Source organism: Neopelma chrysocephalum, unplaced genomic scaffold (assembly GCF_003984885.1).
Source record: "Neopelma chrysocephalum unplaced genomic scaffold, ASM398488v2 Primary Assembly neopelma1_92, whole genome shotgun sequence".
Taxonomy (NCBI): Eukaryota; Metazoa; Chordata; class Aves; order Passeriformes; family Pipridae; genus Neopelma; species Neopelma chrysocephalum.
The window spans coordinates 919,783-1,063,961 of record NW_020897754.1 but is presented as its reverse complement, the minus strand read 5'-3'; the positions used below and the strand labels follow the sequence as shown (position 1 = coordinate 1,063,961).

The 144,179-nt window shown below is 42.2% G+C and overlaps 2 long non-coding RNA genes across 3 annotated transcripts; both read right to left on the bottom strand.

The window, feature by feature from the left end:
• Nucleotides 1–4,549: 4,549 nt before the first annotated feature.
• Nucleotides 4,550–8,318, bottom strand: LOC113972478. The gene is made up of 3 exons (XR_003535920.1): nt 7,552–8,318; nt 6,177–6,323; nt 4,550–4,654 (listed from the first exon to the last, which is right to left on the bottom strand). It is a non-coding gene; the product is annotated as an uncharacterized LOC113972478 (long non-coding RNA).
• Nucleotides 8,319–52,669: 44,351 nt separating this feature from the next.
• Nucleotides 52,670–137,294, bottom strand: LOC113972468. Of its 2 annotated transcripts, none has more exons than XR_003535916.1 (3): nt 137,112–137,294; nt 56,191–56,389; nt 52,670–52,977 (listed from the first exon to the last, which is right to left on the bottom strand). It is a non-coding gene; the product is annotated as an uncharacterized LOC113972468 (long non-coding RNA). The 2 variants fall into 2 exon arrangements; XR_003535917.1 differs by having other exon boundaries at nt 137,199–137,294.
• Nucleotides 137,295–144,179: the final 6,885 nt, after the last annotated feature.

Genomic DNA, 144,179 nt, shown 5'->3' with positions numbered 1-144,179 from the left:
TCCAGTTTGTTTGCTTCTCTATTTCTACCTGATGTGATAGGCTGATTAATCTTTTTCTTCTTATACATATATATAGATAGATGAAAATATATAAAGTACTTTGGAGAACCCTAAACACTGTAAGCAACATCAATACATATTGCACAAATTAATTATTATAATTATTATAATCAGTTGTATATATCAGTAGTTTGATGGACAAACCCCATAATTCTTAGGCCTTTTTGTAACAGAACTTAAAAAGTAAAATAAGAGTTTGGAATAATGTTTCCCGATATCTGAATATCTAATGATATTTTGCAGTACAGATATAAACAAAATATTCTGCATGACAGCGAATTGTGGAACTGATATTAAGTAAAATCAAAGAAACAGCTCCCAGGGAAGAATCTAGAAATCAAGGAGGTGGAAAGAGGAACTTGCAACAACTCAAGTTTGAGTGTCTACATATTTACATGTGAAAGCTTCACATGATTCTGGGTCTTTAGGTAGGGTAGTGCGTGCAATGGAGTCTTCAGTAGATAAAAAAAATGCATCTGAGTGTGCATTTAAACCTTCTTTTTCCTGGAAGGAACACTGTAAGTAGATTCCAGATTAAAGCAAACCTAAGATGTAAACAAGAAGTTCTCTAGAATGAGATGTGTCCAGCTGTACTCAAGTTGCAATGCCCGAATCCAGATGCTTTCCATTTGTGGTCTGGCGCAGGTCTTTCTCACAGAAAGAAGACCAAGAGGATTTTCAACAAAATAAAGTAATTCTTGTGTTTTGAATTGTAGGGGGTTTAAGCTCTACCTTTTTTCTTTGGTTGTTTGTTTGTTTTGAAAACTGTTTGAAAACTCTACTCACTCCTGCTGACTGAGTAGGCCTCCTTCTGCCTTTCCCACTCACACAGCTGGGAGCTGAAGGATTTTACTTCTGGCTAGTTCCTTCATGTTGATGACAACAGTCATTATTTCCACACAGCTACCTTGAAAAGAAAGTCAATTTAGGAATCAAACACGCTACAACAAAAACACTCTGTTTCTTCTGACTTTCTGGCAGAACATTTTAAACAAACGCCACGTCAGGATGAATATAAAATCACGAGGTCACTGGTTGTCACTAAGAGACCTTTACTTTAAAGGATCAAACTCTCCCTTGCAGACTTTTGGTTGAATTGGATTTCAGCAAGCATTGGTTGGCCAAAATCACAGGTGGCTGCCCATGAACTGCACGTGCTTCTCCGAAAGTTTATCACCCTCTGAATGGAGATCATGTCATTTTTCTCCTCTCTCTTTCCCTCTAGTTGGTGCTTTCAGACTATCTGCCTTACACCATCTACACAAGTCTCACTGGAAAAATCCTCATGGCTTTGGCTCCTTCTTTTCACTGTCTGCAGTTCTCCATAAATTCCCGGCTGGGAGGGAAAAAGCTTTTTCACTCCATGACCCCGGATTTCTGTCAGTTCCATGAACTGTGTCCAGACCTAATCTCAGCCCTGGACATACTTTTACCATAGAATCATCTCTTAAGTTACTCCACGTCTCTACTGACATCAGCACCACCTTTAAGCAAGTCCACTTGGAGATTTCATAAGAGCTGGGTATTGTTAAGACATGTGAGCAATCTCTGGACTTCATTTTACCACCCCATTAAGTGACTTGGTCACAGGCAGTGTGCTGTAATGGGAGACAAGAAGATAAAGGGCCATCCTTAGTCATGGCTTTTTGAAGGTCAGGATGCTCTGCCAAAATTATTCAGGACAGAACTGCTTTTTCACAGCTGCAACCACAATTTCCCCACAACAATCACCTGCCGTCACTTCTGGTCACCCACAAAGGTGGGAGAGGTATTTGGGTTCCATAAAGTCTTTGGAAAGCCTCTTATCAAACCCTGCCTCCTCTCTCGCTCCACAAAACCACAGTTACATCTTTGACTTGTTTTTGTTGGCACTGAGGTATCCATAATGTAATTTACTTGACCATGATGGAAGGAGGTGAGTTATTTGCTTGTTTATATTGCCACATACAATTATTATTTATCCCCTTGATTTTCCTCCTCAGCAAGAGGTTTGACCTCCTGCAGTTTTTCTCCTTCTCCAAAATTCTAGATCAGAATAACGTGCAGGTTTTGTTTCCTGAAACAAAAATACTTCAATGCACATTACATCGTTGTTGTCTAAGTGGCAAACAACAAATAGGTAAGAAAATAATTTTTGATTTTTCATCTGCCTGGCAGATAGGGAATCACAGTGTCAGGTCACAAGGTGTCATGGCTGAGAAAGCAGCAATAAAGAAACCAGAAGTCCCATGTGATAGTACAGCATTTGCTACCTGACAAGCAAAGGTTGGGTATTTTGATAACTTTCTGTCACCCTACTGGTCGCCTTTACTGGATCACCCTCTTCCTTAGCACCACAAAGCCTCGAAATTCCAGATATTGATCTGCATCCAGCAAGAAACCGAAGTTATTTTAAGGTTTTGAAGGCTACAGAACACCTTAGGCTGGCAGAGGGTACCTAAACACACTCAAAGGTACAGTCTCCTGGGGCACCTGAGTGTCAGCCAGAGGGAATGACACTGCAATGGGCAAGCTGAGGAGCTTTTGCCTTGTGTCTTAGCAACAGTTAATTGATCCACACTCATCGATTGATCTACTACAGAAAGCAGTTGACTTAGTTTCTTATCATGGGATATCACTGTTACATCGTGTTTGACCTCCTGCTACTCAAAAACTGCATCTGTGTGTTTGTACAACATCATTTATAGTGGCCAATGTTATTGCTCAGTCTTGCCTGTAATATGTCCATGTCCAAGGGTAGAAGAGATGGATCTGCAAACGTTTCTGGAAATTACAGGGCAGTTCCATAAACTATGGAAGTCAAGTGCTTGGGGCAAGTCAAGAGAGCAAACACACCATGATATGAGTGCATCTCATTCTCAACTTCTGGGACAAACCCCATGAGAACCAGTGGAAAGAACAGAAAGCTCTCAGGCTTGATGCATTTACTAGTGAAGACAGTGCCAGGAATTGGCTCCTTTTCACTGTAAATGTGGGCTAAATATGTTCCTTGTCTGCAGGTTCAATTTACCACTGAAAGCCTAATTAGGTTTCCTTAGCAACGGGGAAACATTCTGATTGACAAAACTCACTGGTTTTGGCTGAGGCTTCAAAGTGCTCACTTCACCATCACTCCACGGTTATTTTTAAAGCCCTTACAAAATTCACAGCTGAGCATTTTGATTATGAGTGAAATTCATAACAACAACAGAAAAGAAACATCGCCAGAGTGATGCATTTCTGAGGAAAACAGGAGGTGGGAGCTCAGCTCTAACTTTGTGATCTATGACAGTAGCAGGGGGTTTTCCCCTCTTATCCCTCAGTCTGAGAAGAAAATGAGGCTGCTTGGGTGAAGAGGAAACCAAACAGACAGTTCTACAATGAATAAAAAACCCTATAATTTAAAGATAATGAAGAATGAAGTGAAACACCACTTGAAGGTAACTTAAGATACGACAAAAGGAGACTGGAAAGATAATGTTTGACTATTATAGAGGAGAGCTGGGAGCTAGAAAGGGTACAACAGATGTATGAGAAGCTAAATACTCAAAGCTAAGAAGCAAATGTGATCAAACAGTATCATCTCTGCAGTTTGAGTGGGCTTCTGAAATACAAGCGTATGTTAAACTGATTTTGAAAAGCCAAATTAAGCATCTGAGAGGAAAATGCGAAAATACTTTGAATTGCTAATTCAACTCAAAGACATTGACCTAACTTCACTGTAATGTGGCACGAGGTAAGTATCCTTATTTAAAGGTAACAGTGATTAAAAGTGTGCTTGCAGAGGAAACCAAGTTATCAATACTGCTTTCTGTAAGCTGCTGATATTATGAAGCATTTATGAACAAGTTGCTGAATAGGGAAGCTTTCTTGGACCAGGACCTAAGCAAGACTGCAACTACTGTGGACCCCAGTTGTTCACACCAGTTATGAACCTGTTAGTTAAAAACTTTAATCAAAGAAAGAAAAATCAAGAGAGGGGAAAAAAAGAAAGTAGTCATATGGTTCAAAATCATCATTCCATTGTATATTTGAAAATCATCATTTCACCACCATCTGTAATAATATCTAGTGGCAGGCTTGTACAAATCTGCCTAAAGCACTTGTAATTTTTGGGTTGTAATAAAATAAGAATGATGTTTGTATCTCTGTGTATTCAGTTCTGGAAAAATCCAGCAGTAATGTGTACCACACACGAATATTTATGAGAGTAAAATAATGGTTATACCCTTATTTAATTTTTAATCTGATATCTTGGGTATTATTAACTCTCCTGGCAGTATTAAGAGGAATAATTTCATAATTCAGTAGTGAAAAGAACTGCAAATGAACCGTAAGTAAATTGAGCTGAATTATCTTTTGCAAAGATCTGAGAAAGAGAGACTGAGGGTATGTGGGTTGCATGTGAAAACCTACAGAAATCAGATGTATTTAGTGTGTGACAGACCACCTTGCTCTGAGTTCTGCCTTCAAAGTTCCCACACTCAGGAAACAAATCTGCAGGCACGGCCTCTCTCTGCCACGTCGCAACCAGCACTCCCAGGTGCCAATTCCTCTCTGTCCCCAGCTTTTCCCTGTCCAGGAAACTATCAGAACAGGTATGGGGGACCCAGCTCTGCAGAAGAGCAGAGTGACACACAACAAGACCAAATAAGCTTTAGCAAATGAGACAAACCAGGACTACACAAAATAGACACCCAGTACCTGATGCTACCAATGATTCAGACAGAGCAGGAAACAAACCGCGAAATCAGATCCACTACAACTGATTGCATCGGGTTTGAATCTTGGAATCACAGAATGGTTTGGGTTGGAAGTGACCTCAAAGATCATCTCGTTCCACCACCCCTGCCACAGGCAGGGACACCTTCCACTAGCCCAGGTTGCTCAGAGCCCCATCCAACCTGGCCTTGGACACTTCCAGGGATGGGGCAGCCACAGCTTCTCTGGGCAACCTGTGCCAGGGCCTCCCCACCCCCACAGGGAGAAAATTCTTCCTGATATCCCACCTAAACACACCCTCTTTCAGTTTGAAACCGTTCCCCCTTGTCCTACCACTACCTGCCCCTACAAGAAGTCCATCTCCAGCTTTCTGCTTTGCCTGGATTTAACAGTTGAGAAAGATCTCCCTGACACTCCTCCCTGGTTGCTAAATTACTGTTTGTGTGTTAAAGAGAAGTAGATGCATAAACACTTTCCTGTCTCAAGCTGAAAGGCTTTTCCTAGGCTGGCACTCCCAGAAATGGGGAAAATTCCTGCTAACTGCATAGTCACATATCCATGCCAGTCACAGAGTGACCTCCTGGGTATCTTCAAATTAATTCACCAGTCTGGTTTAAGTGTCCACTAAAGAGTGCTTCAAAGCTGGATTCAGGAGCTGGATACCCAGTTCCTTTAAAATTAATGGCAGCTGGGCACTTAAACCTTGCCAGTGGTTTAAAATACTAAATGGAACAATGAGTACAAATGGAAGACTATATTATAGATCACTGAAACTCATTTTTATTTACCTGTTCAACCTCAACCTTCCTATGTTTCACTTGGTTCTACTCCCTTTAGTTCTGTTTCCTGGATCTAAGACTGCTTCCCCTCTTGCTGTGATGCCTGAACCCCCTCACACAATGATCACCTTGTTTGTCCAACACACATTTTACTTTTTTTAATCTTAATCAGTCTCTTTGGGCACTTTTTCGCTCTGTCCTCCTCCCCTGAGTCCTTCCAGGATGTCAACAGCTTTGTGGGTTTGACATATCCAAGTTACACACTGATTTTCTCATTACTGCCTAATTAACAATTCACAGCCAATGTAAGTCTCCTTTTCTTACCAATTCATAATATTTTGTTTAATTTCCTAAATACACCAGTATTAGTGACAAGAGTCACTTAGAGCAGTGGTCTTCCAGGGGAAGCGCAAGGCAATCTACTGACACTCAGGAAGAAAATACTTTTTTAATATTAATAAATATAATTGATTTTTAAAATATTTTAAAATAGTATTTTTGAATATTTATCTCCTCCTTTGAAATACCTATTTGTGTGCATGCTTTATAATGTACATAATATATTCTTGCAGTAGCAAATATAAATAATTTACGAATAAATAAATGTGTTGAGGGAGGGGGACAGAGAGAACTCACCTGGCACAGGGTCAGGCCTTGATGACTTGAAAAACTGCTGCCATCATTCCCATCAATGGGAAAAGTGAGGGTTCAGTGGGAGACACTTAACTTTGGCACCAGGCACTTTGATTAGGGAAAAGGGATGTAAAAGTCTATTTTTTCCTCCTGTAAACAGAAATTCAATTCAATTTACTGTGTGTATTTCACATATTTTGCACATGCATATATGTGCACAAGTTATAAAAAATATGTATATTTTATATATTACTGCATTATTTCTTGTATTGCATTAGCATATTTATTCATATCTTTTGCATAAATTTGCAGTGGTTCCTGCACACATACATTAAATTTATGCAATACACCTAACAAACAGCACACATATATTTGATGCATTTTGCATTTAGTTCTAGGTAGAATAACTGCAACTTCTACATAATTTGACATATCACCTTATAATTTACCATTTGCCTTTGGTTATAATTCTGCCAGACTCGAACTCTTTGCACTGAATTTTTACATAATTTCTCCCTCCTTCTGACTTAGTTTCTTTGGAGAGTTTGAGCAAAAGTGATTTAGCCATTTTTAAGAACAAAGTTTGTGAAGAACAGCCAGTGTAACCTATGCTGAAAACTGTTTATCTTCTGAACATCTCCAGCCACAGTCTGGAGAAGAAATTTAGAGAAGAGCAACCACTCCAAACGTGAGAAGGGTCACTCACCTTTTTGGTGAAAATATATTCAGATTGGCCAATTCTTTACTTTTTAAATACATTTTTTTTCCATTGCAAAGCCCCCGTGACAAATATTTCTTAGAAAACACCACCAGTATTGTGTTTCTTATTCAAAACAGTGAATGGCTCGGCTCTGGTGTTCCTGACTGGGACCTGGGTGCCCAAGCTGAACCAATGACCCACACCTTTTCCACACTTTTACCAATTCTAAGTTTGATACCAAGCCTAAAAGGCAGTTCTGAAGCAACTAGTTTTCAGTCCCTACCCCGCATCAAAGCACAGTGGGCTGAGAGAACAGCAAGTTCGGGTCCACCCTTCTCAAGATGAAGGTAAATAGTTCTGTGAACATCAACATTTTTGGCTGGAAGCTTTCCAGGTTGTGGTCTCTAAACACTTCAGGCTCAAAGGATAATACGTAATAATAAAGTCACATTTTAAGAAGAATTTTACTTGGGTTTTACTTCCTACTTAGTCTTGACTGACAACGAGTGCACTCCTATAAGGAGATTTGGGCTGGATTCCTGTTTGAAGGTTAAGGTTAATTCTTGTTTTCTAAATGCAGAGCTTTTCCAACAAGATGCTCATTTAAAAGCATTCACTTACAGAGTAAGGCTGGTACGATGCTGCAATTACAGAGTACACATAATGAATGTCAGATACCTTTTAATGAAGCTTTGTCTTTTTTTCTTGTTTCTTTTTCACTCTGAATCAGTTCTTGTAAATTCCTGTTCATTTTCCCATCCTTCTTTTTGCTCAGTCCTTGAGAAAGTTTTATGACAATATTCTCAAATGTTTCACTTTCCTCTTTCACCCCCATCCTTGTCTTCTGTTCCAGTAGAGAGGAGTGTACCAAGCCATAGCCTGAAAAAAACCAAAAAACATATCACAGCTTATTTATATTCTACATTTTTTCATCAAGAAAATTGTTTGCTGTAGGCAAACAAAGGAGGCCTGAAAGGGGAGGCACTCCAATGTATTTCTGAGTTATTTAACATTTGAAAGATAAATACTAATCACAACCAACAAATTCCAGAGTTCTTACTTCAAAATCCATTTCCAGTCTTTAAATATATTTAAGGTGGGTTCATCATCTAATACCCTTTAAATTCTGCAGCTCCAATTAACTAAATTGGCCAAAGAAGGAGAGAAAAGAGGACAGGACTTCTGCAAGTGTGTCAAAGGTTGCTGAAGGAAGAAAAAGCAACCTGTTCTCCATGTCCACAGTGGATAGGACAGGAAGGAAAGGACTAAAACTGAGGCAGAAAAAATTCCATTTAGGCACTAGGAAAGCTTTTCTAAGCACACAGAGAGTGAGGCACTAAAGCAGATGACCTGGGGACACGATGGAGTCTGTGTTTCTTAAGATCTTCCAGAACTACCCAGGCAGGCCACAGCCAGGAGCAATCACATCTCAAGTTTCCTTTCAGCCTCTGATCTCCTGGCACTGTTGTAACAGCAAGTATGGCCAAACTGAGCTAGAAGAGGAGTAAATGTGAAAAGATGAGGCCAAAAGTCAACATTCACTCAACAGTTACAAGATGTAATTCACACTTGTGGAGCCCCAGCTTCAGTCACTGTGAGGGTGGCAGCCCTTCAGTCAACAAGTGATGTCATCAATCCACTGTTTTTCTTCTATCCTTCAGATCCTAAAAATTCACATCCACACTGAAGCAAGGTTAACACAGTGATCATAGATCTGCTGGGTTTGCTGTGCTTGATTTTACAAGGACTTTAACCAAATGATCCTAAATCTCTGAGGGAAATCCAGTGATTAGGGCTGTCTGTCACTGGACTAAGGTGGTGATTTTTCTCAGGGTACTCACTTGACCACTGTGCTCACAGACAATGGTAGCACAGTTAAGGCTTGTCCTAAATCTCACCAGGTCCTTCCAAAGAAAATCTGAGGGAGATTTTTGAAGCATTGTATCATCTGCTGTCCAAACCTTCAAAGATCAAGAAGCCATTAGATTAAAGCCAAAATAGCTCCTGGATGTTTATACAATATAAGGATTCAGTAAAACAGCAGCTTTTCCTTTTTCTTTTTCATTTTTGTAACAGTGATCACTGTTTGATCTGTGAAATCAAAGCTGAAAGAAGTTGCAGCTTAGTTATAGTGATTATTTTCAAGTACCTTTCCTGTGGATTAGCAGAGATTAGTAAAGGCACATTTTTTTCAAGGTGCGATAGTAAATCCTGGGCTTTTTGGTCTGGCTTGCTGAGAGTAAGATTAAAAATAGGCAGTTTCTTTTCTTTTCTGAATTACCAGGGGCAACAGAAGAGATCTGTAGTATCAGCTTTAAAATTCCAGTCTCTGCTTGATTCTGGATTCCCTCTGTTTAGGGAGAAGCTGTCTCTACTGGAGACTAGACATTTTTTTAACTTTTATCCCTATATAAAAGATTTAACAACATTGTGCTTTAAAAAGTGAACACAATTATCTGTGACCTTCCTTTATCACTAACGCAGCAGCAAAAGGACCCATCATGAAAACATTTCTCTTACATGAGACAACTACAACACCTTTTTGCAAATGGTGTTCCTAAAGGATTTGGCATTTGCCATCTGTGAGAAAATGGCTTCAACCTTTCCCTGGGAGCCAAAGCAATTCTAATCCAATTTCAAAAGAGAAGCATCTCAAAAAAAATAAAATTCACCCTTCCAAAAGTGCTCCCCCTGCTCTGCCAAGGTGTGCTTGTGGCTTTTTCACACATCCACCAGAAGGCAGCACTGACTTTTGCTCTTCTGGGCCCCCCAGGATTGCATTTCCAGCTTTCTTATAGGAAGGCTCCCACAGGGATGCACTGTCCTGCACTGAGCTTGGTAACGAACATGGATTTTGCCTCTTTTAATTCTGCAAGGCAGAATATTTTATTCTAGTGGAAGGTGTCCTTGCCCATGGCAGTGAGTTGGAACTGGATGATCTTAAAGTCCCTTCCAACCCAAGCTATTCTGTGATTCTAAGAAACAGAAACTGTTATGAACCTTCCACCTTAACCAGTTGTTCACCCAAGAGCTCTTTAATTACAATATTAACAGCAACATTTAGTTCACATGTTCAAGTAGTTTTCATTACCAGATGCATATATTGGGGGGGTTTTATTTAAAGCTTTTTTGGGGTAGGATGAAATCATCTGACTCTGCACCTTAGATCCTACCTGCCTCTTTAGCTCTTATTCAAACTGGCGAAAAGGTACATCTGAGCTAGCTGGAGGGGAAGTAATTCTTGAGGAGCAGCAGCCCATGCACTGAATTTTTAACATTTAGTCTGGCAAAACATCAAAGGAGAGCACATTATTATCTTCCTTTTACAGAATAGGAAACTAAGGCACAGAGTATCATCATCTTGCCTAAAATCATCCAAAGCAAAGCCAGGACCAGAGCCCCATTGCCAGAACAGTGGTTTAAGGCTTTCTGTGCTTGATAACATCTGTCCTCAGAGAGTGGACACACCCTGGAAAGCAACATCATTTCTCTTTTTATTTTCAGTTGAGATCCTACTCTAGTGATACCTCAGTCTATAGAGAAAACCACATTAATTCCTTCATTAGCAACACACAAGACACATTTCTTTTCCAGTTCCATGATTTGTGGGTTTCTGATCCACCTCTGTTGACAAACACTGGCACAACTCAATACTCTGACAGTACAGGGAGCTTTTTATGTGAATAAAGGTTGGAAAAAGGAAAACAAGAAACATATCAATCCCCATTGCTTTACTCTGTTTCAGAGGAAAAGTTCAAGATCTTTACAAAATGAGTGCCCAGATGAACTTCACAAATTTTCGAATTTCCAGTAGCACTGAAAGTACAAAAGTTGACTTGGAAGTGTAAAAGCATTGCTTAATTGAAAAAAAAAGCATATATTTTTTTATAACAGCAAGCCTAGATGTCAGTAGTTAATGGTAAGTAATTGGACCACAAGCAGAATATTTACAGCACTGCCACTCTACTTTTTAGGCAACACCTTTCATCTGAAAAAAAATCCATTTGCATTAAAATTAGTATATTCTGTTTCTCTTTCACACTTAGGTAGAATCCATTACCATCAGAATTTGAAAGGTTCCTTGTGGGGCAAGAAGTCATCAGTATAGTGTTTGAATTTTGGCTTGCCTGCATTTATAGAGGCTCCAACCTCTAAGGCTGGGGTATTTAGCCCAGGGTAGTGGGAGTTATGTAGCTGACTCCATAAGTTTAGACAATTCCTCCTATCCATCATTTCTTCTGCCTCTTATCGTTTTTTTTTATTTCCTGGAGAAAGACAAATCTTCATTATTAACACTTTATTAAGTCAAAGAGTCCCTGCTACAAGACTGAGATTTTCTCCCTCCCTTGTTTCCGAACCACAGCAGAGCAGGGTCTGTTCTGCATCTGCAGTAAGATCAGGGACTTCTTGTGTGAGCAAGGGAACACTCAATCTCCCTCAAGCACTGGAAAACAAATTCATCACTTGAGTATTCCTTTAAGTAGTGCACGTGTCAAGGGAGCACTTTTAAATGCTCAGTCCCAGACTGTAATACACATCATAGGTCTTATTAGACAAGTTGTGAATGAAGTTTAAGAATCATTCAGCTCTTGGTGTGGCATCGACTGCAATAAATCTCATTACTTAGCACTGCTGCAGTGTCTTGCCTTTCTTCTGTGCATGTAATGCTTTTGCCCTCGCCACATTCATCTTGCTCCAGTAAGTTTAAGTCAGACCTCTGTGTGTACAGCAAAGGTTGTCCCAGACAGCCTATGTGCTTGCTTAAAATAGCCAAACCCTCATGCACAGTGTGACAAATACTGCCCACCCACCCCAAATAACTCAGCTGTGTGGCGTAGCAGTGAGTCACACTCGCTCAGGACAGCCAGGCTGCCTCCAGGCTGCTGCTGGCATTGATAGATTTGGAAGCAGAGCCGCAGGGAACTGCCTCCTCCCTGTCCAGGAGTCATGAACAGTGAATACAACACTTGGCTGCCTCTTCTCTGCCTTCCTGCAAACTTTGGGAACTCCTGAGACCCTCTCCTCCCCCTCAGTCCTGGTCTATCTGTGCTTCACGTCAGCACAAGGAGATTGGAGACAGCTTTTACTGGAGACAGAGCCTCAGAGGGGCTTCAGCAGCACAGCCAGGCTGGGGGGCTCCTCACCTCCTGCTCTCCCCCTCTTCTGACTGCTCCCTTTCCTCTGGCTGCTGCAGCCTGGCCTGTTTCCCCTCCCTCCCTGCCTGCAGGACCACACTCTAAGCTGGATCACTGAAATAACGCAGCATAAAAGGTTTTTTGGGGGGATATTATTTTAACCTGAGCTGTTTTGGCAGCCTCTGCATGCTGCTGTATCAGTGTGGCTGGATGGGCCAGCTGTGCTTCAACACTTTGCAAATGCTGAGACTTGAACCCACAGCTGGTTTCTACAGACATGGCCACAGCAGTGGCCCAGGGATCTAAAATCAAAATGACACCAGCAACAAAGGGAAAACCCTGACACTTTTACCCTCTGAAAGGGTGTGGAAACAGTCAAGTCAATGGGAGAAAGCTTTTAAACCATACAGAAGGCAAGGATCTTCCTGATCTTCCATGTCTCTCTATCAGTGCAAGGAAAGGGAAGGAGAAGTTTTGGGTGCCCAAATCTATCTAAGAGCAGGACAGGAAAAAGGAAAAAGACATCTCCTAAAACGGTCCAGAAAAGGTCATTTTATGATGTAATGCTGTAAACAGCAGAATCCTGGTTGACAAAGGGGTGAATAGTGATGGTAGTGTAACTTTTCCTAAATGCGACATCAGGTTGGACCTAGTGCAGCCAGGGAGAATGTGAAATGGGGCTGCCAGGATTTTTTGATACAACACACAGGACTGGTAAAGCAGCAAGTGATAGGACGTGGGAATTTGGTGTTGGGAGCTGCTGGAACATGCAACACAGAGCTGCCAGCTTCTGTCCAGGCAATCCACTGCCTCACAGCCACGCTGGCTGAAGAAGGTCAGGTCCAAAGCTGCAAGGGATGAAAAAGGTTGGCTCAACTGTGCCTAAGAGGTCTTAGTGATAAAGAAGAGTAAATTGGCTTGATCCTTCAGTCTCAAATGCTTCTGAATCAATTGGGCAGTCTCCCGTGCCAGCTCAGAGAGCACAGGAGGTTTGATGAGCATAGGATGGAAATGAATCACCGTGCAACCCTACTCGGCACGAAAACGCAGCCTCCTTCTGTGGAGAACTCCCAGCACCTGGGAGAGCCCAGCAGGAGCTGGGTGGGTGGACCCAGGCTGGGTGGGATTTCCAAGGTGCTCTCTGGCATCTCACTTTTGTCATCCACAGGTCCCCTGACAGCCTTTATTCTCTGACTGTACATCTCACACAGAGCTGCTAAATCAAGAGCCACTTTTTTGTTAATAATGTAAATCTAAAAAAAAAAAAAAAACAAACCCAAAACTCCTTAAGAATCAATGTCAGTTTTCATACAGGCATAGGGTCTGCACACAGCAAAAGAGAGAGAAGTAGAACAAAAGAATAAAGGGAGGAGAACAGGCAGGTCCACACCTGACACCAGGGACCTTGACTCCACTCACCACGAAACTTAAGAGCAGGTATAATTCTTCTCACTTTACTTACAAGAGAAAATGAAGCTCTGTCACATACACTTCCTTGTACTCTGTCCTGCTCTTCGGCTCAGAGACTTCAATCTTCAGTCATTCATCTTTGTTGTATGTTTATTTACATTGTAATTGAACAAGACTTTGAAGGACTCCTGTACCAGAGGAATTCCTGGGGATATAGCCCCTTTTTGATGAAATTCAGAGTGACTAAATTAACAAAGATACAATTATTTGCTTGAATTTCAAATCCTGTTTTATCAGCAACAATTTTTAAGGAATCGTGTAATAAAATGTGTATGTTTGTACCTTTGTTTTCTAGTATATTATTTCCAGACAAGATTCTGAATTTATTAAGATCACAATCCATATGTTTGTCTCATTGTGAATTTGGACCTTAGCCCGTGCACTTCCGCCCTCTGGTCTTAATAATGTATAGGCACTGTTAGAACTAATTTCCCCAAACCCATGTGGGTTTTGTACTCTAGGTGTCCATGCAGCTCTTAGCCCTGTGCCAAAGCCCTACACACACACACAAAGCCCCCAAGAGGAGGGAGGGAGCTGGTGGGGAAAGTGAGACCTGCAGGGTTTCTCTAAGCACTTGCACAGCCAGGTAGCTGCTGGATGGCAGCAGACCTCTGTGAGTTTAAATAAGGGAACAGCTTCTCTAAGGAGTTGTTCACTGAAGGCTTTAAAGCCTTTTTTAACAAGATAGTTTATCTTTCAAAGTAGCAAACCAGCTCCTGTGAGACAGGAGCTAAAAGGTGTGTGGGGAGGGGACAGGTTGGCATGTGCTGGTGCTGTAGTTTCTTCTGCTATGTGCTACTATTCTCTGTTGGAACAGAATCCAAAGTTTTCCATAACATGCTCACTGCAGAGGGGTGGGAAACATATCAGTGCTCTCAGTAGCACGGGGTGCATCATCCATGTGACCTGCCAGTAAGGATGCCATTTGAACTACTCCTCTCTGAGCTGACAAGGCATTTTAGCTACAAAACACATCAGGAATGCAAGTCTTTCTAAGCTCTGAAGTCTTTAAGAAAGTCACAGATTGATACAGTTGCTACACTGGGAAAGGCTTATCTCCAGAAGTACAAATCTGTTTGTTTGTACACCAACAGATTAAACTGTACTAGAGGGACAGGACAGGAAAACTCCTTGGAGAATACTCAACTCACTCTTTGTGCAAGGCAGTGAAATGTTGCATAACCTGCAACTGTAGGCCTGGAATGCCAAGGTTCAGCTGAGATCCTGAGTTTTAACTTTACAACTTCAGCTTTACAGATCAGGGGTTTAACTTAACTTATCCTTATTATGTAGCACATGCACTTAGTAAAAAACAGATGTGGATGACTTTCAATAGCCACACCCAAAGTTTCAAGCACCAGTTTCTGTTTTTCTTTTTTTCTGGAAAAAGGGGGTGCTTTGGGAAGAGTGTGGCCTGCAGGTCAAAGGAGGTGATCCTGTCCCTCTGCTCAGCCCCACTGAGGCCACATCCGGAGGGCTGTATCCAGTTCTGGTCTCCACAGTTCAAAAAAGACAAGGGCGCTACAAAGATGTTTAGGGGTCTGGAGCATCTCTCTGATGAGGGGAGGCTGTGGGAGCTGGGCCTGTTTAGTCTAGAGAAGAGAAGACTGAGGAGGATCTCATCAATGCATATAAATATCTCCAAGGTGAATGCCAAGAGGATGGTGCCAGGTTCTTCTCAGTGGTGCCCAGAGACAGAACAAGGAGCAATGGCCAGAAACTAAAACACAAGAAGTTTCACCTCAACGTGAGGAAGAACTTCTTTACACTGAGGGTGGCAGAGCCCTGGAACAGCTGCCCAGGGAGGGTGTGGAGTCTCCCTTTCTGGAGATATTCCAACCCCACCTGGATGCCTTCCTGTGTCACCTGCTCCAGGTGACCCTGCCTTGGCAGGGGGGTTGGACTGGATGATCTCCAGAGGTCCCTTTCAACCTTAGCTGTTCTGTGGTTCTGTGTAAACAAACACCCCAAAACCACAGCGGATTCAACGCTGTTCAGGTACAAAAGTCAGGGAAAGGTTTAGGGTGACATTCACATTCCACAGACATTGTGAGGGTCTCTAAGCATCAGTGCCAGGACATGTGTGACAGTGCTATCACCCTCCCTGCACACAGCTGAGAGCTGAAAATCCTAATCTGAAAATTCTGATTTCACTGAAAATCCTGATGGCTCAACTCCCATCCATTTCTCAGGATGACATTAGTTAACCATCTAATTAAACACATAAACTTCAAGGTGCTTTAAGCATGTTCAAATATTCTCAAAAGCAAATGGATGTACATTAAACCTAATCATAACCAATAAATCCAAAATGCCCTCTTACTTGGTCAAACCCACATATTTCTAGATAGTTTGTGTATACTTGTATTGTGGCTTCACAACAAATCAGATTCAGCCAGACCAGTGATCAAGTATTACTCTATTAGGGTTACTCAAAGGACAATGTAATCTTATTTAATGTGTATAACAAGAAAAGGTACAGTTTAAATTCAAACAGAGTGTAGTGAAAAAATGAAAGTGCTGGTGTGCTGCCGTGGTGGGATACCATAATAGCAATGGATCACGGTGAGAATTAAAAGAATTGCTTAATTTATGCCTTTAACAAGTTTAACCACACACAAAGCAAACTGTCATCGCCTTTTACTCTTTATCTTTAACAATTAGCAGAGCTAATGACTCCTTTTGCTTTCTGTATGAGACAAGATGTGATTCAATCCCCTGTGGAAAACAGTTCACACAATACAGGGAAATGCATAAAGGGGAAGGTGATCCCTTTTATCTCCTAGTGTTTATCCAGAGCCATTCTCCTCAATCCCAGTCAAACACTATGGAGTATCTCATTATGTGGAAACTGCTTCAGAGCACTGAGCACAACTGGAGCTTTCATGCTGGCCTTCAAAGGGATCTTTTCATGGCTCTCCCTATAATATCCCAAGAATTACACAGATCTCTTTACAGAAACATATGCAAGGAGCACCATGGGCTTACAAAGACTGAGTCCACAAGAAAAATGCATATGAAGTCGACAGAATTATAAAATGAATGAGAGTAGGGAGAGCAGCAGGCATCAAAGAGCTGGGAGTCAGGAAAGCATTTGACAAAGTGCCTCTCAAAATATTATTTCCCATTGGCTTAGACATAAATACTGTCACAGGAACTGTCTGAAGGACTGCAAACGTGGAATAATAATAGACCAGGGGGTTGTGTCTCATATGTTTCCAACAGGGACAGTGGGTAGCTCTCATTTCATGGAGCATCACCACTTGTGGTGCACGAGGGGGAATAAAACAGCTGGTTAATAAAATATGTAGATAACATTAAGTTGAGAGGAGAGGGTAGGGAAACACAAATGAGAGCAAGAGAAATAATACAAAGAGCTCTCGAGAGCTTAGAAATATGGGCAGGAAAAACAAGTGAGATGCAGCTCTTGGAAAATGGTGCACTAATTTATCAGGGGAGAAATGGCATTCACTGGAGGGAAAAGTATGGAGAGCAATAATGCTGAAAGAGGGCTTGAAGGAAGCCAGTGATGCATTTGCAATTTGACAGAACAAAAAAGGCTGCTACAATTTCATGGTACTGTCCTTGTGGGGTGGTGAGCACAGAGTGGAAGATTCCCTTTGTGCAGCTGTGGAGAGAGGAATTTGGGAATACTGATTCTGATGTTCACCTGCACCAGTGGTTGGTGTGATCAGGCTTCACTGACTTTGAGAAAACTCCTCCTAGGAGTAAAGGCAGGTAAACAGAGCTCTTCCACTTCTCATACAGGCAACACAGAGTTCATCCACTCCTCACACCTTGGCCTGAGGCACAAAACCTGCAACCTCATCCTTGACACTTTGTCTTGGTTTAACTACTACACTGCTAGAATCTCTGGATTTAGTCTGGCATGAGACCAGAATAAAATATACTGAGCTCACTTTAGGACATTTCCCACCAGAAAATTACTGACAATTGATAAGGAATTACAGGGAGGTACAAAAGTAAGGGAGTTGGGGGGTTAATCTGTGTGGAGAGGTAAAAGAGCTAAATGCATGTCTTCAGTGGATAATCACAGGGGCATATGATACTAGGATTGGTATAGCAGGTAGGTGTCATATCCCAAAAAGGCAATGCCCTTGTGCAGCTGAACTGTCACCGACTAAATATTACTGTAAAAGGAAAAATATAGGTTGGATATTGTGAAAGCACCCTTATCAATAGCCCATGCAGGCCTATCCAATAAACAAAGCAGTCAAAAATAATCTGTAGCAGACAGTGTCCACATAAGGATAAACCTTAAAACTGTTGTCATTTCCCTGAGGGAGACAAACTCAAGACAACTGAACCCAGCTGAGGATCTCTTTTGCTGGGTCTCTCCCACCCTTGGTATATGTGAAACTAAATTAGAGATAGCAAATGCCTTTTTGGGACAACTAGTTTCTCCAGGAGACAGTACTTTATTTTTTGATGGGCCTTCTAGGTGGGTGTGAACCACAGAGAGCCCAGTTCACCCCTTTGGCTGCCTGTCACTGCCTCAGAAAACTTCATGCAGCCCACATGGTGGGATTCTTTGAAGACCCTTGCAGTATCAGTTCTATTCTTGGACTCAAAATTGGGTGGGATGCGTTAAAGACAAGGCCAAGTGAACCATAAATTCTGTGTTTCTGCTTCTTTTAGGGACTACCTTCACAAGAGAGATATCTTTGGATTTGCATTAACAAACATTGAAGGGGACATGGGGAATGGAGGGTGTTTTATCCTTCCTGAGAGTGAAGTCCAATTTGGAGGCAGTTGTCCCTAAAGCAGTAAGTGAGATATTTGTATTTCAAAGCCTTTGATGTTCTCCAATATCCTCCTGGATAATGACTCAGTCTCTTATCCAGGGTTTGCTTGCACTTCACAGCTTGTCCAAACAAGATACTGCAGCAAACACCTTCTCTTCCTACAAAAATAACCTGAAGGAAACAGCACCAAATATACCTGTACCTGGATGCAGACTTTTGGTGGTCCTCCTAAGGAGGATGTGTCCTTCCATGATTCTCCATGCATCCAAGGCTCTGGGTAATCTTCCTTCAGTCACTAAACAAAGGGCTGGAGCAGTTCTGGCCATGTCCTCACCCCCTCACTGAAAGGCTGATGTTTCTTGAGGGAGCAGAGGTCCAGTTTGGTATTTTGATACCATCTTTGGGCTGAGCTGGTGATCAAGCAAAAGGCAAAGACACTGAGTTGTGCAATATTAACAGAAAGACAAATTATGAGAAATGAATCTCTATTTTTCTTTTTTCTTTTTTTTTTTGGTAACAAAACCGGAACATTTAATTTCCTCTTTGCCTCTAATTGCGAAGTGATGCTTAGGAAAAGCTCCCCTCAAAGCATTAAATCTATCTCTATGAAATGGAGCACAGCTGGCAATCTGAGTATTTCTTACTGACATGCAGATTTATTACCTCATTGGAACTACCTTGGGTAACGAAAAAACAATAAATCATGCCATCAGTACTGTAATTGTCATCCTGGAGCTTCAGGATTCTGACTATATCAAGGTTCTCTTTCAATTATGAAATGAAAATGATAACAACATCTAATCCCCCTTTCCCCCCCCTCCTTTTCAGATATCAGCAAGAAGGACTAGGCAAGACTCCCCATTCTGGCAAAGGCTGGGAGTACCAGAGAGAAGGAATATGCCCAGTGAACCCATCTTTCACCCAGAAAACTTATCTCTTCCATCAAAGTCTCCCCAGCGAACTGAATCCTTTTCACTGACTGTTTCTCAGACTTCACCTTTGAGATTCCCTTCAGCATTTTGTGTTGCATATTGTATGAGACTCACTCCACCAGGAAATCTATCTCTAACCACATGTGCTGGGGCAGCCTAAATTTTTTTGGGGGGAAATGCATCCCTCAGCTCATCTTAGCTCTGAAATGACTGGAGCACAAATCAGCTTTGCTTGGATGAGTGTCTGGGTCAGGCAGCATCACTGCAATGCAGATTAGCCTCACCAGCTCCCTGGAAGTGTTGTTTACAGTGTTACTTTTTTCCATATGAGTTTTTTAATTACAAACCCAGGGTGTTAAAAATTCTGTAGTGCCCTCTCCCTGTGTATTTCATCACGGCACAGCATCACTCTTCCAAAGTCATTTGTAACCCATTCCCCTGGGATACCCAGGGAAGCACTGCTGGGACAGTGGTGCTGGTTCACCTGCCCGAGTTAAACCAGCAGACAGTTTATTAACACTGGGGTATTAACACAGGGACAACAAAGATGTGAAACTCCACAGCACAAGTGGCCTAAAGAGAAAGTTACAGCTGGAGTGCAGCTTAACAGAGTGTGACTCTGAGGATGAACCCAACTAGGAAACATTAAACAATGACATTTGGGCTTTTGGTAGCAGAGAAACAGCACAAAGGGCAATGAGCTCCCTAAGCCAGGAACTAGAAAGGCTGGGCTTTGTTTTTCCGGGCTGGAGCCTTTGCTAGATCAAACACTGGGAGCGGCAGCCGAACTGGCAGCCGCGGGGTGAACAGACTGTGTTGAAGCCGCTTTTCACTGATGTGTCAACAAGCCAGTCTGTTCCTGAGCTCAGACCCGTTGTTGCTTTTGCTGTTGCTAGGATCTGGCATCCTTAAAAGGGGCTTTAGGGGAGCCTCTAGGAGGGGCCCTGACGCTGTTGAAATTCCATGGGATCAAATGACTAATGCTCCTTTTGGAAGCTACTGTCTAAACTGTGATCCACAAGCACTCAGCAAGGGAAAATGCTGTAGGGGAAGCCTCCAGGAGAGCATCTCTTGGGCAAAGTCTGCTCTCCTGTGACACCCTGAACTCTGGGAAATCCCATCTTGTCACTAAACTGCCTTAAGTAGTTCACCCTGGGGCACCAGCTCTGTAGGATCTACCTTTTATCTTTGTGCCATTTTGCTGTGTCATGCCACAGCAAGGGACATCTATCTAGACTCCAAAAATTCGTAGTGGAGTGCTTAGGGAGTTCTCCTGAGAGAGAGGAGGCTCTGAGTTCAAACATACCGTATCCAAATCAAGGCCATTGATTTTGGTCATACTTTTCCTCTTACGGGGTTGGATTCGCTTCCAGGCAGTGGTGTGGAGGGGACAAAAGGTCTGTCAACAAGTCCTGCTGTCTAGCATAGTTTGTTGTTCACTGATACACATATGGGAACAGGAGGGGAGGACTTGAGGCTGGTGGGGAGCTCACGCTCCAGAGGGTGGAAGAGCAGGGTCCCACTGCAACCCCATATCGTGTGTACAAACATGCCCAAATTTGTTTGCAGTAGATCACTAACTAAAGACACCACTGAGAGGACACAGACAAGTGTGAGCACACACATGCTCAGGGGGAGGTCACATCAACCCCTTTTCCCTGGAAGACCAGGTCATTAATGCCCCATCCCTGGAAGTGTTCAAGGCCAGGTTGGATGGGGCTCTGAGCAACCTGGTCTAAGGCAAGGTGTCCCTCCCCATGGTAGGGGGTTGGAATGAGATGGGCTTTAAGGCCCAACCCAAACCATTCTGTGACTTTCAACAACTTCTTTTTCCCTTCAGACAACTGTTTGTGGCAGGAGGACACACACTCCTTTTGGACAGCAGACAGGTTGTGGTCTTTCATTGATTTCTAACACCTGGAATAAAATCCATCTTAATTCATCAATACTTTGGAGATGATTAGCACTGCACATTTGGAAAAGGAACATCCACCTCTCCTAATCATGGGTCAGCCAAGTCCTGCTGGAATAAGCTGCAGCTGCTCCCTCCCAAGCCCTTCATTACAGTGCTGCACCAAAGCCCAGTGTTTTGATTTGCTTCAGTAGGCAGGAACGAAACATTTGAACTGAAGAATGTCCAAGCATTTTGTTTAGGTCAAATGAAACACCCCGACCTTTTCAAACACTCTGCTCCCAGAGCAGCTGAATTAATGAAGCCTAGTTTCTAATGACTTTTTCCCCTTCATTCTGCTTCCCCATCCCCCTGCCCTGGCATCTTGTGGGTTCTCTGATAACTAATAAATGGGAAGGAGGGAAGGACATATCAACCTTTGCTTCAAGAGGAGCACTAACAGCATCTCTCATACCTGACTGCCAAATTTCAGAAAATCTATCGGACCTCATCCCTGAGGACACTATCCTATGACAACCTGGGATGGAAGAAACAGGTGCATGTATTCCAGAGTTATTAAGGTCAGGAAAATGGGTGTACATGCACACAGACCAGTATCTAGGTACCACAAGAATAAAAAATCCAATTTTTTTTGTTTTGTTTTGTTTCTCCCAAATCCCCAAATGGATAGTCACTCTTCAGCAGCTTATTCTGTGCCAGTCATGGCCCTCAGAACATGTACACACATCTTCCCACAAACCTCCTCCAGGTGCCTACGCACTGCTTGGAGAACAGTTGCAGATTTTCCTGCATGGGAAAGCTAAACCTACTATAACACAAGGCAGGAAAATAAAAGGTTCTTTTTACATATGGAGTCCTCATTGTGAAACACAAGGAAATAACAACCCTTAGTCCAGGGGACACAGGCATATTGTCTATCACAAAGCCTCACCTGCCACTCTCGTGTTTAGAGACATGATCAGTCCCAACCAGAGAGCAGGATGTAAAATGGGACGTGGGCTGCTCCATTCCAACAGCTGAAATAGAACCAAATCCTCCTCTCAAGCTACAGGGTTATATTTTCATACTGTGTGCTCATGGACAAATAAAGGGCTGTGTTTTCCTGCCCTCAATGAAAGCTGTCGAGTCTCCCGAGGCTTAACTGTGGCTCTCCTTTGCAAAGCCTGAGTTAGGCTAAGAGATTGGGCAGACTGGACATCTCATGGTTCCCATGACAGAGGCAGGATGAGATAATCCCACAAAGGACATGCCTGAAGAATACATTGATCCATGTGCTGTGGAGCTTGGAGAGAGGGAGCCTGTGACCAATAGCTCAGAAGACTGATGGAAGGATGTCTGTGATTCTGTGTCAGCTCTGTGATGTATGAAAAATTGACCCTTCAACAATCCACCCAGAAAACAATCTTTAAAACCAGATCAAAGCATACACTGGTCTCTTTGTCTACTAAATAAATTAGTGAAAGCAGGATCTTATATGGGGACAAGTCATATCACTGTTAACCTGGAGAATAATATCACAACCCATTCCTCATTTTGAAGTGGACACAGCACCAGCCAAGTGATATTGAGTCACAACAGAGCCAACAAACCTATTCCCAGCTCTGAACAATATGCTTGTACCATCTACTGTCTCTACATGCTGTACTATTTATCACATCCTGCCACCTGAGAAGGTCCATATCTGTGATAAGATCCTGTAGGCTGCCTAAGCTGACAGGTTGTGGTGGCTTTTGGCTGGAGTCTGTAACTCTAACTCTCTTCTGCATGCCACCATAGACTAAAATCGAGCCTGTTCCCTGCAGTGCCTGTTCTCTGGATCAGATGAACATAAGCCAGTTCCCATCTGGAAGCCACCTTGCCAAGTGAGCACAGTACCGTGTCCTAACTAACATGCTCACTTATCATAACACAGATAACACAGCAGAGCTGGATTATATCCATCCTGCTGGGAGCACAGAGGGATTTGTGTTTGCCCGCACTTTTTTTTTTTTAAAGGAAAAACAATCAAACCTAGACATGCTCCTAGGTGCCAGCTGTGTGGACTATTCCCTCAGAAGGATGACCAAGCAGGGATTTGAGAGGTTCCTGATAATTTGCCAGCACAGTTACCCCACAGGGCAACAGAGTTTGCAAACATCCTCCCCCACAACCTCACAGGAATTGCTGAGTTCTTCATATTAAGTTCTTCAGAGGAAAGTCTTTGTCCTTGTCTTCAAGTTAAATAATTATGTGGTCATTTTATGTCGTTCAGGGGACCTTGCAGAATTCCTTATTGTGACACTGCAGAGTGTCCTTATTGTGCTGCTGCAGAGTCAGGACAGTAAGAGAGGTTCAAGGAAGGGAAGAGATGAAATTTCCTGGTGTCACTCACCCAGCTTTGCTTCTTGAAACAGGATGTGGAGACACCACCTGAAATGGTGGCTGGCAAGAGTTACTGTTCTACCCGTGAAAAATGTTCTAGGCATTGCAAAGGTGAAGGCATCATTTACCTCTCTGAGACAAATAAGTTAACTTATGCACTTTTTAAAGGAATGTATGTGATTCCACACGTGTGCCTGTAAATGCAAAAGCATCCCGTGCGCACACTGAGCGATCAGCACTCCCAGGACTTCCCTGGATTCACACTAGGAAACAGGACAGCAGGAAAATGTGCCACAGTTCATATTATACCGACACGTGTAGGACATTTTCTAATTAGAAAACTCAAAGCCTGGCAGCATCTGCTGAAAACCTCAAAGAAAGAAAAAGCATGTGTGTATTCACCCTTGTAAATATTCCCAAGACGACTATTTTTGGTCATGGCCACACAGCTGAGGCTGACCATATGAAAGCTGGCTGCTTTTGGGCCACATTGGCAGGAAAAGAGTTTCCTTCCCAAACGTCTGGCTTTCATCTGGGTGGATACACTTGGCCAGGCTGTTTATTTTATGAACTCCACCTGCACGTATGTACCTATGTCTCTGTCTGTGTGGGCTGAGTGTTTGCTGTACATTAAAGAATTTAAAAATTAATTTAATTACCTCCTGCTTCCAGCTACAGCGGTACAAGTGCACAGCGATTCCAATAACTTCAGTGAAATTACTTGTGGGTTTATACAGGTGTTAGTGAGAGCACAGCTGAGCCCAGAGCATAGCAAATAGAGAATATTCACAGAGACTGGCAACCTGATTCTAGTAACCAGCAAACCCCCTGCTTGTGCAGTGGATGTCATCCACAAGTGCTGCGTTAAAACATACATTACAAAGTCCAAAATACAGATAAATTTGGTGCGTTCTTCATGCTGGATAGAACAAGAGGATGTTCAAATGTCCACCACCCCTGCTATCACTTAGATTTGAAAGCTCAATACCTGCACTATGTGTTGTGATTAAACAGAGAGGGGGACCACAGTCTCCCCTGGAAGGGGCAGGTAATGACAGCAGCAGTACTGGGGATGACACATCCCAGCCAATAACCACTGAAATTTGTTTTCCACATAAATCTCTGCAGTTTCCAGTCAGAAAGGCAAAAGATGAGCCTGTGTTAATGAAAAGGACGAGGGAGCTCTTTAGTTTACCAACTAGCAAATGGCTCCAGCAGGGAGAAAAGCACAAGCTATATGGCTTGCTTTATATAATACATAAATTATGTTATTATGTTATGATGTTATGCTATGCAACATTGAATTTTATTATCTATTTTATTTTTTTATTATATATAAGTACACATACAGATACCTACATAGATATATGTCTGTGAACAAATGAGTGGTCAGCAAGATTCACCAAGCCATTCCCTCCTGCATTAAATCAACAAGCTATGTCAGTGTAAAACACACTATTTCTGGCAGGGAGATCAGATCATGAAGCAGGTATTATATTTGAAAATCTGCTCTTTGCTCCTCTAGACTTTCTAATCAAAAGAGGTCAGATGGTTCTTCCTCTGCCTTTTCCAGGCACAGTCCTTCCAGCAGGTGCTTGTGGCTTCTTGCTTTGCTCTAAGAGACGGAAGCAGTTGCCTTTAATGTGGTATGAGCAGGGAACAAAATAAGGTGATATAGACCTGGGTTTGGAGGCTGGAGATGAGTTTCAGAAGTTCCAGTCATATTTTCCGCTCTCAGAGACTACTTGGAGAGGGTAAAGAGCTCCTTGAGTTAAGTCAGGAGTAGCTCAGAGACAGATGGGGCGAGATTGGGTTGGCAAGTCTACACAGGCTGCTTTGCCTTGGGCAAGTCCCTGTGCCTCCCAAACAAAGGATGTCCTGTAATTCAGCCTGCAGGGGGCTGGAAGTAGGCTTGGAAGAGTACAAGGAAGAAGCTAAGGGAGCTGGCTGGGGCCTTCCTGGGATTTACCAAACTGCTTCCCCCAGAGGGAACAGCTATTAACAGAGGTTCTGGGAGGGGGAAATGTTTAACTGATTGGAAAAGGGAAACAGAGCATGGCAAAGAGTAGGAGTGAGAATACACATAGTAATGGAATTAAAACTGTTGGACTTAGGCAAGTTAGAAGCCTGAGAAAACTGGGGATCCTACCATTATGGGTACCTCTGAAATAAACACTGGCACAAGTGCCAAGAGCACGTGAACCCCATGCCCTGCTCTAGAAGATTAGATGGAGTAATACCAGGGTTGTCCAGAGAGGAAAAACTGGTAGGAATCCAGGAGAAAAAATTGTATCTAGGATAGCACTACAACAACACAACCAAAATATTTTATGTCATACTCCTACAGTGACTGCCTGATACTACTTTTTCCTCAGGTAAAGGACTAATTAGTTGTGAGGGTAGTGGCACAGACCTTCCTGTACCTACTCTAAAACTCAAAAAATCTAAGGTACCACTACCCAAATACAATTTTAAAAGGGATGCACAGCAAAACAGAAACTAAGGTAAACAGTGAATGATCTGTTCAGATAACTCTCCCACCTGTTCCTCCTCCAGGCACATCTCTGGGTGACCTGATTTCACTTTCCAGGAAGAAGTAATTCTCCTGAACCTCCTTCAGGCTTTCTTTCTTGGCAAGAAGACCTTGTGCCTCCTAATCATTGAATCATCTGAAATCAAAGGGAAAATGGTTTTGAAGCCATCATCACACCATCCAACCTAACATGGACTTTGGATATGAAAACCAAAAATTTCATTCATATTTTGATCACTGTGCCAAAGGAACTTCAAATGTGTTATAAGTTTGGCTACCTATAATATTGATGGTGTCCCTGTGAATTGCAATCTGTCAAACACGGCCTGACATTCATTAAATCTTAAAATTCAGCCATTTGCCATTAGTTTCTCAGGCCGGTGTGTGTCTGTATTTGTCATTTAAGTAATAGCAAAATCATTTGTAATCAATAGTCACTGTAGTTAAACAGTACAAAGAAGACAAATAGAGACAGCATTTTGGATCTAACTTGATTGCATAGAGTTGGAATTTCATATGTGCATACACACAGAAAAGAAGCTTCTTAAATAACCAAATAGTGGTGTGCACTTTAAAGACAAAACAGAAAAGCAGCAACCCCAAATCCCACCAATACAACGGTGTCAATCTAAAAATACACCACAGAGCTTTGCTGTGGACAGGATTGTGGAAGCCACAACTACCATTACACTCCAGAGCATCATTTGACATGCAGGAACAACTTGCTCACTGAGTGTTTTGACCTTCATCAGTCTGCGTGCAGAAGGCAATATCCCTGCAATCTGCAAGTGAATTCAGCTACTTCTTAGCTCAAGTATGAGAGGTCAGTGCCCTGCTGCTGAGCATCACACTTCCAGTGCCATCATTTTTCTTTTGCCGTGACAAAAACATCCAGAATTTGATTACAGTGGCATCCCAGATGATTTGTGCAATCAGTAATATAAACTATGGTTTCAAAGATTAAGAGATGCCATATAAATTATGTACACACAGTACACGGCGGTTGGAACATTTGTAGAAAACAAATCTTAAATCAGAACTTGTTTGTGTAGCCCCTGGAGATCTCGTCCTTCTCCAGAATAAATGACTAGGTCTGAAGACATCAATGTGGTTTGATCGCTGCCAAGTCAGTACATGTGAGAAGTGAGCTTGTGACTGCCACAGCACACTAGATTTGGGAGAACGAGCTTTGCAATATAAATATTTTGAAAAAAAGAACAACCATCTCAATGCTAAAATAACGTAACTTTCGTCTGGGTTGAGGAAATTTTGCAACATAAAATCTGACAGTGCCACAATACATTTATAAACAGAACTAGTCTGGGCTAAAAGACACATCCCAAACACTAAACAAACCCTTCTTCACATATAAACAGGGACAATAAATGTAAGGAGTCATGGTTTCCTCTTCAAGGAAAGATGATCCAGCCAGCTAATGTAAAGAAAGCGTTGCCTTTGCTCGAATTGGCACAGTGCCACTCATGACCTCATTTAAATTAAAAAAATATTGTGCGTACATTTCCGAGCACCAGAGATAAACCAAACAGAGCGGTGGCTTGTAGGAAAGCCAACCTGAGCGCACAGCTCCGGCTTTTCCTTCCCCAGAGGCTTCCCTGATGCTCCTTCTGCAGACTAATGACAGCACGTCTGGGAAGGCCCAGCCGGATGCTGCTGCTTCCCAGCCAAGCTCCTGTCCCTGCGGGAGGAGCGGCTCGGGGCCGGAGCTGGCTCAGACAAGCTGGGCCTGTTGACAGCTGTCTCTGCTGCAGGGATCTGGAGGAGTTTCCAGCCTGTCTGCCAGGCTTCTCCTCTCACGTGCTTGCTCATTTGTGCCTCACCAGTGAGGCACGTTTCTGTTTGGGTTGAAAAGTGCTGTGCAGAGGAAGTGAGGGAATTTCATTGGCAGAGCGTGTCCTGCTCCGTCTGTGTGGCTGCCGCACGTTTTGTGGGAACAATGGCAGAAGTGGAAATGTGGGTGCCCCACCAACCTGTGCCAGCAGACCTTGAGGGGTGGGAGGAAACTCTCAGTTCAGGGAAATTGGTATTCCTGTCACCTGGTCACAGAGGAGAACCAGAACACGGAGATGATTCCAGACTGGTGTCACACAGTGAAGTCCAGTTCAGCCCGTGCCTACATCACTAAGCCAAAGCTGCAGCCCCCTGAGCCACCCCAGTCACACACAACAGCCATAAAAATGCTGAAGGCACCAAAGCAACCATTCCTCCACAGAGGGGAAAGTGACCTTTGGCTGCCGCATCACACCAGTGCCACCACCCTGCAAGGACTGTCCCCAGGCTGCAGGGCAGGCCTGTCACCAACAGTAGGGAATCCTTACGCCCACCTATCCTTCCCATCGTCCTTCAGACCTAGACTGGAGACTCCACAGAAATATTCATGGGTCAAGGAAGTTTTTCTGTTAATAAAAGGTGCCCTCAAAATCAAACTAGAAGCTTTTGATTTCTTCATTCTACATTGCAAACTAACAAAGGGGACAATAATAATTAACCCTGCACCCCCAGTGTTAATTACAAAGGCATAGGTCTGATAGTAAAAAGTTAATTTGTGGTAAACTTTAATTAACCTCAAAGCCTAGTCTTACTCTACTTTAAGACTTATTGCTAGACAAGAGAAAAATTTCTGATATTTGTATTTGAAAAGCAAATGTAATCTAAGGATAGATGAGTTGTAAGATAAAAGGGTCATCAGTTTGATCCTATAATATTTTGCTTCAACAGACAGTTATCTCACTTTTACTTAGTATCTTTGAGTTATTTTTTACTGATTTTGCTAATATTTTATCACATACAGGACAGCTCTTGGGAGTGTCACACATGATGAGACTGTCATATATATATATATTCAAATCCTATGTATATGACTTCACCTAGAGGGGCAGTTTAGGTTAATCAAATGCTGATTGAGTGTTCAGTTTGGCTGAATGCTCCAGACAGATCTACATTCATCACTTCCAGGGTGAAGATTCATCTCACTCTCACTAGTTGTTTCCTAATCAGCTGACTGCTCAATTCACTTGATTGCTCCCTCTGACCACACTATGCCTGGCTGCTTCCTTTGCCTCCCAATCACACTAATTGACCTCGTAGTCAAAAATATTTCAGGTTTCAGTGCTTGCTCTGCTCACAGCTAATTGCACCCTAATGGATAATTTTGGCCAAGCATTCAATGTGTATTTCCAGTATAGGCACTGAAAACACTGTCTCGGGAGGCACTTGAATTAGAGCATTAGAGGAAATAATCTGCATGAAGGCACCACATGTGGTTACACAATCCCACACTAGCTGGGAGACAGACGTGGCAGTGAATTTAGGGTCTATCCAAGAGTTTGGGCAGACAGTGCAGTTTGATCCATAAGTAATCAGAGCAGTTCAAATAAAACCTTATCAGTCCAGTTCTGTGCTGTCCCTTGCCAAACCAGCACCCATCCACAGAAAACTGTTGGTCTCTTGAATCACCTCTCCCAGTTACCAAAATTAGGTTGTGTTAGAACTCCACCACGTCCCTGTTCTCTTCACTTGCTGTCCAAAATGAGAGTTATTAGGAACCAGTGAGATCTGGATTAGGCTATAATTTAAAAGCAGGGTGTTGGTGCTGTCATTAAACATTAAAATAATACTTCAAGTACAATTTGCACAAACAGTGGAGAGCAAGTTGAATAGTGTTCAGAAACTTATCTTTGTCAAGAAAACTATATGTTGTCAGAAGATGGGAATTAAGTTGGAAAAGTGCATTCTAGTCAACAGTTTGTTTCCATTATGTGCTGCTAGAGCAAATTAAGCACCATGTAACAACCCCAGATTTGTTAAAGGTTTGCTTGCTACCAAGAAATTAGTTTCTTAAGACTAACCATCTCTGACAAAGCAAGGAAATTCAGCATGTAGAAACAGCAAGCAAATACTAAAAAAGTGTATTGTCCTCCATATTTAGAGATTTATCTATGTTATAGATCTATTTTTAGAGGCATAGAGTTTCTCAGATACAATTTTATTCCAGATGACTCTCCAGAGCTGTGAAGTACATCAGACTGTGTGCTTTGAAAGCATGAACACTCAGAATCTGAAAAGCAGTATTTCTGCAGAGCTTTACCAAGAGAGTGCCTTGTACCGCCCTGCACTTGGTGCAAGCCCAGAGGCTCCATCAGCCGTAAAGAGAGTTCTGTACTCCCTGGCAAATGGGGATCCAAATATTCACAGCAAGGATCCTTTTTTTTCCATAGCTCTTCCATGAAATGTGATGGTAATTCTGCAGGGACTTGAGTTACATTTAAAAAATTATACTTTTTGTCAATTCTCGTATTAGGGCAGAGACAGAGCTTGGTGTGGCTACCAGTCTGAATCACAGAATCACTTAGGATGGAAAAGTCCTCCAATACCATTGAGTCCACCCTGTGCCTGATTCCCACCTTGTCATTCAGCCCAGAGCACTGAGTGCCATGTCCAGGCATTCCCTGGACACCTCTAGGAATGGGAACAACTCCATCACCTCCATGGGCAGCCCCTTCCAGTGCCTGAAAACCTTTTCAGTGAAGAAATTCTTCCTGACATCCAACCTGACCCTCCCCTGGCTCAGTCTGAGGGGATTTCCTCTTGTCCTGTCACTTGTTGCCTGGGAGAAGAGGCCAATCCTTTTGGGAAACATCTGCAAGGTGCCTTCATTCTGACTCACCTGTTTGACTTTATAGCAGTGAGCTTTCAGTGACACTCCCTGACATCCAGCAATCAAGGTTCAGATACAAAACTAACTTTTGGTTCAAACTGACTTCTAAAAATTAATAACATTTTGGTGCAGAATATTTCTCCTTTTCTTGGTTTTCATAGTCATTAAATTAATATCAGTAACAATAATATTCTGATAATAGGTCTTCACACAATTTGAAGGGACAGCAGAGGGCATATGTGGTCTTGCTACTTATTAGATAGAACAAGTTTTCAGAAGCATAAGTTTCAGCATCCTCTGTGATAACAAGCATTGGGAGAAAAGAGCTATTCTCGTCTGCTTAATTATAACCTGGTAATAATAACACCTGCAAGGTGCTATTAGAAACTGCACAGACAAACCAGCTTTATGAATCCAACAGGAGATCAAAACCAATATATTAATTTGAATTCTCATCATTATGAGATAATTTAAAGCCCAGCTAATGACCCTCAGTGACACCTCATCTCAGCTAACACATCCCATGCTCAGGCAGGGCTTTGCCTCAGGACCCAGCTGGAGGATGAGAGTCCCAGCACACAGGTGATGAGCCCTGTTTGTGGCTGCTGAAGCCTTGGGCTCCTGGGGCAGAATTTTGATCAAGAATCATGGATGTTTAAAGCTTGCCAGTGGTGCTGGAATCTTCTGAGGGTCTGTAGCATCCCAGTATTTTGGGCATGCCTTGTCCTATTTCCAGACTGCCATCATTTAGACCTGTGAAATGCTTCCAACTCAGAGACTTTGCTAAGCTGAGGACTTAAAGCACAAAGGAGAGCAGGCTTGAGTGGGAAAAGGTATTTGGGACTGAAATAATACCTTAAAGTATCAATTTTGGGGTTTTTTTCTTACCAATTCGAATGGCTTTTCTCCTCAGGAAAGTGCTGTAGGAGTCTCTTCAGGATCCAGCGTATGAATGGAAGTAGTGGCAGCTTCGAGAGCAGGTTTGTCATGCAGTCCCTGTTTCTATCCAGCTCTCTGGGTAAATGTGGATGTGGACCTGGATGTGCAGGTCCTGTTGAGCACCACGTTGCTATGGCTACTCCTGTAGCACTACCTGAGCCCTCTGTGAGCAAAAGACAGCCCAGGAGATGTCTGTGAGAACCGCAGCCAGCGCAATTAATGCAAGGCAGACCCGCTCTGAGTCACGATCAACTGCAAACATGCTCTGGGAAGGTGACGAACTGGGACATGCAGTCCTGTAACCACCTCTTGGGAGAAAAAAGGCTGCAAGATTTGATTCACTTTTCTTCCAGTTCAATTTCAGGCAGTACAAAGAGCCAACTCTGGGCTGAATGCAGCGTGCCATGCCAGGGGAGACAGCAATGATGTACCAGGAGGATCATTAACAACACTGCTCAGCTGCACACCTGGCTGCATGAGCATTCTCTATTACTAACTATCTTTTTTTAACTTCTGTGTTTTAGAGTTCCTTACTATCACCGTGCACTGCTCAACATGTTTTGCTTTTAGCTGTTCCACAGGCATTCAAAAATTAAAGCAATAGTTATAGATCTGAAACTTACAATTCTGGAATTCAGACTGAAAACGCTGTTTTCAGGATGTGACAGTGCCATTTTCAATACTCAGATTGGCAGGACTTAGGTGGACAAACACACATATAGAATCATAGAGTGGTCTGTGTCGGAAGGGATCTTAAAGATCATCTCATTCCAACCCCTTGCCATGGGCAGGGACACCTTCCACTAGCCCATGGTTCTCCAAGCCCCATCCAACCTGGCCTTGGACACTTCCAGAGATGGGGCAGCCACAGCTTCTCTGGGCAACCTGTGCCAGGGCCTCATTACCACCCTCACAGGGAAGAATTTCTTCTTAATATCCAATCTAAACCTGCTCCTTTTCAGTTTGAAATAAGAAAAAGTCAATGCATTCAAACCATACTCATATCTGAGTAGGAGCAAGAGCAAAACTACTCCAAGATATTTGGTTTTCTGACATTAGGTGTTCCAGAGCACAAAGCTAATGCTTCAAACTCAGTGGGCCAGTAGTTTAAACTACAGATTACACTTTCTGGTAAATTTGAGAGATCTGAACAGACCTTGACAGTCAGTGCAGGAGATTTCCAGCCTGGAAGATCAGGCTGCAAAAACTTGCTGCTCTTTGACTCTTTCCCGTTTCACTAGAGCAGCTCCATGGGCCCTCCCTGCTTTTTGGGGCCAGAAAGGATAGAACAGGTCACAACCAAAACACGTGAGAAGACACAATTTCTTGTGTGTTGAAGGAGGTTATTTGCCCTCTTCAGTAACCAGCAAAGTGCCTCTCCAGCTTTGTTCCTTTCCCAGGGTACCAGCTGGATCCCCCCCTCTCCTAGGAATGCTGTTAATCTGACCATACATTTCCACGTGCCCATCATTTAACAGCCAGTAAAGAAAAAAAGTGTTCAAAAGTATTTATTAAAATTACTTGTACATTTTATAAAATATCTGTTATCAATTAATTGCTAATAAGTAGTTCAAAGCTGACTCAGAACTGAATTAATAATTTAATACTCCTAACTTATTCAATTAGTTTGGCCTCTTTGCCTTTTTCTGGAATGAATTCTCAAGAGTTATTCCTCTTTTGTGTCCAGACAAGGATCTTCAAGACTGTCTTTCAAATTGCTTAAAATATTCCCATCTCTTGAAATGTTATTACTTCACAAGATTGATCTTACACAATTTATTGTAAATATTTCATACTAAAAATTCAAGTACTGTTGAGAATTATGATGAGAGAAAGCTATATGGTTCTTTTTCCTGCTCCCTCATTGACAGTCATTTTTTTAATTCTAAGGAATGTTTTAAAAAACCCCTCTCAAACTCTGCATTTTCGAGGGACAGACAGTAGGGAGGGCAGAGGGAGCATGTTATTATACTGACTACTGGAATTTGGGAATGTATCAGCTTTTCCTCTCTGGCACAAAGAATTGACTGAGGCAGCATCACATTGGAAAAAACAGGCTACTGTGAGATTACTGCATTTGCAAAAAGATACACACAGCATTTTAGATACCACAGTGATTTGTTTTCCCCTTCCCACTGCAGGAAAATAATGGCACAATCAAAAATATACTGAAATCACCGAAAGCCTTTGAGTCTTTCAGTTGAATTCAGAGGGCTATTTATGCCTTCTGAGAAGCCAATACATAGAACTGCTTGGTAAACATTGACATTTTAAGGACAGATACTGTATAAATGTTGAGCGCCCTGTGTGCACCCAGCTTTACATTGAAGAATTAAAAATGCTTTTCTTTCTTTAACTGGTCCTCAGTAATGCACAAGTAGAGAGAGAATGAGTTGGAAAATGAGGAGAGAGAAGAGGAAAAGCAACCAGAACGGTGACCTTTATGTAATGCACCCAAAGGACACCATGACAGAAGATCCACAGCCTTTCAGATGAGGAACCTGTGACCCATGTGGCTTCAACCCAGGCTGAAGCATCACTGTTCACAAACAAAGCTGTAAGCTACAGGCACAACACTTGCTTCCAAATGAGAAGAAAAATACAGGTAAATAGCAGCCATCATTCCTGGTTCTTGATGCCTGTATTAATTTCTCCCCAGTATAAAGGTGGTTTTCTAGAGGTTTAGGTTTTGTATAATACCAGTAGCTTGGGAGTATACTGTGCTTTGATGCTCTCTCTACTAATTATTTCTAAGCAATTTGAATGAACTGTTTGCTCATTAAATATTTCTAGACATGAGCTTGAGGCATGGCATTTGGAGGTAGTTTTCTACACGTTGCATCCAAGGTTTTAATGCCACTACCCAGGATACAGGACTGAAAATCAAATGGTACAGTGACTGAAGGCCAACTAGGAAAATAACTTAATCTTTAAGAACACGTTTGCCCATTTGAAACTAAAACTAATGACAGCAGCACCTTCCTTTGTGATGCAATTTGTTAACTCGAGTTTGGAACCCGGAAATTGTGAAGTGTTGTTCCTAGATCCACTGTGAGAGTGCCCATGTCTGGCATTTTGGGTTTGGTCCATTTGGAATTGTTTCATTTTCAGAGATTTACTCACTAACAGTAAATATGTAGCTGTTCAGGCCATCAGGATGCTGACCAACACAGTCGCATTTACTGACACAAATATTATAGACTTCACAGCATATAGATAACTTACACTAGTTAAAAAATAAATATGTAATTCACAAGCAATGGCACAAAGCATAAAGGATATTATATGCCTTGCCTGAGTGTATTTTAGCTGTAATAAGGAGTAATAAAAAAAATAAAGAAAAAGAGTAATTGTTCAAAAATCTGGTAGGTTGGCACTTACCACTCTAGCAGCTTACTAGAGCAGGAAAGAATTCCCTCCAGCCTTGCAGGGAGCAGGAGTTACTGGTTAGCTGCATTGCAGCTCTAGTCCTCAAGCACTGCACAGTCCCTGAAAGTCAGCACAAAAAACACAGGCCAGGAAAGAGACTGGACTCAGAGCCAGTCAGATTTACCTGGGCATGTGGGGAGAAATAAAACACCTTTTTAGAGCTGCAACAACTCCTTTCATTCATCCTTCTACCTGACATGAAAAGATAACAAAGCAGCACTCATGAGGATCTGAGCAGGTCTTGCTCCCTGTTTGGAGTTCTCCGAGCAGCACTGCTTCCCCCTGAAGGACCAGTCAAGCCCAGAACCACTCAGAGAACATGACTGGATTATGCTGTGGAATGATTTATGTTTATACACATACGGTAGGAGGGTATATTCACATTAAAATCTGTTTGATTAATAAAATGTGCCTGTGATCGGTTGTAAAACGTAGCGGTGATTGCAGCAACTCCGAAATGAAACTTTTCAGCACTTTAAAATTAACTGAAGTCCCACTGCAGCAAAGTGGCTAATTATTTCTACGTCATTAAGCAGGGGTTTTGTCAGCATGTAGAGACCTGAGTTCCCCAGTAACCACAGACTGATTTCAGTGCAAGTTGGGCGCTGCAATCTCTCTGATGTACCAGAGAACCTGAAGGTGTTTACAGTCTGAACAGACAGCACACTGAGAAAGGGAGGAGGCTGTGAGCATTATTATATCTTAATTCATTAATAAAAGCCTTTAACAACCCCCCAGAAGGCAAAGTGGAGCTTGGTTTTGTAAGTGTCTGGCTGGAACACTCTGCACTACCTGCAAGGCAGAAAGGGAATTATACTTCATAGGTTAAGAAGCACAAAGGGGCTCAGAGGAAAGGCAAGACTGTGCCTCCACATTATTTTTGCTTTAACTCCAGAGGAAAGCAGTGGCAAATCAGTGGTGAAAGTGGCCCAGAGGTGTGATACAAAGAGCCCTGGACCACTGGGCACACTGGGGCTGGGACAGCTTTGACTAATGCCATGGCGATGCCATATCTCTGATGGACAGGAGCCAGTCTTGGCAGAAGGGCTTAAATGACAGAAACTGTGGAAATGCTACCATGGTTGAACATTTGGGGGGGTAAGAAAAGACAAAGCAGTTGTCTCTTTATTCCCTGGTTCATGAAGGGTTAAAAAAATAAAAAGAAGGGAGATGAACTTATTGAAAACTCTAGTGGTTTGGATTCTGTTCAAGGCTTGGATCAACCCATCCCAACTTGAAAAAACAGGACAATAGTGTCCACTTGGCTCAGCTGCAGACTCTATGGATTTTTTATTACCAATGGCTGGAGTTCAAGATGAGTGAATTGTAAATAAGGAGAAATGAAACACAATAAAATTGTCTCCAGAGACCTACCTAGAAAACATCTGGAGTTTTGGCACTAACATATAGAAATCTGTACCAGTGGGAACACAGCATATATACTGTGAAGTGCAGTAAGAAATAGCACAGATAAATGAGAAGTTAAGGCCTCATATATATCACAATAAGATATTTCAGCTCCTTTTGGTTGTGTGAGTTTCCAATACTCTGAAGTCCTGCCAAATATTTCATTGTTACCTTATTAGATGTTCTTGGTTTACTACCTTTTGCTTTGTAAAGCGCTGATTTAGTGTCACTCAATTTAACTTTTGAAAACATAACCAGATGTCCTGTTCATTTTGCATATGAGAGAACCATATCAGAAACATGTGTTTTTACGCAGAGATCCTAAGATTTCTTTCTCTTGCTAAAACAGCCTTCCTTCTGAAATGAGTTCCCCTTTTATCTCGGACATCAGATGCCACGTTGGCACACAATGATATTTTGGTCTTTGTAAGCTTCTCTTAATGCTTATATTTAGCCAAGAGATCCTTAATTTGGGGTTCATCTCCTGGATTCCCACAGGGCTTTTCATTTCTTTTGACAATAGTGACATCACTGTTTGCATTCTAGACTGACCTGGACCGTTCCATTTAACGGGAGGCGGCGGCAGGGAAAGTGCTTGAAGGAAGGGGCCCTCACAGAGCTGGAGGTAACCAAGTGTGATGGTATGTTCCAAGATCTACCCACATTGTTTAGGTAAAAGAGTTTAAACGCTGTCAGCACAATGACCTCGGGAGCAAAGGTTAAGGAGCCTCCCAAAATTCAGTCTGGGTGGTGTTCAGCTCAGCAGGGACACGTGTCTCCTCCCAGTCAATGTTTAACTGGCTCAATTGTCTTGTTGCCAGGGGGTGCAACATCATCCTGTTTGAATTTAACAGTGGATAGCTGCTCGGCACCCAACACAGAGAAAGCGTAAATAAAATTATCTCCACACTACTGCAACTTCAGAAATCTGTTCCTTCCCGATGTATTTTTCAAAGACTAACACACATCTGTGATTAGTAACTCTTCTGGAATGGGGGTAAGTTTGTAGAGTTACTCTAAGTTGAAAGTTGCTTTTGTTTGTGGTTGTGATCTTTCCTTGGCCAGCTGGGGGATTATTTAGATGGTTTGCAGCCCCGCAGTTTTGTTGCTTTCCAAAATAATAATTCCGTGTTTGGCTAAACCTGCAAGTTTTCTTTTTAAATAATTCGGCCAAGGACAACTAAGCCTCGATGGTGCCCATTGTGTCAACACCACAGGCACAGATGAGTCTTCCTGTGGATGTTTACTGTCACCAGAACCAAGCTGGGTACACAAAAATACCAAGGTGGTGGACAGAGTCTCACCCTGCCTGATGGTAGCACTGAGGCATCTTCATGCTTCTCTCTTATTCTGGAACAGTCTGTTTCTACTATAGCCAAAAACAACACTTCAGCCCAGCTCTCCAGGAGATCCTCCCCAGGCTGAGGAGGAACCCAACACCCTTTATGCCCAGTGTCCAAACGCTGACTGCTTACTCAACACAGGGGCAATCATTTCTGGAATCATGCCATGACTGAGAACCTAAATGCTCCTCCAAAATCTGGCTTTAATGACTACAAACCCAAAATTCTATCTGAATCAATAGCCCAGATCTTCCCAGGCACAGGACTTGGAAATTTGGCTCGACATTCATACCAATCCTCTGCCGGCCAAACCCTGCCCTCACAAAAGTAAACTCAGCCTAATCTCACACGTTGTTGAGCAAATCTAGAGGAGCTTCTCTGTGTCACTGCGCAGCCCTGTAGCTCTCTGTAGCTTTAATTTTCTCCCACAAAGTTCATCACAATTTTCCTCTTCCACCACAACACTTCTAACAGCACAGGACAAGAGGAATGGCTTCAAACTAAAAAAGAGTGGGTTTGGATTATATACACGGAAAATATTCTTCCCTGTGAGGGTGGTGACGTGCTGGCCCATGTTGCCCAGAGAAGTTGTGGATGCTGCATCCCTGGAAGTGTTCAAGGCCAGGTTGGATGGGGCCCTCGAGAGGGATGAATACCTGGCTGAAAAGGTCTGGCTCAAAGTCCTGGTTGAACCTGGACCAACATACAGGTTCACTATTACCTGCAATTCTGAAGGCACAAAGTAGGACTGAAACAGTGGGGGCCAGGTCCAGTATTTGTAACATTAGTCATCTTACTCTCCTAGGAGGCACAGTGGCAGGTTAAAACAATTTCTGCCCCATCAAGGCCTAACAAGCTTGATAAGATCACACACCTTTGCCACCCCTCTGTCCCAGTTGTCTTCTTCAGCCAAATGTAGAAGCAGAAACCTGAACCTCACATTCAGCCAGTTAAAACAATCTTAGACTCTTTGATTCTGTGATTACTGGACAAAGTCATCACTTTATTCCTATTTTCCGACCACCAATTAACCAGGGACTCTCACATGCATCATAACAAAACCCCCTTGCTCCTACTGATCATGCAAAAATGAGAATATAGACAATGTAATCATGTTACAAATGGTGTTCAATTAATAGTTAGCTAAAAATTATTCAAATGGTGATTCACAGGCTGAATAACAAATGGGAAATGGACCAATTAAGCAAATGGACAGGCTAATGGCTGCAATGTAACAAAGTGAGCCCAATGACAATTGGATAAATTAACAGAAAGTTCCTAGGTGGGCTGACACATAGGGAGTAGGGGAAAAAGGGGGTATGGATAATTGACATTCTGCAATCAGAATACAGCTCTGTCATGAGACAAAAGAAGGACTTTATACAAGCAGAGCCTATGGAAATCAGCCTTTAACACATTTCACAGGGCTCTCTAGTAATAATTCAATCATACTGCTGACCATTGCATCAAGTAGATACTTGCTATAAACACATGCAGGATGTTTTTGCTATGAAAAAAGACACATACAAAATCTGAATTAGAATAAAAGCTGGCTAGAGGAACTGACTGAAATTAAGACAGTTTAAAAAACTGTTTAGTCTCTGTGTGAAAGGGGTCATTTTGCTTTAAAATGAGCAACACAGGCTAGCAGGGAACTAGCTGCACCACTGAAACAACTTTTGTTGTAGTCTCAGCAGCCCTGTGATACATGCTTAGTGCAAAAAAACATAAAAGACATTGTGCCCATGAGTTAATTGCCAAATTACTGCCAATAATTTAATTGCCAGTATATTCTAACATGTCAGCCTAAGTCAGTCTTGGAAAGGTACATACAGAATTTCCACACCAGGCTACCATTACTTATGTCTTCCCATTAAGAACCTCATTTTGGTGTTTGATCCCAGCCAGATTTTCTCTGTCACCTCTTAAGGAAACAATCTGAGGTTTCACCCGCAGGCCAAAGTTACAAGCATCTGGAAGTGGTTGAATGACAATACTCATTTTGCCTGAAAAACACCTTTGCTAAGTGAAGCCTTGATCTGCAATAGAAACACATAAGTATAAAGGGGCAACAACAGGGCCAGTGCCATCACCCCTTTTTCCCTGGAGGTTAGAAATCCCTGTTTCTCTGTCCTTTGGTTTTTCAAATTCATCTCCACTGGAACTGTAGCTATTTTAACACAATCATTCACCTAAACTCCCCCCCTTTCAAAAGCATTAAATTATATGAAATAATAACTCCAAACACATCTTTTTTTACTGCAATAAGGTGCCCTGAGCTGCTGGGGCACTATTGCAAGGAACTATAATTTTCCTCTTGTTCAGAGAGAGACAGGGGAGGGAAAGGAGCTGCTCCAAGTGACAGCAGCAGAAAGTTAAGAGGTGGCAGCACAGAACTTCCAAACCAGAAAAAAAAAACCTGCAAAACCAGCAAAACAAGAAAGTCAGTTCCTCTCCTATCGTGGTTTCCTCAGCCTGCCTATTACCTCTGAATAACAGAGATCCTATTCATTATGCTGGAGCAAAACAGTCTTTGCACTAAGTGGTCCTTGCAGTAACATAGAGCAGTGCATCATTTTGTGGCTTGGAAAACCGGTTCATTTACTTGTAAGATGCTTATAGATTCATGAACCCTCATCAGCAATTATCCCGAAATTGCAGCGTGTTTTCCAGGGTCATCATGTTACATGAAATGTTCAGCCTTGCCTGAGGCAGGATAATATGTAAGAAACACAGATATTCCTCAAAGCAAAGCAATAAAAGGAGGCTTTTTGTTTGCTGCCATGATTCTTGATGTCGTTGGCTTTTACTTTCTTAATCCCTCATTTTATTTCTAAGGATATTTTGAAAGGAGTTTGAACGCTTTCCAGAGGCCATTTCTTGCTCTTATTTTTAAGTCGTTTGTTACATTTGAGATTCAATCCCACTAAAACATAAGCATTATTTTTGAACTTTCGGAATAATGTCCCAGTGACACACATGGAGATTCGTTTTGGCCATCTAGGAGTCCACAGAAGTATTTCAGTGCTGAGCCACACGACATTCACTGTCTGCCTCAGGCTTTCCAGAAACCTGAAGTTTTCAGAAAGAACCTCTTACCCAGCAACTTTCCCAGGTGCAAAGAACAGATCGGACCTTCGTTGGTGCTGCTCCGCTACAGAATTTTCTACTTCAGCACTGCAGTGCCAAAATCATAAACTTTGCTCTCACTTCCTGCCATTTGCTCCATAATGTATGTAATTTAAGGTTACATCATCATAATTGTTTTTAAAGTTAAACAGATTTTCCAGGGGGCTTAAAGTTGTGATCTAAGAGTTGGAAATTCCAGCTGAGGCAGACTAGCATAATCCTATGTTTGTTACCAGTGTAAAATTTTGTCGTCTTCTAAGCAAGTCTCTGAGCACTCATACGTGAACCAGGGCCTGGTGTAAACAATGAGAAAATATTTAAATTCAGCCCACAATTGTGACAGATCAGGGGGGAATTTACAAGGCTCAAAACCACAGTTATAAACCAGCCTCCTCTTCTAGTTCTAAAAATCTGTGTAGCCACTTCAAAAAGAGCTTTTCTCACAGTAGCTCAGCACCTCTGAACTTTGTACTCATCTCAAATAAGTGAGGCAAAAAACCCCAGACAACTGAAAATGGCTTAGCTATGCAGGTTCTATTCAATAATTTCAATGGATTATACAAAACATTTCTGCAGAGCATCCTCACAACTCAAGGAATCCAAATGCAACTCGTTGCTGAATATGTGCTCTGACAACAATTTAGTTTGCAAAGAAATCAAGAATGTCATATACCCACATAACAGAGTCATAAATGTTTTTACTGCCCAGTCAGTTTAAATCTGCAAGATGCACAGGCACATACACACATACAAGCACCAATCCTCAGGAAACAGCTCAGAGCTTTAGTTTGTTTTCATTTGTAGACAAGAATTTGATAAAAACATGTTTTCAGTCTGAAGCATGACGTACTTCCCAAATTCTCTGGTTTTACCTTCCAAACTTGGCCCACAGCAATCACATTGATACAACTCATCTCTTACACATCTCCGGTAAAAACACCCTGCCAGTTTTTGTGACCCCAAGACTAATTAGTCTATTTTTGTGTGTGAGACCAGTGATGGGATCTTTTTTTTCAGGTATTACACACATTCTGACCTCGTTTTGCCAAATCTTTTTTAGCTGATACCCTGCACACTAATGATCCCTTCCAGGGCAGCAGCATATGCTGGTAGTCCCTACCTGGGCCCTTCTCTTCCCTAAGAGTGGCACACACTGTGATAATCTCAGCTGGCTTTAGTCCTCTCCCCTGTACAACCCCATAACCCAAAGCATTTTTGCTGCTTTTTAGCTCTCTCTCAGTAACAGCTACTTCAACTTCTTGTCCATAAAACATATCTTTGGCTCTATACACTTACATCAGAGATAAAGCATTACAGCCATGACCTTAGGCCACATTTATGCCACAGTGGGTCTGGTTCAAGTCTGTAGTGAACCCACCCTTCTGGGCTGACAAACCTGCCCCTACACACAGAGAGGTGAGCACAAAGCACTGGATGTCAAATCCAGCAAGAACAGAACTGAGGCTATGACAGGTGCGACCAAACTCAGAAATTTTCCCATAAATGTTCTTCCTACAGAAGAATGAAATGTTCTGCTACCCCTCTACCACCAGGGAACACATGAAGCACAAGCAAACTGAAATTGGCCCTCTAAAACCCGTGTTAGTGTTGCTGCTGGCCATGGGCTCCTGTAATAAGGTTTTGTATGGATGGTCTCAGAGAGTCTGGTTGTCACCCCTGTAGAACTTAAGAAAATAAAATTTTGGCAGTGGGAAATGTATCTCAAGGAGATATTATTGGAAAATGAGTGGGAATACCTGGGAGCTATAGTCAATTTTTGCTTGCCGAAGATCTGAAACAGACCCCAAATCTTTATTACATATGACTGTTTTATTTCACTTCATCTCCAGAACCTGCTATATAAAAATATGCTTATGGTGTGCAAGGCACTGTATGCTCCAAAACATCTCCTTCTTTTTCCCAAACTGTATAGACATATTTTTTTTGTCTCTCTATTTACATTTTATTTCTGAGTAAGCAGATGTGCTCAGACAGTATCCATCTGAGCAGAAAATTACCTAAACCTTCCCAAAAAAGGTTTCTAAATTTTGCCATATGAAACTCACTCAATCTATTTAAAGCCTTTGCTTTATGACTGGTATTCTTCCTCTGCAGATCTGGATTTCTTTGTATCACAGTTTCACTGCGGAGCAGAGTATTTTACCAGCAATACCTGACTGGTGTGAAAACAAATAGATGAACTGGAATATCTTCAGGAAGAGAAAGTAGATTTTCTCTTCTTATTTCTGTACTTCATTTAGGGTATTTTTTTCCTCTCTTATCCTTTTCCTATGAACAACAAACACTGTGAAGATTATGTGCTTAACATCTTGTGCGTGATCTGATCTTGAGTCCACACGCTGGAAGCAGTAGCGGATCTATTGCAGCCCCCAAACTTCCATTTAGTTTAATTTCCTGGAATCCCACATTTGGGAGCAGAGATCATGGCCAAACACTTGGAAACACCCAACATACCATGAGGGAAAATTATTACTTCAAGAATTATATTTTTAAAAAGTGCTGGACGCACATTTTTGCCCGATATTTTTCGTCGTATCTGCTCTAGGGAGCAGTTCTGGGAACACCTTTCCTCGGGAGCTGCAGAGAGAGCCACAGTTCCACCACAGGCTCTGCAAAACTGCAGCAGCTGCAGTGCACCACTGACAAGAGTGTCACACACATGCAGCAGGAAAGAACAGGAGCCCAATCCTCCTGCTCCTCCTTTAGGCTCCTGTCCCTCCGGGTTCTCCTCCCACGGAGCTGCTGAAGCAGCGTCGGTGGGGTCTGACAGTGCCAATGCCTGCTTGGCATCTCCCACCCCATCTCCCAAGCTGGGGTTCAAAACCAGGTGTTCCAGCAGCCCTGCAATGTTAATTAGCGTTTAGGGGAGCCCGTTGCCAGCAGGTTCTCTGCAGCTACAGGCTGTTTTCCACAGGAATATATACGTGGGTTGTAAAGTGGCTTGTTGCTCTCATGACAGCCCTGGAGTTCAGCTCTCTAAGTACTTAATTATTCTCAATGGTTTTACGGCCTGGTGCAGGCTTGTGGCTAGCTAGAGTGGTGCGGGAGACCCTGGAAAACCATGGGATACTGCATTAAAATGGAAGCAGTCCTTCCCACGTTTTTAAAATAAGTACATCTAACAAAGCTTTTCAGGCATTTCAAACTACCTATCCAAAACTGCAAATGCACCCACACTGTTCACAAGGGGTCTTTTTCAGGATAAACCTGAAGTAAATAATATTTTATTAGATTAGTAGCCACACAGTAACAGCAAAAAAGCATCAAATGCTCTTAATCATTTCCCGTAGCCATTAACACATATATTACACACATACATTACACACATACACATATATATACATGCATAAACACCCATGCATACAAATTTCACTTTACTGTTGCCCTCCGAACATGAACAGTTACACACAAGTAAACTCTTACTTAAATCTAAGAATTAACTTCACTGACAGTTTCTCGGGAAGTTTAGGAATTTTATTCCCCAACTCTTCTCTACAGGGACACTTTGCAAAGCCTAAAAAAAAGCAAAGAAACAAAACAGAGGGTCTTGGCCAGGCAGGCAGCTCCCTTTGCCAGACTGCAGCCGTTCTGCTTAACCATTTCCCTTCATCCATCAGGATTGTCCTTTTCTTTCTTCAGGATCATTGCAACAGAAACTATTTCAAGTACACCCACTCGAGTGGTTTGTGAAGTCCCCATGGATGTCTGTGAAGGTGGTAATGCTGAAGGCAAATAGGTTTGGTTTTTTCCTCATTGAACTGGGCTGGAATTGCTGAAAGGGTCACTTAATCTGTCTTAACCTGTAAAACAAATGAAAGCAGAATGGAAGAGGAGTGGGCAGAGGAAGGGGAAAAATGAAGAGAGGCCACTTTTTGGGGTTTTGTATCTAATCTTTGGACCAGGCAATCAGGGTGAACACAAGACTGCACCTCCTCTTGGCAAGCTCTGCTTTGACACTGGACATGTAAAAATATAAAGCACATTTCATTTTACAAACATGACTTCTTATTTGGGGGGGGCTGGGATTTTTTCCCTCCTCAGACTCTTTCCTGAATCTGAGGAAATGACCGACTTTTCAATCACTTTTTTGTGCTCTCCTCATTGAGGAAAAGGCTTGTGGAAAATGCTGCTGACAACTGTTATATTGTTGAGCCAAACCTATTTATGCCAAGTTAGATTTGTTCATTTCTTCGCTGCCTCCTCCTTCTCCCAATATTTTCCTCTCTCAGACTTTTAATAAGGCAGTAAGGCAGAAAAGCAGTGATGCAAACAGAGTCTCAGTGTGACCATATGCACATCACCCCCAATTGCTGGATCCTGTAGCGCAGCAGTTAATTCTGTGTGTCATATTTTATGTCACACTTATTAGCCTGAAGTGCAGTAATGCACGTTTCCATTCACAAGAGAACCTCTCCTGAATAACAAGGCCATGAATGGGTACTAATAAAAGTATATGCCATGTGTCAGGGACCATGCTAATTAGCAGACTTGAAAATCTCTGTCAAACACTATAAAATGTTACAGTGTTTGTATAAATGTTTAATAATGAAAATTATAACAAACTGAGTGGGGATGGCTTGGGGAAAACAGTCATTTGAGCAGTTTTCTGAGGGTGAGGGATGAAGCTGCCTGTGGTTTCAGAAAAAGAAGCTTTTAAGCAAATGTTTTACCTGGCTGACACAGTCTGCAGCCCAGCACACTCTTAACAGGTACAGCAGAAATACTGTGAGCTGGGTCTCTCTCTTTTGGGATCATTGGCCCAGCATGGCCAATATCAAAACCCCTTTCCCAGCATGGCAGAAGGATCAGCAGCCACTCTGATGCAGCTGGGGGGTTGGCCCCTCTTTCCATTCTTCCCTGGACACCTGAAGCAAGGTGTTCATTCCTCTTCCCTGAAGCTGTGAGCTGCCAGCTTTAGGATACCTCAGTGGGATTCAGCCACAGGAAAATGATCTGCATCTTGCACAATGGAAGATACAGAGCTATGGCTTGGAGCTAGGAAGAACTCAGTCATTCCCTGTGCCAAAAAGTCCTCCCTCACGTGCAGACCCAGGAAACAGCAAGCTCCCAAAAGTGCCTTTTCAGCCTCGGTGCTCCTGAAGGACACAGGACACATCCCATCTCCCCAGGTACTGCTCTGAAACAAGATCAGCAGCTAGGGGAATTAAGAAGAACAGGCTAAATGCCTATTTTGATGAATGAAAACATGAATGAATGCAAATATTTTGACAAAATAAATCTGAGTAGATTTAATTCTAAACAAACTAACTGCAGTGCTCACAAGTGAGGCTAAATCAATGATAAGGTGATAGGAACCTCTTGCTCCCCAACTCCAAAGGTACTTTTCAAAAACATAAGATTACTTCATCTTTTTCAAGTGACACATCTGGGATGACCTCAGTAGCAGAACTCCACTGACTGCAGCTCTGCTGAGCATCAGGTAGAAGTAATCTTGCCCCAGGCAGGGCTTTTTCATTATTGAACAATTTTTAGACTATAATATTTAACATTTAAAACTTCTTTAGAGAAACTCCAAAGTCAAAAAAATAGTTTTGCACTAAACCAAAGGCAATTACGTAGTTCTGATGTATAATTACATTCTTATTATCACACACAATAAATTCATAGCTCCCTGGGCTCGGGGAAGGTACAAGTTCTAAAGATAAATGAAAGACAGAAGGTTTCTTTTTTTCCTTTTCCATTTCCACTTGTAAAGACCAAAATAATGCTACAACCATGAGCCTGGTGGAAAGCAAAGCACTGTTTTGATACCAAAAAGCTCCCTGGCTACCAGCAGGCTGTGCCAGTGTTCCTCACCTCCAGAGATGCAGAGCTGCCCCAGCTCAGGGGTGACCTGGCAGTGAGTTTTACCCTGGCTATTCCATACCTACAAGCCTCTTTTTAGAGCCAAATCCCTTCCTCACAGGCCACTTTAGAGAAGCTTTCCCATGAATCAGGGGTATTCTTGCTAACATTTGGGGGCAGACCCTTGCCCCCCACCCTGGGTACAGGAGAGGGGTGTTAAATACTAGCACAGCTTCCAGAATCCCATGTATGCTCCCATAGTCTGCCTTTTTTAAACACTGACAGCATGCCTCAGATACAAAATACAGCTGGATCTGTCCTCAGGAAAGAGAGCAGAGATCCTACCCCATCACCTCCCAGCCCAGGGAACAGATCCCAGCACTGGGAACAGCGCAGGGGCTTGGAAAGCAGTAAGGAAGTAACGAGTAACAGCAGCAAAGACCCCACTGCATCCCAAACCCTGCTCATCACCAAGATCTGTGATAAGGAAGAGAGCAAACTCCATCCTTTCCCTCTGGCTCAGAAATCCTAACTTCTTGAGAGATGTGAGAAAATTAAGCTGGAGAAGTAGGAATCCCTCTTAATCCCTTTTCCTTTGTTTTTCCAAAGCCAAATCCTGCCCAGGTTTTACTGAACCCTGGTATACGGCTCACAAACCACAACCCGTGCGGGAGGTGATGGGACCTGTTCACATCCTCGTCTTCTGCCATAAACTGAAATAAATGTGTAAAAACAAGTATTTAAAGGACAGACTCCAGAGACTCCCCCAGGGCTGGAAACTCACATTCAGCTCTCCTGGAGTGTGTGCACACAGGGCTGCTGGGACCAGCTGAATCTCAGGGCTACTGATGGATTGTGTCTATGTTTTCCTGCAAAGCAGGCTGCACTTGGAAAATGGAAATCTGAGGCTTGACCATCTCGCTGAAGTCAGCAAAGTGAGTTCTGGCCCAGAACTGACAGGAAATGGGGTATTAGCTGGTGGAAAATAAATGAAAGGAATGTCCTTCAGCTTGGACCCTTTCACCAGAACTGTAGGTTGCTTCCCTTTGGTCCTTAGGTGAGTTTTAAGCCTCCTGTTTGTGGCTTCTTATCGAGGTTCAGCATCTCTGAGGTGCTGCAAAGCCAAAGGGCCCTGAATGTTGGTGTTTTTCCTTGCAATGCACCACCATGTCAGTGGCTCTGGCTCAATAGCTGATTCCAGCTAATTTGCATCTTTTGTTCAAACACTTACTGTGACTAATTTTGGGAACATTTTATTTTTGTCTCTTCCAACATAAAGTCATCAAATAAAAATAAACAAATATTGCCACACAGCTAGAATATTTTCCCTTCATCATGTAGTTGCTTCTTTAGCCCATTATAATGTAAGTTCTATTAATTCCATGTAATTTTTTTCCCCTCTGTTTTGCTGGGTTTATTTCACAGTACCTTGAGAAAGATACTAACATAATGATTTTCATCCTTCACTGCCTACACCTCAAGCACAAAATTGCTGCATATACATTTCTCAGCAGTTCAAAAGACTGTGTTCTCTTACTAACTCCTGGTCCACCACCAGATAGTCCACATGTTCCTTTATTTTTATCAGTGACAACTGTTCATTGTTTCTGCTACCTCTGATCCCACTGTACAGAGACCAGAAAGGACACACGGGTTCTGGCAATAAAAGGGGCTCTTTAAGCAATCCCATAGCATAATAATACACTGGTTGGTTTAGTACAATCTTTTTAAAGCCAGACCTAAACTTTAACTCATAACTCATCTGTCAACCTCTTTAAAACGTCCCAAGGATAAAGAGAACAGCTTTGGCTTAGAGTAGAATAGGCTTCAGGAGTCTGGATCTGTAAATCTGAAGGAGGAAAAGAGAAGGAAAGAAAAGTATCCAAACCCAGTGTTGCGTGGGGACATATAAAATTTGAAGCATACAATTAATAATACTTTTCAAAGATGCACCAAGATACACTTAATGACCATTTTTAAAGTACTTTGAAATATTCAGAATGCAAATGAACTTGAATACAAGACAGCAAATGAAGCACAGCAAACTGCTGCTAAAGTCCAACCACGCATCCTGATGACAGGAACAAAAGAGTCTGAGCCACTAAAAACACCGAGGAGAATATTACAAAAAACCAAAGATGGATAACTCTTTAGTCCAGACATTATAACTTACACTGCCCAGATGTATTAGATCATGAAACCTCTTAAGAGAGTCTATTTTTACTTTGCTTCTCGCTCCTTTCCCCCACATCTTAAGAACATGCCAACAAACATAGCTGTGTATTCTGTTATCAGATCTGCCCTATTAGCAATTAAATCAGCCTACACACCCTTCATGAGGGAAATCACTTGCAGGGGTGCAGTGTGTGCTGGCAGCAAGGAGCAGCAGAGCTGAAAGTACAGTTGGATCCTTGTCACCTCCACGTATTCACTGAATGTGACAGAGCGAAAACTGCCAGCTCTGGACTGGTCCCAAAGGAGGACAGGGCCTCCTGGTGGTACCACAGCACAAATAATTAAGAGACAACAATACCAAACGCCACTGGTTTTTTTTCCCTCCTCCCAGAAGGCCAAGACCTGCTTCATGATGGGCTCAGTCTGTTGCCTTTTCTGTAAAAGGAACAGCCTGGCTGGGCACTAGAATAACCTCGGGGTCCTCTCACTTTCCCACACCCCTATCAGGACGTTTTTCAGGTTTTCCTGTTGCTCCTACAGCCCCTGTTGTGCTGTGGGACAATGGAGCTTTGAGGGAGCAGCACAGTCTTGGGCAAGGCTGGGGACTCCACACCGTGCAGCCTCAGGCTCACAACATTGTTCTGGGACAAGAGCAGGAAGAGAAATGACACAGACACAAAACTGCTTCTAAAAACCCCTCCCTTTCTTCCCCTAAGGGGAAGAAGTGCCTTGTGTTGACAACAGGCCCGAAGCTTTCATCATGGAGAAGCACTAAATAAGAGGTTTTCTAACACCAAGCTGTTTGCAGAAGTGAGCACAAGCCACAGAGCTGGAAGCCAAAAGGTGAAACCCAGATGTCTCCTGAGTCTGAGAGTGCCTGAACCTCAGTGTTTGCTCACTCCTGTGTATATTTAAATGTCACAACAGCAGCTTCCTTTTGCATCTCCCCATTCTTTTGCTGTGAGCTGCAAACAGAATAGGCTGGAAAAATGTTCATGGAGGCTCAGGGTAAAACCCAACAAGATGTCTGAGAAATCCAAGGCAGTCACAAGAGAAGATTCCTACCTTGTTTATAGAGCAGGTGTGTTGTGACTACAAAAGGCCATACCCTTCTAAAAAGTGGCTGTAATTAGCTCAAAAGCTGACAAGTACCAGAGATAAGTGTGAAAAGAAAGCATTTTGTTACTGAGAAAGGCAAGAGTCATAACTCACACACTGTGCAGGTAGTTGGGTCCTTTGCCAGAACTCAGCCCATGAAATCCACTTATTGCCAACCTCAATTGTGTTGCTGCCCCTCAAGAAGTGCCAGCTGGAAGCTGAGACAGTGTTTTGCTGATAACATCATCTGGTTGCTACTGAACTCCAGTTGCTGTTCTATACATTTACCCACTTAATTCAAGGTTAAACCGGCTAATTCCGGGACAAAAAAACCAAAAAAGCAACAACTCTGCACCAATTGCTTGCCACAGGTGAGACTGACAGCAGCTAATTGCATGGATGGAAACACAATCAGTCTTAATTTGAACACCACACTAGTGGGTGACAGCCACAGCTGTTCTGGGCAAGACAGACTGTACAACACATATAATGCAGCCCAGTGCAGGGAGAAAGACCTGAATGGGAGCACCAAAGAGTCTGTTCTCTCCTCCTTTCCCTTCTTGAGGGTGGGAGATCTTCAGTGAAAACTCAGATCTGCACCTGGGCTCTAGATCGGGTTTAGTGAGATGCAGATTGATTTTTTTAAATCTTATTTTAAGTGTGCAAAGGGCAGGTAGAATGTCACAAGATCAGTCTGCCTCAGTGCTTTTTTTCCCAATTTTAGCTGATCCTGTGAGTCCAAGCATATGAAGGTTCAGCAATATCAAAACTACATCCACATCTTAAACCTAGCTGCACATTGCAACTGAATTTAACATTATCTCCCAGTCTGAACTCTCTGTCCAGGATCCTATCCTTAAAAGCTTTGCTTTTTTTCTGAAGGCTGCTCCTATCCACTTAACTTGGGGAAATGGGGAAAAAAATCTAAACTTTTCATGTCTGTCAATGAGTTGATTTCAATCTAGTTTTTACTGTGGAAAATCTGGAGTAACTGCATTTAAATCAAAGAAGGAGTATCAGGACAAGCAGCAAAAAGGATCTATCAGACAGAAGATGAATTCAAGTTCCCTTAATTAGACGTCATATTTATTTTTTCTTTTAAGACAAACTCTGGCTATTGAAACTTCATTAATTTCTTACTTCATTACTGAGATAGAGGGATAGGAAGAAACCTCAAGTGTCTTAATGTGGCATTACTGATGCACACAGAAACACCAATTCCGATCTCTTTTAGCAGATGTGATGTAGTATAAAATGCTCATCTAATTGAACTCTCCCCACTGAAAATTCTCTGGCCAGGACATCAGCAATCAGAAAGGCTTAGGAAGTACCTACTTGGAATGATTAGGATTACTTTAAGGGAGCTCTCCAGAGAATACAGAAAGCAGCTTTGTTTCCAGTGTGGTAGTGGTCTCTGAAATTCCTTCACATAACCCCTCCTTCCTTTAGGACATGCAAAAATTCATTGGTGAAAACACCAGAAATGTGATGAACTATTGCCCGTGGACTTACTTCAAGAGACAGCACATCCTTCTTGCTACATTCAGAAAAGACTAAGGTTTTGATTTGTTTTCAATCATAAATTGAGTAATTTAATTGGTAACATCTTTTTTCCAATGAGATGTCACAAATAAAAAGGGATACAGTGAGGTCAGACCACTTGATTAAGAAGGGAAGCCTTTCAGGGTGGGATTTGGGGCTGTGAGGCAACTAAGCTATGCCTCAGCCATCCTGGATTTACAAGGCACCAATGCTGAAGAACAAATATGCACTATTTTTTTGCTTTAATGTGCAGCTCTCAAAGCGAGTATGCTCAAGAGAGGAGATTTAGGCTAGAAGAGAACGAAGGCTACTATTTGTGAGTAAGAAAAAGTAAAAAGCAAAAAGAGGAAAGACAAGACTCAAGCTAAATTTTTAATAAGGAGCATTTAGAAGCATCTTCTGCAAAGCCAGTGAATCTTTAATGCAAAAATTGCTTCGAAAAGGCAATTATCCCAAAAAGAAATTACTCTCCTCTGCAGCGGGACAAAATTTAATAATTAAAGTGCACACTGAGAGATTTTACTGCTATTTTAAGTACTTTCCCAGTTCAGCCCCAACTATGAAGATTCAGTTCTTGCCTCCCTTACATAAGACCAGCAAACAGTTCAAGCTAAAACCTCCTGTAAACCAGGCTGCTCTAGAAATGTGACTGCCTTCAGCAGTCACAGACAAAAGCAGATTCTCTGGGAAGACCAGGGGTGTTGTTCTAGGGAGAATAATGCAAAGAAAGAACTTTAAAAAATAAGATACCCCAGGTGATCTACAGGATGAAGGCATTAGTGTGATGTAAAGCCCAGTTGCCTCCTATTTCCTGATCTCAGGGCTTGACTTTTCATCTTTCCAGGGGCAGAGGGCCAGGCTATTAACACATTTGTCTCTCGTGATGGTGCCTAGGAAGGGACAGGGGTTACTTAATTTGCAATCTCCAAGAAGCAGCAATAAAGAAGCAAGAATCCAAAGCAGTGACATCCTCCATAGCAGTTTCTCTTAGCCCTTTCATATCACCCTCCTGAAGGGGTTAATAGACCATAAACACATCCCTTTTGTATCCTCCTCTTCTCCTTTATTAAGTTACCCCGGGTAGGATGCCATGGTAACATGCTAGGAAAGGAGCTGACATTCATGCATGACAGAAGGATCCAGGGCAGGTCTCCCTCACTCACCCAGGAGCAGCTTTACACAGGCAGGAGGTGCAAAACGAGCACCTACCAAACAAATCCATGTCAAATATCACAGAGCTTTCCCGACACATCCATATCTCTCTTTGTTCCCTCCTTAGAAGGCAGCAGGTGAAGTGCTGCTCCAGCTCCCCGTGCTCTGCCTCACCTCTGAGGGAGGGAAATCCAAAACCAAAGCACAGCAGAGATTTGTGACTGGTGTGGAAGGCACTGGATGTATCTCTCAAATGGGATGTTTTTAACACAGCACGTGTCTGAAACAAGAAAAATGAGGGTTACAGAGGCAACCCTGAGTATTAACTACAGCAACAGCATCCAGGCAACACTGGGTAGTGTCTGGCCCCTCAGGATACAGGTGGAGGAGTCTAAATCTATATATCTGCCCATGCAGACAAGACTCCACAGCTGAGGACCTGCCAGGTCCTCTAAGGGTACATGAGCTGAAAAAAGACTAATAGACCATGAAGACACAAAATAACTAAACTCACTTTTCCGTCTCTGACTCGTACAGGATATATAATTCTTGCAAAACTGCTATAGAAATAATTTCAATTATATGCCTCAAGCCTTTTTCAAAGGTAAAAAGGGAGGCAATGTGATCTCACAAATACATACATGTTTGATCAAACTGAAAAATACTGCTCACACATCCAGGCTTATTTCCTTTCCCTTCTCCATCTATTTCCCCTTTTAATATTTTCCTGATCTGTCTCTTAACTAATATGCCCTATACAAATATCCATTCACAACTACACTGAAAAGCAGGGAGATTTTTCAAATATTCAGGAAAGAGAATGCAAGGGGTTTGTTGCTGTGTTTTGAGAGTATCTTTTTGTGGTGATCTATTTTACCTTTTACAGGTTTTTTTTTTCATAGCGGTTCAGGAAGATGTTCCTGAATATGACCACAGCTGTCCGTTCAAAGACTGGTGTCCATGCTCAAGAGAGATTTAACCAGCACTAATAAACTCAGAGAGATTTAACCAGCACTAATAAACTCTTAGATTATTTTTCTGAGAACTTTGTAAGATCATTCAGAGCTCCCAGGATCCACCAGAGTTCTGCTGTCCTCTCTAAACCTGCTTATGAAACTTTAAAATCGTACATTTACTTGAAATACAGCTCAGTGCTTTTGGAAACCAAGGTAACTTTTCCTATTCTGTAATCTTCTCAGCACAGGTTGAGTGGAAAAGGCTGAGGAGGAAGAAAATAAGTTTATTTTTAGCTGCATGTGACTGAGATGGTACTGCAGGAGAAATCAGAAAAACACAGCAAGCAGAGGAGCGTGTCAGAGAGTCTCGTGTCTTCAATTTGGTGGTTAAGTCCAAGCAAGGAGACTTTCTGCCCACAAAAGGAGGTGTGGAAGAAGAGGAGGATCAGTAAAAAAATGGAAGATTGGCTGGGACCAGAGGTTTCTGCTCACTGAGGAAGAGGAGGGATCTATCTGGCTTAGGGTGGCTCCAGAGGAGGGTCAGTGGTGATGCAGTGGCTGTCAGTGTAAGAGTGAAAGGAGAGGATGCTGCCAAGACACACTGCAGTTGCCACATCCAAGGCATCTGGTTACCCTGACATCTGATTCTCAAATGGAAAGCACGTGCTCTTCCATCAAAATATTTGAAACAAATGCAGAATAGATAGAGAACTAAAAGCAAACACTGAAAAAAAAGCTTTAGGTAGAAGAAGAATAAATACTGAGGAGCTCAGTAAGAGTTCAACGATATTAACAAAAGGCAGAGGCTGTTTGCACAGCAATCACATAGTTCCATACCACTTTCTCACACAGGATTATTTTGGTTAAATTGCCTTTGGTTTTCCTTTGTTCTGTGCTTTGGATTTATTCCAATCCTGCAAAATATTTTCATCTTAATTATTGAAGAAACCCACAACCCCCAACAAGGGGGGAAAATAAGCACATGGGTTATTAAAATGAAAGGTGTGTGCTGGGGGCTAGAAGGTGCCTGGAGGCACAACGCTAAGCACAGGGTAGTTTTCAGGTAGCAGGAAGCCACACAACTGACTCACTGTGCCTCCCTTGCCTCCTATTCTCCAGAAAGAGGGGCTGGGAGCAGGGCTTTTGTTGCAGTCTGTGTTTCTGCCACTAGGAAGTTGCTGTCCAAGGAGCGAGATGGGGCAGGGGAGCGAGAGCTTGTCCTGTGTCTCTGCCTTCCTGGGACTCCCACGGTGCAGAGGAAGGTAATAACTGTACTTCCACATGGCTGAGCACCGAGAGCCAAATTACTGCATCAGGCATGTTGTTCCATAACCTTGCTAGCACAGAAGTGGGGGCCGAGTGACAGTTCAGCCACAAACTGCCCACAGCTCATACAAAACGAAAAATCTGTTGGCCGAGGTTTAAGTTGGTGCAGTCACAGTCAGCTGAGGAGTGGATTTAGAGTGAAGCTGTCTGCACAAAGTAAGGCCAGAGGTGAGCTGATGTTGTTTGGGACAACAGGCATTGTTGTTCCAAAGCAGCCCCCAGCTGCTTTGAAGTCAAGAGTTCAACCTCCTGTTGTTTACAGCAGAGTCGGGATTTCACAACTTTCTAAATCAAGTCCTGAGTGTTTTTTCTACATATTTGCATGGTCCTCCTTTCCCCTTAAGGGTAGGTCATCACAGGTGCTAACCTTCATTTCAGATCAATATACAACAGACCAACCCTCTCAATGCAATGATATTAAGGGCAAGAAAGAGAGACAAACTCACTGACAGCGAGGGGGAAAGGTCTAGGAGACTTACAGCCATGGCAATAACTTCTCCCTGCTGACAGAGCACTGGGAAGGCTCACGCTGCCCTGAGCTGCAACTGAGTTTGTAGAAACCCCTGGCAGAACTGAACAAAAATGGCACTCAGCACCTAGACTGGGGTGCTTTCTCTGTCCCTACTCCATCTGAAAGCCAAATCAGCCACTGCACTGCCAGAGGTGGAGTTAAACATGAGCCACAGCCAGTTAAGAGAGCTGACAGGCTCTGGGAGCTTCCTCAGGGAAGAGAGAGGGCCAGGGGTGTCCTTCAGCCACAGCAGATCTCTCTGCCCCTTGCAGTCAGGAGGGAGCATCAGGACTTGCTACTGTTCCTCCTTCCATCCAGCACCTCCGGAGAGGGAAATCCCACTGCTCACACTCAAAGCACATCTGTGCAACAGCACTGATGGTGCAGGAAGGCTTATGGGGCTGCCTCAGATGCCTGTCACCCAACAGCTCCTGCTGATCGCTGGGGAGGGGGGAATATTCCCATCCTCCTAGGGACAAGCCCACAGAGCACTCCAATTAAACCTAAGATGTTAAATTACTCCCAGAGCTGGGCCTGCATTTTTTTCCCCAGCTCCCTGGGTGTTGTTCAGCAGCCGTCAGATAATTGAGCACAAAGGCTAAGATAACAATTTGAATAAGCTAATGAAAAGCTCTGCAATTATTTCTGGATGTGTTATCTGCCTGCCCTCTCCCACGTGGTAACTGTGATTGCCTTTCACAGAAATCTCCACGCAGGTGAGGATACACCAGAAGTGCACACCCTTCATTTCCATCTCTCCTTTTTCTCACTTGAGGAGATCTTAATCCACCTTCTTTTCCCTGTGTTGGAGCTGATCTCCAGCTGTGTCTCTGCACAGCAGCCCATTTACCCCTCTCCCACTTTCATTCAGGGCTGGTACAATTTTGTGCAGGAGATCCCTGTGAGAAAGGGAGAGGAAAAAGATTAGGGAAGGGGAGCTGCCACGCTCACCTCATAATCTACAGACATACAGGAGGAGAAAAGCTGGGTTATGGAAGAATAGGAAGCAATACAATTTGCTGCCTTAAGGACGAGGATGTTCACAGGAGCTCCTGGTCTCACACCTTTATTCCCAGCCTTTCCCTCTGAGGCAGCAGCAGCTCCACAAGTACTCTGGGTAAAATTACACCCTTTGCTGAAGCACCTGCATGCAGGTACAAAGACAGCAGCTTCTATTCTGAGAAGAAGCTGTGATTTATAGCTGCACTCTTGAATCTTTCATGGAATTTAATTTGAGCTCAGTGTGATGAAATCCTTGCCCACAGAGACTTCTCAAAACCAGACAGTAACATAGCTGACAAAACATAACTCAGGTATTTATTTATAACAGCTTCAAAAAATGTTTCACACCTGCAGCTTCATGGGTTGTCTGGCAAAATGAGGGTTTGACCAGCTAGAAAAAGAATTATTGTGAAGCTCAGTATGAAACCTCCTTCCTGGTTTTGGATGATCTGTGTAAGGTAGTCAAAGCAATTATTGATAGGAGTGAAGTTTGAACAGGCAATATGGGAACCACCAGCACAAGAAACTAATTTCCAACCTGTCTGGAGGCTAAGCCAGGAGAGAGTGATTTCCAGTGCCAGCTCTTCACAAAGGCTGCCTTAAAAAAAAGGCAGGAACAACTCTGCAGGCAGGACTGAGGAAGGCTGTGCTGAGCACTTCCAAAAAGCTGGAGGTGTTGCAGGTACAATCACAGCAAAGGAAAGGAGTAAATCAGGACAACATAATTTTAACAGTGCTTATAACTTAGTTCTCTTGGGGTTTTTTTTCTTTGGTTGTGCCTTTTTTTTTCTTCCAGAACTTACTACTCTCTAGAAGGCAAAAGAAGTGGGAAGTGTTGTACGAGTGCTGGGGAAATGACACAAGGCAGACAATTCTGACACAAATGTCTGCTATCATCTCCAGAAACACAGAAAAGACTGACTGGAAAAGTGACTGAATTTAGATGAGAGAATGCCTTTTAAAATGATGGCTCAAAAACAATGTAGGAAGCATATCTTGAACTCCACATGAAGGAGCAGGATTTAGTTCTTACTGGCTTCTACTGGATCTCAAATTCCAACATGACCTACAGCTGTTAGATCCATTTTTATAGAGAGTTACCACCTGGTCTCTAGTAAATTGCCTATAATAAATTAAAATATTGACAAAGGCTTCACTAGCCCTAATATCCCAGTACTTGATAACCTGAAGATATCAAGAAGGCATTTCTATTCCTCTAAAGTGAATTTAAAGCCACTTAGATAATAAAGTTTATATGTGAAGAAAGGGTCCTTACTGGCTCCAAGAGGATCCCACTGAATTTCACAGCAAACACAATCAAAACAATGGGATTGCATCCCAGTAATATGAAATAAAATAGGGCCTACATGTCTATGGCATTTCACTACAAGACCCTGAGAAAAGGTCATGGACAGATTCACAAACCCCTTAAAAACCAGCTCAACGCTCCCCTCCAAAACCATTCATTAAAGCAGAGAGAAAGTTGTGACTGGAGACTATAAACACAGTTTATATTTTAAACAAGTACTGCAAAATCAACACATCCCAACAACTGCCACATGTGGAAAATGACATATGTGTAAGTTTAATGGAGCAGTGGGACACTTGCCCTGAGGAAAGGTAGTTAACTTGGATCATTATCAGTCAGTTGAAAGAGGAAATAAATTAGCTTGGAAAGTTATCAACAAGTAAAACCTTCTGGTAAGTTTGCAGGAAGGAGTAGCTTATTACACAGTAATAAACCATGTCTTCTAGAGGCAGGTATTGAGTGTGATAAATGCCCTCAAGATCACTACAGAATCTGAGCATCTTGGTCTTGCTGAACAGTGCTGGAAAAATCAGTGAAACCACATAATTGTTCCAGGCTGACCCGTTGCCCCTGGAGCACATTTGAAAAACAATTGCCATTCATATAAAATCAACATATCTTGACACTTACCTTTCAATGCAAAGCAAAAGAAAAAAAATACCGAGTTCCAATTTTAGGACGGTTCAGGGAGTCACAAAAAAGCAACGTTCCTAAGCCACCACACCAGCATTATCCACCAACCTTCCTGGACCTCCACGCACCAGGATCCCAGAGGCAAGTCCTGGTCACACCTGGGATGCAGCACTCCAAGGATATACATTTAGAAGGTTCAAAGGAAAATGGAAGAGCTCCTAATATGAAATAGAAAACCTAAAAGGAACGATAATGGATAATACGTGCGTAAAAAGCTGATGACGAGATAATTGCTTTCATTAAAAGATAAACGTCCCTCTCTCTTTAGGCCATGACTGTTGATATTACTCCAGCTTATAACAACCCCTTTATGTGACTGCAGAGTCACGTCCTGCTTTCCAAAAGACCCTCTGCTTTATACCTGCCGAGGAGAAAGATCAAAGAATTTTGTTTGTGACCTGAGCATTTCAGCCAGTACATTCCATCATGATCTCTAAGTGACAGGCAGCTACATCTCATCAGGAGGAACTAGAAAAATAAGTTGCATTAAAAAAAAAAAGTCAAAAAATGGGTAGGCATGTAGAACAACAGAGAAAGAAAAAGTAATAGGATATTTATCCCCACACATGATAACACTAGGCATTCCTTTATTTTATTTCCTTACTTCACAAGTGATGTGAAAAAACACTTCACTGCAGAAAAGAGTCCAAGATACACAGGGCAATGGAATATTTTGAGAGAAGAACCCAATTGGACTAATATGTAATTTTAAAGTCAGAGAGGAATACTTGCGATATCATGAATATATCAAATCTTTAAATACTGGGAAAATGTTAACTCTATTTTCATGAGATGTATTTTCTCTGCTGTTATAAAGGGAGGATTACACAGTTGTAATATCATATTCCCTTTATAACCATGATTAATACTCCTTTTATCGTAAGTGAAAAATTATCTGCAATAAAAACACACACAATTTGCCCCTTGTGCATTAAAAAAGCCCGTTCATGATCACAATTTGAATCATAATTTGAACTGCACTCCTCCAGAAGATGGTTTTGTTAGGGGAGGTTAGGCAATCTCAGGCAGGGAGCAGAACATGCTGCTCTCCAAGCACACAACACGCCCCAGAACAGTCACATCCAAATTCCCTTGGACTCAAAACCCTGCAAGAAAAACAAGGCAGCGCTCGCAGGCAGCACTCTGTTCCCAGGGAGATTGACAGTCACAAGACCTTGTTATGATCTGAGCTGACTATCCCAATTGAAAATTCCCAACAAGCTCTCCCTGCGCCCTGGATTGACAGCTGTTCAGCTGATGGACAGGAAAGCAGTAAGTCGCGATTCCAGTGCTGAAAAACTGGGTACCTGCCTTTGCAGCTTTGGATGTACAAGAGCCCACAACTTAAGGTATTCCCCACAAAAATAGTCTAAATCTCCTCCTCTGACCAATACAGACATTTCCTCTGCTTTCATACAGTAACAACAGGACTAAAATACGAACTCAGGCTATATTTTGTAGGGGTTTGGCTGCTTTTCTCTAGTTTTTTTCTTTTTTTTTTTCCTACAAGCCTCCCACTCTTATCCAGCCCTTATGCTTACTGTCCCAAATTCATGCTTGACATGTTTTGAGATGAAGACATTAGTGCAATGAGAATGTAATGAGCGTGGCCACATTATTACCACGTAATAACTTGATCAACACACGAGATAATCTAAAACCTAACTGAGCTCCAGGCACAGAGGCTTTTGCTGTATATTCTGGGTAAACATTCCAGTGCCTCTCCAGCTGCTGAATGATTAAATAAGCACCAGCTATGGCACATTTGCAAAAAATTGATCTCAGAAGCATCCCATAGCTTCTAGTTCTTGCAGAACTTTGCTGTAAGTGGACCAGAGATCTGGTGTTTACTAAGCTTGGATGTTTTTGAAGCGATCTGGATGTTCTGAGATCCCCACCCAGGCAGCCCCATGGGTCATTCCCAGCCCCTGCATAATTAAAGCAATCCACCTGCTCCAAAGCCATTTCCTCAGCTATGGAGCAGCACAGACACAGATGTGGTACTTTCCTATTATAGCACCCCTGTTTGGGGATGGTGTGAGGGCTGTCACACTCACTGCTGTTATTCTACCCGTGAAGTTCAGCAAAAAAACATTAGGCACCAAAAAAAATTCCAACAACTCCTTCCCTCCAGTTACAATAAACTTGTTTCCATTTTATTTTGTTGTCCATCCATTGCTAATTTTTTTATCATTTCACACATGGTAATGAGACACATGCTGGTCACGTGACCTCCCCCCTTCCCTCTGGGGCTTAATGAATATATATCATGCATAATTAAAGGTAGTTTGGTTTTGGATACAAATTCATTAGTGTTTTAACACAAAAAGGCACAAAAGGGGAATTAATGTTTCATGACAACTAAAATAACCTTTTCTCCTAAAAATGTAACCACACTGAAACCATTTATTTATGGGGTGTTTTTTTTTGTTTTCTAATGAAGTCAGCATTTAAAGATCTCCAGATCACATCACTTAAAACTAGCTGAGTGTTTAGAAAGTGACAGTGTACCATTTTTGGCAGATTTCATCCGGATCTCATAGTGTTTCCTGAAGCTCTGGCATGACTGACACGAGTTTCTCTCCCTCCAACAATTCACTATCAATATTTGAAATGGAAGCTGTAGCTCCAGTTTCAATGCCACATCAAACAAGCTGAAAAGGGTTGTCATTTTTTATTTTTAAGCTATAATTCAAGCACAGACTTGTATGACTGTAGTAAGAATTTCTTTCCCACAGCATCTAAGAAATCAGCTGTCAGTTTGGGCTTCTAGGTATTTTTATATTTTCACAGAAACACAGGATCAGTCAGACTGAAAGGCACCTGAGAAGACCAGCTTCCTGCCCAAGGCTCAGAACTCAAGCAAGACCAAGCTGCTCTGGGTCTTCCAGTAAAGTCTAGGAGACCTCCAAAGACAGAGAGATCCATAGATACTATGGAAAACCTATCCTTGTCTTCACAGTGACTTTTTTCCTCAAGTCACAGAATCATTTAGGTTGGAAAAGACCTCCAAAATCAGCAAATACAGCCCCTGTGACCAATCAGCACCTCGTCAACAAGAGCAAAGAGAGCACTGAGTGCCGTGTCCAGCGATTCCTCGGACACCTCCAGGGATGGTGACTCCACCACCTCCCTGGGCAGCCCATTCCAATGCTTAACAACCTTTTCCATGAAGAAATTCTTCCTGATGTCCAGCCTGAACCTCATCTGGCTCAGCTTGGGGCTATATCTTCTCATTTTGATGCTTGTTTCCTGGGAAATGAGGCCAAATCCCACCTTGCTACAACCTTCTTCCAGGGAGTTGCAGAGAGCAAGAAGGTCCCCCTGAGCCTCCTTGTCTCCAGGGTGAGCACCCCCAGGGATTGCTGTTCCCATTGTTCTCCTCAGGAAGGCACAGTGCAGGAGGCAGGGAAAGCTCCACATTCCCAGCCAGAAGCACAGGATTTTGGGACAACACAAGCTCCAAGCTGGCTGAGCTGGTATAAAACTGCCTGTAATCAGTCCATGTATTCCCAGCCCTTGCCAGTCACCCAAAAGTGCTGAAGCACCATAGAGCTCTAGGACATGATTTTTAAAAGCATGAGCAGTAACAGGTTTTTTAATACAGGTTTATGAAGACATACACTGCTTGTCTGTTTTAAAAGAGCTCTCAAAACTGCTTTGCACAAAATTCAAGTGCCTTCGTACTTTGCAGTGAGAAGATTAAATTTAAAAGGCTGGGTTCAGGTGTGCAAGACACATCCCATAAAAAATATTACCTGGTTCTGCCTGAATTGAAGCCTCACTCAAGAAAGGTTCAGCACTGTCAGGTCAGTAGCTGGGTTTTCCATGTTCTCCCTGTACACTGAGTGTCCCTGGCTCGGCTCTCCTGGGCCACTGGAATTGCTGGAAGATCATCCCACTTGTACTGGAGTGCCACTTGTGCAGCGTGGAAGTTGGGAGAAGTGGGTTTCCAGGGATGGACAAAAGGTAAAATCTTGGATGAAAAGAGTGGCAATAGAGGAAGTAATTTAGGACAGAGCTGAGAAAGGCTATGACTTTCTCAGATGGAGATAACAGACCTTTGGGCAGGAGGGCTGGAAACGGGATCAAACCATAGTAGGGGAAGGTGAATCACCTTTTTTTGTTATGGAGGAAGGAGTAAGAATGGGTGAAGTCAAACACTAAATCTTCTAAGTAAGGTCAACACACCTCTATCTCCCACTAGGAAAATTCCAGCAGAAGCATCCAGCTCCTGCCAGTAAACTTCTTATATCTAAGCCAAAAATTCTGTAAGGAACTATGTTATAGTCAGAGCACATAGCACCTCCTGGCTTTGGCCAACTATCCCAAAAGAACTTGTTCAGATTCCCCTTCAAGGACAATAGCAAAAATCTTACCTGATCCTAATCCCAATTCTTCCTTTTAAAAAAGGAAAAAAGAAATATGGACATTTCTGATTAATCAATTACTAAATTGTCCCATTCACTGTAAAGGAAAAGAGGATAAATAACTAAAATGCTAGTCTAGTTTAGGTAAGAAATGTTTTACCACTAACCACTATGGAGTCACTATATGCTTTCACTTCCTTTGTTTTACTCTCTGGTTTCCCATCAAGATCACAACATGAAGCTTGAAAATATGTTTTTAAATGATGGCAGGATTTATTTAAACCCACACATTCACCAGGGATTCATAAGGTAAACTGTGAGCAGGTAAAAATAAATGAATCCTGTTGGACATACTGAGGAAAACTAAAATTAAGTTGAAACACACAAACAGCAAGGAAAAGCAGTTCATGCACAGGCATCAAAATGTTCAGAGAAAAATTCTGCCACTTAAAAGTAACAGAAAATATATGATAATATTCTTTCACTAAATTACATAGCAGTTGTATGGTACAGAGGGGCTGTGAAAATCACAGTGCTATTGGGATGTGCATAATAAATAAATAGAAAAATGAAAACTTTTAAAAAAGAGACAGCAACCACTCTAGGAAGGAAATTTAATAAGTGGAAAAAGAATTTTAGAAGCCCTTACTGGAATCTTTTACCCTCCATAAGTCCTTGGATATAACCTTGGCCTCTCTATAGATGCAAAGGGAGACAAAAAGAACGAGACAGAATAAACTAATCAGGTGTCCAGAGAAGAACAACTTTTAGACTTCTGCAATTCTAATAATGGAAGGAAAAGCCAGCTAAACCCAAATGGGGTTTGGGTCATGGAAGATGCAAATCCACCGACAGAAAAATTTGTTCTTGTGAGGACATTGTGTTGAACCTATAAATGAAGCAGCTGTCAATGAGCCTGAGCTGATGTTCATATCTGCCGTGGAAAGCCCCAAGTGCCAGAACGAGACCAGGTACCCCTAACAGAAGACAAATTCAAGGTCATCCAAGTGGCAAAGCAGAAATAGAGAAGGGAAAATCCTTCATCTATTGACAAGCTCATCCACAGGGTTTATTTAACTGATCAACACTTAAAAAACTCTGACGTACACTTTAATGCACTGGCTTGTGAGTTAATGAACCAGCTCATTCCTCCAGATAGAATCAGAACAACTTGGCTGAGATTCCTAAGTCACGATGGTTTTTTATGATTCATGTGCCAGATGCCTGTACTTTCTGGCCAGGTATTCTTGCTGTTTCTCTGAACTTTTAAAATCCTCACGTCTTTTTGCACAGTAACAATTTGTAGTTTCCAAGAATCAACACTTTTCTTTCTAATTCTGTATGTTTGTTTAGCTCTGTTTTGCCTCACTACCTCATGGCCTTGCTCTGCTCAGGTTTTTTCTCTCGAATAAAATTGCATACATTTTAAATAATGCAGTTCTTTATGCAGTTAGGGAGAGTGATGTTACAGTGCAGTTTGCTTATGCTGCAGTTGGTCTTTCAGATTCCAGTAGGTTGTTTCTACATGTTTCTCTAAGCCTTACCCCATACAGATTTTAATTCAGCAGAGCTTTTCTGCTCGGGGTGACTTGACTGAAGAATCACCTTTTGGTGCTCAAACAGCACTCAGAAGCAGAGTTCCTCCTGTGGGCCTTGGACCATAAAAACACAGCCTTTTGTTGTCCAGCCTGTGTCCTGCTCCCAGTGGCGTTTTCCACAGGATAAGTCTTGAGAGTCATAAATGCTGGGTAGATCATCAGGGCAGTATCAGCAACCTATCATTGCTCCCAAGGTGGTTTGGCTTCCTTTCCAGCTTCTTCAAGGTGCCCTGGTTTTAAATGGGAACACACAGCCAAGCCCACAATGCTCCAAAGAGGCAAGCGACAGAAAAAATTCCAAGCTGCATCTCCCAGTCACAAATAATAGAATGGTTTGGTTTGGAAGAGACCTTGAAGACCATCCAGTTCCAATCCCCCTGCCATGGGCAAGGACACCTTCCACTAGCCCAGGGTGCTCCAAGCCCCATCCAACCTGGTCTTGGACACTTCCAGGGATGGGGCAGCCACAGCTTCTCTGGGCAACCTGTGCCAGGGCCTCACCACCCTCAAAGGGGAGAATTTCTTCCATATATCTAAGCTAAATTTCCCCTGTTTCCTTTTGAACCCATTACTCCTTGTCCTACCACTACAGTTCCTGATGAACAGTCCCTCTCCAGCTTCCATGCAGCCCCTTTAGATACTGGAAGGTGCGGTGAGCTCCCCACAAAACCTTCTCTTCTCCAGGCTGAACAGCCCCAACTTTCCCAGCCTGTCTCCATAGGGGAGGTGCTCCACTTTCCTTATCAACTTCATGGCCTCCTCTGGACTTGCTCCAACAGTTCCACATCCTTCTTATGTTGGGGGCACCAGAACTGTAGACAGTACTCCAGCTGGGGTCTCATGAGAGCGGAGTAGAGGGGCAGAATCACTTCCTATAACCTTAGAGATGTTACCTCCATCCCAACTTCAGCGCTCATGCAGGAACACCAGACTGCCAGCCTCCTCCTGTGCCAGATGTAGGAAGTCTCTCAGGCATTCTCTGCAACTTAAAGAGAGTGCTGGCACCAGCCAGGAGACACTGCCAGATGCACAAAGTTTTAAGGCAAACTAATGGTCTTGGATATGCTCCTGCTCTAATTTCAATTTAAATTAGTAACTAGAGGCAACACACCGGGAGCTTTTCTAGTCTACTTCCTCAAGAAGTAAAATCGAATCTCAAATAAAATATTCAACATTTGGAAGCAGAGTGCTGCAAGTCTGAGCACAGCCCTCAGTATGCACTGAGGAAGCACTTTTCCAAAGATACTAGAAGTGCTGGCAGCTCAGTTTGATACCATGTCCAGTTTTATTTGTTTTAAAATACACACCATCCCCTGGAGGCCTGCAAAGTGATCCAGGGTGCTGTGGGGAATTCCACTGCTGCCTCTCTTCTCCCTTGCACTTCTTTCTGATCTATTGCTATCCACTGCCTAGGCCTGACTTCATGTGCTGTACAAGCCTCTGTCTGACCCATTCTCTCCCATCCTGTTGGCCACATCCAGTCCTTCCCACTACACCCAAACTGTGACAGGTCCTAAGTCAACACTTCCTAAGCCAGAAGCTTTTATCAGCAGGAGATAGGAAGCCCAGCACTGGCAGCAGTAACAGCCCTGTCAGTGACAACAAAGATGTTTTTAGGATGATATTCTTGGCACCTTGGAGCACCTTCAACAAAGCTGGCAGTGACAGCTGAAAGCCTGCCAGGCAGATTTGCCCAGAAGAAGGAAATGGGATGTGGTAGGGTGTGGTGGTGAAGAGGATATTTCAGAGCATATTCTCATTTTCTCACATGTATTTCTTACCCCTTAACCCTTGGGAAGGGAGAGGTTACTTGGAGGGGCATGGCCCATCCAAACAGTGGTAACAGACCAAAGGGATCCATCAGAGCCTTGGAAACACCACCTCTTTTCCGAGTCTGACTTGACAAATCACTGCAATACTTGGGGGGCACAAGCCCTGCCTAAATACCCTACTAAGCTTGTAGCAAGGACAAAATAAATTGTGTATAAGGGTTCAGACAGAAGACCTGGGTTTCTTATCAAGATCTACTCACAAGCTGCACAGCTCCAGGTACATATTTGTAATGCTCCATGCAAGTGCTGCCAGAACACATACCTACAAGATTAAAGTTCTATCATACTTGAAAACCAAATCTCAGCTCCAGTGAAGACCAAAACCAAAAAAGTAAAGTCTAAAGACTCTCACACCACAGCTACTTGCTGAAACTCAGTGATGCTCACACAAAACTACATTAGTCTTAAGGGGACATGTTCATATAACCATTAATTTCAGCTCCTGCTCTCTTAAAATGCTGAGAACAATTGCTTTCTCTCCTGGATACTGTGAAATACAGTGTTTTAACATTTGTCAAGTACTTTGTGTCCTCATGCAGCAAGAAGTGCTGCTCTGGGTACTTGTCTATTCTACCAGTCAAAATAGTTTGTTCTCTCTGCCAGAGTGGTTAAATTTCTCTGGGGGGTAAGTGAAAGCAATCATGTAAATTAAAATGAAAAACCAAACTAGAGACTTACTTCAAATGGGAAAAGAAATATAACTTTGTGAAAAAAACCATCAAAACCATATTTGTTTAAAAAAAAAAAAGCAAGCAACAGTCAAAAAACTCACACCCTCCTGACGCTGCAATATTCCCCTGAATTCCCCAATTCCAGCTGTTAGATTTACAGAAATACTTGTTAAAACAGCTATGCTTTTGGTGTTATTGACTGGGCAAGACAAAAGAAGTAGGGGCTGAACACAAAACCAGCCCATTTTGATGTAGTCTCCATACCAAGATGAAGAAGTTTTCATCAAGACCATCCAAGTTTTTATAATCATATTTACCACCATAGGGAAACTGGAACTGAATCCAGAGATTGCTTTAGCTACAGAATTAAATTCTGTAAGTCCCATGAAGTCTGTAGAGCCAGGCACACCAAACACAGGCTTTGGGTTTATACTTCCCCCAGTCCTTCATGTCTAGCTCCATACCAGAAAACCAGCCACACCCAGGGAACCAGTTACAGTAAGGTCCTCCCTGACATTGAATCAGCAGAACTTTGCTCTGTAAAGTAAAGGAAAACTTAGTGTTTTATGGCTTTGCCTCTGGAAAATCCTGCCTCATGTACCATTTGCTTCTTAAGCCAAGGGCAATAGCATGAATTGCAGACATGGTCAGACCATGGCTGTGTCTGTTCTGCAAAGCACACCTGGTTTCTCTGGCAGCTGGGACCAGGTCCAAAGGACACAGCTATTTACAGAACATCACCTGCAGCTTCTGGTAGGCACAGTCACACTGGAGAGATGTCCAGCACTGCCTGACTTCTTGCCCCAAGGTTTGGACCCGATTAGCACAGCATGTGCAAGGATCACCATGCCAGTCATCCTCCTCCTGTGGCAATCATGCACAAAAACAGAGTTTGATTGATTTCAGAGAGGGCATCAACAGTGTCATCTGGGACTGCTACACTCCTATGCCTGATTTGCCTCTAATGTACATCCCACAAAAATTAGGGTTTCACAAAGCCCTTCCGCAGTGGTGACCAGGCCAAACGGCTGCATTCACATGTAAGCCAACTGAACAGTTTTAATTATTTACTTCCCACTCCTGGGAATAAACGCATTGGAAGTGCTCCTCTGTGTCCAGACTGTGCAGAGTCTGGGGAGAGCATCTACACAAAGGTGAGTAACCTCTGGCCTGGCTGGCTCCTACCGACACCTCACAAAGAGCATGTGGTCACCAGACTCTGTCAAGAGGAGCTGAGCAAGGAAAAAGGACAACTCTGTGAGAGAGAGAGGGAAAATACCCAACAAAAGAGGATGAAATGGAGTAATTAGCTTCTTCCTGTGTGATCTCCAGCACACTGCCAACACAACAGGCAGACAAAAGCCTTTTTCAGCTGTAACACCTTACACAGCCCTGGCCAAGGACAGCAGCTCTCCCCTAGTGCCTTTTAGGGACTTTCATGCACGTGCTGCTCATTTTGCAGGCCAAGGGAGAAGTGGCCTTAGCACTTACCAGACGTACAGATACAAAATGCCTGTTGCACTACTGCTGGCACTCAGTGTACGGTTACCCTGATTTACTTCTGCTCAAACAGAAGCCAGTGTTTCTTCATGCCAGTGGTAGAAATACAGGGCAGTCTGTGTCCTGGAGAGCTTAATTCAGTGCTAAAGAGGTGACATTTTGCCCTTATCCTTTTCCATCATTTCTGGATGTGGGCACTTGAGTAAAAGGAAGTTGAAGCACTGATATTACACCTCACATATTTCATTTCCTAGGAACCAAGCAGTGAGTGTTGCTTATGCAGGCTTAAAATGAAAGCATGTTACAGGAACAGACTGTTCTTTTTTGTGTTTATACTGCTCAGGGAAAGCCATTTAGAAGGACTCACCCAGCAGCAAGATGTTTTTCCCTCAGGACTGCTGGAACATTGGTTTCTTTTCTGTCCGTGTGCGTGTCTGCATTTCTCACAGACACTCATGGGAGCTATAGTTTTCAACAATGTGCAGATGCAGCAAGGGCAAATTAACATAAAATTAACATGCCATGCTTCTGATTGTAATCCACGAGGAGAATGATAAACCCTGACTAGATCCCCATGCCTGAGGATCATTTAACAACAAGCAGGAACAGCATGGGAGAAGCAAGGCTATGACCAGAACCAGGGGATGGGGCTCAACCATCAGGGCTGGTCCTGCCCTGTTAGACCAAGTCAAGTCAGAAAGAGGGAAAGCCAAAGATTACTATGATGGCATCATTAGATGATGGGGACAAAGCTCCCAAGACAACACACATCTTAGAGCTTTGCCCTCTTGGACACCAACTGCAACAAATCCAATGCCTCAGCTCTGGCCCTCCTGCCCGTGTGGTATTGAACAGCTTCCCCCTGTGTTAAAGTCAAATATCACTTGATAAATAATAAAGGCCGTTCTTTGAAGCAGCATTTTCCCAAATGATAATCCCTGCCTTGTGTACTCCTGCAGTTTAAACCACCCTGCTGCCTGTCCAGAAGGGTTACCATGCAATGAGGTAAACTGTGCTGCACCACATCCTGCACCACCAGTGACAAACTCTTCCCAATATATATAATGTTTGAATGCCTGAGACTAATTGGGATATCAAACACTACAGAAATAGAGGTTATTACTGGGAAGATACGTAAAAATTCAGTGACTTATTATCAGGATGTACCTCCAAATACCAGTCAAGATTTAAAATTTAGACACAGTTACATGCTAGCTGACTATGCTTGCCTTGTTTTCACTATACTCTATATTAAACTTTCCCTTTCATGTTTGCATAATAAATCTGAATGGAGCTTTTTATTGCATTCACACTTGGATGATTGCTTTTGGTTGTTTTATAGCACATGGTTTGTATAGGGTGAGGGAGTAAAATTAGGCTTTTATTGCAAAACTGTAAACCAAAATTAAATGTGCATGTTTGCCTGCTGTAGAAAGGTGATTAATACACTTCACGTTAACTTACAGGTGCTACTTTTTATCACTGATGTGCAACTGCTGATGATATTATTGTTATTCTTTCAGGGTATGTTTTAGTACCAAAATATGGCACTAAATACAGTATATGGTTCCACAGTTCCATTCCCTGTGACTTTTCCATGGAATTTGTTAAAGGATATACCATGGATGAAACCCTCCCAGTGGCAGAAGGCCAACGCAGAGCCTGAGCAGCACATGTCAGCCTCTCACCAGCTTTATAAAACATGAGTGGGTCTTACACAACTCAGTTGTGCTGGTGGCTCTCAGGAGGAGTAAATTCCCACCTTCTAATTTCTGTTTCCAAATTTTACAAGCTTAGAGATACAATTCCCACTACAGTTGACTCAGCTGCCAAATGCCACCCAAACACAGTGAATGAGAAAAGAAAAATCTGGGGTTTTTTCCACTCTTGCAACACAGGGGTGAAGAACCAGCCCTTTGACAAATGTCAAACAGATCTTTCAAAGCATTTTGGCAAAGTATATATCAACACATCCCAAATATACAGCACTCAGGATAAAAGAAACCAACTGACAACATTAAAGCAACTCCATCCCACCTGCCCCCCAGAGAAAAGCTGTCCCAGTAAACTGCAGAATAAAGAAGGTATCAGAAGTAAAACATTGCACTTGAAAACACAGAAGTCTTGCACAAACAAGAAAACTGAAGAAAGTCATTCACAGTGATAATAAGGTTGGGGGAAAATAGAAATTTAAAGACATAAAAGCTTATATAAACATAATGACGTGAAAGCAGAAGGAATGTGAAAGAATATAGAGAACCACTAGAAGATCAAGAAATGCAGAAAAATATGAAACTGGTGACCTAGATCCATCCAGATCAGGGTTCTGTCTCTGGCAGTGATCAGTATCTGATAATGTGGAAAACAGATTAAAAGAAGGGCCAGTGTATTTCTTCTCACCTCCTGGCAATCTGCTAGTTAGACACTCTCTAAAACAAAGCTTGCATCTGCATTTCCTCACTTTTATACATCTTTATCATATATCCCAGCCACCTTTTTTCCAAACTGAAAGTATCAAGGATGAGGAAAAAGTATGAAAAGCGTGAGGATGAAGTAACAGGAATTCTTCACGTAACAACAAATCCACCTGTGGGCTGCTGGCAGAGATGTCTGTAGAGTCTCAGGTAGGGTGGAGGTAAACAAGAGGTGATTAATCACTCTTTCTTAGAATACAAGAAATAGGGAGCATTTAAAAAAAACAGTGCCTACGTGTTTTAGAATCAAGGAAAGGCAGTAAATTTTTAAGCCATGCACACATTGGGAAACTCACTGCCACAGGGTGTGCAGATGTACAGGTATAAACATGTTCCAAAAAGACAGGCTCACAAGAGAAAAGTCTTTCAATGACTAATGGTTATCAAATGCTCTGTTTCTTCAGAAAGTACCCAAAGCCAGCAAGGTAAAAAGCAAGGAATTTGTGTCCAGGGAGGTATGTCTTTATATGCCCTGAATTTACATTGTATGCCTAAGCAACATCCATGGCCTTTCCCAACACACCCAGATTCATATGGCAGTAAGACTGTCCCATTAAAACACATATTAATGAAATATGACAAAGCTGGCATTCTGAAGTGAGCCTGTGGATCATAGCTAGAACTCGAGCTCCACTGTCCATATTCCAACTTTCATGCACCTATAAATATTAAAACACCAAACAACGCACTTGAATTTGCAAAATGTAGTCTCATCACCATTCTAATACCATGTTTGCTGACAAAAGTCATTTATTTGCTCATCAGCCCATCATGTTTTATGCAGATCCAGTAAAAGCTATCACTCCATTGTTCCAACCAAGCCTTAATCTCAGTATGCAGTTCTTGGTTTTACGCACATGCTAATTATTATAACTGCAGGGCAAATCAGCACAATATGACCAAATACATACATTTTGCTGAATACATGAAAGAAAAAGCCCCACAACCCGTACTTGTTGGTTCTCGAGAATCACAGTTGTACAATGTTAATACTGTACTCATGATCTTAATAGAAAATAATCCCTTGAAAATTAATTGCCACTAGACATTAATAAGCACTTTGTTAATTAAGCCAGTAAGCCAATTAGGCCCAAGGTGAACTCGAGGGCAATCAGCTCTATAAACAGTGAGGCTAAGTCTTAGAAGTGCACTCTAATTCTTAAAAAGCCTGGCTTGGGAGGCTGGATAGCTTGTGGGATTGCTCATTACAGAACAAAGCGACTGCCCAAATTCAACCCAGGTCAGGAGCAGCCAAGAGCCATCACCACACAGCAGCTTATCTGTGTCTTCGAAGCAGCTGCTCTAGACCTCATTTGAGACCTTACCAACTTGTAATTAATAACTCCTCTAAGCAAACCAAATCAGAAAGCCAGCAAAAAAAGCAATTCCAAACTGCCTCCCAGGAAAGAACCTTCTTATAAACCAGGGCATGGTGTAGAGAGAGCAATTTACAGCTGACTTCCTTTGACTCTGGGTAAGGATCAGGCAAGCTGGCTCTGCTCCTTCTGCTGGGCTTTTGCAGGCCATGGGGCATTCACAAAACCTTCAGGAGTGAAGAGAAATGGCTCAAGACTGTCTGAGGTGATGCAAATATTAGCTCTTGCACCTCCGAAAGTCCATATTGCCTGGCCTTCCTTATTCACTAGCCACGAGCAGAGACAGCACCAGCAGAAGTGCAGATACCTCAGAAACCACCATTTCTGCCTTTCCCTTACAGCTGAGAGGAAAAAAACTGTTCCACCCCTGATGAGAAACCTGTGTTTCTCAACATCCTGCCAACAGAAAAGCCATTATGGAGCACCTTGCTAAAACTGCCCCTCTTTGGGCATGGCTGAAGATCTCCCCCGGCAAGTGGTCACGGCCCCAAGTCTGCCAGAGGGCAGTGCACTCAGGCACATGGTGGGATTCCTGGGACTGTCCTGTGCAGAGCCAAGAGCTAGACTCAATATTCCCTGGAGGTCCCTTCCAACTCAGGATACTCTATGATATTCTCTCCATCAGACTCCTCCTGTTGCGTTTTATTCTACATCTCTTCACGGGACTCAGCAAGCTCAAAGACTTAAAGCCAAAGACATCCAGTTTTCCTCTCTTCTTTGTTTAAATGAAAGGAGTTTTTCCATACAGTTAATTTGGCACAGCACTGGAGAACGCTCATTTGTTTCTCTAACTGATTCCACGTGTAAAAAGATGCCATTAATACCTGAGCATTTCTTGACACTGATAAATGTGCCCTATGTTTTGAGCATTTATCTTAAGGCCTTGCAGGCTGGAATTCAGCTCTGCCATCACGTGCCTTCTCATTTCTTTTTTCAGCACTGCATTTCTGAATTTTAATTATTGCAACATTTCTGAAAGCAATGGACTGGGCTCGGATCCATTGTACGTTCAAATCCAAAGAGGATGAGGTGTTTCACACCTGAACACTTCCAGAGAGTTGGGTGTAGGATTTGGGAAAAACACTGAACCGGTGGAACTGGAGGGATGGTGCCATGCCTCACACTTTTTCCAGAGCTAACTAACCACTCCTTGTTACTTCACCTTTCCCATCAGAAGCATAGACTGCAAAGCAAAGTATACGAGAAAGTAATACAGGCGTAGCCTTAAAATTCGCAGGATGCAAATGAGCAGACAATTATTCTGTGCATAATGATGAGCTGCTGAGTTGGAACATGTTCAGATATGTGCTTAAAGCCTCTGTAATCATTTTTATTAATTTTTAAGAATGCTGGATCATCTCATCTGAAGCCAAAAACATTAATATTTGCATTAATTAGGGCTCATAATAGAGTATATCTTTTCAGTTCTACTGCAGTCATTTGAATCTCTCCTTACAGTGACTTTCTAAAAAAGATCACCTTCATGAACGGAGTCAAGGGATTTTTTTCAGCCTCATAAAAAATATTTTCCTAGAATAGTGGCCTGGTTTCTGACTTCGTTTTTCCTGTCTTTCTTTTCTAAGTGTTAGTTGGTTTGGTTTGGTTGTTTTTTTTTTCTTTTTGGTCTCTTCCCGCCTTAGTAGAATATGATGTAGGCTTGACTATGCATATAAATTGAATAATTTGCAATAATGCTCTAAAGTGCCACCAGGATGGAATTCAAAGGGATGCTTGCAAAAACAATTCCCTTTTTTAAAAATTAATTTCTGAAAACTAAATGCAGAAAGTGGCGAGACGGCTCAGGGGATTGAAAATGGCATAGAGAGACTTTCATCTCCCGGTCACTGCTTCAAATCCTACTTGGGCTGAAGAACAACCGGAAGCTACTACTGGGAGAAAAATATTTTGGATCTCTGCAAATTTTAACATAACAATTCTGTGCAGAGTTTACGAGTGAGATTGAAGTTCACTGAAATGAATAGTGAAGCATCAATTTTACTATATATATTGGAGAGGTTTGGTTGTCTTAAAAAAAGTCATCCTACTGATAGAATGTAAATCTATCTTTGTTTTCAAGTAGCAATCATGTAATCACAAATACTGAAGCAAAACAGAATTCGTATCCTTAGCCATAATTATAATTGGTTGCCTTTCTCAGATTTATATGCCTTTTTTCCAGTGGTACCAGTGCTGATAACGTATTTTCATGAAAGTAATCATATGTGTCATGTTGGTTTTCTAGCAGGAGTAGATAAAAAAATATTTAAGCCACTTAGACTGGAAGAAAAAGAAACAAGTTTTCAGGATGGAGTCGTGGTTCAACGATATTAAGAATTTCAGGCAGTTTAAAATAAATGCACAATCACTTTAGATTCTTCCTCTATTTGTAAAAAGACAGTCCATTAACAATCCATTTTCCTACATAAAACTGTATTATATGGATACATGCTTCTCTCTGCTGATTTCTGGTCAGGACCAGAATGAACATTAGAAACTTTAAAATTATTCACCTGGCTTTATAAACGATCAGTCTTGATCAGGCATCAGGTCCATCCCTTCCACAGAGAGAATCAGATCCTTCCCCAAAAGCAAGAATGCCTGGGAATGGGAGGACACCTAAACCACTTTCATGGGCAGGAGTGGCAAACCATCACCATGTGGTTTTCCATATGCTCTGCTCGAGTTTCACAACTAAACCCGATGCTGATTTCCAAAGGAAGCGGAGTGAAAACATCTCCAGGTGCACGCACTTCAACACTCCCTAAGGTGTGCAGCAAACAGCTTAAGAACATGGTTATTTCTGGTAATAGCTACAATATCTTAAGACATTTCCAAACAGAAAAGGAGGAATAGACTGTGACCTGAACAACAAATATTGAAGATTTAAAGCTGAGTGCTGAAAAGCTGCCAGTAGCAGCTTTCTAGTAATGCAGACGTGGTGAGTGGCTACTCTAACATCAACACAGAAAAGGGTTATGGAGCTGATTTGATTTTAAGCTTGAATAAATCTGTTCCCAATTATTCACATGACTGAACATCTAGCTGCTTATTTCCTGCACAGATGACCCTGTAGAAGTTGCATCTTCAGGATTTCAGTGTGGCACCAGCAGAATCGGGTACAAAGGGAGCAGGAATCTGAACACGTGAAAACATGGCAAACAGACTGGCCTTCTAGAAAGAGCTGGGATTATTGGGTTGACCTTGAATTAAATGAGATTCAGCTCTTAGCAGAGCAGGCATAATCCCAAGCATTGCCCTGCAGATGCTCTCTGTGGGGAGTGGGTGTCCATGTCCATCCAGTGCCTCACACCAGCAAAGAGGAGAGAAGAAATGATCCAAACAAATGTGGTGGCTTTATAGAGAGGATATTTGCCTGGCTGTGGGAGAGTGGATTTTTATAGGATAAGATTTTTACATCAGCTTCATAAGGAAACTTGGAAAGCAAGCTTGGAAAGCCACAGCTTCGGGATGCTGAGGACAACACTGTCACTGGAGCTGATCTTTCTGCTGTGGGAACAGCAACAGGACCACCCTCTGACCTCCCCAGACAGAGCAATGCTCTGCTACAAGGACCTTAAAACAGAGAGAAACAGCCCTGCTCAGAGGCAGCTTGGAGAGAAGAGCTCAGTTAGCTTTCCTGAATGCCCTTCACCATTAGGCAGTGAAACATTGCATGTTTAATCATGGTGAAGGATAATAGAGATCAGAGAACCAGGGAGGCTGCTCAACTAACTCCAGGCATGCTCTGTTAAATGCTATATGATATAAAAATGGTTTATAGCCCATGCAGCATACTTCCCTTGGATAAGGACCATCGCACACTGAAATTAAAAGTAATTAGTGTCCCTTAAGCGTTTAAAGAGAATTGTTTTTATAAAGCATTTCCTTCAAACTTTAGGGGAAAAAAAAGAATATACAGGGAAGGCATTTTTATGCAGAATGGCATTTGTTTACATCTAACACCCCAAGAGATTAGAGCTGACTTTCAGACCAGTTATTGCAGCTACAAAAAAGTTGCTGGTAAACTCCCATCGAGGCTGACTGACAGGTCCACGATGTGTGAATGCAAAACACATCATGGTCTGCTGGTCCCAGAGGGATTTCAGAGTGAGCCCAGAGTCTGGGGCTCATGCTGGAGACTCCCACCCCTGCATCACCCTCACCCTGACAGCCCAGCTCTGCTCACTCAGGGGAGGTGGCACAAGTGGGTCACAGCCTGTCCAGGCTACAAAGGGGGAAGAACAGTGCCTATTCTTGTAGCTACTGATGGGTGGAAAAGCAGTTTCAGATAAATGGACAGTCACTTTACACTCTTCATCTATTTGTAAAAAGGCAACCCATCAATGATCCATTTTCCTACATAAAATTGCAATATATGGATACGTATTTTTGTCTGCTGATTCTTTTTTCTACAAGCAAAGCCTTCACTCCACAGTGCAAGTTTCCTGCCCATGGGAGATGTGAGCCTTGGAGTAGGAAGGGGATACCCAGAGGGATGTACCTGTGGGGTGGATGGTGGTCCTTCACCTGATAACCCTCATTCCATGGTGTCTGTACCAGAGGTTGGCACCGATTAAGCGCTTCCCATAAGAGGTGGTGGAAGCACAGGGGCATTGCAACACGTTTCTCAAGGTCACCCCAAGACACAGAAAGAAAGAGGCCGATATTAACAATACTACCAACAACCTGAGGTGTGCTAAATCCTGGAGTTTCAGAACACTACAACATGTCCACATGTGCAGCATGGCACTTCCTTTAAAACACCAGAGTGCCCAGGAATTACATATTGACTATTAACAAACTCTTTCCCCCCCTCGTCAAAGACTTCGATTCAGCCAAACCCCAGTATTTCATCCTCTGCTTTATTTGGTGATTAATCTGAGGAACTGATTTCCATACTAACATTTAAACTAGCAGCTTGATGCCAAGAACACAATGGCCTACATTCTGCAACTCAAAGAAGGGTTGTTGTGCTTTATTTATGAGCTATTAGCTTAGCAACTTATAAAAATATCCATCAAGAGCCTCAGACATTAAACAAAATTAAGAAAATAAATACAACTTCATAAAAACAAAAGCATTGATAGATTCCTGCTCATCATTAAACCTCACATCACCCCTGTAAAACCATGTCCTCAAAGATGAAGACTTGGAAAAAGTACTGAAGCTTCTTTCCCCTTTTTTTAATGCTTTATTAGTTTAGATTCTATTGCAAATGGTAAGATTTATGACCAAATGCTTCAGTGGTGTATAACAAGATGTTTTCTACTGTTCTACTCTCACAGAAACAATTCCTAATTGCTGTGCTGTATATATGTATTGCCAAACAGCTACAAAGAATGGAGCTGGACCTCATCTTGCAAGGATTTCCTACAATTACAGTAATATTTACTGATTTTACTGTTCAACCAACAGTATCTTCCCCAAGGTTAAACCATGAACTAATTGAAGTGTTTCTATAAATGGCATTAAATTTGCCAGCATGGGAAATTGTACTTAATTACAAAATATCTCAAGGGCAACAGTAATGATGTTTACTTTACAGTCAATAAACGTGCTTCAGCTTCATCTGATAGTTCGGCTTGTTTGATCTCTGAGCCTGCTATTGAGGAAGGAAATACAGCTGCCAAATTTGATGAGGCTTTTGAAGAAACAGAAATGCAGCCATAAGGCAAGACAGGAGCCTGAGAGTTTAGATCTCCCACTATTCCCCTCCAACTCACATTCAGCTGTGCCCAAGCTGTTCTCCGGGTGTGGTCACATCACTTCTTAAAAAGCAAAAATTATAGAGACTGTGCAATTTCCCCTTGCTCATCTGTTTAGCAATGTATAACTATCATTACCCTTTCAAAGCTGTCCATCCAACATCTAACTTTCATCTCCCTGTCTGCAATTTTAGTCTATTACCTCTTGTCCTACCGACAGCAACACCTGAAAAAAAAACCCCACACGTGCACGTGTGTTTCTTTAGAATTGTCTTTCGATAGAAATATTCATCTCAGGGTTTTGAGGCTACAATATTCTTTAATCTTCTAAACACTCTTGTACTTCCCTCGCATTGTTGTGATTGAAGAGAACCCATTAGCCGACTGCACACGCTCATGCACACAAGAAGAAAGAAAGAATTACAATATTAAGCAGCATATGGTAAACCCATTTATGTCTTTCTATGGCAGGTCAGGCACTGAATGGGAGTCATTTCTTGGAGTCATTGTTGCCAGTGTGGAGACTACATAGAAGGGGTAATGGCTGGAATACTGAGTGCTCTGTGACTAATTGTATATTTGATATTCATGAGATAAATTAATTAGCTGCTTATTTCCCAGTGAATGGCCTGGATTCAAATAAAGCTGTCAGATGTGAGGTCGGGTAGATGCACATGTGTTAAAAATACGTCTTAAGGTGTGTGTGTATATATACATACACACACATGCATATATATATATATATCAGTCTACTACTACAATAATTTAATTTAGCTTTGCCCTCAGCCAGGAGTTGCCTGGAGACTGACAAATAACAAAAGCACCCAAGATACCTTTTCTTTTCCTTTTGTGTTGCCTTTCCTTTCTGAATAGATGTGTTTTACACCTTCAAGCCTTGATACAAAATAGGTATAAAAGCTGTTCAACATAAGCATTCATATGTGCAAAACCTAATCTAAATAATGGATGGGATTAAAAAAAAAAAAAGAAGCTGTGACTTTTACCCAGTGTAAGACTAAAACTGATTCCTGTTTAAGTCCCATTGGGGTTATTTAGCTGGCTAAGAACAACATTCTAAACTGGACTAGCTCCGAGGTTTTTTTCCTTTTAAACTGGGAACAGTTCAGTACTGCTGAAGCGGGACTTGGTTCTCAGAGGCTCCAAAAATCCAGGTGGCTGTCCTAAAGGTGCAAAATACCTCTCCTTCTTCTGCTGCCCATTTTAGGGCTGTGGTTAAAGGTACAGTGACACAGAAGGATGAGCTGCTACACCACGTCAGCCCGGGCACAGGTAGATCACGACTGCAATTTGTTTGCTGTGTTTCTCCTGCCAGCCTGAAGTCCCTACAGGAGCAAGGTTGGCACAACCGTCCTCTCTGTCTCCACGAATTTCAGCTTGTAGCCCTTGCCCAGTAACTGAGGCTTTTGCTCAGAAACAGTGCAGTCTGAAAAGGCATCACTAGTCCCAAAAGTGAACTAAGATCTTTTCCCAAACTAGTGAGCAGGCAAAGGATGGAGATTTTATTAATATTTATTTATTAATATTCTCCATGTAAAGAACACAACTGCACTATCTTGCTCCTTTGTAAATACTGGTAAATACACATGAAAGACAGGCTGGTCAACCCCTGCCAACCCAGAAGAGACAGTCACAGAAGTCTGACCTTCTCACGTACAAAACCTATTGTGATAAGACATAAAAGCCGAAATGTAACTAAGTTTTATTAGTGCTGGGGCTTGTGTGATTCCTCAAGTGTTCTTGCTGATGGGAGTCCACCATTGTCACCCATAGTTGTTTTGATGTACTCAGAGTTCACAGCCTGGGGGTGTTCACACCTCCAGGTTTGAGATTAGAGGTGTGAAAAGTCTGGGAATTCGACCCATTAAAAAAAAATACACTAAATACCAGAAACTGTTTCAATTGAAAAGGGGGAAGAGTGGTCCTCTGAGTGACTTTTCTTGATTCTGTGGCCTGAAGCTTGCAGATGACAAAAAGAAGTACTAGCAAAGACTTTTTCTCAAAAGAGGAATATTTCATCCTGAAAATGTGTGAGTATAATACATCAAAACAGGATGAGTACAGGATTCTCCTGCTATCACTGATTTTCCGCACCACTGACCCAATATCACAAAAACATTTCAAGTTCAGCTATAATGCTTTTTCTGACCAAAACTGTTCCTGGGACAGTTTTGCCTGCATAACTGACCAGCTCTGTCCTGCCTGCTGTGACTTTCCTTTGCTCCCACCAGGGAGTTCAGTACTGAATGGGAAGGCAACACCTGGACGCTTTAGATGTGCTGCTTTGTGCAGGATCTATGTGAGGATCTGAAAACAGCTGGAAGTGTTTGCAGTGCTTAAAAATACCTCAGAATCCCAATAAAATGGAGACAGGAGAAAAAGAAGTGAGTATTATAATGAACTACAGCATCAGGGAATATTGTCTTGGCTACATGCCATTCCACTGTTTAAGGATAGTGGTAAACATAACTAAATGAAATAAAGATAATTACCCCCATAACAAAAGGAAATGGTGAGATCCATGTTCTGCCTCACAGGTAACCTCCAGGATGCCAGGAAAATATTGCATTGCCTCACATCAAAGCAAAACCAATCTTATAGCTATTCAGCTTTTGAGAATGATCAAAACATGAGAGGAAGAAGGCAAAGGGATGTCATTTAAAACTACACCAACCTGGAGCTTTCAAATAGGTGAAAAGAACTAAAACAGTCCAGGACTGGAGTTTGTACTTTTCTGGTGAACAAATTTAAAAAACAAAACAAACAAACAAACAAAAAAAACCTCCCCACAACAACAAAAAGCACCCCAAACACATTCATGGCCTTAACCAAATCCTAAATTAAATAAACACTTTCTTGAAATTATAAACAAAAGCATTTTTTATTGCACTTTCATCTAGTTAAAACTGCATCAATTATATACCTTTAGCTTCAGAAAATAGTTCCCTTTAAGCTGATTATAAATAAACAATTTTGTCTGACATTCATAGCTGCAAATATATTCATCTGCAGCACTGTCCAGGTGCAGCTAAAGAAAAAAGTTATTGGCTTCTCCCTTCAGTAGCAGCTTTATATTATATGGAAACAAAAGTCAACTTAGTTTTCAAAGAATAAACCTAACCCAAATCCAGGGATTTGTTTTCCAATTGTCTAATCCACAGGTTGCTAAAAGTCAAAATGCTCTTCTATGTTCATTGTTTGATAATTACCTTCAGATTCTTATTTTCTAATTTTTTTTTAAATAGAGGATTCATATGCACAATCTTTGTATATCCAGTGCATTTATAAAATCATAATAAAGCCACAAAGGCTTCCTCAGAACAGTAGATTGCATGACTAAGCACAGCAATATCCAGAAGCACTAAAGTTCAAGCTCTGCTCATATTTTAACTGTGCCTTCCCCTCTCTTTAGGAAGAGCTACAGGATAATGTTACAGTCTGATTTGGCACATAGGGACTGTTCAGTGCCAACAGTAGGTGTATTTTACAAATTATATTTAAACTCTAGTCAAGGATATGTAACATGGAAGTTTTATTTCTTATAGTCCTGAATTTCACTAACATAAATTGCCCACTATTCTTTGAAGTGAAGGTTCTCAGTTCTTTAATCAGGGGAGGCAACAGAGTGGGTTGAGGTCGTCCTAGTCTACGTTTTCATAGGATTCCCAAACAAAGTCCCTTCTGGTCACCTCTTCTCCTAGCACAGGATCTGCACAGGTAACAGTTGTTCTACATGTGGGGAGGACTCCAACAGTGAAATAAAAACAGATCAGGTCAGGAACCAAACAACCAGCAGACCTCCACAAGGATGCCTGGGCTAGGAAGTCACACCAAATTCTCTATTTTATGGGCATCAAACATAGAAAGAACAACAGTGAAACCAGCTCTTCTCTGGGGACCTGAATCATCTGTGGAAGGAGTGTTTGATTGGAAGCTTTGTGTTTCTAATATAATTATTAACTTTCAAGGAAAGTTCTAGGAAGTATTTTGGGAGGGTATTTTTTTTTGTTTTTGCTTGTTTGTTTGTTTTTTAGAAGCAAACTTCCTTTTTGTCCAAGGATAGTACACTATTCCCATGGTACACAAAACAGGATTTAAGTATCTTTTATAAGACACCCTCTGCTAACAGCATTTTCTGTTGTCGATATTTTCCCTTTTCCTTTCTGTGAATCAAAACCACGTGAAACTGCTTCACTTGGTAGAATCACTACAACAGACCCGATATTTTTCTCTCTGCAGCTACATTTTGGGCAGTGAGGTCTGTAAGTCAGGATGAGGTTTTGGAAATAGACATTGGATTTTCATGTTGTTCTCTAGTGCCACCACATTTTCTGTGCAGCCCCATTTGTACTGTCACATACTGTCCTCATCTGTATGAATAAACCTGCTCTGTTACTCTATGGCTCATGTACAAAGTTTCATGAATGACATCAGCAGGTTATCCAGAAATAATGAATCATTCTCTCTGGGAGCACAGAACCACAAAACTCTCTTACAAGTAGTGGCCAACCTCTTCCTTTTTTTATCATCATTGATATAAACAATCTAAGCTCTTGGCAAATATATTGCTTTTATTATGCCAAGCAAAGAGCTCAGCCCTTTTTATTTTTCCACTTAACATCTTCATCTCATAATTAATCAGGGACAAAGACTGGTGAGGTCAGTAAGATAACCAAGAAATGGTTAACACCTTCAAACATCTGACAAAAGGGGGACATGACACTTTGCTCCAAGTACACCTGGGTTTGCTACTTTGCAGGTGCTAAAAGTAAATGCCACAGAGTTCTGTTTAATCACCTAAACCTCCCATTATCAGTGTTAGCCCTTCAGCAATTATCTCTCATTTATCCCTGGAAAGCTGTGGGACTGCTGCTCTCCAGAGGCAGGTTAGAGGGGAATGGTGAGCTCTGACAAAGACCAACACAAGACTTGGACAAACAGAGGCCTGGATTAGAGTATTTTTTCTCCCACAAGGTTTTTTCTGAAATGGCTCTGCTGAAGGCACACATCTTGTTATTTGCTGGCTGCAGCAGGACTAAATTCAGAGATAGCATCAGTGGTTCTGAGAGCTATGGGATTTATTCAAGTTGAATATGGGAAATTGGATTTTTTTTTTTTGCAGTGCTGCTCTCCTTTCATAGCACCAACTAAGTTATTTTCCACTGTATTTACATATATCATGCCATACTGTAATTTGAACTACAGCTAAAATGAGGAGATCCTAAGTATTTCGGTGTTTTTCTCTGCTTATATTGATTGTTTTCCACCATAGTTTCGTCAATACTTAAAAATTGCTGATTCAATGAAACCTGTTCCAGCTCAAACACATCTTTCAAAACACAGGGTTTCTTCATAAACCCCTCCTAAAATGTCCTGAGATGAGGCACAGGAGATGATCTGGTGATACAGATGAGACATTCCTACCTCCCTAGGAACAGATGCATGAAAGCCTGAAGAAACTTTCCTAGGAAGATGTGGGATATGTTACAGGGTACAAGAGTTTTCTTAGCCTAAAGAAACTCACAGCACCAAAAATATTGCAGATAAGTTCATCCCACCTTCATAGCCTCACTGGGACCTACTCGACTGAGCATGAGTCACTGTTCTTTCCAGAAGTGCTTCATCAGTATCAACATGAGTCACAGCTGACTAACACCTCCTAACAGGTCAGTGGAGTGGCACGACACTGGCAAGGAGCCTTTCCAGAAAGGAATTAGCCAACAGTTATTCACACTTGTTGTCTGAGTGATTATGTCAGAAAAAAAAAAGGAGGGTTAGTTTGCTGTTCTTTTTGTGTATAGAGTTAAAGGGGCACATTAGGGGACACTGATAGATGCTGAGTCCCACACGCTGCTCAGGCTTTGTCCCTCTGATGGTTTCACAAGGAACAACCTGTGGTACTTGGACTATCAGCCTTGTTTTACACCCCCCAATCAACCCATGTTAACCACCACAATTAGTGTGTTAACAGTCAAATACAGGGTTTATTATCCAGCTGCATGAATCCACACCACCAAATCAAAACCTAACAGCCAAGTACAAACACGTGGCCAGGGAGCCTGAGAAAACCAGGCTGTTGAAATTGCTACTTAGTAGGGCTTACTATTTGAGAAGGCATCTTTCCTCTTCCACCTGCTCTCATGGAGTGGTATCCTGGATATCTCAGCTGCTTTTCCTGCCACTCACCGCAGGGAATCAACTGACAAACAGAGAAAGTCTATCTTGGCAAGCATCAGTGAGAATGGTAACTACTGGGTGTTCTTACACATCCCTTTTACTTACACATTTGTTGATGTAAGCATCTATAAATTAAACATGAATATTGCATGAGGAAGGCAGCATTTCAGAATCAGACCAACTGGTCCATGCAAACCTATTTGTCTTCGGCTTATGTGTGCCATTAACTATTAATAATCAAGCATACACCATGGAAAAAGTCTAATAAAATAAAATCCCTTGTTAAATCCACTCATTCAGGGCATCAATCAACCCATGCTAGTCCACTTAGATTCAGATTTTTTTGTAATTATGCACTTTTTTTTAGTTTTAGGTCTATAAAAAGACTTTTTTCTCAGTAACTGAAAATGTTAGTCTACTTGGAAGAAAAATTGGGGATATTTTTTTTTCCAGGAGCTTGGCTCTGATAAAGTGCTTTGTGCAACAAGCAATGTATGTTAAAATGTTAGCCTTGATTGGTTTTATTTGAGTACTTTTTTGTAATAGTCTTTTGCCCTTAATAATTCTCTTGTCCTATATAAGTGGGATCTGTGCAAGGTTTTAAAACTTTAAGCTAACCATGCAAAATAGAGAGAAGAGTACAATGTAGAGCAGTATGTGAAAATATCTGTCCTTGGGGTAAAAAAAAAATAGCAGCAGAAAGTATCTCCTCTCAAAAGTATAGGAAAACAAAGAATTGTGTGTATATACTTATATATATATGTATAAAATCTCATACACACACACACCTTCACATGACTTTTCTAATCATTACTGTCCTTTAGAGTGAGATACAAATGAATCCAAACTGCTGTTATCTAAGCACAGTAAATAAACAGAACAAATTATCACACAGACTGTAAATGTTGCCTGAACAATAAGAAAAATACATTTGTCAATAAATTCTTTTTAACTACATAATGAACACAACCAAAGATTTTGATGTATCTATTTAAAGTTATTTATCCATCTTTCTCAACTCAGACAGATCTTGGGATGTAGATATTTGTGAACTGGATGCTATGAGAGTTTGATTTGGAGAACCAAGATGGTCCCATTTGAGTTGCAGTTGCTTGAGCTGTCACTGGGTGAGTTGTGTTCCTTGTCTGGAGAACATCAAAACAGTTGGGAAGTGGGAAGGTGGTGGTCAAACATATAAGCAAACTGAGAATTCATTTTTGCCAGCACATGTGGAAACTGTACAAATCCTGCTCTGAAATTTGCTTTATGTGATCTCCCACACTGGCTGAGAATTTGACTGCTGAACTAAATATTAAAGGGTCAGAAAGGAGGAAAGCATAGACCTGTCAGCAGTGTTTGCTGTTCAGCACCACTGGAGTCTGGATCAGACTTCTGGAAATGCACAGAGGCCCCTCCATCGACTTCAGCATGTTTGAGGTCAGATCTTTCTGGAATACAGACTCAGAGATCAGCCAATTAAACACAAATAATCTTCCTTCAGGCAACTCCACAAATCTGCCATTTACAAAATGTGGCAAAGGCTGAGCTAGTTTTGCTTATCTGTATCAGCACATTGTCCCTTCCTCCTCATGGAAAGGCTGGCTGACACAAGCCAGTGTTAAATAAATGCCAGTTAAACCCAATTATGTGTTCAAGAAGATAAATGGGACAGTGAAGCTGAAGAAACACTACTCCAAACCCAAGAATTCCTTGGGAAGGTAATTTGTACTCATGAGAAGTCTGGTAAACCCAAACACACATCAGCATTTGCAGACTCAAGAGTTCTGGTGGTATTTGCCTCTATCACGACTGGAATTGAAATGTGTAATTTCCTCTATTACCTCATATGGAATATAGCAGATGGGATCCATAAATTTTTATCACAGATCAAGTGCTAAGAATAGGAAGAGAAAAAGTGCTACCTTAATGGAAGTATGTTGTTTGAGGACATCAAGTTCTCTATCTAGACACATCATCAGTTAAAGTGATCTCGAGTCAGCTCAAAAGCCACAGCAGAAGGTAGTTTGGTGACCTATTTTTTATAGTACAGATGCCAACATCAAAGGTTCTTCAGTTCCACAAATAGCTAAACTGGGTCTCCCTGCCAGCACAGAGGGTAAAGTATTTACATAAACCTAGAAACTCTTGGGAGTATTCTTTCCACACAAAAAATGAGACCCATCTGCATCACAGAGTAGAATGAATTTGTTTTACAGGACCAGGTCTACAGAGTATGTAAAAAAATCAGCACTGAAGCCCCAGGCTCCCCTTCCCAGGGTGTGAGACAAAGGGAGGATTTAGACAAACACACTGAAAAATGCAGTGTTTTATTTCTAATACACACATTTGCTGTAGCTGCAACCCAAGTGTACCTAAGGTGAAACAGAACCAGTGATTCCAGGCTCTTGCCTTGGCTGTTGCAACAGCATTTAAGAAGCTTTCAGTAAGACCCAGTACAGAGAGCTGTCCATGAAAGGGGCTGAGATATTGGGAGACACCCTGGATATGCTGTTAAACCTCCTGCTTACACATTCAAGACTTTGGCCTGGCTCTGCAAGCGATTATGCTCTTTAAAGGAGGTTTCTAAGAGCAAGTGCAAGCTTATCTTTCATGCATTCACACTACTCAGACCCAACATGGTTCTGTATGGACAACATTTTACTTCCTCCTTAAGGGACTCAGTTACCAGTGGGTAACTGGTCCCATCCTGGGTTGCATCCCCAACCTGGGGAGCACAGGTTACTCTCTACATAACCATCTCCCAAGACTCACTGTGCATTCATAACCAGCTGCCTAAAAAGCTTGAGCTGGAATAACACATTTTGTGGAACAGCAGGAAGGCTGGAGACCAGATCACACACTGGACACTGTTCATTTGCCACTGTAGCAACAGCATGGATGTCATCTTGCTGGGGGTTGGCTTTCCATGGCATCTGGAAGGAAAAGGGTGTGGATTTCCACTTCTCTTTCAATCTCAATGTCTCTTGAGCTGTGACATTGCTTCTCTAGCAGCATCTGGAAGCACATGCATGGCTGGGAGCAGAAAAGCCTGAGGCTGAATAGAAGACTTACACTTCCATAGTTGCTGGGCCAATCTGGGAAACTGCACACTGCAGTAACCTACTCACAAATCTTTGGGAAACTGGTTTTTATTGGGATTTTGAGAACATTTGACCTTAAAACGATGCCTTTTTAAATGCAACAGCTTGGCCCTTCCTTCTTCCTGAGTGACTTGGACACTGAACATGCATCAAAACCAAAGTAATTCATTAGCGAATTAAGTAGTATCTAGAATGGCACTTTAGAAGCACAGTAGGGACTCTGGTTGACAGTAAACAAACAATGTGGTATTTTTAAACACAGGCACACACAAAAGCTCTCCATGGGGTAAAGGGAAAGCAGGCAAATCAGCCCAACCACAGAGTTGGTTGTCAAATCACACCTACTTGTTTTTCCACAAGAAGACACGTAGTTGAGTGGAGGCAGCATGAATTTATCTGTTCCACTCCAGGAGGTGTTTTGCAGTCCAGTCAGTCACTGAATCAGGGGTCTGCAGGACACAACAACGCCACCAAGTGTTTCAGAGAACAATCTGTGGATATTGGCATCAGCTTTGATGCTGAGAGCAGAAACTCCTGCCTGGTTGACCACAGAAATGGGTTTTCTTCATGTTTCCATCCTGGTCTCCCAGTCCCTCAGGTTATCCTTGTTGTACCACCCACCATATTTTCCCTCCTTCCCAGGTTGTTCTCTCCCTTTACTTCTCCCTTGGGTCTCATGTGCACGGGCCATCGTTGGACATTCCACAGTCTCTTCGCACCCAGGGCCACATCCCCTTTCTAGGGGTGACTCCTACACACTCTTCTTGCTCTTCCATTTTTGCCTTAAAAACTAGACCACCTTCGCTTGGCATCCTGCCTTACCAGACTGTGGCTTCTGTTCTCAGGGCAGTGGGGAAGATTCAGTCAGATTTCTGCCTTTACCACTTTTTCTGGGGCTGAGGGATGCTCTTCAGGTTTTTAAGCCCCATGCCTCAGCCAGATTTTTCTTTTATTTCCTCCTGTCAGCTTTCTTAAAACAGATCTTACAAAGGCAAATTAGAGCCACCTCTACTCTTGTGGGTTTTTATTGTAAATACATCAAAAGATCACTAGATTCCTGGTGAAACCCCCTGGCTAACTATCTCCCTGTGGCACTGCATTTTCTAACCTTGTTTTGATAGTGTGAATCAAATATTGATTAAAGGGGACATCCATCTGAAATGGAAACACACAGGTATGTAAATATGCACACACACCGCAATAAACATGCACTGGAAAATCAGTAGGTTTGATGTCAAGAAGGTGATTGTGAGTGCACAGTGGTGGTGCTGTATAGGCTGGATCATACAGGGGCTGTGCAAGGACACACAGGATTCATCCAACCTGGATTCCACTATTTATTGGCATTAAGGATGCCCCTGTAAAAGCACCTAGGCCAGAACAAAATAAAGTCTTTGTACAAAATAAGCCTATGAATTAACTTGCAACCTCTCCCATGTTGGCAAGCAAAGGTCATAAAATTCACAGCCTTTGTCTAAAGGCACTTGACATTGAAAACATTTTGGGCTAAAACAAAAGCACAAAGATCACAAATACAAACATAAGCCAGGGTGAAACCAGCCAAGAGACACCTGTAGGGACTGAAGGCTACCAAAATCCTCTCATCTCAGGTTGCATCCATCCTCAGACACGGATTTATTCTGCCAGCAGATTTTAAAATATTCACAAGTGTTTGTAGGATTAGAGCCTACACAAGATAAGGGACTGATCTAATTCATAATGCAGTGCCACCGAGGACCACGGTGCCATCAGCCATCAGGTCAGTGCCTTGTGCTCAGCATATGATTCATTTAACAATAACCCAACTTCACATGTAATCATATTTGATCACAGTGAGCCAGCTAGGGCCGAAAATAATAATTAAGTCTTCTGCTATCAACCATCAACTCATAAATTACCACAATTATTGGATTAACTTTGCTCTGAGCCCTGAGAAATATTTTTTTTTCCCCCACTTCCTACTGTATGGGGGAGGGGATGAATGAGTGTGAAAGAAGGGGGGAAAAGAGTTATTAAACTGTGCTCCAGGCATAGACTACTGACTAGAAGCAGACCTCTGGAGGGGGTTTGATTCGCTCTCTGAAAAGAGAAATGTGGCCTGGAAAGGCCAGGATGCACAGGCAGCTCCTGCTCTGCCATTTCCTACTTTTGGAACATTAATGTGGGGACCCTTAACATACAGTTCCTTGAGATATAGTAGGTATTTCTTAAAATAGAAATGAAAAATACAGGATTAAGTGAGGCCCTCAAAGCCTACAGCAGTATGATAATAGGTATTGATGCTTACTGACTACTAACATAATGTACATCACACACTGTGATGACCAAAACTAGGCAAAGAAGTGCTTGCTGAGGGTAGAGAATGGTTTGGCAGGGAATGCTCAGCTCTGCAACACCCGAGCACATGTATGGACCTCAGCACACAGCCAATTGTGATGCTTAATAGGGATCTTTTCCTACACTTTTTCCTGCACTTCACCTGCCTGTTACATCACTTCACAGCAAGGAAATGCACACAGAGGAAACAAATCATAAAATAATTATATGTAGTGAAAAAGCTTTAAAGGATCCTTGCACAATCCAGTAATTACAGAGGTCATCTCAACACAGGTATAAAAGCAGCTGAATTAACCATAAATATGACACTTCCTGCATTTCTAATGCCTAACTTAGATGTTCTTTTAGCAGAGTCTAGATGTGACACAGCATTTTGATTCCTAAATAATAGAGGTGAGGTTACACACAATTCAGGAGGGCTACCTTTCTTGAGAAAAATGGAAAGGTGTAGTTTGAGCATGTATTTTTGGGAAAGAAAGAACTGTGCCACCAGACTGTCAAACCTCTCTTTAGGAAAGCCACGTCAAGAAGCAATACTGAATTCATTTTGCTTGGCACATACGATAGGGCTCAGTTAGAGATCCAGTCAAGGATCCCTCTAGTCCTATTTCAACAGCTTGATCCCCCTTGATATTTCAAATAGCTTTATAAAGAAGTTAATCACTCTTAGTTTTCAGTAAAATATGTCATATTGGAGACTCTCTGACATATCCCAGAATCAGGCCCAGTAGAACTGATATCACTCAAAAAAAAAAAAGAGGGTTTATTTTAATGTAAGCCTAGACAAAGGTATGTGGGCAATTGCTGTGTTTGTGCAAAGAAAATAAAAGGGAGAATTTCCTGGCAGTAGGAACTATGATAGCTTAACTAGCACAGGAACAGAGAAAATCAGGAACTGTTTATAATGGATGCTTTGCATGCCTGCTCATACCCCTGGTACATGAGCATATATCTGCACGTATTAAAGACACAAACAGGATGCAGGAGGGGGGCCAAAAGCCAAGGGAGGTTGTTAAAAGGCACTGTTGCAGACATGCCTGGCACACGGTATTTTCTTGTTCTTGCCAAATCGAAGTTCTCAAAAGGACAAATGGTGGAGCCTGGATGGTACAAATCAACAGATAATTGGGATATTCTCATGGACTCACAGCAGAAACCACAGCTGCAGAAAAACATTGAGTTCCAAGTCAGGCCATGGCACTGACTTCACAAAGCTTTACTTTTCACAAGGTGCAGAATGAGAGAAAATTAGCCCATGAGAGATTTCATACGCCAAGTACGTAAATTTATTAACAAAACAAAGATTTATAACTCTTTGAAAACAAACCAAACCAAGAAAGCACCACCAGAATGCCTCCAAGCTGCAGGATATCTACCAGACTTCCATGACTGTGTGGAGAGTTCTTACAGACTCTCGCTGTGACCCAGGTAATGAGAAAGCATTGTCCAACTCTGAGCTCTGGGATGTGCTGGCCCAGGTGAGAGGCAGCTGCACACTCTGGCACGTCCAAAGCACGAGGTTGGACTCAGAGGAAGAAATCCATGCCAGAACAGGCTACTCTTAGACATACATTTGTACATCTTATGCATATTTTGGTCAGTTCTGACTGAGGAGCAGCCTGAGGGACAAAACTGCACGAGCTGTGCGATGGTCAGGACCAGGAAAAGTGAGGGTGTGCAAAGCCAGCAGAAGGTGGGCACAAGAACACCACCCATGTACAACACCACCAGCAAAGCACAGACACTGCACCCTTTTGCTTTCTCCATAGCATCAACTCAAATGAGGGTTAATGAGGGTGAAGACCCACTCCCACCAGGCAGCCCCCTCCAGGGCTCATCTGGGCAGCAGGGGTCTGGCATGGATTGCAAGCCAAGATTTATGGCTTGTCAACAGTTCTGACGTTATCCAGTACTTGCTTCGGAAATTCAAACCTGTCTCTGCAGAAACAGTCTCTTGTTTGCTTCAGTGAAAGACAGCTTAGGGGTTTTTATCCAACCTTTGTTTATTTACAAAGGGGATCCTGACCATCAACTTCTCTTCATAATGGAGAAAAACAACAAGACTTTGATTAACGGAACAACAGGCTGTTGTTCTGTTAGTCAAAGAGTGGTAATGGTATTCATTGACAACAGAAATGGATTAAGCTGCATTTTAAAGGGTAGTTGTGCTGTCTGCTGTCACACCAGAGTGTGAGTGTTTTCAGTTCTGACAGCATAGAGACTTACAAAGAAAAAAAAACAAAATCAAAGTGTCTTTCCATACATTATCAGACAGAGTAAACATATTAGTGCTGCTAATTATAATTACAAATAAAACAAACATCCCTAGGGAAAGTCCATTACTGTCACTTTTTCTCTAACTGCACAGAAAAAGATAAGTTTTGAGGCTGAAGGAAAGGGAAATACAACTTTTTCCTCCTTGGGCTGGGCAGCACAGGACTCCACGGGGAGCTGCTGCCTCCCACCAACCTGCCAAGCAGACACACTTGGATAGAAATGGAGAAGACCACCACAGGACAGGGCTGGAAAACAGAAGTTAGACCAATTTCCCAGTCTTCGTTAAGATTTACTGCAATACAATATGGGAGTACACCAATCCTGCTCCTCACTATCCCCTCCTTCCCTTCAGAAAAGGGAAAAAAGGACAAGATCTCTCTGTATCAGCTGTAGTAGAGAAAAATAAATTATCCCCTACTTAATTCCTCCTTCGAGAGTGGGGGAAATCCAATGCAAAACCTGTATACTTAATCAGTCGAGGTCTTCACTCATGACTTGCTTGGGAGATAAAGCACAGGAAAGTGTTTCAGGACAGAGGACAAACCTCTACCTTAAAACAAGCAGAAGAGAACGTAAGGGAAAGATTCAACAAATAATGCAACAGCAAGAGAAACAGCAGCAAATAAACATTTGAACTGCAGCAACAGAGTCCACCACCACCATGTTGTATCAAAATACACGAGGTCCACGTGCATGCCAGGAATTGTGCCTCTGCAGAGGTGGTGGAGAATCTGATGTGGGAGAGAGGGAGGTGCAGAGAGATGCAGGGGCTCTGGGGTCCCGGGGAAGCTGCCAAGAGCAGCCTGGGATGCTCATGCATGTGCTGAACCAGTTCTGCTCTCAGGCTGCACTGCCTGCCAGGCTTGGCTGTTTGGGTGCACTGAAGTTTTAAATAGAACATGACTTGCCAGAGGCAGATAATAATTAAATATTCTTTTCTTCCTCCCCTCTTCTTGCATAAAAACCTTCCCCCCCTTGACTGGGGTTGGGAAAGAGAACTTTCAGCTGGAGCAGCCACACTGTGGAGTTGACAATTTTACATGGAACAGGCTTGCTAAAAAGGGAATCTGTAACATCCATGCTTGTTCTCCTCTCAGGTAATGTCTGAAGAACAGCCTGATGCAGCTCAGAAGAGCAGAGAAAGGGCCATCCATGCCTCAGAGCAATTTGGGGAACATTTGCTTTGCTTTGTCATGACACTACAGGGATGAGGTGTGCTCACACTGTCTCCTAAATCTGCCTTTCTCCCAGCTAATTCTGCACAGGTACAAATAGCCCATGGAAGTTTGAGGGGAAAGCAATGTCACATTTGTTACAGTACAGTGTCTTCCTGATTGCAATTTATGGGCAAGGATGCTAACAGTTTAAAAACAAGATAACCACGGTTGCCAGTCAAAGGCCCCTTTAACAGCCTTAGTCCAAATAACTTTAACCTCTTTTCACCTCTGACCTCTCCTAAATAAAGTAATACAGGCCCTCTCTTTACAGCCCTTTGCAAATTCAACACAGCAAGTGCTATAAGGAATAAGAAGCATTATTATTATTTTGTTCCCTTGTTAATATCCAGAATACAAGTGTATACACTGAGGCTGGATAATGCACGAGTCAGTTACTTGAAAAATGAGACATTGCACAGGCATTATGATTTACATCTACTTGGCAAAGACAACACAGGTTGAAGATTATATAGTTTATCCTCAGCTCCAATTGCCCACCTGAGAGAGAGGAGAACAGGAGCAATTGGCACAGCACTTCAGGGCCCTCATGGAAAATACACTAGGTAAGTTCTCTACCCACACACCCTCCCTTCCCATTTAACCCACTCCAAACTCTCTCAGCTTGAGTTTATAACTTACATTGCTATGGGCAGGATGAATAAAACTACAGAGTAAAGTGCTACTATTTCCTTTGACAGAGGTACAAATGCCTAAACAGACCCTAGGATGGAAAAAACTTCTCAACTAAAATAAATGAATATAAAATTAAAGATAAATTTAGGCTGCCTAGTTTTTAGAAGAGTATAAGTATTATACAGTTATATTACAGAATCATAGAACGGTTTGGGTTGGAAGGGACCTTAAAAATCATCTCATTCCAACCCCCTGCTGTGGGCAGGGACACCTTCTACTATGCCAGGTTGCTCAGAGCCCCATCCAACCTGGCCTTGGACACTTCCAGGGATCCAGGGGCAGCCACAGCTTCTCTGGGCAACCTGTGCCAGGGCCTCACCACCCTCCCAGGGAAGAGTTTCTTCTTAATATCTACTCTAAACCTACTGTCTGTCAGTTTGAAGCAGTTGCCCCTTGACCTGTGACTACAATTCCCAATGAAGAGTCTCTTCAGCTTCCTTATAGGTCCCTTCAGATACTGGAAGGTGCTGTGAGGTCTCCAAGCAACCAACTCTTCTCCAAACTGATCAGCTCCAATTTTCTCAGCCCATCTTCGTAGCCAAGGTGCAGAAATGGTATCATAATCTCGATTTAGGATCTCATTTTCAGTCTTAAAATTTTCAGAGGGCCTTTAAAGTCATGTTTACAGTTCTACTGTATTTGTAGAGGTACACAATTTCACTAAGCACATGCTTGAAATATCACAGGTAAGTTGTAAACCAAACCCCTCTGTGTGGCACTGTGCCCCTGCACATCTACTTCCTGTAGCCTGGGAATTGCCCCTTTTCTGAGGAATGCCCTGAATCTCCTGCCTGTTTTGCCTTTGAAGATGAGGAAAAAGCCACAACAGCACAAAAGGAAAGAAAGTCAATTTGAAAGTGCAGCTCCCTCCTTTCTGGGACCTGCTTGGCTGTGTGTCTTATGTAAATGGCTCTGCTCAAACCCCATGCTTTCCCTCAAGCTTCCACCTTCGCAGGGTGTGCAGTGCTTTGTCCTCCCAGCTGGGCAGCAGCCTTTCCAAACACAACCCTATTATTTCATGGGGTAAGTGGGATAGCTCATCTCATTTTCCAACGGGGATGAAAATTAAAGGCTGCTGCTCATGCACCACACTTACCAGACCTTACATAACTCACAAAGACCGCTCTGGCTCCAGCTGAAAGGAGGCCGGGAGAAATCATCTGGATAGCAGGAATTATCTATTATAAATAAATCACATGTGTGCACACAAAGAGCAGTTCTTGCCCAGACTAAACACTCTTCTCCAAGCGAGGTGTCTGCTTTGTGCTCCCTGAACAGGAAAATCACATGTCCCACACTTTAGATAAAAGTGCTCTGCAGCAAAGGAGACAGAATAATCACTTGCTCCCAACTACCACAGCCAAAGCCTTGAAAACTAGTTGAATTCATCTGCACTTCTGCCCATGCACTTAGACAGAAACAGAACAGGATTTTGTAAAGCACCTTTTACACCGTCTGTGCTTAATTTTAAAGGGCTCATTCACTTCAGATTATGTCACCACCATTCTGGACATTGATGCAACATTGGTTTCTGCAGTCATCACTTCTCTTTCCATTGCAGTACACGAGGATTCCATCCCTCCACACCTGTGGAGCACAAGTACTCCTCTCTGGATAGTGTTGGTGCTTCTCAGCAGTGTGATCCCCCGCACTCAGCCTGCATAAGAGCTGGATGACAGATTAAACTCCACTCAGTTTAGCCTCAGTAATTTTACCAAAGCAGCACCATTTTGACACAGCGTCCCCAGGAAGGAAATCCAACCAGCGACACCAGCTCGCTACTCAGCCACGCCACAGCTCTGTGCCACCACATTTCAGCAGCTTACTGCAAGAGCTTCCCTCAAGTTTCAGCTCTTGATGTTAGCACAACATTTAATAATCCTCCCACCAGAGAGAAAACTGCTTTTCTGAGAGTAGCTCAGAGGTAACAGCGTTATTCCCAATTCCCCAGCCCAATTCGCTTCCTCCACGCTGGCTCTCCTCGTGACCTTGGGCACGTCACTTTGGCTGTATCCAAGAAGCAGAATGACAGTGTAGGTCACTGCCTGCTTACTCACAGTCCCCTGTGTAACTGCAGCAGTGATGGCAGCTGGCACAGGCTGTCCCACACAGCTGGCACAGCCTGTAGCACACACACCATCCACCCTGGGCCCACAGAGGGTCTGTGCTCTCTGCTTGCCAGCACAGCCTATTCTTACCCTCAGTAGCCTGGTACAATTCACACCACAGCACATCACATCTCCATTCTGCAGCATAGCCAGTTCTCAGCCTCATCCATAAAAGAGCAGTGACTGTTCTTCCCAGCCCAGAGGGATACAGTGAGGTTATATTTATCCAGGGTTCAGGGGATGTGGTAACTGGGGCCATGGGACTGCCTGCAAAGGACAGATGCTCCTGGATACAGACAACTTCACAGGTGCAGAGAGTAGATATAAGACAGCACAGCAACACTTCTTCTATTTAAAATAGGTGTTATTTAAGGAAATACAGCCTTCATTGAGATCCACGAGACTGTTTCAAATGCACAACTTTCAGCAGTTCAGTCTGTCTCTTGTGTATTACAGTTTTTACAACTCAAGGAATCAACTTCTTGGAGAAAAGTGTTTTAAATAGGAGTCCAAAGGAAAATGCTCTCTGTGAGGAAGAGGATTTTCCAATATACAGATGTTGAAACAGCCCATCTCCTCCCCTAGATAAAAACCTGAAACAGGGAGCTGAAAACTGACTCTTAACTTTTCCTTGTGACCACATAATCCCAGAAAAAAAAAGAGCAAGGAGCTTCTCTGGAGACAGCAGTGTACATACAAACAGCTTTCAGAAGTCAGTCACAAAGGCAACAGCAGTGATATGGGATCCACAAGGCCAAGCCTGTGCTGAGCAGCACTGAATTCAAGATCAGGTCTTCTGGTTTGCCAGGGGTTCTCTGTAGAGGTGCCTTTATACAGCAAAGCCCCAAGGCAGGCAAAGGGACAACTCACCAAAAACTCAGGCACACTTTTACTCTGTGTTAGTTTACTGAGACATAATATTCAATTTTGCCATGGTTGTTATTGCTCCAGCTTTGCTAGCAACAAAATACACATTACACTATTATCCAAAGCATAAGAGTGTTTATCACTAATTTTATCTCTGAATTTCCAAAAAGAACAAAAAAGCAGAAAAAAACCCATCCCAAAACACCCCCACCAAATCCAGAAAAAAAAAAAACCCACAACCAAGCACCACCACCCCAAAAAGTAACTCAAAAACTCCACCACCACTCCCACAAGTCTCCTGACCAAAATAAAAAACCAAAAAAATCAGAAACAAAACTCTCCAAACAATACCCACAACCACACAAGGAGGAAAGGGAAAGAGACATATAAGGATATCAGGTTTAAAACAAATGGCTTTACATATGCCATAAAAAAAAAAATGCAGAAGCTTGACCAAGTGCATGTCAGGGCTCATCTGTGCTCAGAACTGTTTGGTTTCTACTCCTGTGTCCTCTCCTCCAGTGGAGGAGGTTTTCGTTCAGTGTCTGATGCAGCCTCATTTCTAGACCACAGAGACACTTGGAATGGTTTCATGTTTATTGGATCCTTACCCAAAAATTAACTATTTGAAGCTGTTGGCTTCCCCTCCTGCTGATAACACAGCAGCAAAAGTAGTGCCTAATGCTACTTCCTTAAACTAATTTTTACTTGATTTAAATTAACTCCAATTGTCATCACAATTACCTTGTTCAATGAAGGTCATGCTAATTATCATTACACTTATTATCAACTTGAATTTCTTTCATTTCCAACAGTGATGCCCTCATCTCTTTAAACACACTCTGGGACTTTGCCATCACCTCCTTTAAAACATAATTTTACTGTCATCTTCAACGTATTGGTCAGCTCAGGGATCAGAAGAGAGACAAGTTATTCAACATGGAAGTAGTTAAAATGAAAAACTGGCTGAAGTTGCTCTGCCAGGAGATGAATCAGAGACACTACTGCTCACAGGGAAAATGTTATGGGCATTCTCTTCCCTGTAAATCAGGTGAAATGGTAGCCTCCAAAAATGCCAGATTAAAGTATTTGATTATATCACAAAGTCCATTTTCCAACCCAAGCATCTTAGGCCTCTGACAAATGGGAAAAGATCAAAGGAAAGTCTTCAGTAAGACTGGATGGAGGAGAGTTTATTGGGGGAAAGAAAAACAAACCAAGAAGCAGCAACTGGAGGGGTACATTGTGACTTTTCTTCTGTGCTTTCTGCTTGCTGGGAGATTCCTCCCCTTTAGCATCCTCCAGCATGGAAGGAAGCTTTTGCTGGTCTCCAGCAACTTTTGCCCTGCTGCTGCTCCCCCATCCCATTGAGTTATCCACTGTGCAGCAGATGCCAGTCCGGTAGAAATAGGAGAGGCTTTATCACACCCCTTGAAACACTGCCTTTTGGGAGGTGGTAAGGAGAAAGCAGCTTCTCTCTCAAAAGAACATTTCAGCACAGGATTTGTCTCTCTTTCTTTACCACATCCTCAGAAAATGTTATTCTTTTGTGACCATTATGGTATTATTATACAAGACAAGCAGCCTAGATGGATATTCCACAACAGTTGCATGGACCTGATTCACTGCAATGAACTGGTTGTTTCATATTGTCCAAATGGTGTAAAACAGATGGAAACACGTGAAAGATTATTTCTTGATGTTCAGTGTAACTCAGAGTCGGCTTTATCACCTCTTTGTATTAAGGGAGAAGCAAAATTCATCTTGGAGTAGAGATATGCAAAGGAAAAGATAGGGGGAAAAGAGTGACTCAATTGCAGAATCAATAAGATAGAGCAGGGTCTTCATTGTTGACTAAAATAATTTGTTCAGTCTGAAACTAGAAGTTGCATTTCATTTTCATGCACTTCAAAACTTATTGCCCAATTTCAGTTAAAAAAACCCCAAAATATTTTTTTGTGAAAACACCTTTAAAAATCCTTCCAAATGAAACAGTTTTGCTTTTTTTAACAATTTGTCCATCCCAAGCTAAAAAACCCTCATTGCTGAGCTGGATCCATAGGCAGAAGTATTTTTAACAATTCTGAAATGCATAACCTGGATTCACTAGAAAGTGTAGCTTGTTCAACCAAGATAGAGATTATAAAAGAAGTGTCTCAGGATAAGTCTGAAATACAAGAACTGTCATTGCCACAGAAGAACTATTGAGCTTGTGGGGATGGAATAAACTATTAAGTGAAGCAGAAACTCAATTTTTCATTAGACTGGTTATTAACAGCATTTCCTTGGGCCCAGTGAGATCCAGGACATACCATCAGTAAGGGAAATGTTCATGTCTTCTTCAGGCAGAACATACACAAAAAATATCACAGCACTACTGGCAGCAACAACAGCTATTTATTTTGCAATATTTTACAAGAAGGTTCAAGTAACCAGAAGCAGATGACAAGATGAAGATGTGAGAGGCTGGAAAGAGCAAGCATCAGGAAATTGGTAACCACAGCATCTGAGACAGCAGCCTCCTTTCCCAACACTTTAAATAGGATGTAGTGGCAGTATTTATGGAGTTACAATGCAGCAACTCATTGGAAACACTTAACTCTTTCACAGCAATCTCCACATAAATGGTGTCAACCATGGACCTGATTTTTAAGAGGACTAGATGATCAGAGACCATGTTTGCATTATTTGAAAGACTTGTCCCCTGAAAGAAAAGTGCTGGGACCAACAAAGCCAAAAAGCAAACATCTCCCTCCCTTCCCCAAGGCTACCTCAGAACTGTATTAGCAATAAAGCTGCTGCTGCAACCTTAACAGAATTTTCTGCCTATTATACCCTACCCACAGCTTTATATTCAAGCTGCTCACGTGGTACAAGTGAAGTGCTATTTTATTGCCTCATGGCTGCATGGATTAAAAGAACTCAAGAGGATTGTGAGAATGGCTGGGCTGCACATAAAGAGGAAATGGAGACTATTTCCAAAGGCCTGGAGTGACAGGACAAGGAGGAATGGCTTCAAACTGACAGAGAGCAGGTTCAGATTGGATATTGGGAAGAAATTCTTCCCTGTGAGGGTGGTGAGGCCCTGGCACAGGTTGCCCAGAGAAGCTGTGGCTGCCCCTGGATCCCTGGAAGTGTCCAAGGCCAGGTTGGATGGGGCTCTGAGCAACCTGGGCTAGTGGGAGGTGTCCCTGCCCGTGACAGAGGATGTTGGAATGAGATGGTTTTAAGGTCCCTTCCAACCCAACCCATGCCATGATCTTGTAATTAGGTCAGACAGCACCACTCAACCAGCACCACAACACCCCTATGAGGTTTTAATGAGCTGGGCACTGCTTGCACAGTCCCCTATAGGCAAACCTTATATAAAACCACCACTGTCCATTTTTACCCACATGCAGAGATCGGCCATATATTTGATCAGTGCATGAAGAACACCCCAGGATTTAACTAAGTGCAAACAACTCAGTTGGTTCAGCAGCTAAACTGAGACCCAGGGGCAGATCAGGGGGGTATCAGCTGTGCTGGCCCCAGAGACACAGCACTCCCCCAGCCACCAGAGCAGAGATCAGAAGCCACTAGTAAGGAAACAAGATTCATCAGTAATTGAATTAAATGCAAATTGTGTGACAGATCAGATAATTCCTTGGCTGCTATTTCTTAATGCCAACATTACTTTATTCATCTGCATTTTCAAAGCAATATGGTCCTATTTTACAAATTGCCAGATAGTTCCCCATCAAACTGTGTGAAGAAATTACAGTAGAGATTTTTTTTTTTTCATTTTATCTGGTTGGCAATATCAGAGGAGATAATGCAATGCCCCTGGCACTATAAAATATTCAGCTTTGTGAATAAAGATCTTGATAAAAGAGCACCAGAAAGTAGCACTTTATTAAAGCCCAGCGCTTTAACAAAGCATGCTTTTAAAAGATTTAATTTAAAAATTAAATTGCATTCAGATTATTTGATTACTGTTTAATAACAATGCATAATTTATATCAAAGTGACTTGACTGCTTAAAAAAAAAAAATCAGATTCTGCTCTCTATGCCTATAACAAAAAAGGATTAGTAATAAGACATTTTCCCCTCTAATCAGCCAATTCTAATATTGCACATTCATCCTAGAGAGTTCCTGTATTGAGTTGGATCACATATCAAGGTCAGGTTGGATGGGGCTCTGAGTGACTTGGTCCACTTGAAAGTGTCCCAAATTGTGGTTCTGTGATGATTCTAAGGCACTTCTAAGGGAAATTGCTCCAGTTTCTGACAAGGACTAAATCAGCCCTGAGCAACCAGAGAGAACCAGAAAAATAAAAGGATGCTTTAAAACTGCACTTTATTTCCCTCCCTCTCATTTTTTATACCAAGTTCATCTGACAGTGACAAATGTGACATTTTAACCTATATTAAAATTAATTCTTTTTTTTTTTTAGTCACAAGAAAGATGAATGGGGAGTGAAAAAGAGAAAGATGTGGAGCTCAAGAAAGTAGGCAAAGACTTTCACCAGTTGGTATCTACTTCTCAAAAGTAAGGAACCGTCAGACACTTTAAGATTTCTGTTAAAACACTTCAAAGAAAAACTTGTACTTATAGATAATATTTAAAGCCAATCCAAAGCAAAGTGCTGTGTGAAGGCTTTCTTTGATAGAATTTCATATGAAGTTTTGAAGCACTTCCACCTTAAAACAGGAAAAAAAACTTGGGTTTGCTCTTTTACCTCTACCTAGATCCTGGCAGTTTTCCTTCATTTCCAAAACCAATTAAACAAAACAATTGAGTGGTGAAAAAAGGAAGAGAAAAACATGACGAAAATGAGAAACTTAGTGTGAGTGGAAGAAGAAAAAATTTAATTTTTGAATGGTCCAGCTGGCTTCAAATGAGAAAAAGTATTAAAAAAACCCCTGTTAATATTTTTGTTGGGAGGGATGATGACACCACCTCCCCCCATTAAATTTGAGAAAACAAAAGCTATCCCATTGTTATCTGGACTAAATTAGACCATTTACTTTCTGACAAACAATGTCTTAATCTCACCACCTGTAAGCTTGAATAATAGTTCATCTTTCAGAGGTAACCTGGTACAGAATTTCATAGTTCCCAGCAAAGGAAACAACCCAAGTCACATAATTCAGAAGCAACTATGCCTTGAAACACTCAATAATAAGTACTGTTAAATATCAGCCAGCCGATGTTATGTAAATCTTCACATATTCTTTACCCCCAAATGAACTAAGCCATGTGTGATTCCACAACTAAAAGTACAACTTGCTTCTCTTTCAGATGAACTAAAAGGATTGGTTTATAATCAATTAAATCTTTGTCCAAAAAAAGTATATAAACCTGTGGGGGAAAGAGCTGTCCCACAAAATAAAAGCACAGGCAAAGAGCATTACTCAGCAGACCGTCAAATACAACAAATACTTGGGAAGGGCTTTAGTTTAATCTGCTTCTTGTAAATACACAGGCAACAAAAACATTGTCAACTCAAAGTGTGAAATTTAAAGAAAATCTTTGACTGGAGGAGCTTCTGGCCAGTGAGAATATTTGAAAACTAAGGTCATCCATTCTCTTCAGCTTCTAGAGTTGGTTGGTCTACATTTTTTAATTTAGATGTTTTAGTCACATTTTTGTAAAAACTTAAACACCAAATGGGGATACAGACTATACATTATAGATTTTTTTGTTGTTTCTCCTTCCACATTGAAAACAGCTTCTAGACTTAATAGATGTAGGCTAATTTCTGCTAGTCAGGGTTCAGCCTTTTCATATTTCTCTACCCCAGATACAGTTATAACACTGCACAAAGCCTCTAAGTTCTTTAATTTATGGAAGTTTCTGATGTGTTTTCTTTATGCTCTCCACTTAAGAGCATTTTTATGAAGAAAACATCATTGTACCTGGCTCCATGTGACTTCTAATTCTACTTCCCAAATATCTGGTAATCTCATAAAGCCACGCTGTGTCTGAGTGTTCCCTCCTCTCACTTAATTAATTTTTAATGCTCAAAAAAAATCACAGCTTCCAGAGAAGCCAATTAAAATGATTCATCCAAAAAAATCCCCAGCAATGCCCTTCCAGGATGACTCAACTGCTTGTATCTATTGTATTAGCTCAAGTCAGTGAGGGGAAACTATTTTTGAAGCTGGAAGACGAAGTTATGAAACAGAAAGAGAATCCATATCAAAAGAACCACATCGCTCAGCATTTTTAGATCCAGGAGAAAGGGTCTGAGGTGTGCCATTCAAATTACAAAGAAAGCTAAGGGATTACTGAGAAGGCAATAAATAAAGACATGGATGTACGGGAGCCATGGTGGGAATGAGGCAGAGGGAAAGGGATATGTCAGTATTTTGATACTTCCTCAAGCAAGCTGAAACCAGGAAGATTTCCTCAGACATCTATCCACATCACCCCTCTCCATAGGCTCCCTGGACACTAACTAGGCTGCTCCTGGAGTTGCAGCACCTCTCTGAAGGATGCTCACACTGACTCCTCCTCTGCTCCAGGCACTGCAAAGTTGAGTCCCCCTTGGGTCTGAATCCTTGTTTTTCCTTCAAGGACAAAAATGCACCCTGGGGGAAAATGCCTGTTTTAGGGAGTTTGGGGGTTTGGTTATGCCTTTCTTCTCCTTGCCCTTCTTTTTATCTCTCCTCTTTCCTTATCCAGTTTTTTAAATGGGTCTGCTGACTTGTACAATTCCACAGTTAAGTGGAGCTAATAAAGGGTGTGATAAGGATGGACTTGATGAAGGGGTTCCTTGAAGGTCAGCTAAAGATGGTCCATATAAAAGAATTCCATACCCATCAGAATCTCGATAAAGTTAATCCAAGCAATCAGAAATAATTTCAAAGAGCCAGACCTTGGCCAAGATATGACATCATGTTGTTGCACTGATTCAGAGCCAGCTTCAGGCAAAGCTTCCACCTCCTGAATGATCAAAACCAATTCTGGCATTTTCACCATGTCTTTATCACTCTCCCCCTTAGTCTTCAAGGGGATGCCCAGAATAGAAAACTCAAAACAATCCCAAATATTACCATACATCCACCCTACATATAGTCACTTGCATCCTTATATTTAATAGAGAATAATTTTATTTTTACAGGCTGTTTTGGAACAAGTATGTTATCAAAAATCACTGGTCAAGTCCTTTATCTGTGGTGGACTTGTGATTTCAGAATAAAATTATAGAATCTTACAAGAAATTACATCACTGCTTCTTCATTAAAAAAAAAAAAGAAGTCCTAATACCAGATTTACTTAGAAGAGCATCTTACTAATCTATTTAGTTATATCAAAGAGAATATGCAGCTAAAAAGATTCCATTTAGTACATGTCAAAAAAAAACCCCATTGCACAATGTCCAAAGCATCCAAAGCTTTCTGATTTGTTAAAAAATACATCAGTGTTAAATTCTTCTATAAAAACATGCAGCAGATCCAGCTCCAAAGCCTTAATGAAGATAACTGCTCATCTCGTCCATCATTTCAAAATAGAATCATAGAATCATAGAATAGGTAGGGTTGGAAGAGACCTCCAAGATCATCAAGTCCAACCCCTGATCCAACTCCAATTACTATATCATGGCACTAAGGGCCACGTCCAATCTCTTTTTAAAAACCTCCAGGGATGGTGAATCCACCACCTCTCTGGGTAGGCCGTTCCAATGCCTGATAACCCTCTTTGTAAAGAATTTCTTCCTAACATCTAACCTAAACCTCCCCTGGCAGAGCTTGAGCCCATGTCCCCTTGTCCTATTGTTGGTTGCCCGGGAGAAGAGACCAACCCCCGCCTGGCTATAACCTCCCTTCAGGTAGTTGAAGAGAGTGATGAGGTCACCTCTAAGCCTTCTCTTCTCCAGACTAAACAACCCCAGCTCCCTCAGCCTCTCCTCATAGGACTTGTGCTCAAGTCCCTTCACCAGCCTCGTTGCTCTTTTCTGGACCCGCTCCAGCACCTCAATGTCCTTCCTGAACTGAGGGGCCCAGAGCTGAACACAATACTCAAGGTGTGGCCTCACCAATGCAGAGTACAGGGGAAGGATCACTTCCCTGCTCCTGCTGGCCACACTGTTCCTGATGCAGGCCAGGATGCCATTGGCCTTCTTGGCTACCTGAGCACACTGCTGGCTCATGTTCAGCCTCCTGTCGATCAGCACCCCCAAGTCCCTTTCTGCCTGGCTGCTCTCCAGCCACTCTGTCCCCAGCCTGTAGCGCTGCAGGGGGTTGTTGTGGCCAAAGTGCAGGACCCGGCACTTGGCCTTGTTGAACTTCATTCCATTGGAGTTTGCCCATCTCTCCAGTCTATCCAGGTCCCTCTGCAGAGCCCTCCTGCCTTCCGGCAGGTCGACACTCCCTCCCAACTTGGTGTCATCTGCAAATTTGCTGATGATGGACTCAATCCCCTCATCTAAATCATCGATAAAGATGTTAAAAAGGACTGGGCCCAGCACTGACCCCTGGGGGACACCACTGGTGACCGGCTGCCAACTGGATGCAGCTCTGTTCACCAGCACTCTCTGGGCCCGGCCCTCGAGCCAGTTCCTGACCCAGCAGAGAGTGCCCTTGTCCAAGCCGTGGGCTGCCAGCTTTTCCAGGAGTATGCTATGGGAGACAGTGTCAAAGGCTTTGCTGAAGTCCAGATAGACCACATCCACAGCCTTTCCCTCGTCCACCAGGTGGGTCACCTGATCGTAAAAGGAGATCAGGTTGGTCAAACAGGATCTGCCCCTCCTAAACCCATGTTGGCTGGGTCTGATCCCTTGTCCATCCTGTAGCTGCCGTGTGATTTCACACAGGATAATCACACAGGATTTCCTTTCATTTTAAGTTAGAATATAAAGTCAGTAGAGGCTGGAAGAATTTGCTTAGTTGCTATGCACAACCATGGTCAAGTCTCTTAAAATTCAGTGTAAGATTCACAAACTTTTTGACCCTTAATTTACCTGATTATAATTTTATAAAACAAAATAGACACTTAGCATATATTCAGGTCCAGAGCTTGGGCCTAGGCCTATACCAATGAGATGCACACAAATCTTTGCACTGCACGGTTACAAAAAATGTTGTTAGTAAGCATTAAATTATCCTCTTAATTAAGCAATTATTTTAATTGCACTACGGATGTCAGATGTTGGTGCTTGTTAATTTTCTACTCTTTAAATAAGCAACACTGCAAGGAAAGTAGTGTTCAATGGGACGCTGGAGTAATCAGAGGAATTTTCTAAATATAAGTGTAACTGCCACCTAAGTGGCCAAATTCCTACATCAGTTTCAGCAGCATGATCCAAAATAGATCTGTAAGCTAAATATAGAAGCAGGGGAAAGAAAGGATAGGAATGAGGAGGCTGAAATTTAAGTGGAAAAGGAAAGCAACACAACTACCTTCGAAATGTCCAGTTCTCCTGTAGTTTACTGAAATCAATATGCCAGGGAAGAGAACAGATATGCAGTGCAGTTTCATAAGTCATATATCCTCAAGGAAACCACGCTATTATAATGCATATATATATATATATGTGTGCATACCAATACAAAGGGAATATCATCAGGAGCTGGACTTTAATGACCCTTGTGGGTCCCTTCCAACTCAGGATATTCTATGATCACTTCATTTTTAGTTCCTCTCCAAGCTAAAGGATTATACATAAAACGCTTAGAAGTGACAAAACACACAGTTTTTCCTGAAGTTTTGTAAAACTGTAAGAATTAAAGCAGAGATTCTTTTCCACTGTAGTGTTGGCAATACTCCCAGGCAGGGAGCAGCATCACCTATGTGGTAGCTGCAGTTGTTCAATGCAGTGGAACAAGGGGTTTAAGTGATGACAACTCTGGCAGCAGGAGGTATAGGAAGACTAGAAGGGTGATATCTCACCATCATCCTCTCCTGCCTATCCCCAGTTGCCAGAGACTGTTTCCTCCCCCCATCCCAAGCTACCTGCTATGATGGAGTTGCATTAAGACAAATCCAGAAGGATTTTAAAAGCCTGCAGATCAAGTCTTAACAGAGAACGAAATGAGGCCCTATAAGGCTGATCATCTACCCATCATATTATCACAGCACCTCACATGCTCTTGTGAGTATCCCTTCCCACAACTTGGCAGAAGTGGCCCAAAATCTTTGGCAACCTGAAAATTCCTCCTTCGAGCAAGAGTCAAGATCAAAAGTTAAACTGAAACATCGAAAGGCTTAGGATTATTTAATTAGCACAGGGACTGAATTTCCAAGGTAGATCCACACCTGAACTCTCTTGCTCTATCCCCACTGAGAATGATTGGATTTGATGTTTGAGCTCAGGGTCAAGTCTGATTAGAAAAAGTGTTTATGGTCCCACAAAATACCTGTCACTCTGAGCTTGTACTTTTGTGGCATCTAGTAAGAGGAAAAAAAGGAATATGATAGAAAGACACCTCCTGGCACTTATCGACCGAAATGTAGGAGTTGGTCTCCATACACTTTCTACTCACTTATCCACCAAACAGAAAACAGTCTTAACTAAAAGTTGACTATATTCCTGCAGATATCAGCACATAGTCCCTTATTTCAAGAAAGTTCAAGCATTCAACTGTGCTCCATCCATTCTTGGGTCCCTACTCTGTCCTGGCAATGGTAGGAAGGGATGGTTTGTTGACTGATCAGCTTCAAGTTCAGATCTGTGTATGTTACAGGCAAGTGAAAACACAGTCACGTGTTATTTGAAGTTACTTCAACTTAAAAGTGACCTTTGTTTTTTAAGAATTATTAAAAATTACTTCTTCTCTAACTTCTAAAATACTTCTGAAGCCTCTCTTCTCCCAGTGTGCAGCATCCTAGATGGCAAAATGGGTGTACAGGTAACAGGAAAGTGCCAATGTACCAGGCTTAAAATGAAGAAAACAGAGGCTCTCACAGCTTCTAAGCCTGACCCAATGTGCCTGATACTACTGGTTAAGACAGAGATCAAGCCAAGCCACGGCACAGGATGTGGCTTACACAGGGAAGACAGCTTCACCAATGTCCTTGTACAGGCCCACCTGTAAAGGAGCACCAGGTGAGAGCCAACTGGATGGGTCTCTTTCCATAACTTTCCAAAACACCAGGGTTTTACAGTTCAGCTGAAACCACTCATTTAAGTTTCCTCATCAGGAACTGTGGGATAAGGCAGAACAGTTTCAAACTGACAGAGAGTAAGTTCAGATTATACATTCAGAAGAAATACCTCCCTGTGAGGGTGGGGAGGCCCTGGCACAAGTTACCCAGAGAAGCTGTGGCTGCCCCATCCCTGGAAGTGTCCCAGGCCAGGTTGGATGGGGCTCTGAGTAACCTGGAATAGTGAAAGGTCCCATGGCAGGGGGTTGGAATGAGATGGTCTTTAAGGTCCCTTCCAACCCAAACCATTCCATGATTATATAACTAAGTGCAGTTGTCTTTTATGGTCTCCTGATGAGTTTCTGTAGCAGTGGTAAAAGAAACTGACTGAGAGCTTGAAGCAATCTCCATAAACATAATCTATGGAAAATTCCCCATGACACTGGAGCCCCTGAACTGCTCTGGGCTCAGCCCTTATCCAAACCATCCCCATGGTGCTATACAAACAGCACACAACTGTGTGGAAAGTAGCCTAGTTACCAACAGAAAGCAGTACTGGTAGCAGGAACATAAATATCACTGGGATTAATATAACATAGCACAGCAAAAAAGCAAGTTTGTTTCCTCCCAACAAACTATTGATGCTATTTTGGACAACCTGTCTGACAGTAACTCTCAATTTCACAAACCCACAGCAATGACCTCTTTCAGCATAATGCTGATTTACTTCCTTCACAGACCAGCATCTGGCCACAACAGGAAAAACCCCAGCATGACCAGACGTGTAAATCGGCTTTGGCAACACAGCACATTTTATGACCCGTCCTAGTGCACACTGTCCAGTCAGACTCACTTAATCAGCTCTGCAGGCTCAAAGGAAAACCCTCCAAAACACTCAATCCCTTTCTGTCACTCTGCAGTGCAGTATCTTTCATCTCCCTTTGAGCCAAGGTGTCAGTCACCACAGGGATAGTTAATACCAGCTCTGTCTAGGCACTTCCTATCCCTCAATTAAGGGCATACCTGTAATGCCAAACACACTCCCAGCTGTCAGCATGTCTGGAGAAAGAGGGCTTTGTGTTAGTGGTTCAGCTGGCACGTGCCCAAATCTCCAGAAACATCCAACAACATCATTTTCCTGTTATGAAGCACTTGTTATCTGTAGAACCCAAAGTGCACAGAAGGGAGACCCTTCCCTGCTTCATAAACTATCCCAGATACAGTTACCAAGGCACAGGTTTGGGAATAACTGAGATTATCCTTCAGATATCCCATCACTCCTCCAACAACCAGGAATCATTGTCCTCTTCACCTCTCATTTACCAAAAACAAGCTCAGAAATAAGTTAGTGTGTATAGAGGCTCTGCCACAGACCAAAAAAAAGTGACACTTCTCTTGGTTCTGTATTGTGCCTAAATATGGCTTTCTCACCTCTGACCTACAGATGCTCAGGAAAGACAAGCTAATGGAGGAACTGCCTTCAAATTAAACCTTAACTATCAAGATACATGACACAGAAAGACTTGCAAGCTCTAAAAGAAGCTCTCTGTGCTAATAAAACAGGGCTCTGTTGTCTGCATTATGGTTACAGCTCTACAGGGCAGGAAGAGAAATTTGTTTAGTGCTAAAACCCTCAAGAAGACAAAAATCTGTACCATTGGTTTCTGTAACACTGGCTTTCATTTTCCCTTTTAGCTCAAGTGATTTAAGGCACCTAATTTAAATACATTACAGTAGCAAAGTAAAAAGTGAGGTTTTGAAGAAAATTGAACACACAAAGGACACGGTCACTGAAATCCCTCCTGCAGTAACTGCAATTTCTTTTTGTAGGAGAGGAAAACTGCACACAAGTGTTTCTGCAGGAGCTATGCCAGTTCTCCCAGTTTACACCAGAAGTGCCATGGCCTGTTGGTACCTTGGGTTCTGCTGGCTGCCAAAACAACTTAGAGATGCTACTAGCACTGAAGTGCTGAAGCAATCATTTACTAAGTGTATCACACACACAGATTTATAGTTGTGTTTCCTGACCCCACGAGCAATAGGAAAAAAAAAAGCAGCTCAGACTTCTCTTGGGAACAAGTAAAGGTCAGTTGTCTCATCAAATTTCATTCATTAACAGTAAGCCTGTTCCCACAAGGAAATTTATAATTGTTCCTCAATAATTTTAATCTTTGGTTTCAGCAACATTACTGAGAAGTTATGCTTATAGATTTTAGGAGCTTCCTCAGGGAAGAGTCCCTAGTTTACTCTGAACAAATTCAGAGTAACCCATACATGATGAGACACTTATCATGCACCATTTGCCACTGAAATACATGACAAACACATAAGTCACAGACTGTGAAGACAACACATGTACAATGACATGCTGCTGTCACAGGCAGTGTTTCTCTCCCAGCACAGGGAAAGGCAGAGATGATATATTAGTTAACAAAATTCATAATTTCCAGAGAAAAGTTTGATATCAAACTTAATTTCATTTATTGGGTCTCTGGTTCCATAAGTTGATCTCCTCCCTTACACATCAGCACCTGCATTCATCCATTCTATGGAATCTGGCTCCGCAGCCAAGGGCAAAAGAGAAAACACATTTACTCATGATTTAAGCAACCACAAGCCAGCACACCCCTCATAATCTTTTCTTTCCTTCTCTCTAGAGAGGGAGAATTTAGAATTACTGCATATCTCTGCTAGGGGAGTGGCAAAGCCTTATCTCAGTAAAGAGCCCAGAACTCAACGAAAAACCAAGTACTCACCTGATTCCACAAACAGCCACTCAACTCAAATGTTCCATTTCAATGCAACACCACTAGCTGGGTTAAATAAAAATGTAAAGTAAAAGTAAAATGGCCCAAGTGTGGAGGTGAGCTACATAGCTATGCACAAGACATTACTTGGTCACCTACAAGATGTCTCTAAGATATCATGGCAAGTCATATCTAGTATTTCACAGGCACTATATTGCAGAAAGCTCTCTTTACCATTAAATCCAAAACCATAAGTGGAAGAAAATACCTTTTTTTCATTTTTACCACAGTAAGACTCCTGTAGTTGCCTGTCACAAAGTATTCAACAGAAAGATGCATAGTCTGCAAAATGGTTGATTAATTTTACCCAGCACTTAACTTGAATTACAGGACATCCTTAAGGCCAATAACAGAATCACTGTGGTAGACCCTGGATAATCATGTGATGCGTTGTGGTGGTTCTGCCTCTCCAGCAGTGGGGACACGAGGCTGTTTTGGAGGCCTCTTTATACACCTATTTCACTGCCACAGCTAAGAGAGCTAAGAAAACTGCTGCATGGAGGACAAGGTGCATGGCTGTGGAATTCCATGCATTTCTCCGCCAAACCAAAGGCAGCAGGTTGGGTAGAGCTGCCTCATGACTCCCCTTCTGCACTTTGACAATCACAGAGCTGCTCATCGGAAGAGCTCACGAGGCTGAGCAGATATAACCAGGAAGGAGCTGGGCAGGAAGAGACTAAGCAGTGCCCCCAAATCCAGGGCTGTGAACACAGCCCACGTTTGCTGCCAGCCCTCTCCCCAGCGCCCACACTGAAGCCTCAAGAAATTACATCCTTTCAATTGAATGATTTGACATTTATGCTAAACATGTGCTTGCCTTACCTATAGGCATTTGTTACTGCATGAAAAGTTTTGGAAAACACTGGCTGGCCTTGTTTCAATTCAGCATCCTCTCGTCCTCAGCCCTTTTGCTGCAAGAGCCCCCTGTATCCGTACATAGTACATACGTCAGAAGGACTCTAAATGTCAGTGCACATCTTTTGTAAGGGCTTTCAGGCAAATCTATGATTAAAAGTAGATATTCAAGCAGAAGATGAATATATTACGTCCTCAGGCTCCCTAAGTCATGATCCATATTTATAATGCAAGACTAAGGCTTCTATTGAATAATTACATCTTCTGCCTGCCCATTCCTCCTTCCCACCCCCATGTGTGTACACACCACAAATGCACATATAGCATTTAAAGTGAGCAATTATTCACCCCAAAGGCAGAATATCCTTGAGTACGTGCATGCTAGAGAGAGTTTAATTCTGTAATTATCATGCAAGATTTGCAGCAGCAAGCCTTGTTCAGATTGAGACACCTTCCCCTCACTCAGGGTGAATAAAGGTGGGAATAGCATGTTCCAGAGGGGCTAGAGCACTCTGTAGCCAACAAAGCCAAGGACTGGAGTAGCCACACTCATTCCAGGTAAATATTCTCCTTCTAAGTAGAAGTCTCTGATTTGAAGTTCCTGAGATCCTGCTTAGTCAGTTCTTCAAAGTGAAAGGTGCTTCTTTATGAATGAGTGAAAGCCACTTAAAAATGTTTGGCAACCACTGAATTCAGAAACTGTATGAAAAAATACAACAGGACCACAAACATTATTTTCCAGCTAATGTTGATCTCTCCTCTCATTTTAAATCATCATTTACATCAACAAGCAGTGCCACTAGACAACTCAAAGTCAGATTGGAAGAATCAGCTTGTCATTAAAGTCAGAAACTTGATTAGAAGGAACATTTTAATCAATATCCTAGAGACTTAAGTCTATATTTCTTCATTCATCCTTCTCAGGGCTACAGATTTCTTTATAGAAGAGGGAGAGTACTGGTATCACTAAGAAGAATTCCACACAACAAAACACACAAGCACAGCATTCATTACAACTAGCTAGGAAATACAATTTTCATGTGCATGTACATGCATGCACACTCTTCAGGTTAATCAGAAAACCAGAATATTTTTCAGTAAATTGAACACACTCCCATCTTTAATCCAGTTCTGGAAGTGGAAGTGGTGTCAGCGACATCAAAATACCGTGCTGCAAACAAAAATGTTTCTTGACAGAATCTTGTGTTTTGCAAAAACTTTCTTAAAAGATTCCTAGCAGATCTCATCACTTTTTTTACCTCTCCTAAAATTTGCCTTCTGATATGCAAAGCGAGCAGAAGCACTGGGAGCCTGCATACAACATTCTGTCCTAGGCTCCAGTCACCCAAGTGCAACTTCTATGACAAATTTATCCACTAAAAGAAAAAAAAGTCACAGTTGCAACATTCTGGATGACAAGAACACCACCCCTGGAGCAGTCTGTTAGAAAATTATGCACCTCAGCACTGAGCAGGTCCTCAAGAAGTCACTCAAAGTAGAAGTATGGGAAATGTGATATTATATTGCAAGTCAGCACGGGTGGAACAGTGATGGGCACAGCAACAGGAAAGAAGCTTTATTCTTGCTTTATTCATTTCATTGCTCAAAAAGACAAACAAAAAAACTCCTGCCTTGTCCTCATCGCCTTGTTTGTGGCGTAGAGGTGTGACAGTGATTTGTCTTTCCCTTTTCTCCCATCCGCCTCCAAAAGAGATAAAAAATTGTTACTTCTCTTCATCAGACCAGAATTTTACCATATGCCCCAATCAAGAAGTGGGGTGTAATCAAACACCCCCTGAGCTGTCCTCCCACCCCTCTAGTCAGCAAAGAGAAGAGCAGAAACAGAGACTTATTGGTCTTGACCTGCCACAAATCAGCTCAGCACTGTAGCAGATAAAGGAAGTCAAGGCTACACCTACAAAAGCAGAGGAAAGACAAAAAAAAGAAAAAGTATTCCTGGCACAGCAGTCTAATTTTGCCCTGAAAGATTTTTTTGTTAATTCAGAAAGGTTCCAATTTTCCATCCAAGCATTTGTGTCTGCCAGTAGGGCATACAAGCCACAAAGAGAGGCTGAGCTGTTGGATTTTCACAGGGTGAAGTCAGGCCCCAAAATATTTAGTTCCTCACCAATAGAATTCATATAAACACAGATGGATGGTAACATCCAAAGATGGATATATTGTTTTTCACTGCAATCCAAACATCACTGTGAGGTCTATCCTGCATCACTTGGCACCCTGCAGTATTTCAAACCAGGGGTGGCTGGTTTCTACCACTCACTGCAATCGCAGCCAAAGAATTCAGTTTCTAAGCCCAATTTAGAAGAAAATAAGACTTTTTGTAACTCAGGCTAAATTCCTGGGTCATTTTAATACATTTTGCCGCTGGGGGGGAAAATCAACAATAAAATGCAGTCATTGCATTTCTCTGACACATGTTCTCTAATTTAGTCCTAAAGAGGATTGTACTTATCATCTCATGACACACAGAACATGTGCTGTGCACTTCACTCATTCTGCCAGCTACTTACAGTTTTATGTTACAGGTTTCCTTACTGCTGTGCCTGGTTCTTAGAGCATCATTTAAGACTAGTCTTAATTTGGTGTGGCAGGTACAGGAAGCAGTCCCTTTAAGATACAGGAGAGCATCTGCATCTGAGACTTGCTTCTGCTTTGTCATTATGAATATATAATACCACAGCCCTGGGAAGGGGGAAAGCAGTAGCATATCCTTGCAAGTGTGTTTGAAGAAGAAGGTTGCTTATAACAATAATTAAGGAGCTGATGTACGTATGGTGCACTACTATTAATTTTTAGAGACTGTTTAGTGTTTGTGAAAAATCAGATAAGGTGCAGTAGAAGCTCACCTTGAAGAGCCAAGGGCTGCAAAGAGGTCTGTTCACTGTTGGCTGGATCAGTGCTGGACCCAGGACTGGTGATATCCTCTCCTCTTCTCTGTCCCATCTTTTATTTCATTCTTATTATCAGAAGATGGGGCAAAACATATACCAGTTTCCATGTCTGGTGTGTAGTTTGCTAATAAACCTTGTGAGTTTTTCTTTTTGGAACCCTTTTGGCTTTTGCCATTCTTTTTCAATAACGGACATCTATGGTCCCTTTCGTGTAGGATTGGGATGTGACAGAAATATATGCTACAAAAGAGTAAAAGGAAAGAGAAAATAGACAATTCATAGAACAGTTACCAAAGGGTCATATCAAACATCAACTCTTTACATACATGAAGCTGTCAGAGCATGAGGTGCCTGACTCTCTCTCTGCCAGCTAGGACCAAATCTAGGGCAGGGGAAGAAACAGAGAAGCATGAATGTCTCACTCACACCAAGCTCACCAGAGGAGTGCAGATAAAGTCTATTAAGTGTCCCTACCCCAGAGGAAAGTTTATGATGATTGCACGGACTGTTCAACTTCAGACTCCAAAACACAAATTTAAGTGCAAAAAACTTGGAAATGCCACAAATACACCTGGATAAGTTTTAGCAGCACCTGTATTAGCTCAGGATTTAGCAAAGGCAAATTAGCTCAGTTACAGTGGGCAGGGGAAGGCAAAACCAACCTGGGATTCAAGCCTTATAACCCACTTTTACTCATGAAATGGCCAATCCTCTTCTGGCTGATCAGAATAACAGGATACCCTGGGAAGGACTGCCTATGTATTTCCCAGGGTTCACCAAATTGAAGTTGTATCAGAAGTTCTACAGAGATTTCACACTCCCTCCTTAAATAAGGAGGTGAAACTCCACTTAAAAAAAAAAAAAAAACAAAAACAAAACAAAACAAAAAAAAATCCTGTAGCTACAAACACACAAGTTATTTTTCAATATTTATAATAAACCATGCAAACTATATTCAGGACTGGACAAAATGTGCTTTTTACCATATTACCTCCTCCAGAGGGAGCATCTAGAGGAAGGGAGAAATCCATTCTGGAGAGCTGATGGGTTTTCTTACCATGTAACAAGATATATGCAATAAGTGACCTTCTGTGACTCCTACAACTGTATTTTTAGCAGAAAACTGACCCAAGTGTCATAGCATATCATGACATCATGCTCTGAGGTAATATGGTAAAAAGCAAATTTTATACAGTCCTGACAGAAAACAAAAAGTAGAATACAGTTTGTATGGTTTTAATATAAGTAGTAACACCTTTGGAAACACAGGTTATTTTACCACACTGTACAATGTCCTGACCTAGCACTTAGTCCTTTACCTATGAGAATAGTCTTTATTCCAACTCAAAAATAACCTAACTTTTGATATATTGCCTCAAAACATTCTTCCAGTGGATTTTTAAGTCATTACTGGATTGTTTGGGCAGTTCTGCTCTAAATACCACTTCATAAAATTATTTTCCCTGATTCAATTGTATATTTAATAAACCAAACTGAAATACGTTTTAGATGCAATTATTTTAGTAATCTATGGCTTTCTCAGTACCTACTTGCTTGCCTTGCTGCTGGATCCCCCTGGGAGCAGGGATTTGCAGATTTGCACGGCAAGGATGATGTTCTCTGTAATCTCTTCTCCAGGCAAGGAGATAATAACAGTGCCATTGTCTTTTACTATGAACTCTCAGTCTGAAGGGTGTTTTCAAGCCTGGTACCATGTTTGCCAGGGAAATATTTTTAAGGGTCTGAGTTTGAAGATCTTTGAAATGGAGATTTTGCTGTCCTTCCACATGAAACTGCTTCTACATTTGTTCTTCATACACAAAAAGGGAGTGTGGCTTCAGGGTGACCTAATTGTGGCCTTCCAGTACCTGAAGGGAGTCTGCAAGGAAGATGGAGAGAGACTATTTAGAAGGGACAGGACAAGGGGGAATGGCTTCACACTGAAAGAGAGTAGGCTTAGATTAGATATTAGGAAGAAATTCTGTGAGGGTGGTGAGGCCCTGGAAGCTAAGAAGAGAAACTTCCAGGGAAGTTGTGGATGCCCCATCCCTGGAAGTGTCCAAGGCCAGGTTGGATGGGGCTCTGAGCAACCCAGACTAGCAGAAGGTGTCCCTGCCCATGGCAGGGGTTGGGATGAGACGATCTTTAATGTCCCTTCCAACCCAAACCATTCTATGATCAAACACCAGCCAGCTCCTGAGTCAAACTACTGCTCTGCCTGCAGGAGAACAAAAGATCCCCAAGCAAAGCAAAACAGAGCCACCTTTGAAGACACCACGAACACACATTTGCAAAGGCTCCTGGCATCACAATTCCATTAATATTCATTCCTTTAGTTGAAGACCCTACACAGAAAACTAGTGGAAATCAGCCCTTGGCTCTGAGATTTCCCCAACAGCCTCTGCATTAACCTTTGATTAGCATACCAATCTTTTTTTGAAGTTACTACACCATCCAAGATGAGCAGTCCAGGTATTTGCCTTTTATTTCTTGCTAACACCAGTAGAAATTCAGGAAGTAGCCCTAAGTCAGCAACATCCTTGGGATGGAGGGAGATCAGATTGTTCTTCTGCACTCTGGTCTACTCTAGTTGGAACACTTTAGTATCAGTAAAAAGCCAAGCATGATATCAGAGGTTTTATTTCCTAGCTATGCAACAAGGACAGCAACATCAGATTTGATGGGCACCCAGGTTTCACCTGTGCCACCCTGGAGACACAGCAACTTGTAAACAGGGACAGTCAAAAGCCTCTGATTTTGCAGACATTGTATTTATACTTCTATTATTTATATTTTTAAAAAAAATCACAAAACATTTTTTAGGTGCTGAGAGTACTTCAGACTTCATTTTTAATGAAGGACAATTTTTTATTATTTAACAAACAGATGCAATAAGCTTGTACCAAGTTTGAAAAAATTGTTACAGTCCTTTTGCCATTTCCCTGACTACATTTTTCTGGGTTGCCAAACATATCTTGGTTTAAAATAAAGATGTTTAAAAATCAACCTCTGTTTCTACCTTATTCTACAAGAACCCAGTGTGGGCAGCACAGCAGTATTCATGAGGGATTCCATACCCTGAGTAGAAAACAGGCTCAAAAGCTGGTTTTCAGTTGCATTATTGCTTCCAAAGAGACAAAGAGCACATCATTTGTTCCACAATGTAATTTTGAAATGTCTTTGATCTTGTTCAGACCAAGATAAAAGTTATCCCTTAAATTATATCCATTAAAGTTTTAACCTACTTTTAAACAAAAGGCAGGCTTTGGACAAGCTAAGTTTAAGAATCTAAGATACACATCTGAATTAAGAGGACAACATCCCTAGCTATCTCCTCCAGAAGCAATCCTCACTGGAAAAGGGAGACCATAGACAAGCACCTCCTTAACTTGAACCCTCTGGTCATTTAAGCGCCTCCTACAGACAAAGGAAAAGCCCTCACAGAGAATGATTCCTCTTATTTTACAACAGCTATCTGTGAAACGACTCACTACATTTACCCTTCCAATGACTAGGGAGAGGACTGAGAAAGCTCTGGGAGAATTAAGTTAGAAGAGGTTATTCCCACTGCATTGGTTACAGGAAGAGAAAAGACATCCACCTAAGAACACTTGGGTTTTAACTTTTCTTTTTTTTGCTAGTAAATTTAGGGAGAATTAAGCCAGCCCTGGCCTTTTAATACAGCCAATTACACATTTGACCAAAGCTGACTCCCCTCCTGCTGCCACTGCTTGGCCTAACACATCTCAGGAATTACACATTAAATTATGCTTTAGATAAGAAAGTGTGGAGATGGGAGAAATAGAAGCAGATCCCAGCACTCCAGTTCCCAGTTTGGGAGCTCAGCTTTGGAAGAGAGACTCTGTGTAACCAAGGGCTGCACTTGACCACATGCAGCCAGGATTTCCCACCAGCACCTCTACCCTCCATTGCAAGAGGCATGTGCTGCTTCTCAAACAAAAAAAAAAATCTTGAAAACAGTCCTTTGTTTTGGAGTCTCCAACAAGGATGTTTGACACAAGCCAAACAAGCTGCAGGAGTATCAAGGGTTGAGATTGTTGAATGGATGAAGAACAGCCTTTGGCTTTTCTGCTGTACACTGAAAACCTCAATATTAAGCACTTAACACTAACTGCCTGTAGACTTCTCTGTCTCCAGAGACAGACAGAACCCACAGCCTCTTCTTACATATCCTCACCCAGAATCAGGGCATTGACAGTATAAGTGAAAAGCACATAGAGACACTGATCCCAAAATTCCCAACAGCAGCTTGGCAGTTAGAAAACTCAGGGGTGAGAGACAGGGTTCAAATCCACCTCACCAAGATTTACGGAATTTCATGCACACATGTTGCATGCTGGGTGAAACTGCAACTGCAGAGCTCATAGATGATAGGGAACAGCATTGCTTCCTTCTCCTCCTCTCTGTACTTCATCAACCAGCTCTATAAAACTACCTGGAAGGATCTTATAAAGGGGGTAAGGATCAGTCTCTTCTCAGTAATAAGCAACAGGATAAGAGGGAACAGCATCAAGTTGCACCAGGGAAGATTTAGGTGGCATATTAGGGAAAATTTCTTCACCAAAATGGTTGCCACGCCCCTGGAACAGGGAAGTGTTGAGTCCCCATTCCTGGAGGTATTTAAAAGATGAACAGATGTGGCACTTGGGGACCTGGTTTAGTAGTGAATTTGTCAGTCCAAGGAAACCACTGGACTAAAGGTTCTCTTCCAACCTAAATAATTCTGTGATTCTCACTAAAACATCCCCAAACTATCAACGCTGTTTCCAGCACAAATCCAAATCACAGCCCTGCACTAATTACTATGAAGAAAGTTAACTCTACTCCAACCAAAACCAGCACACAGTGGCAAAAAAAGGAATGAAGTGTGTGTAAACTCAGCAGTATTTCATTCTTATTGACCATTCTATTGAGAAAGGAATCCACACACAGCACAACCTGAGCACGCACTAATCTGAGTGAAAACAGGTTTTTTGGGGGGGAGGGGGCACAATTACTGATGCTGAATACAACACAACCAGGTTTCATTTTGTAGCTCATCTGTGTCAAGAGGTATTAGAAAAAAAAAACCTATAAGCATCCATACACACCTACCGAAAATTTAGGCACACAGTTTGCACAGATTTATATTGTACCAAAAAATTCATCACACTACCCATGTGTAAAATGTACCAGAAGGAAATTTATTCAAGCAGTAGCCATAAAGTGCAGAGCATCTCTTGTTGCCTTCAACAAAAGCCTTTCCCCTTCTACAGACACGAAAAGGTTGAGCACCTCCCACGCTTTAACTGCTCAGTAATCTCCCTTTAAAGAATGAAATTGTATCAGACTTCAATTTCTTTTAAAAGAAAAAAAAAAGAAAAAACCTACAGTAAGTTTCCCAACTCCCCTCTGGATTATTCTAGGTACAGCAATGTTGTATTTGGAAGCTTTCCAAAAACATGTGTGGCTGAGAACACCAGGTTGTCTTTTCATAATATGTTCAAGTAAATAGCGTTGGAATGTTAGTCACACAATGAATTATGTTCTGAAACACGCACGAGAGAACGTGCCCATGCAAAACCTCAACTGTACAAAAATCAAGAAGTGGTTTAATCTGCTTCCAAGGCTCAAACATTCCAACAGCCTCTATTGTTCTTGTATCGATCTCCCTGTTTTCTGCAGAGTCGTAAACTCAGCTGACAGACTGGCAACTTGCTGATTCAAGCACTGGTTCTCCCCTTGTGCTTGTTTCAGCACGACTTGGTCAACGTGCAGCCTCATTTGTAGCTCGTGAAACTGCGGTAACTAAACAAACATCCATACACGAGGGACTTGTCAAACAAAGCACGCTGTAAGATTATCGGAGTGGAAATCCGATGCCAACGTTTACTGTGTGATGAGCCACACCTCAGCTGGCAGGTTTCAGACACGCAGCACGATAAGAGGGAAGTGGTTCCAAATTTCTCTACGTTAGCAGTGACTGTGGGTCATTAAAAACAAGCCTTGGAAGCATTTAAGGAGTAACACGTGTGCACAGATTTGTTTGGATTTCCCTTAACACTGCAGTGCATTCTATCAGAAATATTTTCTTTCAGCAATTGATTTCTCCTAATATAGTTCTAATTAAGCAGTATTACTACTATTCATTTCCATTAAAATGCATGAAGCTTTTACACATGTAACATTTATTTCACTTTTATTTCTTCTTCCAAAATATTTTCCCACCAACACAAGATTTGAGGAGATTAGTGAGCTGCACTATTAGTAAAACACACTGGGTATTAATTATGACAGGTTACAACATTTTCATCTGTATAAAAAGAGCAACTACAAATGCCAGCCTTGAGGTTTTATTCTAGATTAAAGATAACACCAAAGGCAATAAAGGCTAAGAAGGCAAGTAAGATATTCTTCATTTCTGCCAAGGAATTTGTTCCATAGGTACAACAGCAGAGGTAGACTGAAAACAAGTGCCAGGCAAGGGAGGAACAGTCCCAAGGAAATCCTTGGGAGGTAAATGGGAACCTAGGGATGCAATTTTCAGTTCCAGTCAGCAGTACTGCTGGAGGTGTTGCCTAGGGTGTTTGCCTGATGCAAGCATTTGAGATGGTAATTATTAGTTTTAAGGCTTTTTTTACCCAACTATAAGTGTGTGGATACATAGATAAACTGGAAAATTACTTTTATTAGGACTAACCAAAGCCATAATATTCAGTCCATGTACCATTCAATACATTAAAAAGGCTCAAGCCAGGACTGCTAGATTTTAATGCACATATACAAGTAAGTAATCTTAAGATAGTAGTTAACAAAATTTAATTTGTTATTCAAACTGTACAAAGATGAAATAAATTTTGGGCTTAGGAACAGTTTATTAAGGGAAGACAGTGGGCCAGCCTTCAACTATCCCTCCTAATTGGTTAGAGATTACACCTCAAATCTTTAGGTCGCAACACACCCCTAACAGTCTGAATAGAATCATTTAGGTTGAAAAAGACCTCTAAGATCATCAAGGCCAACTTTAACTAACCTCACACTGCCAAGACCACCATTAAATTGTGTGCCCTAAGCACCACATTCACACATTTTTTAAATACCTCCATCACACGACGTGACAAGTGCCTCATTTCTTGGATAACCAGTCTGAGGTGATATGGACCCATCATGCTGAGAAGTCTTCAAACCCCACCTGGAAGCAAGTAGGACCTGCAAACCATTCCTCTTTCAGTGACATGCAGGCTACCACCCTCTGGACACCCAAAAATAGAGACTCAAAGTGTCCACATGAAGTCAGAGAACGCATTCAAAGAGTCTCTGAACATTTCCATCTGCCCCATAATCAAGTTTTTTTCACAGTAAAAACTTTCTCTTGCAACACAAGATGAGCCACTAGCTGCCCTAACCTTCCTCAGGTAATTTTACAACATTCCCCAGTTGTTAGGTCTTCAAATAATTTCAGCAGTAAGAGGCGAATTCTAGACCATTAACTCATTTTCAATTAACGTATCTGCCTGGTTATATCAGTCAGTTTTGTCCCTGTGCTATTTACTGTAATTGGATGATGTCCCAAATAATAATAGAGAATCTGGAAAACTGCAACTGTTGGCTTTGTCTGCATACAAAAACACTTAAACTCAAAACTCAGAGCATCAGCTAACAAATCCAGGTGGAAATAATGTTGGTTTTGAAAAGTTAGAAATATTTTGGCTAGTAGTTCTACTGTTCTGGGGCCTACCTTACCACCAAGGTAAGATAAAATAAGAACTACAAATATTGAAAGCAACAAAATATCGAGTTGTTTTTTTTCCTGCAGTCTTGCACACACAAAAAAAATCAGACATAAAAAATACTTCAAACCAAGTGTCACATGTGTTTGAGGAAAGGTAAGTTGTTTGGGGGTTAGAGCAGCAAGCAACCAACCCACCCCAAAGCCCTCACAGCTGATCCTGGTGGGTGAGGCAGTTCCTGGCTGCATATCCCAGCAGTGACATGTGATCACTGCAGAACATGCCACAGGCTGTACCTTAAATTAATGATTTGAGCAACAAGACCACACACTGTTACCTCTCCTGGAGGAGCTGGCTGTGATGGCCATAGTGCTTACACACCACATTCACCCTTTCATTTAAAAAAAAAAAACACAGGGAAAGCAAAAAGGTATGATTATTCTTCACTGTCATATCCAATAAATATTGCAGAGCTCAAAATTAAGGCATGAAGAAAAGCATCTACAGAACAATTTTCTCTCCATTAAAAATAAAGCATTGCTGCTTCTCCCAGATTTTAATTTACTAAGCCTTTTCCAGTCATGCATCCTGGTCAAAATTTAAGATATTTTCTGTCTGAAAAGAGTCATTTACTGAACTTTATGAGCAGAAGAATGCTGTTACTGACTGATTCTAGAAACTAATAAACAGTATTCTAAGTGATAGTGTTCTGGATTTATTGAGGGTGTAGATGTGGGTGGTTGGTAGTCCAGGAAAGAAGCGCTGTTATAGGGATAGAGTAGCTTACACTGCTGCTTAAAAGAAAAAAAATTTCTCCCACAGTGGATCTTTTGCTACCTGCAAGATGCACAATGCCATTAAGACCCTTTATTCTTCCAATATTATAGTGGTCTTAGACATACCATAACCTGTTGGATGTTAACTTTAATTGTTTTGTATGATGTAAACTCATTGTGTACAAGGAATGCTACTCACATTAACTAGACAGTGTATTTAAAAATTCATAGTTAAAAGCAGTGATGTTGTTAAAAAAAGACCAAAATGAAGAGGAACACCTGGGTTCTGTTTCCATGACTGAGCTCAAGCCTGCAAATCAAATTTAATCCTCCTCACCAGAATTGCACTCAGACTCAGTACAGTCATTATGAAAATTAATACTTCTCTGTATGAAAATAAACACACATGCTTTGAGAAGTGAAAATATATATACAACTAAATTGCTTTCAAATCCAGAGTGAAATTTAGTTTTAATGATCATCTATTGCAATTTAAAATGGAAACCTGTACGTTAAATTTGAAACGGGTTGGCCCAATGCTCTGATTCATCCAAGGAGCATTCCACACTAAAAAATAAACAATCATTGATGTCTAAACAAGATTTTTGATTGCAGAGTCTAGCTGAGCTCTGTATCTGTCCCTACTAAAAGCCAGGGCAACTGCCAGGCCCAGAACCACCTGAAAATCCCAAGGACATGGTGATCCTAAGAAAGTGATGCTGGATCTTTCACTGGGTGCATCCCTGATGCTGAGAGCCTGGAAAAGGAACAACATTGGAGCTGCCATGACAACCTTACCAGGCATAGAGGTCCTCCAACACCAGGAGATACTCTCCAGTGATTACTTGATCTACTATAAAGCTATTTTGTGCTTTCAGAGAGCTAAATAACAGCTTTAATATACTGGTGAATCAGACCGAGAAGCCATTTAACTGCAGAGAGTACTGAAAAGCACATATAAATTATCTTTTCCCAGGGAAACATGCTCTCAGATTCTCTATTTTCCCCCCACACAGAGGGATGTTTTCAATACTCTCTTGGTGGTTATTACACAAAGAGCTCCTGAGCACTGCCACTATTTGAAACAAACATAAAGTGCATAAAAAACACGGACAACTTTAAGAGGCTGCTAATCTGTGCATCAATAAGGTCTGGAGATAAGCTCCAAGCCAGCCAGGCCCACTCTGCTAAGGTTCAATCCAGTCTCCAGTACAGCAGGGGAGCTGGGAGAGGGATGGCAGAGCTGCTGACCCTTCCTTGAGTTGGAGACACCACACAGCAGTTTCTGAATCTGGTTGTTCCTAAAGTTAGGTCGGTCTTGTGTTGATAACATCCCTGGTTGCTACAGAAGCAACACAACTTCACAGCTGATGGTGAGCAGCAAGCATCAAAGCACTTCCCAGAGATCCCCACTAAGGGTTTATGGACTGAAGGAATCACACCCCTCAGGGCCTTTTCTACCCTAAAGAAAATTTTAAAAAAGGAAGGAGGAGGGGGGATAGGGGGAGAAAGAAGACTCAAGCATGTCTGACCCTTCAGATCACTCACTGCAATTCCCAGAGACCTTGAATTGCTATCAGGAGTACTCGGTCCCAGGCTAAGAATTGGCATAGAGCCCTTCAACTCCAAAACTCCCTCCTGGGTAAGTCCCTGTTTTACTGAACATGGGCAAATCAAGCTGAAAAGGGAGGGGGGAGAGACACTGCCCTCCCTACCTGCTCGCCCATCATTGTTACTGATCCCCTCCTCCAAGCAGTCATGTCAACCTCCACCCCGTAGGAAGAGGTGGCTGCAAACCCCTTTTGCCCTTGTCACATGTGTGCTGGGGGAAGATTGTGGGGAGCCAGGCTTCAGAGGCATTCATGGCGTGCCCTAAAGTAACATTTGTCCTGGGGGTTTGCATCTTCAACAGTACCCTAAATCAAAAGGAAAACAGCTTGACTTTCAACACCCAGGGAGAATCTACGGAGTCAGCAGTTAGGGAAAAACATCTCTGCAGGTATGTGGAATGATTTTTGTTCTGAGAGTCCGCAAAAGTCAATAAACACAGCGCCCTGGGACACTGTTTTCTAAAGAGCTTCTCTTCAGGGAAGAGGGGAAGTGACTCACGAGCTCTGAAGGAAGGGCCAGGAACAGAGGGAGGGTTCAGAGAGCAGGCACCAGCAGTTAACCAGCTTGCTGCTCATGTGTTCCTCATCAGGAGCATGGATTTTAACAGCCAGCACCTCTCAGTGCTGTGCCTGTCTTATTGCAGTATTTTATTGGCAGCACTCGTGCTGACAGCATGTTGGTTATGCTACAGGACTCTGAATTGCTGTACTTTTTGCTTAACAGTTACTTTATCTCCTTTGCATTATGTCTGTTCCACATAAAGCTCCAAAAAACTTGGGTTTTCTTAGGTCCAGGGCTAGCAGAGAAACGCTCAAAGTGGGGAATTAAACAAAATTATCACAAGTATATGTCAGTGAAGGGAGAGCCATGACAGAAGTACAGCAAGTTTTCCTCAAAGAAATAAAATACATATTTTTGAAGCCAACAAGGCACTGTTTTTCATACACACACAAGCATCCCTTTTCTTCCCAGCTCTAGGTGATCCACAAATATATGCATAGTTCTGCTTACACAGCGTTTTTGACCCTTTGCCAGCACACAGAAGATAAGAAAACCTATTCCAGAAGATAAGAAAACATATTCCCCATGAAAACCAGTTCCCTACAGGCACAGGTACACTGCCTAATGCAGCAGCAGGCAGAGGGCCTGGAGGCACTCCATGGGATCTGGTCCATCTTACTCCTCCAGGCAGAATATCACACTTGAATCCTGGAAGTGGGTCTGGCAGGGGGGTAAAACCACACCACAGATTAAACTGGCACTGGCAGGGCATCCAGTGCCACAGTTTGCCTGCTCCTGCTGTCCAAGCTGGGCCACTCAGCCCTAACTCAAATGGCCTCTGCCCAGCTCTGTATCATGCAATGCACACTACCCCCAGGGCAGGAGACAAGGCACACCTAAATTTAGAGGGTTATTTTAAAGACACGATCAGGAATTTTAAACAAGTTCCCTAAACATTAAAAAAACAACAACAACAAAAAAATAGTCAAAAAACACCACCACAAAACCCACCCAAACCTTCAAGTGCAGAGGAAAAATTTTTAAATAAAGAAAAAAAACCCTCTATTCTAGTTAGCATAGACCTGAGGGAAAAACTCTTCAGCATGAGGAGCTGGCACTCTGTTTCTCTCTCTACATCACTGTTTGCAGTTCAGAACAGGAAAAAAGGGCATTTTTTCCTACATACAGTATCTAAAGTGATGAGATTGCTCAGAAATAGGTGGTTCCCAGTAACTTATTAACTACATACAAATAATATATATATACACAGAGCCAACCTGCTCAGGGCCCAAGAAGCCACCACGGAAAATGGAAAAAAGTTTGGAGAAGAGTTTACCTACCCAAAACATGTGCCATGTGATGGCTGCATTTTACAGTGAGATGTTTTCTCTTTTGCCTGCAGGAAAGGGTGGTACAAACAATAAGAGTATGATGCCAGCTGGACTCAAACTGAAAAGCAATAAAAGTTGGGTGAATAACAGAAAAGTGGAATAAGAAGAGGGAGCTCAATGGGACCAGGCTCTGAAAAACCTACAGGAGACCTACTAATGCCTAGTCAGGTGGTTACTTTCAGCTTGCAAAGATATAAATATTTTATGGGTTTGGGATAACTAAGGAATTTCTTCCAGAAATAGGAGCACAGATCTCTCCAATAAGCATAATGCAAAGCCCCAGATTTGTTCATTTCCCAAGAAGGAGTTCCAGAGCAAGCACAACCTTTTTTCTCCCCCCCAACTCCAGATTCTCATCTTCAGTCTGAGAATGTTTAATGACCTACAGGATATGTTGCAAGCTCTCCCCCTTTTTAGGAAATCACCTCATACATACACCACTTAGAAAAAGAAGAAGAAATAATGGCTTACTGTGGTCTGGACAGTCACCATCAACTGGATTTACATCCTCCATTAATGCACTTAAAAACACTTGGAAACTAGCTTAGTACCTAAATCTTTACAACAGAGACACTCAAGATGCTTGGGAAGTACTGCCAGTATTGTAAAGTCAAAGGCTAAGTTGCAAAGGAAGGTATTGACACGGCAGGAGAATGGAAAACTCATTTAAAAACAATGATTTAAAAGAGCTGTCTGCTTTTGTTGCCTTTTTTTTTCCTTGAGAAAAGAGCATCAAGTAGTGAATGAGGCCATCAGGTGAGACTGGAAAAGGCAGACTACTTAAAAATCTGTTGCACCATTAACCTGTAGAGCCCACGACTATAGGCGACAATTAAGATAAAGCAACAGCCATGAAGACAACAACACTAAAGCAAAATAAACACCCTGTTAAGTGGAGGAGAGGTAGATCCTCACACAATCTCCAGCTCTCAGAGAGCAGAGAAAAGCTTTCCTGAGGACTTTCATGAGATGCTGTAGTGGAAGATAGTGAGAGGAAAAAAAGGGAATTACTGACTTGCAATAACAAACCCACTGGAGTGCAAAACAGCCTCCCAGAGGAAGCCAAAAGCTCTAGTAGTAGATAAGAGGCAGGAATAAATCGCTTGTCCTTATACATTACCATCTCTGAAGGAATAATTGGACAAAATTAAGGGAAAAGCAAGACCATAATCCTCTGGAATAATACTGGTAAAGAAATACATTGAATTACATTGTCTCCTGGATAGCAGAGCTACGAGTCACTACTACAAGATAGGGGGTTTAAGTATTTAGAACAAGAAAAAACCTGAGTCTTACCCAGACTTCTTATGCCATATTTGGGAATGCAGAAGTGTAAATAAAAATCATTAAGTGCTGTTCTTAGAGATCCCTATTGGTACTGTTTGGGGTAAGGTTGCTATAAACATGTCCTTCATTCATCTCTAGCAGGGCTGATAAAAAACACACAGTGCTTCTGACTCAGATTATTTAGTTATCTATCAAATGTTGAGCATGCCAGTAACTTTGTTGAAGTCAGCTGGGATTACCCCCTAGCTCTAAGTAACACTGGGCTTCAACATATCACCAAACCAGGATTATTATTTCTATAGCATCACAAACAGAAAATGCATACAAGATACTCCCTGTAACAGAGTTTTAAGGAAAACTTGAGAAAGATTCAGTCCATCAGTGGCTTTTAAACAGTGACCCAGAAGAAACATTTGCCTCAGGAAGGCCCAGAGGAGAAAGAAGGGAGGTATTCAAGAGAAAGGCTGTCATGCCCTCTTGCTTTGGCCTTTGCTGAGCATCTGCTACTCGGCAACACCAGGAGAGAGTCCCGACATTTAATTTCATCTGAATCATTAAGCATTTCTGTAGCATCTCTGGGGAAATTCATGGTCCATGTACTCTCTTCTCCCCATCTCTCCATGATCAGAAATTCTTACAAACCCAAAGAATTCGTGTTTCAGCAAACAGGTATTTTCCAGCAAGGTGGTCTGTTGAACATGTGCTGACTTCCTGGGGCAGTGAAAGCACAAATTTGCAGCTCCTCTTACCTCAGTCACCCCTGTACCAAATAGTAGCAGGTGCCTCATCACAAATACAATAACCAGCAGGTGATTTTTTTTTTTCCTTAATGTTTATATGTTGATTCATAGCTCTAACAAATAATTATTTATCTCTCTCTTGGCTACAGGGGGAAAAAAAAAAACAAACCCACACTTGTTATTCCTCAGTGGAGTGCTTTTCAATTATTTCTGCATTTCTTTCTTTACTTGACCTCTGTTGAGTGAGGTGGTTGCAAAGAAAGACTATTGTTGGAGTAAATTGACTATAGAAAAGAGAAGTTAAATGTTAAAGCCTTTTCATCTTGCTCTTATGTCATCCATACAATAACATTATGGAAGTAATAGTGAAGTGCAAGTTTAATTTTCTTCCCACTTAAAAGCTCCAATTAGGTATCTCTATTCCAAGTTTCTCTCCTTTCTCTCCATCTCCCATGGGCATTTCCTCTTCAGACTACAGAAAACCTAGTTTACCCCCATTATACCAAAGTACAGTGCAAGTTTAAAAGGAGCAACAATATTCTGAGAAAAAAAAAAACCACCATATTTTTATATTTAAAACAGGTCTGGTGTGTTTACAGACACTAGCACAGAATAAGAAATCCATGGGCTTCAGGAGCTGCATCACCTTTGGGAACAGCCCTGTGCATTTTTCCTCACTGCTAGGAACACTACTAGGACACAAAAAGTCAATCCAACTGGAAAGCTACTTGGGGAAAATCCCAAGAGAATATTGCTGCTTGTCTCATGGGTATTTCACATCCCTTGGATCAAAGGCAAAGGGCTCTTGAAGCCACAGTTTTAAGGGTGGAGGTTTTAGCCTTAATTTGTTTCACACACTTTCTTACTCTCCCACCCTGAGCCCTGTACTTCAAATGCTTTCCAGACACTTGGCTGAGACACTATATATATACACACACACATGCCTCCCAAAAACCCTCTTCTGGTGCTACTGTCCCCAGCACAGAGCATCTTTCTTTTAAGGTGTGAGACAGTCTCAAAGTAATCTCAGCAGAAAGACAGGCAGCAGCAGAGCTTCTGTTTGTCTCTGGGCAAATCTCTTTGGAGAAATGCCTCTAAGATTTTCTTTTTTTTTTTTTTTTTTTTTTTTTTGTTTGGGTCCAGAGGAGCCTGGATGTTCAGGGATTTGCTCTGGCAGCTTCCACACAGAAGCACAGGCACAAACACAGCTCAGCTCGGCAGTGACAGCAAGTCCTCGCCCTCAGCAGCTGTGCTGGAGCTGCTGTGGGGCAGCTGCTGGTCAGGCTTGTTGATGCATGTCCCAGTAAGCCTTTACAAGTGGTACCCATTAGTGTTTTCGCTGGTGGCCCCAGCAAGGCCAAGGATTAAGCAGGAATTGGCAGCTCTCTGGTCCCATGGGAGGCCACCCCGCAGGGCAGGACTGAGCTGGTGCTCATGCCTGTCTGTAGATTTAACACGTGTCTTCAGAGCTGTCAGCAAACCACCTTTCACCAGGGCTAAACCCACAGATATGCTGGGTTAGTGCAGCAACTGAGAGCACATCATGGGAAGGTGAATAAGGACTCTCTGGGGAATTCCCAACCAACAGCATTTTCTAGGGTGGGCTGAAAACTGATCCAAAAATCCTTGTCACAAGGAAGAGCAGTCTCAGTGCTGCTTTAAATTGCAGAAGCTATCACATCTGCAAACAGTGCAAGTGTGTTCTTGTTTGAATTCACCTCCTCTCACAGTTCCTTTTACTCAGACCTATTTTGGGAGACTCTCACGGAGGTGAATTAAAATGCAGGAGTGGAAGGAGGTTCAACTCAAGCCTTGGCGGCTGCACAGTATTTATCATTTGATTGCAGACAAGTCTCAGTTTGCCAGCCTGTAGCTTCCAAAATACATTACAAGGGTGCCAGAAAAAAAGAAACAAAGCATCTCTTATTGCTTAGATAGCTCTCCCTTCACTGTAATGAAGGGTGAGTTACAGGCTGCACCTTCATGCCACCCATGACACAACTGCCTTTGCCATAAATATCACTCTTTACTATAAATATAGTACCCACAGAGACACTACAGATCTAAACCTACTGCCTGAGTCCCTTCACATTAACAAGTCAGAAGTAATTTCATTTGTGGTGAGGACTAACTCCACTACAAAGTGATTGCAGACAGGAGTAGCATGTTTATTCCTTTCAACCTGTACTATTAGGTTTAGAAATAACATGCTTTTTGGTGTCTTACTTAGTCTTAACCACTAACTGATTTATAGAACTATTAATGAGTATTTATTAGAAAGTCTAATGGGTCAGTAGTTAAACTAATCTATTAGGAAAAGCTTTATAAAAAAAAAAATCTCTGAATCACATAATCATCTTTTAATTTAAAGACCTTAAACACAGCATTAATGTACTAGTTTATAGATGTAATTACTGCATCACATTACCAAATTCTTAGAAATAACCCTGTTTTCTCTCTTCAGGCAGAATTAATCATCCTGTGATTTCCTTTCACTCAACTGCACAAGTGTCCTGGGAAACATTTTTATCTTCTTACACTCCTGATATGATTCACCATTTCCCATTTTATCTAGCTAAATGATCTTTCCATCGAGTATTAGTTTCTCATCAGGGCCGTTTCTAAAAACCCAACGATCTGTTCCTGCCTGTGATGTCAGATGAACAAGTAGGGTTGACCATCATTTCTCAGACTTTAAGACACTGTAGTGGTTTGAGCCAGGTTTTCCCCCTGAAACTAAGAAAAGTGGTAACCCCCAGGGGGTGGTGACCCTTGGGGCTTGACCAATCAGTGCTCCTGCAAAATATAAACATATCTCTGGAGACCGGAAGAGAAGCAGTGGTACTTGTTGTGGGAAGAAGAGGTGGCCATGTTGTAGAGGCCATGAGGAGAAGGGGCTCCGGCCCCTTAGGGGGCTTTGCCCCCCCCAGCCCCCGGTTGGGGGGCTGCAGGGACTCGGAATGGTGTTGAAGCTGGGCTGAGTGCCTGCGGCTAGGAACTGGGGGAGTTTTCTCCCCTGTAAGTAGAAGTGGGAGACGCTGGGAGCAGCGACGGAGCAGCAGCGGAGACAGCAGCGTCCGAAGAGCAGTGGCAAAGAGCCAACTGATAAGGACCAAAAGGAGCAACACAAGCCGGTATGCAGCTAAGGCAGACACAGAGGTGTCTGAGGAGAAGGAAAAGCAGCAACAGGACAAGAGAACCAAGCCAGCAGCAGGAACAGAGTTTCGCGGGGTAAGAACTGGATAAACCAAAACCCCCAAACTCACTAGAGACCCCTCTGAGAAAGAGGAGGGGGTGGTGGACTGAGTGGAGTCCTAAAGTGCAGTATGTACTACAGAGAGGAGCTAGGAAGCTCATGGCCTCCTGAGAGATAAGCCAGGACGGCCGAAGGAATGTGTGTGTGTGGGGGGTGACCTTGGCCCCCCCCTGCTCCAGCTTCAGAGAAGCTGGCAGCCATCTTTGAGGCAGAGCATGGGAGCTCTGCACAGGGGCTTGATTTCCCCTGAAGATACCAGACTGTCACGAAGACCCCCGTGCTTCGTGATATGACCATGGTGTAGCGGCCGTGTCTGGGGTTACGCAGCCCATGGAAAGACCCCCTGTTTGAAGACGGGGGCCGAGAGAGGCTTGGAAGACCTCCCTCGTGTGTGCTGGCAGAGAGCCAGCAACTACTACTGCTGCCTAGAAGAGAAGACACAGAAAGCCTACTGCCTAGAGAGAGAGAGAGAGACCTGCTGCTAAAAGACTGGAAGGGGTCTTTTCTTCTTCTTCTCTCCTGGACTTTTATTTGGAGGGAGAAGAGATTGGGCCCATTGTAAATATTACTGTCATGGTAGAGATAGATACAGAGTTAAGATTGTATGCAGTGTATTATAGTATAAGTATTTATTTGTATAGTCTTTGTAATATATTCCTTCCCCCATATTGAGTCTCGTGTTTTTGTCTGGAAAACCCATCTCACATGGGGTTGAGATGTGGGTGGGGGGCTAGGAATCAGAATTGGATTTTGGGCCTGCTGAAACCATGACAGACACCTCTGGCTTAGCTACATCCACACAACCCACCTGGGCAGCAGCCTGGCTCTGGCTGGGACAGGAGAAAAACCAGCTGCAAACACCAAATGCAAGAGCTGACCCGACCCCGTAGGTGCTGAGCTCCTACCATCCATTAAATGCACTTAGCAATTCTAACACCAGTTTGAACACTTGCAGCCAGTAATTACAGCCTGTTCTCATCCCTGTTACCCTGAAAGAAATCAACTGCTGCAGATGTCTAGAAAAAGAGACACATGATTCAGTGGCACACAGACAGCTAAGTTCATGCTTTTTCCTTTCTCCCTCCCCACAGACTTCAGACAAATAACCCAGGTCAAAGAGATGCCCCAAACTCCTCAAACATCTCTTTTACATTATATTATCATCAAACTGTCATACTATTAAAAAAAAAAAAAACAACTCAGTGGACTCACTGCAGGTAGTGCTGTACCTGCACCCAAACAACCTGGGACCTCTTTGAACCACTTCAGAACCCACCAGAGCTCAGGACCCACCATTTGGGACATACCAGCTCAGGTTTAACAGTACTGTCAGGGTTATCCTTCTTCCTATCTCCCCCCCCCTTAAAGCATCTGAGGTCCTGACCAAGTTTATGGCAGACCTCTAAACATCTGTGTGAGGGATCATAACCCACCACTTTTGCTACACACCAGGATCAAACCAAACAGTGCATGGCAGTGCTTTGGGATGCTCAGAGCAGCACTGAATGCTCGTGCATTCCCAGGACACACTTGCACACATCCACTATTCCCCTGCTCACCATTTCCCCACTATTTAGGCAGCAAAGATCCATGTGACCACTTGGATCATCTCTGCACAACACAGAGTAAGAGCACACACTTCTGTTCCTGTACAAATATAAGGATTTACTGCCAGCCTGGAATTTGGGTAAACACCTTTTGCTTATAACTAATCCCTCCTGCAGCGTTAAAACAGGTGAATGCTGCTCTGTGGGAACTGATATTTACCTGGGAGCCTAATTCACCCTATGGTGAGGAGAACAGAGAAGCTTCTCTCAGTTAAAGCAGGCTTTGGATCAGGCCCCTCATTCCCCACTGTAAGTGCACTGTCATTTCCACAGCAAGTCCTTGTTGCTACCACAGAGAAACCAGTGACATTAACTGGACTCAGGAATCAAACTGCATCTTGTCTGCTGAACTTCATAGCCATGGAAGTCTAAACCCAGGGATGCAGGAATTCAGCTTTCACAGAACTAGCAGTCAACAGCCCTGGCAGAGTTCCTATGGCAAATCCCTTACACTGTCACAGAGAGGACAAGAAGAGTGACACACAAAAAGAGGTGTTCCCGTTTTCCCCTCCCAGGTGAATTAGCAGGCTGACTGCTACAGGAAGCACTGAGGGGTCTCTCCTCTTGGTGTTCCACAGGCAGGAGATGGGACATTCAAGAGACAAAACCCCTCACCCTCCTTGCAAGCTCCCACCAGCCCCCACGTTTCTTTTAGGTCTTCAGGCTCCAATTCATGCTTAGAACAGAGCATTACAAGCCTGAGCCTTCTCCAGATCCTAGAAAAGCAGAAACACTTTCTCCTCTTGAGGAGGAATTGGAGGCTACAGGGGGTGGAGGATGACGACACACATTCAAACACATCCATCACAGTTGATCTGTGTTTTAGGAAAGCAATGTAACATCATAAAAGTATCTGTAAATGTTTTAATAAGGTTTCTTTTGCACTGAAAAAATATTACTTTTTTTTTTTTAAATACGGAGTAATGTTTTAAGTGTTCTGAACTTACCAGGGAAACTGTTGACTTTGGGAGTTAACAGCTAATATAATATTAAGTACACATTTGCAGCTCATCAGGAGCAGCACACCCGCTGATCACAAACCCCATGTAAAAGAAGAGTTGTTGATGAACTGTGGTCATTTACCTCCTCAAATTTCCCCACTGACGCACATCATCAGGGCCCCTGCAAAGAGAGCCGAGGCTGTTTCCCCCGCATCAAATAGCAAGGGAGATTTTATTTGGGAACGTTGACCAACTTGGGAGCATATGCCTTGCAGACTCTCCCCGGGGTGGAATACATTTTACCCATGCCAGAGCTTTGCACCCTGGGATCCCCTTCATGGTTAAGGCAGGGAATTAAGCTATCATTCCATCAGTTACACATTACTAAGAATCAGAAACACTGATCTTCCTCTGGAAAAAAAAATAGTTACTAGTTGGCTCTCTTTTTTAAGTATAAGTAGTTAAGCAGAAGATTTTATAAGTGAGTCAAATATGGTTTTCATTTATATATACAGTCATATGTGAAAAAAACCACCAAGTTCTTTAAAGTTACCCCAGTTCTGTGGATCTGTAGGTAAAACACACCTTTGAGGTGTTTCCAGACCTAATGCCATATGATGGTAAGTTTGGGTGTTAAAAGCAGAGTCTGTAATGAGAACGGATAATTACAATTGTTGCAGCTCTCAGTCTTGCACACAAGGCAAGTAACTTCAGATAACATAGTCAAAATAACCCCAAGCCCAACTGGATGAATGCTTTGAGCAAACACACAAATCATAACCTGACATGGCAAATAATAGTTTCAGTGCTATTATCAGAAGACAGTTCCAATCTATTCCCTGCCATCCATTCATCCTGTAATAAGCCATCCTCCAAATCACAAGGATTCTATGATCTGTGAAAAGGTCACATAGCATTATGCATTTATGACATGTAGGTTGTTAATATATTGCAGTCACCATTAACTGCTTAATTTATCCAATATCTGTTTCTACAGCTGTTCCATTAAAAAAAAAATCTTTAGTCTGATTTTCTTGGGTTGTTAGCTTTGTTTCTTAGGGAAATGAAGCTTAAGCAGCTTATTAACACATCCACACATGTGGATTGGCATGTACACACACAGGGTCCCTCTCACCTACAAAAGCTTTTGAACTCACTGGCTAATTTCAAACAAGTTTTATAGAGCAGCTGAAATTAAGCTCAGTGCCCAGGCAGAGAGGAAAAAAAGCAAAATTAGTGACTTAGGGGAAAACTACCATTATTAGTAGTCAGCAAACAAGCTCAGGGATACATAACAAGAAACAAAACTTCAAGTTCTGTCCTCATATGTAAGTTATGACTGAGGATAAACTTGCGACACGATGAGTTCCTTGTAGACAGAGATATTCAAAGTACTCATTCAAGACTCAGTTTTTACATTTTTGGATCTTTGCACTTTTTCCAGTAGAAGTGCAAGTATGTTTAGGGCACCTAAGCATGATGATAATTATTTTTTATGGTCTCTCAGAAAAGGGTTCATGGATCCTCCAAGAATGATGTACCACAAGTTGTAAAATAACTCATCTCATGCAGATTTTTTTTGCATCTGCAGTTTGGGGCTGGAAGTTTCAGGAACACCCAAGGAGATTTGCAGGATATCCTAACTCTGATTGAACTGGAAACACAGCTGAGAAATCTCTTTAATAGTGTTTTAGCATCTCTGATCATGACTGAAACAATAAAACTGACAGCAAGAAGTAACCTTAGCTCACATTCAGCATGATTTTTCAAAGAGTCAAGGCCACTTTTTCCACAGATATTTTTAATGAAAGCCTCTCCTATATCTTAACCAGATATTTCTAGTGCTCAGTTGTGGGACAGCTGAAAGTAAGGACTTAGATCTTTGCCACTTCTTCCCCTTCTCCCTATCCCAAAATGGTCTGGAAAGACTGGGATAAATGTGCATATTGTGGTCCAACTCCATACAGCAGCACACTTCATCCACAGGCAGCCCTGATGGGATTTGCTCTTTAAAATGGTGAAAAAACTATTTTGATCCCTCGCATTTTTGCTAAGCTAAGACCAGAACAAAACACAGATTCCTTTGGGCAGCATTTCAAAGATTTGACATTGCTATTCCTGTGTCAGAAACTGTCACTTAGATTTTCTTAATAAGGTTTTTTTGAAGAGAAATAACACTTCAAATGAAGATGTGTCTATTAACATTCAGAGGCATTACTTATTTGATAGCAGAATTGATGCTTCACTAATCAACTGTTCACTCAGGGATCTGAAGAGAAATCCATGAGAACATGACAAGAATAAGACAAGGGACACATGGCTTAGAATGATAGAATACCCTGTTGAACCTTCTCAGACTTTTCCAAATTTGTGTATTTTGGAAAAAATGGTTTTTAGTCATCCTACAAAAAGATCGACCATTTATTCCTGTTATTCTTCTGTTTCATTTCTCATATACACACACACACACTTCACTGGGATATTACTTTCACTGGTTTCTGACCAATACATTTTGGTGTCCTTTTTCAGAAAGCAGGCTGTTGATTAGGGAGAAAGTTGTAATTATGCTTTACCTTGAAAAAGGAAACTGCAAACTATGTTTCATGACACTATGTCGACTAGTTACTGCTTTTTCATAAAAACAAAGAGCCCACCAATTCTGAGCTCTGTTAGCAGGTTCTGTCCCTCAGAGACCTCAGCCCTAGGGCTTCTGCCCCATCTTAGCTCACTAACCAGGCTCCCCAAAAAGCCCCAGACCTATGCTGCCAATATTTATCCAGCATAAAAAGTAAGAAATAAGGTTCTTTTACCAACACTGGGTAGCTCCATCTCCAGTCCAGTCTCCTGGGCTCCATTCCCAACTGGAACCTCCTAGACATATCCCAAATCTGACTCACCATCTTCCCTTGCTTAGGTCTGTCAGAGGAGCTTGCTATAGTCACAGGATCACTGAGGTGATCCTCCAAGATCATCAAGTCCAACCTTTGACTGAACATCACCTTGTCAACTAAACCAAGTGCCACATCCAGTCGTTTCTCGAACACTCCACTGACAGTGACATCACCACCTCCCTGGGCAGCCCATTCCAGTTTGGCCTGACAACCCTTTCCAGGTAGAAATCCTTCCCAATGTCCAACTTGAACCTCTCCCCTGGTGCAGTTTGAGGTCATTTCCTCTTGTCCTGTCCCTGACTGCCTGGGAGAAGAGGCCAACCAGTCACCAGATACAGCAACCCTGGGCTCTGGAGAAAGAGGGTCTTGCATGGTCTGTGTTGGCATCACCCTTGATCACAGCCCATCACCCCCATGCCCAGACCCTGTTGGGCTGTTCTATTACATTGAGTTGAGACAAAACCACAAGGATGTGTGTTGTGATACAAATAACAAGATGTAGAACATCCAAAAACATCTTTCCCCTTGACCTACTTGCGCACTACGTATAGACACACATCCTGCCTGGTTGTAGCAAGGAAAACACTACTCACTCCAAACATGCAAGAGAACAGGTCAAAGACTTGCTTCAAAACATTGAGCTGCTGCTTTCAGAGGCCTACAGGCCTCAGGAACCAAGAAATACTACATGCAGAGAGGCAGGTACGACACAAGCTATGGAAGTTCAGGCCAGAATTTCACTCACTGACTACCATCACTACTTATAGATAAAAGACCTGGACAGCCCAAAAAGCCCACTGGAAAGTACCAACATACATGGAATAAGTGAATAGAAAGGTTTTTTAGAGTGAATGGGAAAAGAGGAGCTGATGTCTCAAAATACCTGGAGATAGTCAATTATTCAGATGCACTAATGGAAAAGGAAAACAGCAACATTTCCAGTTCAGTGTCAGTACCTACTTAAGGCACCGTGGAAAACCACCAGAGGTGTGAAACAGCTGTCAGTCATATTGTGAAAGGTCAAGATTAAACACCAGTAGTCTTAGTCTAAGGACAGCAATCACGAATCAGTCACTCAAGCCCACACAGGGCTTATTCCAGGAAACTGCCTTTAAAAAAGGGCCAGGATGGTTTGGAAATACATACAAGACAAAACCACATGAGCAATCTAACAAAAAAAAAAAGATATTAATAATCTACAGACTATACATCCAACAGCCAGACTGCCCCAAGCCATGCTGGGTGTGGGACTGGGAGCACATCCTCCCATTCTGTCTTCTCCAAAGGAGTAAATCCCACTAACATGGGAAAGGGAAAGGAAGGAAATGTCTTCATACCTCCTCACAAAGGGCAAGTCCAAGAAAAGTAGGGGTTTGTTTACAGTCTTCTGAAGTCCCTGCCTGCCAGATGGTCCTTTAGAGCTCCTTGGAGGGGCACAGCTTAGAGCTGTGTTAAGACTCCCCAGAGCTGGGATAAGCCCACAGCAGGAAGGAGCCAGGGAATTGTGCCAAGTGCCAACAAGACAAGACCACACTGCTTCAGGTGCAGATGACCTAATTTTCTGGAGGAGATGACATTAGAAGAGAACTGTGTGTTTTCAGGTGTGAGGTAAGGAAGAAAAAGGCTATTTCTTATGGAAATAAAACAAAAAAAAAACCAAACAAAAGAATCCTGGGAAGTATCCCTAGAAGGTTCTGCTAGATAGAAGGTTAGCTAACCACCCTTCATTCTTCTGGAAATACCTTCCTCTGCCTGTAGCAACTGAACCAGTACCCCATATTACCATTTTGAGTTAAACATGGGCCCTTATTGACTCTCATCAGGCCAGGGTTTAAACCTCTTTGTTTTCCTAAAGCAAAACATACATGCTTGCAGAAGTCACTCTCTTCTGATTCATTTCCTCTGGCATTGTGTTGTTAAGTTGCTTAAACAAAATATTCAGTTTTCTCCTCTTCCTCTCCTTCAGGGCCACTTTTTCCCCCAGCTGGGAGAAAGTCTAACTTCCTAAGTAAGCCATTGCTGGAGCTAATAGCCTAGAGGGAAAAAAAGCCCCCTTGTGAACCCTGAAAACACTGTGTATTAGCTCTTGTAAAGTAGACAAATGAAAGCAGGAACACATGTTCTACATTAGAGGCTCAGATTTTGATGGTAGGCTGCTGCAGCCTAATCTTCAATTAATTTCTCCCCTGTTTCATTTGCTTCTTAAGTTTTCTGAACTTCAGCTGTTAAATCAGTTTGTATCACTCAGGTTCTGAAGGTTCTGATGGAAAGAGCTTCTGACCTCACGAGCCTCACTCCTGTGATGGAATCTATAGTATTTTAGGAGATTAATTGACACAGTCCTAGGGACAGGCTATAAAGAACTAGTTGAACATAACCACATAGCATTTATTACCACAAAAAAAACCCCCAAACCACTCAGGTTCTGTAGCCTTGCATTTGCTGAAGGAAACCAATTATCTGATTGCTAGGCCCAGTTTTAAGAGAGGAACCTCTAATATGCATATGTTCCTTGCTAGACTCAATTACAAATTGCTGTGGGTAAAAGGGTAGAAAGCAGGAGGAAAAAAAAATCTAGCAGGAAATATAGGATTGACTGTACTTCTGAAGTCAAGAGAAGAAAAAGTTTCACTCGTAACCTACAGCTTCCCAAGGACTAAAGAGATACATTACTTTTAACATAAAGCTGTTCAGATCATACCTTTCAATTAAGCACCTATAAAAGTGAGCAGCAGACTGTCACCCCAAGTAATGAAGACAGCCCTTAAAAATGCTTTTATTGCTCATAGCCCTGTCCTGTGCAGAACCTCCTGCTTTTCAGAGCACGGGATGGTTTGTCACCACACATGTGCCAGGCCATAGCAGCCTTAATAACTTGGTGCTTTCAAAACCAATGGAATATTATCTCATATACAATATTACATATATATAATATAATCACCCATCATCTCTGTGCAGAGCTGCAAGCTACACAAACGCCCATGCTCTTCTTTCCACAACACATTGTTGTAACACATGAGGAGAAAACAAACAAAACCCAAACAAAACAAAACCCCAAAAATTTTCCAGGATAGAATTTAAAAGCAAAAATATGGAGGAAAAAAAAATTGAGTTTTCAGATAACTTTTCAACCATGTCAAAGTATCTTTGTTTATACAACAATACTAGATAATAATACTCCAAGAATTATCTTTTAGTAACAGGTTCCAGCTATTTGTTTTACATAGAAAAAAAATCTACGCAATACTTATTTTTGCTGAAGACTTGAAATTCCACTGCACTGAAAAGCAATTGTGTTCATCATTATGACACATGAATGCATATTATATGAATTGTATCAAATAGCTGGGTGAGGTGAATCACTGCTCTTTCTAGCTGCCTCAGAGGTTTAGTTGGGGCTTAAACTGCAGGTACTAGTTTATACTTCAGATGGAAACACTCTTCTGGAGTGAGAAGAAGCACTAGCAGAGATTCAGAGACAGTCTGAGTGCTCTGTGCACAGTGTCAGAAGTTAAGCCCATCTCTGCAAGGAAGGGCTAAGGGAAAAACAGCAGTCAGCACTGGAGAAGGCACGCTCAGACTTTCTGGCTGATGAGATTCACAGAGTTCTGTAACATGTGTTGGGCAGTTACATCATACACGTGGTTCTGGTTCCAACAGAGTCTGCTTAATGCATCAAGAGCTGCTGTAAGGGAAAGGAGGCAGAAGAACAGCAAACTCCTCATCAGAGTGACCTCAGTTAATGCTGCAGCCAAGTCTGTGAGGTTTGGATCCAGAACACCTCCCAGCAGCCAGATCTAGACCGTTAGTTACTGCCATTACAGAATGAGGGGCCAAGAGAGGCAATAAATACGTAAAAATCAAGCTTCTGCTCTGACCACGTCCCTCACGCACAAAACCCAATGTGCTTTGATGTGTGTCCATCTCTCCTTGGTACAAGAACAGTCCAGCCAGCAGCAGAGGACTTCAGGAAGATTGGCAGAGATCTTCCCCTTCACGCCAAGGGAAACACTTCTTGCCTTTGGCATTTTCGGCCCACACATTAATTCACCTCACTTCATGTTTGAAAACAAAAAGAAGAGGGGAAAAAAAACCCATCATCATTCAGTAACAGCAACATCAACTCACCATAGGAAACAAAGGCAGGGGAACACAGGGAGGAAATGTTTACATATGCACAGGAACAGCCAAGAGAACCAACTAATGAAAAGACAGAAAATAAGCAAATCCCACCCTGTCCTGCTCACCCCTCACCTCCAGCTGCAAACCAGCCAGGACTTGGTGTCAACCTGATGCAGGTGCCAAAACTTTATGCTGGCAGCCATCCAGGGGTTTTTGCTGCCCCAAGACAGAGGGAAAGCAGGGCAGCAGAACATCAGGGATGGTTAGAATAGCTGTGCCCTGCTGTTTGTATTCCTAGCGGTCCATTGGGCTCGCTGCTAATTGCCACAGAGCAAACAGCCCCAGTGCACCAGGCTGCTCTTCCTGGGCTGGGACAAGCAGGAGGCAGGACAGGCAGTGGAAAAGGAAAGGATGTAGTTGCCAATCAGCACACTGTCCTTCCCCCCCAGCTGCAGGAAGAGGTCTGACAGCAAGCTCCAACCTCTCTCAAATCTGCAGGCATACAAACTATCCCAGTGCTGCCCTAATCCTCATGGAAGGGGCAGCCCACTCACAGCATGTTCCTCTAAAGCAATTTTGTTTCTGTAACAGAGAACCTTTCATTTCTCATTGCTCCTCTCAAAGGGCTTCACCACACTCAGTGTGGAGGAAGCACCTTGGATTTGGAGTGCCTCCCACCAGGCAATCTTGACGCAAGGCATGGTGTGTCCTTGTCAACATCCATTCAAAGGTGGTGGCAACAAACTTCCCACAAAAGCAGCAAGTAGCCCATAGCTGGTGACTGCTTTACAAACAGACCCAGAAAACAATTTGGACTGAGCTAAAGCAAAATTGGGCTGACCACCACTGCCAAAAGCACCTCGTATCCACCTGGGCTTTGTGATCCCCAGCCTCACTGCCCTGAATGCCTCCCCTGGGAGAGGATAAAACACCTGAGCAGGTCATAAGCAGCAGATTGTCAGCTCATAATTATACTTCTGCCTCTACACAGAGTGACAGAGGGACATCGGGGACAAACACATGCTTCTGCTTTTGGGTTGTATTATACACATGCCAACAGAGATGGAGAGGTGGAACACCTTATGGAAACAGGCCTGTACCAGGGGTGCAGGAAACCTTCCGCCTGCGCCATATCCAGCTCTTACCCAGCCCTACAAAAGAAAGAGGGAGGTTGGGGCAGGTAAAAAACCAGACAAACAAAAAAAGGCCCACTGAACACAAAAAAGCCCATGTTTTGGTGTTCCACTTTGCTCTGGAAGCAGCCAGCCATACACAATGCATTGCAAAGGACCAGTCACATTTTATCTATCAGCTTGCAACATTAGAGTGTTAAGAGTCAGCTCTTTCTTTCAAGACATGCTTCATTTTCACTCTGCTCACAGGTTGAAATCATGTTCTTCTTGTTTCTACTCCTGAATGTACCTGGAGACAAACCAGCTACCGATGAGGGCTGAGTTTTACCACAGAAGACATGAGAGAGCAGCACAAAGGTGTGTTCAGACCAGCAGTGATTACCCAGAAGCTTTGCAGGGCTATTCAAAGTTCCACACAAGACAACCCTGAGGAATAGAACGGACTCATCTTGCTTCCTCTGTCTGAAGGAAAACTCCAGGAGTCTTCTGTTGGCTTCTTCATTCTATGTACCTTTAATATCACTGTGTTTGTGCAAGTTATTAAACCCAGCAAATGCTGATTATTGCCTTTGCTGTTCCCACTCAGATCATTAACTTAAAGTCAATGATACTGCTTTTGGCACCAGCACAGGCTCTGTGCCTCTGAGGGAAGAGAGCTGAACCCTCCTTACTGTGCACTAGCTCCTTTGCAATGTGCATACAGAAACAGGATTCCTTTCTGGCCACTTCTAGGAAACCAGTTCCCTAATCAACAAGTTTAGATCTCATCTCGCCTTGTGAAATTTTAAGTGTTCTCCCATACAAAACAAACCACACACACACAAAAAAAATAATCCCTAAGCAGTTACTGATGTGATTCCTGCACTGTTCCCATAGAGAGTCTCTTAAAGTGAATGGCTATAAAAATGAAAATAAATAAAAGACAATAGTGCATAGACTGCAGAGTAAGCTTAAAAGGCAAGTGAACTTATTTTAAAATGAAAAAGCCCCCCCCGATACAAGAATATTCTTACATTTTCTTCCCAGCAACCTCTTGTCCATCTACACAAGGAACCAAAGTGACAACCATTATCAGAGCATTCAAACACCTTATCATTTTAGCCAGCAACCATTTAATGCAGGGAGCATCTCACCTTCAGGTAGAACACACAGATATCCTGAATACAGGACACAAGTATTCACAACCTACCTGTCCTCTGCCTAAGTCAGGCTAAACATCCAGGCTAAAGGGGAGAGCAGAGCCATAGTTTAATAGCTGTTCCAGCTATTAAACTTTTAAACGGTGTTTAAAAACAGTTTACAAAGGGCTTGTGTGAGGACTCAGTAAACGCGGCTCTCCACGACCTTCATTTCTTGCAGAAGCCATCAATATCCACCTACTAATGAGAACCCACTGCCTTGCAAGTGGCTCTTCCTTACCCAGCTGTGCTCTAAAGCTGTTGCCGCTTGCCCAGGGATAAAGAAATGCAAAGAGATACTCGGGTCTCTAAGAGTACAAAGCCAGAGACCTAAAGATAGAACCACTTCTTTTCCTTTTGTTGGGCTTCCATTGTCAGCGCCAAGAGCTGTTGTTATGGATCAGCAAGGTGACTACCAAACACACACAGGGCTTGTTGTCTTGTGACTTTGACAGCCATTCTCTCAAGTGTCTCTCTAATACAAATGCTAATTTATGCTTTGCTTGTTCTTTTTAAATCCATGCATAGGAAAGATTTCTGTTGCCAAGTTGTCA